The 144,179-nt window shown below is 42.5% G+C and overlaps 1 protein-coding gene across 2 annotated transcripts; it reads right to left on the reverse strand.

The window, feature by feature from the left end:
* Window positions 1-54,496: 54,496 nt before the first annotated feature.
* On the reverse strand, window positions 54,497-118,392 carry LOC147432294 (uncharacterized). 2 transcript variants are annotated; one of them, XM_086492254.1, is made up of 7 exons: window positions 118,081-118,392; window positions 115,886-116,136; window positions 63,139-63,190; window positions 60,663-60,730; window positions 56,223-57,140; window positions 55,833-56,060; window positions 54,497-54,893 (listed from the first exon to the last, which is right to left on the reverse strand). In XM_086492254.1, exons 1-7 carry the CDS (start codon window positions 118,133-118,135, stop codon window positions 54,798-54,800), a joined length of 1,668 nt encoding a protein of 555 aa, XP_086348380.1. In that variant the 5' UTR covers window positions 118,136-118,392; the 3' UTR covers window positions 54,497-54,797. The 2 variants fall into 2 exon arrangements, with proteins under 2 accessions (XP_086348380.1, XP_086348381.1); XM_086492255.1 differs by lacking the exon at window positions 118,081-118,392 and having other exon boundaries at window positions 63,096-63,190; window positions 115,886-116,024.
* Between the last annotated feature and the right edge of the window lie 25,787 nt (window positions 118,393-144,179).

Consider the following 144,179-nt stretch of genomic DNA (forward strand, 5'->3'; position numbering starts at 1 on the left):
GTACAATCTACTTTTTAATTTGAGTGATGAACTCCACCAGGAATTAAGAAAAACTCTTTTATATATGGTGAGGTTTACCTGTTTAGCCATAGCTCAGTAGCTATGCTAAAGCCCATAGTAGCAACCATATATTTACCAAAAATAGAGTATCAAAAAACTCCATTTTTACCAAGTGGAACCTCCTGTCACGAGCCATAGGCCAGTATTTATACCAAAGCTGAGAGTAACCACCATATACTTACCTTCAAAACTCCCAAGATTTCTATTAAGTCCTTAGCATCCCACACAGTCCGGTAGTATTCGGCCCTATTAAAGATACCTTCAAATTTCCACCACAATAGTACTAGATGGGCTAACAACATCCCCTAACACCTTCTCCTCATATGAAATCATGAGGGAAAGTATTGTACATAAGTCCAAGTGTGGCCATAGTTCATCAAAGAAAAAACCAGACGTATCGATGCAAGTGTCAGACAAAAATCATCACCATTTTCGATGAAAAAACGAGGTTTCAATACCCAAAGTTCCATTTATATCAAGTGCTCTTATAAAACACCAGCCATAGCTTCATGCCAGAGCCAAATGTAATAGCTATATACTTACCTTCAGAATCCCAAGTGATTAATCATCACACACAGCATTGTAGTGTCCGGCTAATGCTAAGCCTGCAAGGTCTTGTAGCGGCTAAAACAGAGCCAAAACAATTGGTTTTGAATGTGCCTTACTTCAGAGAATAAATTCCTCCCCCCTTTAAAAAAAAAAAAATCTAGTTAAGTCGGCAGTCGTGAAGACCTGCAGCGGCTTGAACAATCACCAAGAGAACCCGAAAGATAGATGATGCACAGTTTTTTCCAAAAAAGACAGTCGGACAGAAATCCCCAATCTTTCTAACCAATCCAATTAGGTAAGTATTTAGCAATCAAATGATTTGCTCCAAGATCTAAGCGCCACAAAGAATAACTGTCGAAAAAAACCAGTCAAGCAGAATATTGCCGAAAAAGACCAGTCAAGTAAAACCCCTAGTTGAAAAAAGATTGTATCTATACAGTTCGACGCTACTGCATGATTTGAGAGCTAATGTAGGCAGTAGCAACAACTAATAATCAAAGAAAATGTCATTCAACAGTTCTTCCTTTCCTTAAATATTTTTACTTAAACACGGGCATGAGGTAAAAAAAGCCTAGAAGAAAACCTGAGGGGTTTGAGTAGTGAGCTCCATAGCTCGAACCGTGAAGCAAGCGGTAAATCACCTTTAGTCAAAACAACAGAAAATACACACAAGCTAAGTGACGGGCAAGCTGCGCCCTCACCTTATTTATAGAGGTTGGACTGCTTGTTCCTAAGCATGAACGATGGGAGAGGCGAGTCGCCCTGCTGTGTGGTGTCATCAAGCGGTGCACAGAAAGCATTGCAAGGGGAGGTCCATAGCCACGAAGCGCAGGCCGCCTACCAAGGGTAATGAGAACCCGACGTTTTTACTGACGCTCGTTATTCCAGGAGAGACACGTTTTATGTTTTTTATGTAAGGGCATAGTCCCATAGCCTATTAATGGCTTTTTGTGAGTAGTATCCCATTGATGTCCGACAGTTTTAATGAGTGTTAAGGAGGGGGGGGGGGGAATATAGAAGAAGGAAAAAAGGAGCCATAGTAATGATAGTACCAAAGTGTGTGTGTGTGTGTGTGTGTGTGTGTACTCGCCCTTACCCAGGCACCACACACAATGGGTCGATAGTAGGCCCATTGTGTATGGGCCTACTACCTTATGAGAGAGATAAGACTCTCTTTCTGAATAATAGTCTAGGCTAGTTATGTCGAATGAGAGCTTGTATGATGGTGTTACGGATCTGATTGTGATTATATCCGTTATGGCAGTATTTTTTAATTAGTACACAAATCTCTTCCCACGCCAAAGAGGAGGTAGATGAAGAGTAACAGATTAAGTAAAGAAGGCCAATACAGGAGCAAAGAGAGGCTTTGTATGGCCTATTGCTATTTCTTTTAATGAATTCTATGTGAGGAAGCTTAAGAAGATCCTTTCTCTAGATAAATCTGAGGTCATATCCACCTGTAGATATTAAAATCTTAAGAAATTGGGCTGATTTGCAAAAGTCCCCGAGAGTTGAATTATCTGGGAGGGAAATAGGCTCAATTTTTAGGCAGTTGGGGTAGATTAGATCAATCTCAGTAGAGAATAATCTGTTGTTAACACTAAGCAGGTCATCCATATATCTAAAAGTATGATTAAATAGTGCAAGTATTTTATGGTTAGTTTCCATGTTCTTAAGACACCATCTGTATTCAAAGAAAGCCAAGTAAATATTACACATAAGTGGTGAGCAAGAGAAGCCCATAGGGATGCCAAGGCATTGATTAAAGCAGTAGCCTCCTGAAATAATAGTGCAGTTATTCAACAGCCAAAACATATAGGAGCAAAGTTTTGTTTCATTGAAGTGTAGATGGTGTACGGAGTGAGATGCTTGAATCCATCTAGGTTTCTTGGATAGGGAGATAAAACGATACTTTCTCTTTTTAGCATTGGTAAAGGCTAACTTAATAACCTTGGCTAAAACACTCTTCAGGCCAAGATCCCCACTAAGTGGGATGTTTTCGTAGCATTGTGTAATATCAGTTGTAAAGATGTGGAAGATGTGTTGAGGAAGGTTAAGTGTGACTTCTGTAGCGTTTTTTGTTAGCCAGAAGGGATTATATTGGATATTTAGGAAATCCTTGCAGATTTTTTGCTTCTCTGCACAAATGAGCTCAAATTCTGTAAGAATAATATCAAGGCAAAGAGTAATATCTTTGGTGATATCTGCGAAGATACAATTAGAGGCATCAGATATCCATCTGAACTTATGTTTGTGAAATTTATATGTAGGAAATAGTACTGGTAACCTGGTGTTACTAATTGAGTATCCAAGCTATTCCAAATGTTTAGAGATCTTGTTAGAGATATTTTGTGACGTATTGTTAGTATGACAGAATTCTTTACCTGATACTCAATCCCAAGCTGCTTTCCATGCAAGGTATTTGCACATAATAGTAGGGCAGTTGGAGCTTTTATCAAGCCCGACCACTAACCATTTATTTGAGATCAGTTGACAATCAAGAGCTAGTTGAGGTGTAAGCCAAGAGCTATCAGAAGAAAACCACTTCCTAGGAAGTAGATATTTTTTATGAAGGAAGCCTTCCTTCACTAATTCCTTTAAGTCCGGTAGGACTGTCATCTCCAGTCGAAGAGCACTGACTAGGTTAGTGAGGCAGCTAAGTAAAGCTGATAGGGCAAGGTAAGGGTTTTTTGGATAGTTAGGTATGTGATTGAGCCCTTTGGCCAATAACTTATGTATTGTGACATTATTGATAATGTTGAGATCCTAAGTACAGACATGGTGACCAATTCCTTCAAAATTCCTGCAGAATGAGGTAAATTGAATGCATGTACAGCAAGGGATTGTTTCTTGTCTAAGAAAGTCATTATTTAAAACTAATCCTTTTATAGGATGATGATATTTCCATCCTATGAGAATATTGTCAAGCAGTTTATGATTCCCAAAAATTAAGTCAAAGTACTCACAAAAAATATTTTTTTGGTAAGATCCAATTGAGAAGTATATTGTGAAAAAGACAGTGTACGTAGATAGCACCCAATTTCGAATCTTCTCTGCTAAGAACTCTTCTTCCACACGGGTTTGTAGAGACCTGCAATATATTCATGGGTTAGATTTCAGGGAAGTTTCTGATAGCAGGGAACCTGCCTCTCCCTCTTGTAAAGCTATGAGTTTTTCCTCGATTAGACGAGGAGCTAGGTGTAAAAAACGAGGTGAAAGAGTTGGGAGTAGCCAAAGAGTTAGCTCTTTTCAGGGCAGGAGAATCATCATCTTCAATACAAGGTTTAAGCATATTAGTGATGAACTTGACTCCTTTAAAGTTATCATAAGTGTTGAGGTATAGACCGAGATCTTCTTCTTTAAACTCTTTCAGAATATCATGCATAAGACCATGGAAGATATTAAAGGCAATTTGTGCAATCACAATCTACTTGGCCTGCCCTCCTAGCCAAGAGCAGATGAGGGATAGATGGAAGTCGATTGGTTTCTCTGGGAATAATAAATCCAGATGGTTGAGGATAAACCATATTGCATGATCAAACCACATAATGCTTGATTCACAGGTAGCTTTGGGGTCAAGAAATCTGCAAGCACATTTCACATAGGGACGGAAGATATTCCATATGGACTCAATGTAGAAATCTGGTTTAGCAAATTCCATGCTACCCTTAGTACGTATGTACAATCCAACATTTGAGGGGCATTTGGAGTGGTCGATGAGATGTAGGTTATAGGGTGCTTTAATCAGTTCTCCTTTGTCCAAGAACTGTCCACCTTTGAGAATTTTGAGTTCACAGTCTTCTACAGTTGAGGCAAGAAGGTTGGCCAAGTACACCCAAGTTTCACTAAGTATAGGAGCCAGGAAGGCTTTGTTTAGCAGAACCCACAGCTGATGATCAACTCCGGGAGATTCAATTTCTATTTGTCTTATTACTTCGTTAGCATAGTGGCCATTTTGCAATTCCTCACCTGTCATAACTCCACGTGGCTCCAGCGCTTAGAAGCTCTTTTTAAAAAAACTACGCCGTCAAAAGCCCAGCGCTGAAAAGACGCAGTAGAAAAAACTATGCCATCACCAAGCAAATAAAATAGAAAAAGCATTTTGCTTGCTCTCAGGAGCAATTCGATCTTCTCCAGAAGCAGTAAGCAACGTTGCTCCCAAGAGCAATTCCATCTTCTCCACAAGCAGTTCAATTCGATCTTCTCCACAAGCAGTTCAATTCGATTTGGCTGAAGCTAGGCTTTTGCAAGAAAGGGCTATTAGTCAACTTCAAGCCCGCAGTATCTTTGGTGCTCCACACACACTAGGAGGCCTCAACTTTGATGCAGGGCGGAGGTCCACCTCGGGCATTTTAGGTGGGGGAAGCAAGTTGAAGGACGGTGAAGGCAAGCCTCTTGTTGATACCTTGGCCCTTAAAGCCTTGCTTAGGCTTCTCCGATTGGCCCAGCCTCTAGGAAAAGGGCTTCTTCAATGATTACTATATACTTTGTGTTCGCACAGTTCTACGTGTGCTACGCTTGTGCACCTTTTGTTGGACATGCTCCAACCGGATGCTGATGTGTTGTCAAATAATGGGTTGTCTACTGATGGAGCGCCTACCCATCGTTTATATGGGTGTCAATGGAATGTTGTATATGCTCGACCTCAGCCATCAGATGGAGTTCCTCCTCTGGTCTCACGGCGGGTATTAGAGATTTTGACATATCTGGCAAAACATCAATCTCTAGTTGCAAGTTTACTATTACTGTATTTTGACAAGAAGCTTGAGGGGAAATCAGAAATATAGGGGCAGGGAAATGAGAAAGGTAAGTTAAAGGTAGATGATGAAATGGAAGAGGTAGCGTCTGACACAACCCAAATACCTCTTATCTTACTTTTAAAGTTACTCAATCAACCACTCTACTCCAGAAGCAGTGCCCATTTGGAGCAGGTTTTGGGGTTAATTGATGTGGTAACAAGCAAGGCTCGTGAAATAATGGAGTCATGCATTCAAGCGAAAGTCCCAGCATTAGATAGTACAGCTGTTAGAGCTAGTCTGGAGGACGGACAAGAACCTGGAGAAGTTGTTGCTGCACCAACAAATGGGGACACTGCCAGTGCTCCAGCTGAACTGGGGGGCGATTCCGATGTGCAGGTTAGGACAACTGAGAATCTTGATCTCGAGGCATTGACGTCTTCTTTAGAAAGCAATATAGACCCCTCTAAAATTCTTTTGAGTCTACCGAGTGAGGAACTGTGTCAGCTCTCTTTGCTCCTTGCACGTGAAGGTTTGTCAGACCTAGCCTACACACATGTAACTGAGGTTCTGAACAAGATAGCGCAGTTGGCATGGGTGAGAGAATTAATGAGCCTACACCTGGTCCGATGCTCTTGGGGAAGAGTATCATGCTCTAGGCTGCTTTCAACGGATGCAAAGCAAGTGTATCTCTCCAAATTCAGGATCCTATACTTGCGTCTTGAAGGCTATGCTTACATCTTGAAGGCATGTGGCTCTATGCAAGAGCTCAAGGAGCTTCCTTTTTGGAGTGTGGACTCTTGGAATGCTTCGCATCTGGCCTCTCTCCAGATGCAATCACCTAGGCATGCATCTTGAAGGCATGTGGCTCTATGCAAGAAAAGTCATTCTTGTGACTGTCTTGATGAATATGTATGCCAAATGTGGTGTGCTTGAGAGAGCACAAAAATTGCTTAAGGAGCTTTCTGTCTGGAATGTCGCCTCTTGGAATGCACTAATTGCGGGACGTGCGCAACAAGAGCAGGGGCAGAAAGCTCTATGTTGTTTTTAGCAGATGCAAAGAAAGTATATCTCTCCTAATTCAATCAAGGCATGTGGCTCTACGCAAGCGCTTGAGGAGCTTCGTGTCCTGAGTGTGGACTCTTACAATGCGCTGATTGGATGATTTGCTCCACAAGGGCAGGGCCAGCAAGCTCTATTCTATTTTCAGCAGATGCGAAGTGAGGGCCTCTCTCTAGATGCATCACGTATGCATGCATGAAGGCATGTAGCTCTACTGAAGAAGCTGTTATGGGCAGAAATGTCGCCTCTTGAACTGCATTGATCGCGGAATGCGCACAACAAGAACATGGCTGTTGAAAGGAGATGCCATGCATGGGACTGTCTTGATCAATATTTATGCCAAATGTGGAGTGCTTGAGAGAGCACAAAAAGTGCTAAAGTAGTTTTCTGTCCAGAATGTCTGCCCCTTGGAATACACTGATTGCGGCATGTGCGCAACAAGAGCAGGGTAAGAAAGCTGTAGGTTGTTTTTAGCGGACGCAAAGCAAGTATATCTCTCCAAATTCATTCAAGGCATGTGGCTTTGCGCAAGTGCTCGAGGAGCTTCGTGTCCTGAGTGTCGACTCTTAGAATGTGTTGATTGCATGATTTGCTCCACAAGGGCAGGGCCAGCAAGCTCTATTTTGTTTTCAACAGATGCGAAGCAAGGGCCTCTCTCCAGATGCAATCATGTACACATACATGAAGGCATGTAGCTCCACGCAAGAAGCTGATATGGGCAGAAAAAGTGCTTGAGGAGTTTCGTTTCCGGAATGTCGCCTATTGAAATGGATTGATTACAGGTTGTGAAAAACAGATTGCAGGAAGGGTCTCTATCCAGATGCAATCAACTACACCTACACAGGAATCTAGAAGGCATGCGGGTCAGCAGATGCAATGACGTACACAACCATAGATATTAGAATTCACGATATGATCGCTAGTCAACGTTTGTTGGGAGTACGATTTCATGCTTGGTGGTGGTTTGATCGATATGTATACAAAATGTGGTGTTCTCACAATAGCACAAAATATTCTTTAAGGGTATCCTCCCAGGATGTCGTCTCTTGCAGCAGGTTAAGTGCAGGAGATGCCCAACATCGTTGATACAAGGAAGTCCATTGGCGATAGACATTCAATCGCGTAGTGAGTAAACATTATTATTTTCTGATTTCTGACACTCAGAATGCAGTTAATGAACACACTGAAAATTGCACGTTGCCGTGGGAATGGCACGTTCCCTCGTATTATAAAATTTGGGGAGGACTGTGCAAACTCCCCCATGCAAGGAGACTTGCATGTTTTCTTTTTTTTAAACATAAAAATGGAACAACAAACAATTAATAACATTGACATCTTGTATGATCGTGAACATTTAGCTTGACAAAACTCTTAACACTCCTTGTGGTTTTTGGCGAGGTACCCCTCTGAAGCACTACGATCTGTAACCAATTTATGCGGAGCTACATGACTAAAGCACAACGATCGGTATCCCAAACACTCTGAGGTAAAAAAATCTAACACTCTTTCATGAAATCTCTCTCTTCTCTCTCTCTCTCTCTCTCTCTCTCTCTCTCTCTCTCTTACTCTCTTAGTTTCCAATATTTTGTTCGATCTCAATTCGATGGAATATAGCTAACGAAGCACTCTAGTTGGCAAGACAGGAAACACTTTAGAGATTTTTGGTACCAGCTCAAGGAGGTTAACATCATTGAGGGAGCAAAGATTATTTTGAAACTCTTTAACTGCTTCCAAAGCTGCACTATCTCGACAGAATATGCCACCAGTTGGAGGGATGGAAGGGGTATTTGGAGTGCAAACAAATGAAGGGTTAAGCCCACAAAGTTTTCTAAGGAAGTTTGACAACTCAGCTCCAGATGAGAAGAATAGGGAAAGCTCTTGCTGATATTGTGAAGCAAGGACAGGAAGTTGGGAAATATATTGGGACAATAAATTAACACCTTCTAGGGGGTCTTTGTCCAATGTAGCCAGAATTTTAGCTAGTCATTAAATGACAACATATGCAAGACAGATAGTTTTTTATCCGAGGCAAGTGCCGAATCATAAATAAGTTGTGAAGCATCCAAGCTGTTAATACATCTGAGGACAAGAGAGGAGGCCACAGAGAGGGGCTCCGAGGTTAGTTCCAGTCCTTGAGAGAGAGCAAGAGTCTGCAAAAACAGTGAGGTCAGGTTTACTTTTTCTTGCCATAGTATGTAATACATAATTTGGCTTTCCTAGCAAGGAAAGGTCTAGTTCTAGTAGCCAAGGCATTTTTTGGTGTATGGTCTTTAAGGTAAAGCTTAATCTGATCAAGAATCTTTGCATGATTTTCAGGGTTGTGATTAGTACTCATGTGAGCTGTCATTCTATAACGTGAGCAATCCTGAAACAGAGGTGACAAAAAATTAGCAAAGTATCTAGATAGTAATGTATACTTGGTCCTGCAAACCTTCAACCGACAAAGTCAGAGACTATGGTAGCCGTGAGCAGGGAACTAGAAAAAGAGTCTAAAAAAGGCCACCTAACACCAGTCTATCAATAAAGGATTTATAGACTGTGGGCCCAAATTAGAGCTCCATTCCTAAGATAATTTCCTAGCCCAGCATCCCGGTTTCCCCCCAAAAGGAAAAACCTTATGTATAGGATGTGTGTGTAGCTGTTTAAATCTTAACTAATAAGCCATAATTGAATTTTTACATTCAAAAGACAGCTCGCCAAGGAATAATGCACTGATATGTACAAAAATAACTCAGTATCAGAATTATTTAGGTACAATGATTGTAGGAAAGAGATCCTCTTTCAGTAAGACAAGTAGTAAAAGAACTTCCTCGTTCCTCAGTGAATACATCATTAAAGTAAGGTTGCTTGCCAAAGAAAAGAAAACCCTCCAAGATAAGATAGAGTCCTTACCTGCATCCATCCAAACAAGACAACAATTCAGTTAGCCTTGGATGTGTGTTACAGGTATCAATGGACCATATCAGTTGTTATCCATGTCCATCTTTCAGATTTTAATTACTTTAATCAAGCTAGGTCTTTTATTAGATTTTGTATGTTTAGCAGACTTTACATATTTCTTCCAAAATGAGTGGTACAATCTACTTTTTAATTTGAGTGATGAACTCCACCAGGAATTAAGAAAAACTCTTTTATATATGGTGAGGTTTACCTGTTTAGCCATAGCTCAGTAGCTATGCTAAAGCCCATAGTAGCAACCATATATTTACCAAAAATAGAGTATCAAAAAACTCCATTTTTACCAAGTGGAACCTCCTGTCACGAGCCATAGGCCAGTATTTATACCAAAGCTGAGAGTAACCACCATATACTTACCTTCAAAACTCCCAAGATTTCTATTAAGTCCTTAGCATCCCACACAGTCCGGTAGTATTCGGCCCTGTTAAAGATACCTTCAAATTTCCACCACAATAGTACTAGATGGGCTAACAACATCCCCTAACACCTTCTCCTCATATGAAATCATGAGGGAAAGTATTGTACATAAGTCCAAGTGTGGCCATAGTTCATCAAAGAAAAAAACAGACGTATCCGTGCAAGTGTCCGACAGAAATCATCACCATTTTCGATGAAAAAACGAGGTCTCAATACCCAAAGTTCCATTTATATCAAGTGATCTTATAAAACACCAGACATACCTTCATGCCAGAGCCAAATGTATTAGCTATATACTTACCTTCAGAATCCCAAGTGATTAATCATCACACACAGCACTGTAGTGTCCGGCTAATGCTAAGCCTGCAAGGCGGCTAAAACAAAGCCAAAACAATTGATTTTGAATGTGCCTTACTTCAGAGAATAAATTCCTCCCCATTTAAAAAAAAAAATCTAGTTAAGTCGGCAGTCGTGAAGACCTGCAACGGCTTGAACAATCGCCAAGAGAACCCGAAAGATAGATGATGCACAGTTTTTTTCAAAAAAAGCCAGTCGTCGACAGAAATCCCCAATCTTTCTAACCAATCCAATTAGGTAAGTATTTAGCAATCAAATGCTTTTCTCCAAGATCTAAGCGCCACAAAGAATAACTGTCGAAAAAAACTAGTCAAGCAGAATATTGCCGAAAAAGACCAGTCAAGTAAAACCCCTAGTTGAAAAACGATTGTCTATATACAGTTCGATGCTACTACATGCTTTGAGAGCTAATGTAGGCAATAGCAACAACTAATAATCAAAGCAAATGTCCATCAAGCAGTTCTTTCTTTCCTTAAAGATTTTTACTTAAACACAAGCATGAGGTAAAAAAAGCCTAGAAGAAAACCTGAGAGGTTTGAGTAATGAGCTCCATAGCTCGAACCGTGAAGCAAGCACTAAATCACCTTTAGTCAAAACAATAGAAAATACACACAGGCTAAGTGAGGGGCAAGGTGCGCCCTCACCTTATTTATAGAGGTTGGACTGCTTGTTCCTGAGCGTGAACGATGGGAGAAGCGAGCCGCCCTGCTGTGTGGTGTCATCAAGCGGTGCACAGAAAGCATTGCAAGGGGAGGTCCATAGCCAGGAAGCGCAGGCTGCCTACCAAGGGTAATGAGAACCCGGTGTTTTTACTCGCGCTCGTTATTCCAAGAGAGACACGTTTTATGTTTTTTATGCAAGGGCATTGTCCCATAGCCTATTAATGGCTTTTTGTGAGCAGTATCCCATTGATGTCCGACAGTTTTAATGAGTGTTAAGGGGGGGGGGGGGGGGGGGGGGGATATAGAAGGAGGAAAAAAGGAGCCACAGTACTGATAGTACCAAAGTGTGTGTGTGTGTGTGTGTGAATGAGAGAGAGAGAGAGAGAGAGAGAGAGAGAGAGAGAGAGAGAGAGGAATATAAATCAACAACCAGTAAACCACCATATACCACTCCAATATATAAACTAGTGTCAGGCATTTCTACCAACTCAGTAGAGAGATTCAGTTAGAAAACACTCAGCTAACCAAGGTACTAACCACAAAAAGTATTCACGGCCAGTATATCACAATAAATAATTTTCTTTTTAAAGGGACTCTTGAAAAAATATAGAACCTATGAAGCAGAATCCTTCGCACTCATCTAGCAGGAAGCAGGGGAAGTAGATTAATGTAGAGCTAAGCTAGTTACTACTCTCTCTCTCTCTCTCTCTCTCTCTCTCTCTCTCTCTCTCTCTCTCTCTCTCCTCTCTCTCTCTCTCTCTCTCTCTCTCTCTCTCATTTAAACAAACCCAAGTCCAGGTCATGGCAAGCCCCCCAATACAAGTGCTAGTTACAGAGAAGTTCCCCCTAAATTTTTAGTAAGAACAACGCCCCAAGTAGTGTAGCAATTATCAATGCCAACAATAGTCAATGTCAGTAGAGCAAAACCCTTTTCATCCTGCAATCCGGAACCCCAAAAAACTCAATTTAGTATCAGTTTTCTAAGGCAAGAATCAAGCCCTAGCATACTCCAAGTTTCCATTCAAATGTATGAACATATGACCAATATGTTACCCAAGATAAAAACCAGAAAGCACATATGAGGAAGTAGGTGTGTTTGGACAATATAGCAGAGCCCTTTTTAGTTCAAACTAGACAATCACACACTTCATCAACAATTCACTTTCACTTATATTGAACTTGTAGAACATGTAATCCCAAGTCTAGCCAAAGGTTAGATTTAGAGAGCAAAGAAACATGGGTTGTCAAGGCCTTGTTCATTAGTTCCATATCCACCAAATGAAGAAAAACTTCAACATAACATCAAACATTCCACAGGAGTATAACCCACCACAGTAATCCTCGCATGCCACTATACCAAGTCTAAGTGAGGCAGGAAGTAAAATCCCTCACCTTTTTAATGGATGAAGAGGTAGGCAGTTGCACAAGTATCTCCAGGGTTTAGTTGTTCATCATACATCAAACGAGGTCTTATCCTTACATAGAAAATGATAGCCAACAAGAAGGAATAAATCCTTGTCAATAAACACAAGCAATGTAGCTACTAGGGTTAAAATTGGGAGGCAAAGTGTGATCAAAGGTAGGCAGATTACTAAGTGTTCCTTGTATACAGGTTTATCACAATGAGAAGAAGTTCTTTCCAACCATCCTTACAGAGGTAAGTTAATACCATTAAAGGTAGGAAACCACAATCCAAGAGAGAATCGATTTTCATACCTTACAGAAGAACAAATATGTGTGGTAATGTCCTCTACGCAAAGAATATGCCAGTATAGGGAAATAGTCAATATCATGAGAGGGGATATTCTATGCAGTATGAGGATGAGATCGTTAGCCTATTAAAGGGAATGCGAGACATTCAAGTACACTATGGGTGGTGTAGAAGCTCCATACAATGGGGATAGGGACAATAGCCATGCACTGTAGCATCGGCAGGCAGAAGGGGGACAAAAGCAAAACTGTGTAGAAGACAGCAGCTCGAGCCACGCACATGCAGGAGCCAAGGGGAGAGTAAATCATGGGTTACATCAAAGTTGTCAAAATTCAACAACCTCTTAACTTTAAGGGGAGTATCCCATGCCACTCGAAGCTTAAGATTCAACCCAAAAAAATGCAGAATTGAAAATGGGCAAGTGCTTCTATTGAGAATCCAGCAAAGGGGTAAACCTGGGAATTATTTAGAATGGAGAGCTCAAGATACACTTCATAACCATTAGCATGATTCAGGCATTAGAAGAAGCCTCCAACCAAAGGTAGAAAGTATCAGGCATATATTCATGTTAATCACCCCAATACTTTATAACCATCAGCTCCAGTGAGTAAAACATGATCTGGATTCACCTATCAAGGTAAAGACTCATGGTACCACTCCCAGCAAGCTCCATCCTACCAATACTATATAGCCATCAGCTCCAATGAGTAAAACATGAGCAAGATTCACCTATGCAAGGTAAAGACGCATGGTACCACTCCCAGCAAGCTCCATCCTACCATTGTGAGTAAACCACATCAAAAACAAGTTCTTAGCATCAAAAAAATGCCATATAAGTGAGATTTCTCGACATACAATATCTTAAGAAGATTATGGTTGGATCAAGCAATCGGAGCTCAATGAAGTGACCAAGTATGTGTGTGTGTGTGTGTGTGTGTGTGTGTGTGTGTGTGTGTGTGCGTGCGCGCGCACGCGCATGCGCGTGCGCACGTCCACCCTTACCTAGGCACCATACTCAATGTTAGTGTAGTAGGCCCATTGAGTATGGGCCTACTGCCTCATCAAGTCAATTAGAGTAAAATAGTTCAGTGTGAAGCTTAGCAGAGATGTACCACATCAAAGTGCCTCTGAAGAAGGTAAAGCCGGTCTTATCAAGACAATATTTGATAATGTCTTCAAGGAATACTGTACTCCAATAGGAGTTTTACAGCTTTGACAGCCAGTAGAAAAAGAGTATGGTTGTCATGCATAGTCTTCAAATGATTGATTGGGATCATGAAATGTAATGGAAATGGCCTAAGAACTTTGAAAATGGCGGAATTAGGAGAATTAAAGAGAGAATTTTTGTAAGACTACTTTGACTAGTGAACTTGATTAGCGATAGCAATATAGCCACTATACTTAATTAACTTGGCATGAACAATACTTTTGCAAGAGAGAGAATCAGATAACTTGACAACAATTGAGGACCGGATTTATGTGGAGCCGGTCCTCCCTCCAATAGGCTTTTGTATTATAGATTCTCCCATAAAACGAGACTTGGTACAATACAATCTTTGCTTTCTTTGTGAACTTGGTGATGCTATGAAGATGGAAAGCTTCATGCATCATGAGCATAAGATAAACTTTGTAAAAGCATTAACCATCCCCGGCCTCAATCCCAAGGTCTCAAACACCTCCGAAGGTGGAGAGAGCTAGCGGGGAATGAGGGTAGGGAAGAGAAAGAAGAATCATTCATGGGAGAAAGAAATAGTTCCTCACTTATCATCACTCTTCTTGCTTAGCTTAGCATAATAGCATAGTAATGAAGATGGATAAGATGGCAAGCTTAAGCATTGAAGCATGGCTCTTAGTTGGATTTGCATTCCATAGCCAAGAGTGTTGGTGTAGGCTCTCAACTTCTCAACAAGCTTGGAGAAGGAGATGAAGTTCTTGCACTTTCACCAAGTGAGAATGTGTGAAAAATGAGTGTGTGAGAGGGTGTATACCCCCAAGTACACCCCTTGCTTGCCTTGGTCGACCCCTCCTTGTAGCTCAATCTTGAAGCTCATTGGATCTCTAAGCCCAGCCAATCACATGCACAATGCATTTCAAGCAACATGGGTAGTCTTTGGACAAGTGTCCCTTAGAGAGAGAGCTTGAAAATATCTAGATATTTGTTGAATTGAACTAAAATCTTATTGGACCCCTCTTTAGCCTATCCAATAGGATTCAAGCACACCATGTGGTTAAGCATAGGGAGATCCTGACATGTGTCCATATGCCTCTTGAGAAAGGGGGTGCCCTTTGGGTGAGTGGGAGGCTAAGTCAAATATTCCTCTAACTTTGGAGCTTTCTCCCTCCTTTGTAGGGTCTCTTTTTGACTCAAGTCCTTCAAGCAGCTTACCCCTTCAGGCATGGGAAGCTTCTCAAGCAGCTTACTCATCAAGCATGACAAGCACCTCAAGCACCTTAGTTAGCAAGCACCTCAAGCACGTTAGTCAGCAAACACCTCAAGCTTGGGCCGGGTTCCCACCTCAAGCACAACCCTAGCTTGCCTAAGGTCTAAGGAATTTTAACACTAACCTTTGGAGGTTTTTAATGAAGCTAACCCTAAGGTATTTAAGCTCCATTAGATGCACGTTGCTCTTTGATAGACTATCTCCTTTTGGACCCCTATTGAGATGTAACCATCTCTCCTCTTGGTCCCTTGCTGAGATAAGTCTAGAAGCACTTATTACACATTGTTCTTTGGTAGACCATCTCCTTTTGGACCCCTATTGAGATGCAACCATCTCTCCTTTCAGTCCCCTATTGAGATAGGTCTAGAAGCACATGTCTCTATTCTAATTGTTGTTCCCATTTATTCTCCCACATTAAATGATCAGTTTAATATGAGAAAATCATTTGGATTATCTAGATATTAGATTTTATGACACGAAAAAACCTCATACGTGCAGTCTATTTAAAAGTAAGATGTTCTTGAAAACATCACAATAAAGTTAATTAAACATGGGTGAGTAGATTTGGATTAACCTATAACCTAAAACCGGCTGAGCAAAAAGACTACAATACCCGTGAGCAAGAATCCGGTCTATAGTCAAGGAGAGACCACCTAACACCTGTCAACCTAACTAGTAATTTTAGATAGTGGATCAATCAAAGCCTATACACAAGAATAATCTAAAGCCAATGTCCTGGACCACCCAGTTGTTTGGGAAGGCTTTGTGTTTAGGACATGTGTGTTGTTGTAGCAAACTAGATACATATACACAAAATAACATAACGTTCAAAAAACAACTGGCTTTAGATAACTGGGCAAAGATTTGTACAAAAATGACTTAGTTTTTGATTCATTTAAGTACAACATACTAAGAATGAGGCATCATTCTAATGATTTTATACAAAAGTAGTAGAGCTATTGAGGTCATCTTGGTAGAATCATCAGGGGTCGGACTGCAGCATGCTAAACCATTTTAAGTCAAGATAGAATTCTCACTTGCATTCATTTAGACAAGTCAACATATATGTTGGACTTGGCTATGTATGGAAGGCTTCAAAGAACCTATCAGTTGTTATCCATGTCAAACTTAAAAATTATTAAACTAGCTGTTGTCCTAAATAGTATTTAAAAGTATGATCAAAACTTAAGTGATTTCCACTTCTTCCAAAGTTGCAGTATCCAAGCCAAAACTACATATTCTAAGTAATACATACATGATTTTGCAAAAATTCATTTGCAGTACCATTTTGCTTTATGAGAAACGTTCAAATCATATATAATCATCCTTAAGTTATCCACATCTTGAATATAGAATTTCAAAGTGTAGTGTAACATTAGGTCTTAAGTATTCCAAAATAATTGCCAGGGTTATGGAAGTTTGTCAAACCTGATGTCCCTACTTCAAAAAGGAAAAGAAAAAGTATTGTAGATCCAGCTAACCATAGTAGACATCAATGTCCCTAAGCATGCCAAAACCTAATGTCCCTGGTCCAAAAGGAAGAGAAAGTTCTACCAAAACCAGCTAACCATGGTAGAATTCAATAGCTAGTACAAAACCACCTAGAAATCCCAGATTACCCAAATGTTTCTACACAACAGGGGCTAGTATTGAAGCATTAGTCAAAGCAAGATCATAAATCACACCAAGAAGAGCATGCCAGCCCTATATATGTTATCAGAAATCCAATTTTCACCAAAATACGGCAAAGATTATTAGTAGCAAAATCCCAAAACATTATCCTATGAAGCAAAAGATAAATTTGGCCTCACAACAGAAAGGAGCCTCAACTTAGCAAATCCTCCCAAATCCAAGAATAAATCAAGATCAATAGTGTAGTAGGCTTGGTGTATATTTTGAGCATATGTCCAAGTTAATGCAATATAAAACAGTCAAGAAGAATTGCAATAGTTATCGGATCAGCATGTTTTTAACATTTATCAAAGTAACTAGAATCTAGAAGTACAACACAAGTCAAAAGGATCAGATTATCAAAACCAACAATTTAGAGGTGTAAATATGATCTTTTTAGTATGATTAGATTAAGATAAGAGTATAAGTATCATAACCAACTACACAAGAAGCAATAGCCAAGCCAAGATTTATACCATTATATTGAAGTAATACCCATCAGAAGCCAGCCCCATAATTGGAGACAATCATAGAAGGGATTACAACTTGCATGTCAACCAGATTCTAATCTAAACGAAGAGTCAGATTGTGACACACCAATCTAGGGTGTAGATTGGAGAACCAGTATGATTTGTAAACTAAAGTAACCCAATCTGAGTATTAAAAATACTGTGTTTAATCAAGCCATGCAATTGATGTTGGTAGGTATTAATGTAACATCAAGTCAAAAAAAGAGTTTGTGAGCCTTAGGACTACCAAGTGAACCTGTCTAAACATCAACCAACAACCAATCAACCAACAATTTATAATGAGTAACCATAATTGGAACCATCTAATCTAATTAGGTCAATCAAATCAATCATCATGGATTTAAGTCCTAATGCAAATATTTAGTAGTTAACAATGCCAACATTAAGATCGGTAGAAAAAATACCATTCAACTTGCAATCCAGCACCCAATAGGTAAGAAAAACCTTAGTTTTTGAATCAGTGTTCTAAGGAAAGAACCAAACCGTAGCATAATCCAAGTCTCCACATAATGAGTGGGTTATAAGAGTTTTCTAAGTTCAAAATTTAGTAAGACCAAGAGAAAAATATCAAATTTATTACGAGGAGGCAAAGCACCCCAACCTCAACAAAGGTACGTAAGTTTTCCATTCTCCTGAAACCCTATATCAACCCAATATTTCCATACTCAAATTTCAGCAGTAAACCACTTTCCTATCTTTCACTTATAATGACCTTATAAATAAGAACATGTAGCCCCAAATCATTTTAGCCACCAATATATCACCATGTATCTCTCCAGAGGACTATAAACTAACAACTAGTAAACCACCATATAACACTCTAGAATATAAACTAGTGTCAGACATTTCTACCAACTCAGTAGAGAGAGATTAAGCCAAAAAACACTCAGCTAACCAGGGTACTAACCACGAAAAGTATTCACAGCTAGTATATCACAACATAGAATTTTATTCTGAAGGGAGTCTTGAAAAATATAGAACCTGTGAAGCAAAAGCCTTCCCACTAATCTAGCAGGTAGCAGGGGAGGTAGATTAATGCAAAGCTAATCTAGTTCTCTCTCTCTCTCTCTCTCTCTCTCTCTCTCTCTCTCTCTCTCCTCTCTCTCTCTCTCTCTCTCTCTCTCTCTCTCTCTCTCTCTCTCTCTCTCTAATTAAAATAACCAAAGTCCAGTTCATGGCAAGCCCCCTAGTACAAGTGTTAGTATTACAAAAGTGCCCCCTCAATTTTCATTAAAAACAACACCCCAGGTAGTGCAGCAATTATCAATGCCAACAATAGTCAATGTCAGTAGAGCAAAACCCCTTCCATCGTGCAGGCTAGCACCCCATGATTTCTCAATTCAGTATCAGTGCTCAAAGGCAAGAATCAAGCCCTCCAAGTTTCCACTCTAATGTATGAACATATGACCACAATTTTACCCAAGCTAAAAACCGGAAAGTACGTATGAGGAGAGCAGGTGTGTTTAGACAATATAGAAGAGCCCTTTTTAGCTCAAACTAGATAATCACACACTTCATCAACACTTCACTTTCACTTATATTGAACTTGTAGAACATGTAAGCCCAAATCTAGCCAAAGGTTAGATTAGTGAGCAAAGAAACTTGGGATGTCAAGGCCTTATTCATTAGTTCCATATCCAACAAATGAAGAAAAACTTCAACATAACATCAAACATTTCATAGGATTATAACCCACCAGTAATACTCCAATGCCACTATACCAAATCTAAGTGAGGGAAGGAGAAAAATCCCTCATGTAGGCAGTTGCACACATATCTCCAAGGTTTAAGATGTTCATCATACATCAAACGAGGTCTTATCCTTACATAGAAAATGATAGCCAACAAGACGGAATGAATCCCTGTCAATAAACACAAGCAATGTAGCTACCAGGGTTGAAATTGGGGGACAAAGTGTGATCAAAGGTAGGCAGATTACTAATTGTTCCTTGTATAAAGGTTTATCACAACGAGAAGAAGTGGTTTCCAACCATCCTTACAGAGGTAAGTTAATACCATTAAAGGTAGGAAACCACAATCCAAGAGAGAATTGATTTTTCATACCTAAAAGGGGAACAAATATGTGTGGTATTGTCCTCTGTGCAAAGAATATGACATTATAGGGAAATCGTCAAGAGGGGATATTATGTGTAGTATGAGGACGAGATCGTTAGCCTATTAGAGGGAATGTGAGACATTCAGGTACACTATGGGTGGTGTAGAAGCTCCATACAACGGGAATAGGGGCAATAGCCATGCATTGTAGCATCAACGGGCAGACGGAGGACAAAAGCAAAACTGCGTGGAAGACATCAGCTCGAGCCACGCACATGCAGGAGCCAAGGGGAGAATAAATCATGGGTTACATCAAAGTTTTCAAAACTCAATAACCTGTTAAATTTAAGGGTAGTATCCCACACCACTTGAAGCTTAAGAATTAACAAGAAAAAATTCAAAATTGAAAATAGGCAAGCGCTTCTATTGAGAATCCAGCAAAGGGGTAAACTTGGGAATTATTTAGAAAGGAGAGCTAAGGATACACTTCATAATCAATAGCATGATTCAGACATTAGAAGAAGCCTCCAACCAAAGGTAGAAAGTATCAGGCATAGATTCATGTTTATCACCCCTATACTATATAACCATCAGCTCCAATGAGTAAAACATGAGCGAGATTCACCTATGTAAGGTAAAGACTCATGGTACCACTCCCAGCAAGTTCCATCTTGCCACTGTGAGTAAACCACATATTAAACAACTTCTTAGCATCAAACAATTGCCATATAAGTGAGAGTTTGCGACATACAATGTCTTAAGAATATTATGGTTGGATCAAGCAATCTCAGTTAAGTGACCAAAAGGGCGTGTGTTTGTAGTTGTTAAACTAAATAAATAACACACCAATTGAACAAGATGTTCAAGAAGACGACTGGCTAAAGATGTCAATGCAAAGATATGTACAGAAACAATTCAATCTTTGAATCCAAACTGTAAAATATAGTAAGAATGAAGTATCATTCCAAAGGAATTTGTACAAAGGTATCAAAAACTATCCCAATTGCATCATCAAGTGCTTCCAAAGTTGGACTGCAGCAAGCTAAACCTTTTTAAGCAAAGATAGAATTCTCACCTCCATCCATATAGTCAAGACAACAGATATGTTAGACTTGGCTACGTATGGCAGGCTTCAAGGAATCTATCAGTTGTTATACATGTCAAACTTTAAAAGTTTTAGACTAGCTATTGTCCTGCATATAAAAAGGTCTCCATCATTTTTTAGAGTTACACAATAGTTTCTTATATATCTAAAGAAATTACCGACTAATCCATATTATTGTAAAAAAGCTTCTGTAAGCAAAGCATGGTTAGTGAATTCGTCCTTACAAAGTAATTTGATGCCAAGCCTTTCAGAGCTAGAAACACAAAGGATTAACTTTGACCAAGCAATCCCTATCCTGAGATTTGGTAAAGACCAGAAGAGTGTAATGTAGAAACACTAATTTTGCCAAACTGTAATAGGCATGTTTATCTAACATCATAAACTTAGGTATAAAAAACAACTAACATCATAAACTTAGGTATAAAAATAATAATAATCATCAGTAACAGTTGGGTTGACTCTTCAAGTTTACCCAGCACAATTTTGTCAAACTTGGACCAGAGCAAAGCCTGGCATGTTGCTAGTTCCATTAAGTCAGAGCAGAAAGATCGAATTTATGTCTTTAGCTTCAGGTAAAGTGAAGAACCAGATTAATGCCAGCTAACCAAGCAATAGGTAAAGTTTTTGTAAGTTATAACATAATCCTTCCCTTACCATAACAACCTAAGGCAGCAAAGTAAACAAGAGCCTTATCATTCTTCCAGTTGTAAAAAACATTTTAACAGATTAGATTTATATAGTGTCAGACCCGACCCGACTAGCACCCAGGATCAAGCTGAAGAAACAAGATCTGTGTAAACTCAATTAGACCAAGCCAGATCTCCATTTTTTGTAATTTTGTTACTAGATTTAACAAAATATGGCAGTATTTTAGTAGCCAAAAAAACTATAACCAGCACTACCACCAGGTAATCGGCCCTTATATTCACCACATATATATATTTTTGCATAGTATTCGATGTCATATTCCAACAAAGTAGCAAAGGATCTGTAAGTACCAGGTACACAAGCCAAACAGCATCCCATACTGATGTGGATACAATTGTACCTAAAAAATGGCAGCCAAACCAGTGTACTATTTTGTAATTTCCTTACCAAACTGATGTCATTTTTATGCCAAGCAACCAAAGACCTAGAGTAAGTAATCAGTGTTATGCACAAAGAAAGCCCCATCTGTACAGATCCTTAGATGTATTGTAGAAGGCCATTTTTAAGCCAGAAATCTAAGTAGAATTGTAAGTCAGCACCAGAGCCAGACTTTGGCTATTCCCAACCATTCCCAAGAGAATATGATTTTGTTTAGAAAAAACCAGAATTATACCAGAACTTTGAAACCAAAAAAACCAGCTGGTGGCCAGTTACCAGGCAGTAAAGTTTACCAGTTAGTGGGAAAAAATCTTTACAGATTTCTTCATTCAGTGAACAGGACTGGAAGCCAGCAGGAAAATAACCATATTCTTTCACTTTGCCAAAGTAAAACAGCCTGTCATCCCCAGCACCATCATTAGAGTTTATACATAACCAGCACCATCACCAGGTTTTTAGCAGAGGATTAGTCAGTAAAAGAAGCCCAAACCAGTACCATCACCAGAATTTATGCATAACCAGCACCATCACTAGATTTAATGTCATCTTTTATGCAGTCAGTACCAGTCAAGCATCCAAAGAAAGATCCTTTGCTAATGTGAAAAGACAAAAGAATCCCAAAAGACCATTTTTTCAAAAAAGGTTAAAAAAAACCTGTTTTATATTCAGATATCAGAGTATGAGATTAACGAAACCTGTGAGCAGTCGCCATACCAAGCAATTTTCCAAGCAGCTAAGGAAGACCAAGCCTAAGTGAGGGGAAAACACCCTCACCTTTTATAGTGGAGGAGGCAGGGATGCACTTTGGAAGATACTCATTAGTGGTGGTGTCGCGACCGCCTAGCATCGATGAATGTAAGAGGTAATCCAGGTAGGATTCCATCCATGAGTGGGCGGTAGGGAAGCCAAGGCAGGCAATCTTTCCATTATGCGAGATTATCTGCACGGGGTAGTGATGCAATATGACTGTCACGACAGCATGAAGAAACCCTAAGTAAAAATAGTGATCTTGAAAGCAGCCCAGGTTTTTGAGGAGCCAAAGAGTAGGTTTTTAGCTAAAAACTAAAATTCGTAGGAGGTAGATTAGGGGATAGTACCCATAGGGTAGCCAAAATAAGATGCTGGGAAGGTGTTAGCTTTATGGTAACTAGCTCTATCAACCAATGTGATCCAAATCAAGCATTTGTACAGCACACACTACTCCCTCATCATCAACAACTCAATTTAATCTCTTAGAGTGAGAGATTACAATCCCCCTCCAGATGATAAGCTAGAGCACCACAGCCCCAAGGCAATAATTTAGCAAGTAAAACATAAGGTAAAAATCCCCTAAAGCCACAACTCAAAAAAAAAGATTTGAGTGTAATAGGTTGGAGGTCATACATTGTGGCCAGAAATGGCGATTTAGAACATTAACCGAGCCCCATAGATACTATCCACGTCAGAAGTCGTGACCAAGTGTGTGTGTGTGTGTGTGTGTGTGTGTGTGGCTATGGTCAGCTGCTGTGACACTCTGTGTGTGTGTGTGTGTGTGTGTGTGTGTGAGAGAGAGAGAGAGAGAGAGAGAGATTTGAATTCATAAGAACTATTCAAACATCTATTGGATGAGTCTTGATTCTTGAACTCAAATCCTCTATGAGAAATTTGAACATTGTAGGAACTTCCTCAAAGATCTATTGGATTAGACTTGAACTTAAGACCTCTATGAGAAATTTGAATGTTGTACAATTTATGCCAAGAGCCCTCAAATATCTATTGGATTAGTCTTAAATGCAAGACCTTTTATCACACACACACACACCACACACACACACACACACACACACACAATTCTAAAGTCATAGGAAGTATCCAAATATCTATTGGACGAGTCTTGAACGCAAGGACTCTACGAGAAATTTGAACGATGTAGGAACAACCCAAAGAGCTCTCAAAGATATACTTGATTAGTCTTCAACTCAAGATCTCTATGAGAAATTAAATGTCATAAGAACTATCCCAAGAGCCCTCAGCATTAATCTTGAACACAATCCCTCTTTTGTGTGTGTGTGTGTGTGTTGTGTGTGTGTGTGTGTGTGTGTGTGTGTGTGTGTGTGTGTAGCTGTTTTAACTTATATAATAAGACATATTTGAGCTTTTACATTAAAACACAGCAGGCCTCAGAGAAAAGGCAAAAATTAGTACAAAAATAACTCAGTCTTAGAATTATCTTTGTACATGGCATATGAGAATGAAGCCTCATTCTAGTATACAATGATAGTGATCCAATATAGAATTACTTCCCAAGTGGTAAGAGTAGGTATATTATCTTGACTGACAATAGCTTTAAGCTGGAAAAAAATTCCAAGAAAGGATAGAGTGTTCACCTGCATTCATCCAAACAAGACAACAGATTCGTTAGCCTTGGATGTGTATTACAGGTGTCAATGGACTATATCAGTTATTATCCATGTCCAACTTAAAACAACTGTCAAAAAATGTTCATGTTTTTTAGTTCTTATAAAACGAAATTAGTAATTGTATGTTTTCTTTATATCCCGATGTTTCAAAAGACCTTTAAATAGATTTTTAACATATATATCATTTTTATCAAAAGGCCATTACTCCTTTTGATCCAAGTGTCTTATTTTAACCCATAAGTTAGTTTGTTTTAGAAAATTGTAACGCCAATTGTTTTAGGCCCAAATTACCAAGTTTCATGAAGCATAAAATAACCTAATTATCAGCTTGAGATATGTACCAATACCATAACAACCTTGCCAATTTTGGCAAGCTCTGATTTCACTAGCTTAACTAATTACCATGAAGCCATAAAGTGTTTCTCAATACCAACTCTAGATACCTTCAAAAAAACCTTTCAGCTTTTGTCAAGCCGTCTTAACAATCACATATTCATTTACAATTGTCAACCTACCAGAGTTTTTATGAAAAAAACCCCACGAGGATTAGTAAGGAGAAAAAACCCATATATGTTACCAGTATTTTCAACTTCATGCGATATAACTTACTATGAGGGATCCTTTGTAAGTGTAGCCCAAGTTAAGAAGACTAGTAAGGAGAAAAAACCCATATATGTTACCACTACTGTCAACTTTATGCGATATAACTTACTATGCGGGATCCATTGTAAGTGTAGCAGACCCAAACGTGCCTGAGGGAGAAAAACCCCTTTACAGTATCTAGTAGTATGCAAAAATTTCCATGTATCTGATACAGAGTCTCAACAACCCCAACTCCAGGCCAAAAAAAACGACAGTATCAAGTAGAAGATCCCCCATTTTTTAGTGTTTGAGTACTACCACATTAAAGCAACACTATCCTGGTTATGCATTGGTTACCATATCATCTAAAATGAGTTACAAGTGTTGTTCAAGCTGGAAAAAACCAACCCCAACCTTTTCCTCAAAATAAACCAAGCCCCTTTGCACTACCCAGTAGTATGAAAAAATTACCATGTATCTCATACAGAGTCTTACCAGCCTCAACTCTAGGCCAAAAAAATGACAATATCAAGTATAAGGTCCCCCATTTTTTATTGTCCAAGTACTGCCACATTAAAGCACCACTATATTGGTTCTGCATCGGTTACCATACCATCTAAAAAGAGTTACAGGTGTTGTTCCAGCAGAAAAAACCCAACTTTTTGTTCAAAAGAAACCAAACCCTTTCCCACTGCGCAGTAGTATTGCAAAAATTTCCATATATCTGATAAAGTGACAAATAGTCCCGACACTAGGCTAGTCATATGACAGTATCTCGTATAAGATCCCCCATTTCCTTTTCCAAATATTGCCACGGCAAGCACCATTTATATGGTTGAAACAAATCCCTTTATCAAAAAATGATTTACATGCCCTTATATAAGCTACAAAAGGTAGAAACTAATTCCCCTACAATGGCCAAGAAACCAAAGAGTACTTAGTCTTATCATCAATGTATTTCAAGCCATCTTTTAATTACCTAGTTATGCAGTCGCACAAAAAAAATCAAGCAAACCAAGTACCATTAGTTGGTAACTGCTCGTTTTAGCAGAAAACACATTAACATATCTCATCAAGGTATCAAGGCGAGTACCAACCTGAGATGGTAGCTCAAACAACTTCCATAGCTGCTTAGTGAAAAAAACACCCTCACACCTCTTCTTGAAAAACACACACAGGAGAATAACCCCATAGACTAAGTAAGGGGCCAGAGCACCCTCACCTTATATAGCGCCTCCGGACAATTTCAAGGTGAAGACGCCCATGATCAAGTATTCAGTAGCTATTGCTTCCCAAGCCACCTATATGGCCACTCCTACTTACATACGGGGAGCTGACAGGAAGAGAGACCCCGTGAAGGGGGTATCATATGCATTGCAGTGTAGTTAAGTGAGATAGACAGAGCCAACGAGCATCAGGTTTAAGGTAATGAAAGTAGCTACCTCAAAATACCCCCTAAGGGGTGGGTTTCCCTGTTGTTTAGGGAGGAAGAAGGTTAACCCCCCATTTTTCAATTAATTCCTTTTTCAAAAAGTATCACCATAAGGGATTTGTGTAAAAAAATACATGCTTTTTTTTGTTTCTATATAATCAAACTATTGTATAGGTAAACATGTGTGTGTGTGTGTACCCGCCCTGTCCCAGGCACCATACACAATGGGTCGATAGTAGGCCCATTGTGAATGGGCCTACTACCTAATCAAAGAAATGAGTTTAAGTTGGTTGAAATGTAATCCAAGATAGTCGTTATGAGAAAGGGATTTTGTGGTTCTGTTAATTATGTCCTTTCTTTTGAAACCATTAAGGCAAAATTTATGAATAAGAATTTTAATATCTTCCCAATCAAAGAAGTAGTTGGAAGAGGAGTAGACTATAAGGTATAGGAGGCTTATACACGTACCAAGAGAAGCTTTATGTGGGCGGTTACTGTTCTTTTTTAACTATTCAATAGGTTGGATATCTAAAAGGTCTCTTTTCCAAGAGAACCTTTGGTCATAGACTCCTACACAAGGGCTATGTAGTTAAATAGAAAAGTTAAGGAATTGGGCAGTAGCGGCAAAAAAGGTAGATGGTGAAGAAAGCCCATGTTTAAAGGTTGGTTCAATCTTTAAGCAGTTGGGATAAACAAGATTAATCTCATCCTAGAAAAATCTATTGAGGCTTAATAAGTAATCCATGTATTTGTAAGTATGATTAAAAAGTGGAAGTGAGTGATATTTACTTTTGTCACTTACGGTTTTAAGAAACCATTTGTATTCAAAGAAGGCTAAGTATAGATTACACATTACAAGTGAGTAGGAAAATCCCATAGGAATTCCCTGGCTTTGATTAAAACATTGTCCTCCAAAGAGAACGGTACAGTTATCAAGTACACAAGATATGTTATTGAATAGTCTAATATCATCAAAGTGAAGGTGATGAGAAGATTGTGTCTTTTTAATCCATTTAGGTTGTTTGGAAAGTGAAATGTAAGTGTAACCATTCTCCCTAGCATTTTTTAAGGCTAGTTTAATCATTTGAGATAGAGCATCTTTCAATCCTAAATCCCCTTCTAAAGGAATATTCTCATAGCATTGAGTAATATCATTGTGAAGGAATGAAAGATTTGTTTTGGTAGGTTAAGAGTAACCTCAGTGGCATTTTTAACTAACCAAAAAGGTTGTAGAGTGAATTTGAAGAAAGTTAGAGCAGATTTTCTGTTTAGAGGCACATATATTTTCAAATTCAGGAAGAATCAAATCGAGGTAAAGGGTAATATCTTTATTAATATTAGAAAAAATACTATTCAAGGCATCTTATATCCATCTAAACTTATGTTTATGTACCTTATAGGTGGGAAATAGTACAGGAAGTTTGGTATTTTGATCAAAATATCCTATACTTTCAAGATGTTTTGAAATATCACAAGTGACTTTATAGGGAGAAGCTTTAAGTGGCATGAATTCCTTCCTAGAAATCCTAGAGTGTGTTGCATTCCAGGCCAAGTTTTTGCATACAAGAGTGGGACAATTGGAGCTTTTATACAGTCCAACAATAAACCAATTATGTGAAAATTTTTGAAATTCCACAGCTAGTTGTGGTGTGATCCAAGTGTTGTTAATAGAAAGCCATTGAAAAGGTATATGTGATATCTTTTGAAAGAAGCTTTTTTCAACCAGTTTTATTAATTCCAGTAGGACTGTCTTCTCTAGTTGGAGAGTACTAACAAGGTCAGTTAAACAGCTAACTAAACTTGTTAGAGCAAGATATGGGTTTTTTGAAAAAGTGGGTATGTGATTAAGTCCTTTTATTGTGGTATTTTCAATGAGATCCAGATTACAAGTGCAGACATGTAATCCATAAGTGTCAAAAACTTTGCAGTATGAGATATATTCAACACAATCACAAACAAGCATAGTGTTGTGTCTTAAGAAATCATTACTGTAGACCACATTCTTAATAGGTTGTTGATACCTCTAACCAATAATAACATTATCAAGTAACTCATGGTTTCCAAATAATAAGTCAAAACATTCACAAAAAAGTGTTTTAGGGTGTACCCAATCCATAAGTACATTTTAAAAAAGACAATGTTCGTAGATAAACTTTTTGTCAAAGGCCTTTTTTGTGAGGAATATCCTTCCACAAGGGCCAATAGCAACCTGCACAATCATAAGTGATCATAAGTCAAGAAGGTGCCCGTTGGCGGTATTCCTTCCTCTTCCCCTAGTAAAGCTACGAGATTTTCTTCTAATAAAAATAGAGGAAGAGCTGGGAGTCAGGAATGAAGTGAAAGAATTGGGAGTGGCAAGAGAGTTGGGTCTTTTCAGTGAGGGGGAATCATCATTATCAATACAAGGTTTAAGAATACTGGTGATAATCTTAACACCCTTGTAATTTGCATAGGTAGTTAAATAGGTCCCAGGTTCCTCAGCTTTCAATTCCTTGAGGGTATCAAGCATAAGCCCACAAAAAATGTTGAAACAATTTGAGCAATAACCAATTGTTTGGCCTGGCCACCACCAAGCCAAGAGCATATGAGAGACAAATGAAAGTCCACCGGTTTTTCAGAAAAGAGTTGGTCCAAATGGTTGAGGATAAACCAGATAACATGGTCAAACCACATAATGTTGGATTCACATGGGGCTTTAGGATCTAGAAATTTACAAGCACATTTAGTATAAGGTCAAAAGACATTCTAAATGAATTCTGTGTAGAAATCGGATTAGTTTTAGCAAACTCCATGTTCCCTTTTGTCCGTATGTAAAGACCTGTATTAGAAGAGCACTTGGAGTGGTCTATCAGGTTGAGGTTGAAGGGGGCTTTGATGAGTTCTCCTTTGTCTAAGAACTGGCCACCTTTCAGAATTTTGAGTCTACAGTCCTCAATGGTGGCAGCTGGAAGGTTAGCCATATAAACCCAAGTCTCGCTAAGAATAAGTGCCAGAAAATCTTTGTTAGGAAGAACCCAAAGCTGATCATCCACACCAAATGATTCAATTTCAATCTATCTGACAGGGAGGAAAGGAAAAACCTTGGAAACCATCTCTAAAAGGTTAGATTCACTTAGGGAACAAATATTATTTTGGAATTCCTTGATACCCTCAAGAGCTGCACTATCTCTGCAAAGTATCCCACCGCTTTAAGGAATAGGAGGGGCAGCAAGGGCACTAATAACATATGGATTGTGCCCACACAATTTTTGTCAAAAATTTAGATAGATCAGCTCCAGAAGACGAACCAATAGGCAATTCGGCTATGTACTGAGCAATCATATTCACTCCATCTTTGAGAGCCCTTGTCCAAGGTAGCTAGAATTTTGACCCAATCATTAAAGGACAGCATGTGTAAGATAGAAAATTTTTTGTTAGAAGATAGAGCCGAGTCATATATTAATTGAGAAGCATCCAGGCTGCCAATACATCTGAGGACAAGAGAGGTAGCCACAGAAAGGGGTTCAGAAGAAAGTTGTGAGAGAGCAAGGGTCTGCAATAGAAAAAATTAGTTAGTAAGTCATGGATTACTTGTGGTAGTACGTAATACAATGTTTGGCCCATTTAGCCAAAAAAGGTCTAGTTCTAACACCTAGGGCATTTTTAGAAGTCTGGTTCTTTAGGTAAAATATAATTTGTTCTAAAATACTTATATGTTTGTCCTAATCGTGGTTTACCCTCATGCGAGCTGTCAACTTAAAGTGTTTTTGATCCTGAAAGAAAGTATATATGATTAGTCCAGTATTTTGGGCCTACAATCCTTAAACCGGCAAGGTCAGAGACCATGAAATCCGTGAGCAGAAAACCAAAATCTTAGCTTATGTAGGACCACCTAACAGCAGCCAACCAATCAAGGAATTAACGGCAGTGGGTCCAAGCATAGAACCAAGATTCAACATAGTCTCTAAAGCCAGCGTCCCGATTTTTGAAAAAAAACCTATGTATAGGATGTGTGTGTAGCTTTTAACTTATATAATAAGACAAAATTGAGCTTTTACATTCAAAAGATAGCTGGCTTTAGAGAAAAGGCAAAAATTAGTACAAAAATAACTCAGTCTTAGCATTATCTTTGTACATGGCATATGAGAATAAAGCCTCATTCTAATATACAATGATAGTGATCCAATATAGAATTACTTCCCAAGTGGTAAGAGCAAGTATATTATCTTGACTGACAATAGCTTTAAGCCAAAAAAAAAATCCAAGAAAGGATAGAGTCCTCACTTGCATCCATCTAAACAAAACAGCATATTCATTAGCCTTGGATTACAGCTGTCAATGGACTATATCAGTTAATATCCATGTCCAACTTAAAACCACTGTCAAAAAATGTTCATGTTTTTTAGTTCTTTTCAACAAAAAAAAAAAGTAATTGTATGTTTTCTTTATATCCCAATGTTTTGAAAGACCTTTAAATAGATAGATTTTTAACATATATATCATTTTAATCAAAAGGCCATTACCCCTTTTGATCCAAGTGTCTTATTTAAACCCATAAGTTAGTTTGATTTAAAAAACTGTTACGCCAATTTGTTTTAGGCCCAAATTCCCAAGTATCATAATGCATAAAGTAACCTAATTATCAGCTTGAGATATATATCACTACCAGAACAACCTTGCCAATTTTTCCAGGCTCCGATTTCACTAGCTTAACTAATTACCATGAAGCCATAAAGTGTTTCTTAATACCAACTCCAGATACCTTCAAAAAAGCCTTTCAGCTTTTGTCAAGCCGTCTTAACAATCATATATTCATTTACGATTGTCAACTTACCGGAGTTTTTATGGAAAAAAAACCCACTAAAAGAGCCCATGTTAAGAGGATTAGTAAGGAGAAAAAACCCATGTATGTTACCAGTATTGTCAACTTTATGTGATATAACTTACTATGCGGGATCCTTTGTAAGTGTAGCCCAAGTTAAGAAGCCTATAATGAGTTACAGGTGTTGTTCAAGCTGAAAAAAACTAACCACAACCTTCTGCTCAAAATGAACCAAGCCCCTTTGCACTACCCAGTAGTATGCAAAAATTACCATGTATCTCATACAGAGTCTTACCAGCCCCGACTCTAGGCCAAAAAAAATGGCAGTATCAAGTATAAGGTCCCCCATCTTTTTACTGCCCGAGTACTGCCACATTAAAGCACCACTCTATTGGTTCTGCATTGGTTACCATACCATCTAAAAAGAGTTACAGGTGTTGTTCAAGCAGGAAAAACCCAACTTTTTGCTCAAAAGAAACCAAGCCCTATCCCATTGCGCAGTAGTATTGCAGAAATTTCCATATATCTAATAAAGTGACAAATAGCCCTGACACTAGGCTAGTCATACGACAATATCTCGTATAAGATCCCGCATTTCCTTTTCCAAATATTTCCACAGCAAGCACCATTTATATGGTTTAAACAAGTGCCTTTATCAAAAAACGATTTACAGACGCTTATATAAGCTACAAAAGGCAGAAATTATTCCCCTATAATGGCCAAGAAACCAAACAGTACTCAGTATGATCATCAATGTATTTCAAGCCATCTTTTAATTACCTAGTTATGCAGTCACAAAAAAAAAAAAAAAACCAGGTACCATTAGTTGGTAACTGCTCGTTTTAGCAGGAAAAACATTAACGTATCTCATCAAGGTATCAAGGCCACTTCACACCTCTTCTTGAAAAACACACACAGAGGAGAATAAACCCATAAACTAAGTGAGGGGCCAGAGCACCCTCACCTTATGTAGCACCTCCGGCAAGTTCAAGGTGAAGACGCCCACGATCAAGTACTCAGTAGCTATTGCTTCCCAAGCTGCCTATATGGCCACTCTTGCTTGCATACGGGGAGCTAAGAGGGAGAGAGACCCCATGACGGGGGTATCATATGCATTGCAGTGTAGTTAAGTGAGACAGACAGAGCCAACGGGCGTGAGGTTTAAGGTAATGAAAGTAGCTACCTAGAAATATCCCCCAAGGGGTGGGTTCCCATGCTTTTTAGGGAGGAAGAAGGTTAACACGCCCGCCTATATGGCCACTCCTGCTTACAAACGAGGAGCTGAGAGGGAGAGAGACCCCGTGAAGGGGGTATCATATGCACTACAGTGTAGTTAAGTGACACAGACAGAGCCAACAGGCGTGAGGTTTAAGGTAATGAAAGTAGCTACCTCGAAATATCCCCCAAGGGGTGGCTTCCCATGTTTTTTAGGGAGGAAGAAGGTTAACCCCCCATTTTTCAATTAATTCCTTTTCCAAAAAGTATTACCACAAGGGATTTGTGTACAAAAATACATGCTTTTTTTGTTTCTATATAATCAAACTATTGTATAGGTAAACATGTGTGTGTGTGCACACGTGTGGACGTTCCGTGCGCGTGCGTGTGTGCGTGTGCATGTGTGTGTGCGTGTGTGTGTGTGCATGTGTGTGTACGTGTGCGTGTGTGTGTGCATGTGCGTGTGCGTGTGTGCGTGTGCGTGTGCGTGTGCGTGTGCGTGTGCGTGTGCGTGTGCGTGTGTGTGTGAGAGAGAGAGAGAGAGAGAGAGAGAAGAGAACTTTTAAAGCCATAGGAATTATCCAAATATCTAATGGATGAGTCTTGAATACGAGGTCTCTATGAGAAATATGAACGTTGTAGGAACTATCCCAAGAGCCCCCAAAGTTCTATGCTTGAACAACACCTGTAACTCTTTTTAGATGGTATGGTAACCAATGCAGAACCAATAGAGTGGTGCTTTAATGTGGCAGTACTCGGGCAGTAAAAAATGGGGGACCTTATACTTGATATGTCATTTTTTTGGCCTAGAGTCGGGGCTGGTAAGACTCACTCTGTATGAGATACATGGTAATTTTTTCATACTACTGGGTAGTGCAAAGGGGCTTGGTTTAGTTTGAGCAGAAGGTTGGGGTTGGTTTTTCTCTGCTTGAACAACACCTGTAACTCATTATAGTCTTCTTAACTTGGGCTACACTTACAAAGAATCCCGCATAGTAAGTTATATCACATGAAGTTGACAATATTGGTAACATACATGGGTTTTTTCTCCTTACTAAACCTCTTAACATGGGCTCTTTTAGTGGGGTTTTTTTTCATAAAAACTTTGGTAAGTTGACAATCGTAAATGAATATGTGATTGTTAAGATGGCTTGACAAACGCTGAAAGGCTTTTTTCAAGGTATCTAGAGTTGGTATTGAGAAACACTTTTTGGCTTCATGGTGATTAGTTAAGCTAGTGAAATCGGAGCCTGACAAAATTGGCAAGGTTGTTCTGGTATTGATACATATCTCAAGCTAATAATTAGGTTACTTTATGCTTTATGATACTTGGGAATTCGGGCCTAAAACAAATTGGCATAACAGTTTTCTAAAATCAAACTAACTTATGGATTTAAATAAGACACTTGGATCAAAAGGGGTAATGGCCTTTTGATCAAAATGATATATTTGTTAAAAATCTATCTATTTAAAGGTCTTTTGAAACATTGGGATATAAAGAAAACATACAATTACTGAATTTTTAATGTTGAAAAGGACTAAAGAACATGAACATTTTTTGAGAGTGGTTTTAAGTTGGATTTGGATATTAACTGATATAGTCCATTGACACCTGTAATCCAAAGCTAACGAATATGTTGTCTTGTTTGGATGAATGCAGGTGAGGACTCTATCCTTTCTTGGAATTCTTTTTTGGCTTAAAGCTATTGTCAGTCAAGATAATATACTTGCTCTTACCACTTGGGAAGTAATTCTATACTCATTGTATGCTAGAATGAGGCTTCATTCTCATATGCCATGTACAAAGATAATTCTAAGACTGAGTTAGTTTTGTACTAATTTTTGCCTTTTCTCTGAAGCCAGCTATCTTTTGAATGTAAAAGCTTAATTATGTCTTATTATATAAGTTAAAAGCTACACACACGTCCTATACATAGGTTTTTTTTCAAAAACCGGGACGTTGGCTTTAGAGACTATGTTGAATCTTGGTTCTTTGCTTGGACCCACTGCCATTAATTCCTTGATTGGTTGGCTGCTATTAGGTGGTCCTACATAAGCTATGATATATATATATATACACACACACACACACATATATATACATATATATATATATATACATACATATATGTATATATGTATATATATATGTATATGTATATATATACATACATACATATATATATATATATATATATATATACACACACACACACATATACATATATATATATATACACACACACACACACACATATACATATATATATATATATATATATATATATATATATATATATATATATATATATATATATATATATATATATATATATAGAGAGAGAGAGAGAGAGAGAGAGAGAGAGAGAGAGAGAGAGAGAGAGAGAAAGAGAGAGAGTTTCTCTGGTTTATCATCATCCCCAGCTAGCTCTATTGACTTCGACATCCTCTTTACCTTGCCATTAGCTATCACCCACAATGGCCAATTTTGATCTTTTTCGGCATCGAGAGCTTTGACATCGTTGATTCGGCTTCCTACTTTGGCATAGATAGAGAGCGCTCTCTCGCATAACTCTCTAGCCATGCATAGCTTGTCGGCTTTGACATAGATAGAGTGTAGCTCTCAGACGGCTACAATTTTTTCCAACAACAAGAGGTACGACCTGTGCTTTGAGCCTACGTCGAGACATAGGTTTTTGGCATCCTTATTTACAGGTGACCATAGGATTGTAGGGGGAGCATCAATTTGCTCCCTACATCTGATTTGGCATTACACAGTGTTTTTCGCGGGCGTCTCTTTGCATTGTTCAAAGAGCTTCATGTGTTTGCCATACATATTTTAGCTATGTATGACATATGTGGGTTTCTTTGGGACATTCAATCTGTGATCATTTGCCTACATCCTAGTTGGTTCAGGTCTACAAAGTCAAATTTGACTCAGTTTACAGAGTTTCAATGAGAGTATGTATGGTATATACATAGGAAGAACTTATTAGTGTTGTGTGTACTCTTTTGAGAGTTCAATCTCTACAGGGAGTCAATTTATTACTTCCATCAACTTTTTGGTTTGTGTTTGTGCATGTCTTACTCATGTATATTGAGTTGTGGATATTGCCCACTGTGCAGCGTGTGGAACCATTTCTTGGCATTTTTTGACAGTTTCCTAACCATTTTTCAGACTCATATTGGAAGAGCCCTTTTTCATATTGTGCTAGTGTTTGTATTTGTTTATCCTTTGGAGGGTCATGAATGAGGCTTTTATTGAGGTCGGGTATTCTCAAATGTTGGGATACTTTCGCTAGAGTTTCCCACTTTGCTATTCTCACCATAGGTCATGTATCTTATGAAATATTTTTCTTGAAAAACGTATGGCAGTCATTTGTCAATGATGGTTGCTAATTTGTGCCCATATTTACTCTCTTGAGTTGATTTTATGCTCTTTAGGGGTCATTAGGGTCGATTTTCACTCCCTGTACAAAGGAGACTCTATTGGACTTTTCCTACAAGTCTACCTATGTGTTTTATGACACTTTGACCATCGTTTTTGCCTTGATATTTTCTCTTGTTCCAAAAGATGTTTCGTCAAAATCTCATAAGGTTTTCTCACCATAGTTTTTTGGCATTCTTGCCATAGTGCTCAAGTCTTGCAAAAATGACTTCTTTTGCTAAGAAGGACATTTACAGCATTATAACTTTTAATGGCAGAAATTTTTCTATGTGAAAAGAGCAAATCTAGGATGTGTTAACCCAAAAAGGTCAATTAGAGCCAATCTTTGAGTGTGCAGAGGGAGATGGCTATACGGAAGCACAATGGAAGATGCTAGATGTAAAATCCAGGTCTACTATTTGCTTACACTTAATCGAGTCTATATATTTCACCATAGTGGGTAAAGCTACTTCTAAATCCTTATGGGACAACCTATGCAATAAATATGAGAGCAAAAGTGCAAGTAATAAAGTGTACTTGATGAAGAAGATTTTTGAGCTTCGTATGAAAGAAGGTGATATCATTTCAGAGCACTTGAATGTGCTCAGTCTACTTTTTCATCAATTAACATCACATAAACTAGAATTTGACAATGAATTTCATCTTCGTATTGTGCTCTCTACCCTCTTCATGGAACATGTTTTTCACAGCAATTAGCAACATTGCATCTGAGGGAAAATTGTCCCATGATGTTGTAGTTTTCAATCTACTCCGTGACAAGATATGTAGGACATCTAAGATACCTGCAAAGCAAGGTGATGCTTATGTTTCCAGTGGCAAAGGTCACAGGCGTCACACTCATAATCATGCCAAAAATAAGGATCGTGGGAATTCTCAAAGCAAATCCAGAGGTTCTTCGCGCAATGTCAAGTGTTATCATTGCCATAAGAATTAACATTTAAAGAAATATTAGCATACATGGTAAAGAGACAAGAAAAAGCCGCAAGACAGTAAGAAGTCTGATAATGACAACAAGGGAAAAGCTAAGATTGAGGAGCTCAATGTGCTAGGGTCACCTAAGATTGTAGATGTGCCCGAGGTCCAAACTTCCTAGGGTATTTAAGTTTTACAAAAAATCGTAGTCCAGATGCTTTTTCTGTACAAGATGCTAACTTCGATTAGAATTGGGACATTGATTCTAGTGTGAGTTTCCATGTAACACCTCATAGAGAAATGTTCTCTATGTATGCACATATTCCTGGTAATTTCAAGTTCGGCGTTGCCTATGAGCTTGAGATCCATGGCATTGGAGACATCAAGCTAGTTTTGTATAGTGGCACAAAATTCAAAGTCATAAAAGTCAGACATGTTCCCAAGTTAGCAAAGCGTCTGATCTTCGCTAGTCAACTTGATGACTTGGATTACAGATCCACTTTTTGGAATGGATCATGGACGATCTGAAGAGAAATCTTGTGATTCTCAAAGGTCAAAAGCATGGAACAATTTAGTCCATGTTTGTTTCATGTGTAAAAGAGGATTTCAATCTATAGCCGAGCTACCATCTGCTTACTTGTGGTATAGCTGGCTATCCCATATGAGCCAAAAGGGAATGAAAACACTAGCTCGTTCGGGTTACTTTTGTGTGTTGGTATTCCAATGTTTATATGTGTGAGCATTGCATTTATGGTAAACAAACTAGGATCACCTCATTGCCATTGAATAGGAAATTTTTTCCGCCACTAGAGTTTGTCCATATCGACGTTTGTGGTCCTATACCGACCAAGTATATAGGGGAATAGCTATTTTGTGAATTTCATAGACAATTCCACTAGGAAGGTGTGGGTTTATTCTTTGCATCATAAAGACTAGGTCCTCTATAATTTCCAAAAATTCTCAGCATTGGTAGAGAATCAGTATTGCAAGAAGATCAAAAGCTTGAGGAATGATAATGGTGGAGAATATGTCTCCAAGGAGTTTGAAAATTTTTGTAACAAGAGAGGCATTAAGAGGTAGCTTACTACACCTTACACACCTAATCATAACGGAGTTGCAAAAAAATTAAAAAAAATTGAATGATCTAGGAGCAAGTCATAGCCATGCTTTTTATGGCAAATCTGATCGATTTTTGGGAAGAGGCGGTATTGATAGTGGTATATATCATTAATAGGTCACCTAATATGTCATTGCATTATCATATTCCATAGGAGCTATGGTCTGAAAACATTATGATCACTTGCATGTCTTTGGATGTGATACATATGCACAGGTGTACAAAGAGCTTAAGAAAAAGCTCGACCCAAAGTCAAACAAGTGCATTTTCCTTGGTGATGGTGCATATGGAGGGATGGGATATCATCTCCGAAACTTTAAATCTCACAAATTCATTTGCAACTCACGTTTTATCTTCAGCAAGCCATAGCTGCACAAGAAACCTATCAAAAAGGTTGCGTATAGAAAAGTCACATGTGAGAACATTGCCTCAGAATATGTGAAAACTCTAAAGACTAGTGATGTACCTTCCACTATTAGCGCTCCAATTGACAGGATAGAAATTAGTAGTCAGGCTTTGAGACAATCTAGTAGATCCTCACATCCACCTGAGCAAGGGAGCTCCTCTTTAATCTTGATTTCAAAAGGATCCATTCCTTATGAGATACTCTAAAAAAAGTTGCGGCAAAAACAACAAGAAGGCATTGAATAAGGATGATCTGGATATAGATAGGGAGTATGCTACAGTCACATAAATGAAGATGGGTAAATAGGGGGTTCATATTTGTAGACTACTCAAAAAATCCCATGCTAATGTGATGGAAACCCTTACGATTGCATAGGGTGAGGTGAATTTAATGCCACACATAGCCCGATGCAACCTCTAATCAAAAGTTGTACCGTGTGTTGACTAGGGTTAGATTTGCAACTGAAATACAATTTTTTTTATCTTCATTGCAGATCATGCGTATAAAGCACCCTCACTGCACAAACTTTGTGTTAGAGAGATTTGTGTCATAGCACACGAATGGCGGGCAAGAACAAAGGGAAGGGCAAGCTATCTCTATAGTCCAAGTTAGAAGAGGTGGAGAAAAAGCTCTTGAAGGCTAAAGCAACGATGGAAAAGATCAAGAAGGAGATGAAAAAAATCCAAAAAATAGTCGTTGTAGCATAAATGAGTGCAAAGCCACAAGAGAAGAAACACCATCAAGCCACAAAACATTAAGTAGGAAGATCAATAAGAGGAGTAAGAAGTTTATAACTTGCTTATGAAACAATATGAAATTATGATCCTTTTTGTTATGTCTATCTTTCCTATTCCATCTCCTTTTGTGTATGCTTTAATGCTTCATAGCTCGATAGGGTGGCTTTGAATTAGGTTTTTGCACCACAATGCAAGAAGATGGGTATGCTTCTTTTTGCATGCCTCTCTTGCGTTGTGGAATGACAAGATTTATATACATATATATGTACATGTACACATACACACACGTATATACATACATGATACATATATTTAATTAATTATGTATCATTTGTTGCACCACAATGCAAAGGGGGATTGTGCGCTCCTTGCCGCACTGTCGAAGCAAGGGACTTGCCAATACACCGTATGCGAGCCACAAACGGCTCCAAGCACACAACAAGCCTAAACTAGCAAGCTCAAGAAAACAAAGGGTGTGTCACTCACCGCTTTACGCTCGCCTTCGTGGTGGATTCCTCGCCGCGATGAAGAAGAAGCTACAGTCGTGCCGCGCTCAACCGCTTCGCCGCCGTCGTGCCTTCGTAATGCTCGATCGCACACACACTCTCCCTCTCTCTCTCTCTCTCTCACACACACACACACAAGGAGGTGAAGAAGAAGAAGATGGAGATGGAGCAAGAGCACTCTTCAATTGCACAAATGAGAGAATGAGTAAAAATTAGGTTTAGTTGGCTTTTATAGGAGCTCACCCCATTCACACTTGGGCGCCCATGCTTAACCAACTAATCCCTTGAATGTCCAAGTTAAAGTGCGCCTCTCATCGGCGATCACTCTACCTTTCCCTATTGGTCCGACAAGCCCGGTACCTGACTCTATCGAATACATAATACACGTCCGTCGTAGGTGATAGGGTGTCCGTGTGCCGTGAGGGTTAACATGCCCCCCTTCCTGATGTAGATTCCGTCCTCGGAAGCTATTGAGTTGAAGCTGGTTCGTCGAGGTGGAAGAGCATTTGAGATGAATGTCCTTAGCCTTCTTCAGTCACTGCAAAATCAAACAACATTGGCACAGTAATGGCATTCTCTTAAAAAGCATATGCAGTTTTAGGTAGACACATTGATTGGTCAAAGAATTTCAAACAATTTGGTAGCAATGAACATTAAATTGCAATGTAATCAAATGCATAAACAGATGTAAAGGTAGAAAATTAAACAAGTCTGGGGTCACTAATTTGACGGTCGAAAGGCACTAGAGATCAAGTATTAATACCATGGGTAAGCTTCTTAATTTTCTGTGGTCAATTAAGTTGTTTAATCGCGAGAGCCAAGTATTCATGTTCGAGGGCTGACTAGAGGCTATATCTAGAAAACCTTGTAGTTAAGCTACCATAAAAAGAATTTCTCATGAAATCATCGCCTGACTGATTACTTTTTCTTTGACCCCCCAAAGTCTTTTCACACTGATTCAATTTTGATGTGTGTGCTTATTTTGTATGCCTTGGGTTTTTTGCTTTTCAAGGAAAAGCGCCCACGCTGGGAACCTCTAGGGCTCTAGTACCATAGGCGATACATGTGAGTGAAGTACCAAATCAAGCTGAGATTTCTCTTCCAGCTTAAAATTTTACATTGTGGCACTTTGATTTTTTGCTTGTTCATTTTCAACATTTAAATTTTGTAACTTTGGGGGGTCATATAACACTGTTACCCTCCCCAGGCTCATCACATTAGTAAACTCCCTTTATAATACTTAAGCTAAAGGTCACTAGTGTTAAGCCCACTAGAAAGCCCTAGTACATTTCATACAATGCTGCCTAAATCGGATTAAGAACCTAAGTAACCATTGTTTATTAGGAAGGCATTCCCCATGGTATTAAGAGAAGATTTCTAATACCTAGCTTGGTCAAACTAGCTTAGTCGGACTGCTTGATTTTTACCCCTAAACAAGTGATTATGACAAAAGATTGCATTGAATTAAATGTTTGATACTAAGCAAATGCACTGAATAGTATGCTACCAATCACAATCAAAGCAGACAAACATGGATGCAAAAAAGATAAGGGCAATGCTAATGGACAAGAAACACCTGTTTGTGTTGATGGTCGCGCTTGATTTGAAGGTTCCATGAAGGTCCAAATCCTATCAATAGCAACACGCTCCTGTACACACTATAAAACAAAAGGAATACCTCCAGGAGGCACATCAGTGGGAAAAGAGAACTTTGTTAATCACTCAACTCTAAAACAGAAACACTCCTATCGTACTAATCTTACCTACCCTCCATCACTCAAGTGATGAGGATCAAAGGTGTTTTATGGCATAGGTTTCTGTTTCACTGTACCAGATGTGACATGTGTAGGTCTGAGTCAATGTTTTGACTTTTATTGTGCATAATCGTTTGCTAATTGCTCTTGCTCTTTTTTTTTTTTTTTTTGGTGAGTATAAAGCTTTATATGTACATTCCCTAAGATTGGAATTGAGAGGTCAGGGAAAAAGGTTGAGAGGGAAACAAGTGAATAATGGATGTCAGCAAACACTCCCCCCTTCCTTGGGTAGATCATACCGTTTGAAATGAGCTTGTCACCCTTTGAAACCAATTATTCCAGTTGGTAATAGGTGAGGATTTTTGCCAGTAGTTTTCTATTACCCTAGGCACCTTGTCGAGTTGCAACGGTGGTAAGGTACTCTCCCAGGATTTTATTTGCAACGTTGTTGTAGGTGGTGAACTTACCCCGGAAGGTGCAAACTCTTTCGTGCTTGGATGGATATGTACAGTGGTAGGTGGAGGTTGTGTCGAAGCTTCTATTTGCGTATAGGAACTACATGAAGAGCAAGAAGCTTCATTTGATTTCCCTGTTCCTGAGCTAGGTGGAACAAATCGTTCTTTCTTTGGTACCCAAACTAGCTCTAGAACGGGTGTGTAACGTTCCATGATTTTTTCCTTTCCGCAATTTTCAATTTGTTTTGGAGCCACATGATTGGGTTTACATGGGCCAGGTGACAGGTAAGACTACACTTTACGTTTGGGCACCCAGATTTGATCATTTCCTTCATAGTATCCTTGGGCTTTCAATAGTCGTTTAGGAATCCAACGCAGCGTTTCTTTACATTTCTTGGAGTGAGTGGTACGTTTCTTACAAGGCTTCTGTTTTTTAGCACTAGATATGGTCACTAAAGAAGCTTTAGGGACCCACTTGTATGTTTTCTTCGTTACCTTAGGATGAGTCTTGTTGGAAGCGATATGCATTGCTTGTAGCATATTTAAGGGTATAGGCATTTCATCCCCCTCAGGTGTTACCCAGGTCGTCCCCCTATTTCCCCAAGTGTCTATGGTTGATGCTAGGTGGACCCAGTCTACATTGTCCGACTCAGTCATCCCAGGTAGGATATCCATATAAGGAGAATCTTGGCCAATGTCTGTATCCTTCTTACAAGTGTAACAATATTGTAGTGGGGCCGAGTGAACTGTGGTGTCAGAGCGATGATCAATAATGGTTTTACTCCCTAAGGGGTGTACCTTACCAGTCACCAAATCCACTCTAAGGACAGAGTCTTGGAATTGCAAATAGACATGATTTTTAGACCAATCGTGAACCATTTGTGCTTCCCTCATGAATGGTCGTCCTAAAATCATTTCATATGACATAAGGTGTTTAGAGAAATCCATTACAATGAACGTATGTCGTACCTTGTGTCCTAGAACTTTGATCTTAAGATCCTTGAGCATCCCCATAGGTTTGGCTATGGTACCATTTGCCATCTTTACCACAATGTTAGTAACACTGAGGCGGGGTTTTCCCATGGATTCCCAACAATCTTTTGTAACGATGCTAACTCCCGCACCACCATCAAGAATTCCCTTTATAGTTAATCCCTTGGTAGTGATGGGTAGGGTCGCATTAGACTCGTCGCCTTCAAAATACTGGCCTAATTCGTTAATGGGTACCTCGATCACAGACTCGTGTCCATCTAAGTCAAGTGATTGCACATGATTTTCCTCATCAATCATAATCGAGTCAGGCCTATTTGGTTGCGCAAACTGCGGTAATCCCGTTCGTAGCTCTCCGTTAAGGAATGCTCGAAGTGCAAGGAATAACTCAGGATCTCCATACAGCTTTGCTATGATCGTGGTTCGGACCTCAGAAGACATGAAGTCCACTAGTTTGGCAACATTCATTGGCGTTTTGCAGGGTGTAGGTCCTTGACTAGGAACTGGTGAGGATGGAATCTCATATTCCTCAATGGGATCAGGTATTCCTTCGTTAAACATCCTTTCCAACAAGAAGGGTGTATGCTCACTTTCTGATGTCCTGTCCTCACTCCCTTCTTGGATGATACTAGATATGGCTAACGGTCTATGGTTCATGTGGGGTGGATGAACTTGCGTGGGAAACACTGTGTCATGAATTTTTACATGCATGGGTTCTGGTTCTAGTTTCCTTTGAGTCTCCTCCACTAAACCTCTTAGATGTTTCACCTGCTTAATCTCGTCTACAGGGTTTGGGTACGTCCCAATCTTCTTTTTACGATTCTTCCCTTTTTGCCCCTGCGGTTTATCTTGGGGGTCTTGGATTGGATTTGGAAACACTTGTGGTGTTTTCAGAGGCTCTTTATGGTTTTCTCTCATTCGGTTTTCATTTGGTTCCATGTTACGGTTTTCTTTGTCGGTCTTTCCCTTTGTGGTATTGGTTCTAGTCTCCATTGTCTCGACTGAATCTGAATCATCCTCGAGGTCATTCATATACACGGGGTCATCTCCTGTTCCTATGTTTGTTTTGGAACTTGGCTTTGAATTTTCCGTATTCTGCGACTTCTTCCTTCGTGTCTTCTTTTTCTTTGCTTGGATAATTGACGCGGTATCTCTCTCTTCGAGGATATGTCCTGGCCCTTGAAGCATGGACCGTGTAATCGCATAAGCGGGTGCGACGGGTGGTATTGGCGATGTCACACTAGCAATTTCGACCAAATTCAGGGGTGTGATTTTAGGCGCATTTGGGTTATAGGGGCATTGGGCAATCAAGTGATCTATGCCACAACGATTACATGTGAGTATTGGCATTGCAGACGTGCTCCCTTGATTCATTTGCATCTGTGCAGCATTCTTTTGCAGTCTAATAGGGCACTCCGCTACTCGATGTGGTCCACCACACTCGTAGCATTGAAGAGGTGGCCTCCTAGCCTGGGTGTTGATATTTTGACCTCTGGATGCGACAGCAGCAGCTTGATAAACCGGCTTGACTTGTCCCCAACAATCTTCCATGTAGTATATAGGACATTCTTCCAATGTATCAAGTCCGTAGGCAATACTAGTGTCTATTTCCTCCTCACAGCCATCTGCATAAGCATTTGATGGCTCGCAACCCACTTGGTTCATAGGGGCGACTCTTGGATGCGGGGGCTGCGGTCCTAGCACAGGAGGTGGTAACGGTGTAGCTTGTACAACATTTTGAGATCTAGGGACCATGTGTTGCGGTAGTTGCTCAACAGGTGGAGTAGGCATCAATACAGGAGCTCGAGGCGCATCCGTCCAGGCTACAGGTGGTCTATTTGCCATCATACGTTTGATCATTAAACAATCCTTAGCTTGGTGACCATACCTACCACATGCGTTGCAAGTTCCATTAAATTTTACTCTAAACGTAGGGCACTCACTAGTGCTATGTGGACCTAAGCAAATGGAACACCATTGTTGCTCCCTTCTTGGATACATGTGACTATTTTGAGGGGGTCGATTATCCTTAAGAGACTCTTGGATTGCCTTGGTGAGGTCTGTCAAGAATGTCTCAAATACCTTTGGCTCATTGGCAATGGGCTTTGCAGTCATGGGTTCATACTCAATGGCTTGTGAGCTAGTGGATCTCGTGTCAGTAGACACCCTCATGCCTGCTATCATCAAGTTGTCCTCTAATTGGATTGCATTGGCAGTGACATCTTCCCAGGTTGTGATACCTCTAATCACTAGTCCATTATAGATTCCTTCATTCCTCAACCCTCGAATGAATCGATCAAGCAGTTGGTTATTGTTGAAGCGCTCATTTACAGGGCAACGAGAGTTTAAGTGCTTTAGACGACTAATGAAGTCCCTTACTGACTCTCCTTCCTTACGTTCGGCCTTCTGTAGCTGAGATGCTACACCCCAAAGCACACCTTCTCGTATGTACTCCTTTAGAAACAACCTTCGAAGGGTAGGGTAGATTGTTTTCTCGTCCACCCTTAGGGTCCTATACCAATCTCCAGCCTTCCCACTTAATGTCAAGCTTAAGGCATTGCACTTATGTAGTTCGTTGCGTTCCCCTAAGGAATCACATACTTGTTCAAACACTTCAATGTGTTTTCTAGCATCTTCGTCCCCATTGAATTTTTGCGTGAGTTTGGCAATTTGTACTGCCTTACTTCTAGGCTCTCTATCAGATGCATGACGCATATTTTCCGCGATAGATCGACCTATGGTTTGAGCAAACGCTGCCAAGTCACCTATGTGAGGAGGTAGGGCCGGTGGAGGTACTCTTGGAATCATATGTGGGCGAGGAACGGGTATCGGTCTTGGCATATGTGTAGATGATGCAGGATATGGAACATAACCGGGCATAGGTCCACTCGGATAAGAGCTAGGGAGCGGCACTCGAGGAGCATAAGCAAGTGGTACAATTGGAGGTGTGGGGGCCATGTGTGCATAAGGGGCTAGAGGCACATATGGTCGAGGCCCCATATTAGGTACTACGACACTAGGTAGTGGCACTGCGCTAACCGTAGATGTCATCGGTACATTCTCTGTCAGGCTTATCCCTGGAGTGAGCACTGTGTTTTCCTTGATAGAGGGTTGAGCCAAGTTAGGGAAGCTAAAGTTTTTGCTCGAAGGCTCAGATTGCATAGAGACCCCAGGTGAAATGACGTAAGATGGGTCCATGGGGCTCATTAGAGGAGTCTCCATTTGTGATAGAGTAGGCTGTTGAGCCTTGCTCGTATCCAGAAATCTCATGGGGCCAGTTGAGAGTATATTTACCCCTCGGTTTTGCCTTTCTGATTGAATAATGCCATGGATAACATTACAGATCATTTTTTGTTGATCTTCGATGCTCGTGGCACTAGAGGTGGATTGTACAATCTCTATCCATCCTACATGGTAGGCGTGGCCAGAGTGTAGATCCGTCAACACCTCAGTGTGGAGGTCGTATGTCCAATGATCATTAATGAACAATCCTTCTAGAGTCGACGTGTTAACGGTTTCTTGTGAGGTAGAAGCAATGTTGCTCCCCGTGGTTTTACTTGCCACCAACGGTACTCTAGAGGGAACTTCTGAAGGAGGCAGCTCAACAGGGCCTTCTTGGTAAGAAGTTGGTAGGATATCCACATGGACACTCTTTGGGGGTGTGGGGTCCACGTGCGATGTGAAAGGAGATTCCACTTCCCCACCCCCTTCGCGTGCTTCATCTGCATCAGGTTCCGAGCGAGTAGCTCTACCTAATGTTTCCATGAAATGGCTAAACATACTAGTACTAGGCTGTGGAGCTTCGGGAGGTGCATGGCCTTCTCTCTCAGTGTTTTGGGTAGGGTATGCTTCCATGATTTCTGAGTCGGAGGAGGAATCACTAGCGGCTATTTTAGGGTCTTGGGTGGTGCTACCTTGTGTCCCCGCTGAGGGTCTAGAGCTTATCATGGATGGGTAATGGGTGTCCGTATGAACAGAGGCACCCTCAATATGCTCGTGTTCTAGCACCCGCCCAGAGCGTAAGTGCATGTGCTTTTGATACCCTAAGGTGTCAAAAAGCTGCTCTAGGAGGCCTTGTGACTAGTTTTTAGCGTGTTTTTTGTTTGTTTTTTTGCTAGATTTCTTAGAGCGTGTCGTGGAATGGGCCGTGTGATAGCTCGAAACGAGCGTATCGGTCAGAGGGTCGTGCCGTGCTTTACAGCCCTCCGTTTGGTCACTCTATGCCCTCGGAATCCCTAAAACTGTCAATTTCCAGTAGGGAACTAGGCCCAAACTAGAAAGTCTAAGGGTGCAAGTGGGAAGAGAAAGGAGGAGAGTGGAGGACTTGTCCCACATGCTCTCATTCTCTCTTGAGGGAGTAGGGTATATATATAAGAGTGAGTCTAGTATATATCAATAGATTGAGGACTGAGGCCTGGGCCTGGGCTTGGGCTTGGGCTTGGGTTGGGGCTTGAGAAAACGATCCCGATCTATCTTTTATACAAACCAACCCGTCCGTTTTAAGAGTCACGTTTTTTAGTTTCGAAAAATTTCGCCGCCCGCTCACTCGCGTTTTTAATTTCCTTTTTTTTTTTTTTTTTGAAAAATTTTCCCAGAATTTTTTTTTTCTTTTTCTTTTTGGTGCAGAAAATACAGAAATTGAAAACGCAGATATGCAGAAATTGCAGAAAACGCAGAAATTGAAAAAACGCAGATATGCAGAAAATTGAAAAACGCAAAATTGCAGAAATTGCAGAAATTGCAGAAAATTAAAAAAACGCAGAAATGCAGAAAATTGTAGAAATTGAAAACGCCGAACTTGAAAATGCAGAAATTGCAGAAATTGAAAAAACGCAGACAATAGCAGAAATTGAAACTTGACAGCAAATGCAGAAAACGCAAAAAACAGAAATCTCCACACACTCCTTCCTTGCCTTTCCTATGATAGAAATTGCACCACAAGGAAGCGTAAAGTGCTAACCGAGCTTAGTGTAGGGCATATCCCCGGCAGCGGCGCCAAAAATGTGCGCTCCTTGCCGCACTGTCGAAGCAAGGGACTTGCCAATACACCGTATGCGAGCCACAAACGGCTCCAAGCACACAACAAGCCTAAACTAGCAAGCTCAAGAAAACAAAGGGTGTGTCACTCACCGCTTTACGCTCGCCTTCGTGGTGGATTCCTCGCCGCGATGAAGAAGAAGCTACAGTCGTGCCGCGCTCAACCGCTTCGCCGCCGTCGTGCCTTCGTAATGCTCGATCGCACACACACTCTCCCTCTCTCTCTCTCTCTCTCACACACACACACACAAGGAGGTGAAGAAGAAGAAGATGGAGATGGAGCAAGAGCACTCTTCAATTGCACAAATGAGAGAATGAGTAAAAATTAGGTTTAGTTGGCTTTTATAGGAGCTCACCCCATTCACACTTGGGCGCCCATGCTTAACCAACTAATCCCTTGAATGTCCAAGTTAAAGTGCGCCTCTCATCGGCGATCACTCTACCTTTCCCTATTGGTCCGACAAGCCCGGTACCTGACTCTATCGAATACATAATACACGTCCGTCGTAGGTGATAGGGTGTCCGTGTGCCGTGAGGGTTAACAGGGATGTTTACAATTTTGTGAAGATCCAAGATCACATTGTGGAACGACAAGTCTAATCGTAGTGTTGTACCATGTGTCGGACATGCATATGGGGGTGCACACACTTTCATGACAGCTTCCCGATTATAGAAGCCATCCTATCTGTATCATCATGGTGGAATTGTTTCCTCCATATAAAATGTCACAAGGTCACTCTTGCTAGAGATTGTTTGCTCGTCAACATATTTTCCTAGTTTTCTATCCCTCCCACACACATGCTCATTTTCTCTCTCTCAACACCCATTTAAATCCTTTTTATTCACCTCGTCTATTTCTTCCAAAGTATGCATTGTCCCATGGCTTGCATGAAGTAGATAGCCAAGAAGTTACACCCATTGCAAGGAGCAGCAAGCAAGGAAAGTATTTCGGTAACAGAGGCTATCCAAGCATTAACACCATGTGTCGTAGGAAAAAGTCTACCTACATTATGTGCCACAATAAGGAACCGACAGTACGAGCAGAATAGAAGTGTTTTGATAGAGCTTTGCAAACTCAAAAGGCACAATTTCCTTGCTATGAAACTTCCTTTCCAATGAGTCATTTGCAAGGATTATGAGCACAATAATCTTGATGGGCATGCGATGCAATGGGTTGTCTTCATGAAGCAATCAAGGATTTTCTAATCAAGTAATTCCAAGATAAATAATGATGACAACACACACCCACAGGTTGATGTCGATGCCATGGGACTTCAACTCCCTTTGACTCATTTGATTTAGATATGAGAAGAAACTTGTCCTAGTGAACATATCTAATATGAGAAAGGACAACATATTAAGCATCCCATCCCTCAAAAGGGTTAAGGTGATAAATGTGACATTAAATGTCCATCAATATGGAACTGTCTCAATATTGAACACAAATTTCAACGATAAGAAGAGTGGTAGCTAGGGATAGCCTGGGTCATTTGAACTCTTGTATCTATTTGGTCGTGTGGATGCCATGGCTTGGATTGTGACCACGGCCAATCTTGTAATTGTTTGATTTGCTTAATATAACATCACTCACTCCCGTGAGTTTTGAAAAAAAAAAGAGCGGTTTGCTAACATCCACGACCAAAAAACACAATTGATTTATTCGACTAAATAATGAAAAAAAATTGATTTAGTAAAAGATAAACACGTTTTCTCAAATTATACAAAAATAAATGAATAAATTTCTAGTCAACCGATCGACATTGATATTGTATTGATCCGTAAGTTTATCAATCAATAAGCTTGTTAATTGATAAGCTCCATGTATAAAGCGACAAAAACAATGTCGATCAATTACCTTATTGATCGATATTTTTCTCTCTTACATCTCCCTCTCTCTCTCTCTCTCTCTCTCTCTCTCTCTCTCTCTCTCTCTCTCTCTCTCTCTCTCTAGCCACTTATAGACACACACTCTTATACTTTACTTCTCCTCTCTCACATCTCTCACAGCTCGAGGCCTGACACTTTCACGGTCTCCCCTGGAGAACAACCCACTCCACCAACATGAAAGCTACAAGCACAAATCATGTAAACTTGGAGAACCCTACAGAACCAAGGCAAGAGCCAATGGCAAAGGACAGTGGCATCGACAATATCAAAGATTCAAAAAGAGTGGGGTCTATAAAGACAAGAGGATATAGTGAAACACATGGTGGGATTTTGAGGTGCTCAATATCATTTTTTCTTGGTTGATATGGTCATCCATGCAGTCAAACCAACAGTTTGATGATAGAGAGGTTGAGCATGATGGTAGGGCGTCTAATATTTACTTGCACTTGGAATTCGTAGCCAATATCACCTTTTCCTATCAATAAATGTATCTCTCTATATACTTATGCTACTTTTAGGTGGATGTGACATGACTGGGCCTTTGAAAGTGCAAAACACAATGCCTTTTATTGCCCCCAAAAGCCACATATTTGTAAAAAGCTATGATGCCAAGTGCTTAGTTTAATGTTAGAAATCTACAAATTCTACCTTTTGAATGCAGAGAGAAACTTTTTTTCCTTTATCTGTGTTTCTCTTGCATGCACCTCTTTTTATATAAAGATTGAGTTTTCATAATCTTGAAATAAGTCTTCTATCGGCAGGCGAGGGGAAGATTTCATACGAGAATCATCTAACGAACCCCACCTCACACCCTCTTATGTAGTAACTAGTTAATAGTTATGTGTTGCATAGTCCTAGTTGTTTGGAAGCATTCCTAATGCTTATCTCCACACTTCAAAGAAATATTGTATGTATATAAACATGTCATGTTTTTAAAAGAATCCCAAACAACTTCGTAAGTAGTGGAGATACTGTATGTTTCATCACTACAATATACATTGCAAGAAAATGTATAATCCACTCCATTTTGTATATATAATTCTTATTAGTCAATACAGGTTCAATTTTGTTGTCTTATGTTCTGCCTCCTCGTTTTCAATACAAAGATACCTTAGTTTAGCTGGTAAAGAATCAGTTTCAGGATGATGGCTTCCTTTAGAGATTGGAAACTAGCTTCACATTTAGGAATCCAAGTAAAGTCCTTTCTGGGTTAGTTTATATAATGAAAGTGCCTTCGTTGTTGCAAGCATATGAATGAATCTCCGATAGAAATTGATTTATCCGTGAACAAACTAAGCTCAAACACATTAGTTGGTGCTCTAGCCTATTGGACACTTCGGATCTTGTCTTCAACCATCTCAATATCATTTTTGGACATGACATGTCCCAATAGTTGTCCTATCTAGACCATGAATATTGGCTTAAAAAGATTTAGATAGAAGATTGTGAAGTCTCTCTACATCTTTCAAATACCATCTCCAAAAATAAGAGATGCATGTCTTCAAATGAGAAGATTGCAAAGTCATTTACAAAAATTGCTAAAAACTTATGAAAGAAATAATGTGCTTTTTGGGCCAATTCTCTTGTTTTTTTTGGCTTGCTGGTCGAAATCATGCAAATATTAATATTTTCAATTTTATTTCTAAATGCTTTTGTCCTTGTTGGGCTCTATACTCTCTTTTTACAGCTCGTTAAAAGGAGCTACGAGCAAGAAATTATGCTAGGTTGAAGTTTTAGCGGTTTTCAAAACTATGTAGTGATGGTATTGATGTGTGTGCACCCGAAAGGTGGGTTGAAGTCATGCTTTTGAAGTGCATGGTATTCTACCTAAACTAGGCTTTACAGATCCCAAATCAAAGCTCAAACAACAAAGTTGTGGCCACTCGAAGTTTTCTCAGGGGTCGAGTTTGCAATAATTTGGCATGACTTGGGATGCGTGTACCTAGTGATTATAGTACATCTAGGATTGTTGATAGTGGTATTCAGCGTGAGTTTCAAGCCAAGGTTGATGGTTCATCAATTGAATGTGTATGCACAACAAAATTTGTAGTTGAAGTTGGTATGGGAATTGTGGCTACGGGGAAAGCTTTGACTTTTGTTGATTTTTGTGCAACCGGTTTGAGGGGCCGAGAATCATGAAATGCACTGTAGAGTTCCATGTTTGAAGCCTAGTATGTGGGTTTGAAGCTAGTCTTTATGGTGCATCAATCGGATCCTCGAGCTACAAATGGAAAAGAAATGAAAGAGAGGCAAAAAAAACAATTTGTTGGAATTTTATGAGTGAATTTTCAAGTATTTTTGGAGTTGAGGAGCTCACATTATAGTGTCTTGTAGTGGACCTTAATCTCACATAACATTGTGGGGACCATGCCCATGGGGTATAATAGCACAAGGAGGCCATTTCACAAGCATCTCTTGGAGTGGAGAGAGCTTGGAGCTCCTCAAGCTATGGCATGACTTTGCGGGTCTTTCCCATCACTATGTGTGCACGCATGTGAGTGTTTCCTTGTCATTGTTTGTAACCATTCATCACCAATGGGGGCCTTTGTTTTCGTTTATGGAATGGGTGTTTACACTATGGGGGCCAGGCTCTCATGGGGGGGCACCCTTTGAAGCCAAAGATAGGGGATGGCCCCACTATTCAGGGAGTGGACATGGCGAAAAAGATTGTCCCAAGGGAAAATCTAATGCCCAAGATAAAGAGAAAGCAATGCACATGGTGCAGTTGCTGTCTCTTGAGTCCCGCTGTGGAAGTAACACACACTGAAGCGTTGCACGTGTGTTGTATTATAGCCTCAAAATGGCAACTGAAACCTACTGAAACCTTTGGTCCACAAGAGCTAGTGCATATGCATGGGTTTATACAAGGTCAGAAGGTGAGAATCTTGGTAGATGACGGTGCTTTGCACAATTTCATTAATTATAAGTTAGTGAAATGGCTCAATTTTCCCCACACTCATAGTTCCCACTGCTACAAGGTAGCGATAATCAATAGCCACGATGCCAAGGTGTGGGATACATAAGTAAAATATGTACTATTGAAGATTTAAGAGTATCACACATCCTTGAATTTTCAAGTCATGAATATGGATCAAACATGTGGTACTTAGTTGGGAGGAGGAAAATCCATCACCTCGATCCAAGCAAGACACTTATGGCGAATAAGACTCTAGTAATCCTTGGTGAAAGCCCCGAGCAATACATCAATCAATTGCGTATTGAAGAAAAGATGAGACATTTCAAGCAAAGCATCTCGAGCATCCATGTCTACTGGCAAGACCTCATAAAATCCTCGCGCGCCAAAGTAAATCCCCCAAACTGCTTGCCGTTTGAACAAAAAATCAACCCATTGGTCTACATCTTGAGCCGTAGGCATTTTACCCGAGAAGAACAAAATCAGTGCCTTAAGAGCAACACGATCCATAAGCCCGTGTACAAGAATGTGCACTTCCATGACAAAAGCGGGTCCTTCAAAAGCTCGACGTTAATCTTCAAAGTCCTCATGCAAACATTCTTTGATAAAGGTCAAGGCATCCATAGCTAAGCTTGTATATACGTTGTTCAGTCGAATCCATGTGAATATATCACTGCGCTTTCCACGCTGCTATACAAATTCACACTGCAAGGTCTGACACAACCACGATGCGTGGCACACCACACCTTTGCAAATCTGTTTTGATTAATTTACCTCCCCCCCCCCCCCCCCCCCCCCCAACACACACACCCCTAAACAAAACGCAAGCTATACAGAGGCCTAAAATTGATTGCTGCTCTAAGGACCCACTGTCACAACACAGCGAGCAGGTCGAGGAGGGGCGGAGGGTAAAGTTCGCGCAGGCCCAATGGGCGCAGGGCAGAACACGCAGGGCCGAAAGGGCACTGGCAGATTGCACGCAGCCCAAGGGGCAGCTTTGAAGGGACGCAGAGTAACGCACGCACGCAGGGCGGGGTTTGCGACCTCCAAACTCCTCTCTCTCTCTCTCTCTCTCACACACACACACACACACACACATACATATATGTATATCACTCGAGTGGCTTGGGAATGAGGGGAGAAACACAAGGAGTAGAAGATGAGCATCCAACCATAGGGCTATGATATGACGGTTGAAAGGCAAGTGAAAGTGCATGAGAGACGTAGGTGATGATAACAAGGCTTAAAAGCTTCCGGAACACGCAATGGCTGCCACATTCGCACTAGGAGGAAGGAGACTAATCACCCCCTACTGATAGTGTCATTGTCGCATTGTTAAAAACGATCGAGAATCCATTTCAATATCAAACCTGCACATGACAAGCCCTATACAAGCTGATCCTACCTTGAATAACTATTTAACCTGATACAGCTTGACATGATACTACAAAAAGGCTTTGTGGCCAGATAAGGAGACAAGCAGCACAGATTTTGCTCCTCTTGTTCCTCCTTCCACATTGTCCCATCCTAGCTCTAGCTCTCAAGGAAATTCCCTCTCACCAATTATACAGAGCGAGCTCACCAGCCCAATAATCCATGACTTTAATATTTAAGTCAATCAATTTTAATAAAACTTATCCCTGTTCCTACCACATGTTCTCATTACTCTATATCTTTCCTCTATATGCTTGAAAAGCTTAATGGAGCTTAAGGTCATCACGTAAAACCCACTGCTTACTCCACCAAACTCATGTTGCTATTAGACCAACCAATCTTATCTCTGATACTAAGTTATTAGCCAGCAACCCTTAGCATGGTTAATGTACTCCAATGTGGATAATATACAACCTAAACCTAGTCTCACTCATTCGAGAAACACTCATTTTTATCATTAGGCTTACTTCAGCCATACATTCAAATTACAACTACAATGGGTCTGTGAGCCCACAATTAATTATTTTCAAAAACAAGGTGAAAAGTCACAATAGCCTACGTAAGAGGATGAGAAAGAGCACATGTGACCCACTTGTCAATGCCCCTCTTTATAAAGCTAGGAAAAACAAATGTCTCATAGTTGCATATGTACAAAAGACAAATGCTTAGTCAATGCCACTCTTGCCAGAAAAAAGGAAGGAAAAAGTTTGCCATCATGCACTTGCCATGTGGCACTTACCCAACAGTCCATGATTGCTCCTAAGAGTTCCATGCTTTACCAAGGCCTGACGTAGGCTGAAAATCGATCACTCTTCATATTTGCCCTCTTAACAAATGCTTAATCATTGGATTTCCCGGGAACTCTTGGCCGTGTATGAGAAAGTTATGTACTCTTTTGTATATGGAGCCTTGGCTTGTGTCCGCCTTGTAAAACTTCACTCAAAGCTAGCTCTGCTAAGCGGACCCACTCCGATGGGTAACAATTGTAAATTTTTGGTTCTCTCTTTATACATTCCGGAACACTCATGGTAAAAAACAAATGCTTCATGGATCAGCACAAGAGCACAATAGTTTAGAGGTCAAGGTGGGCTAGTGATATTATATGCCCACACACTTATTTATCGCCTTGAAAAACTTAATCACTCTTCATCAATAGCTCATTTGCTCCCTTTACAAATGCTGTATGGGTCAGACAGATGTACTGTACATAATGCTCCTTGATACGAGAGAACTCTAATATAGAGTCGAAGCTGCCTAACAATTTGTACATTTTACAGGATACAAATTCTCTATGTTACAAACCATAGCTTCATAGTACACTCCTTGTATGCAAATGTGAGAAGTTGTCTTCATTGATAGAGTGATGTCACCCTCAGCTACAACCAGATCGGAGATGATTAAGACTTGCTGCTACAGTTTTTGTCTCTTCCCGAAGCCGTTGCAAGGTGTTGAGAAGTTGTTCCGATTTCTGAAACAACATAAACAAGGACAGAAACTAAATCACTTGCCCCAATTTACATACTTTTCTGTGCAGAAAAAACTTCTTCACGAACCCTAATGATTGCCTCAAAAAGGAAATGCGTATCCTGAGTTTTCATTACCCAAAACAATTATCCTGTAAAGTGTAAACAATATGGAGAAGAAAAACATAATTGGCATCCACTTGCTATGACAACCACGGCACATCTTTTTGGCACCATACGGTTTGCCTAAGCTAATGGGGTTCTTTGGAATGCGAGAAGAAAAGAGAAGTGTGTAAGAGGGTAGGAGAAGGAGGTGGGTGTGCATGTGCAAGTGGGGTGAAAGAGACAAGGGAGAGGGGGATTTGGGGAGTTAATGAGAGGAATGTACGCGTACACACATTATATGGGAGAGTGTGTAGGCGGTTGTTCCTCCGGTGGATTCGTGAGCAAGCGTGAGCTACGACGACCAATGCAGAAACGATGAAGCAGACGCAACAAGCAGGGCGAGGCATTTTTCTCCCAATTTGGTTGTGCACTCAACTGCCCTAGTACTACTGGTTTCTCGCATTCATTGGCAGGACTCACATTGGCAGGCTGCATTTGTTAAAGATCACTCATCAGATACTTGCTCTAAAACTGGGGCTACCGCGATCACTGTCCCTTGACTGATACAAATATTTTAACTCGCATCCCAGAATCAAATATTTTAACTCCCATCCCAGAGGAATAGCCTATGGGTAGATTCCACCCAGCAATATCCTTAAATGCGCCTTAGGTCAGCACAGCTTTGCAACCCACCCTTTGGGCTAAACGCATACCCAACTTAGCCTTAAAGATACTGTGATATACGCAAAACTGATCTTTGCTAGGAACAAGATTCATTGTGGACTCTGCAGAAAGGGAAAGTATAAAATATACATAATTGGACATAGGAAAAAACAAACCTCCCTCTGAGTTCGCAAAATCGTCTCTTCCAAATCAAGACTGTCATCTCGACGGATTTGTCTACACCGAAATTGCTTTCTCGAAACAGTCCTGACACAATCTTCATCTTGTCTTCTACTTCTAGTAGATTCCTTTTCTTCACTTTCTTGCATTGGTTGGTATTCCCTTCCAGTGACTCCTTCGGGTTCTTCAAATTCATGTTCCTTCCGGAGATTGCACATAAATCCCTGCATGAAGTCCCATTTCAGCAGCACAGAAGAAATCCTCACGTGCATACACTTTGCCCAGAGAAAACTAGCAGCTTTAGTATTGAAAAAAGAAAGATGCTTCAAGAAGTCAAAAGATGGGAGAAGGACCCCTTGCTATAAGAGAGCTACTCAGCCAAATACCTTGTCAAATCTTTGCTTGGAGGCAACGTTATTTGGCTGAGGTGCTTCATTCTTCGGTGCACTTGAACCCTTGTCAAGGAAATCATCAGGGCACATATGACCATGTGCAGATGTCGATGAGCTATGATTGCCCACTGCACAAAATATTTTTTGCCCTGTATTGGCAGTCAGATTGCATGAGACTGCTCTTAAGGTTGGTATATGAGTCCCTGACATTGCATCCAACATTCCATGACCATCTTGCATAAGAGTTTCTGAGCCTCTATCATCTGGTCTTGAATCAATTTCCGCTGAAGACTTTTCAGTCACTACATCTTGCTCACCATTTTGACTTTCTTTACTTTCTGTGCTTGAAATGAACTCAGCTTGTAAGTCGCGTATCAATAGCCCCAAGTTCTTACAAGGCTGAAATAATTGTGGATGAAAAACATTCTTCTGTTCAACTGCATCCCTCCTAGTTTCCTCGGTTCCCAAATCTCTGTCCGCCACAACAGCAAAATGATCTGTAACAGTCTTATCATTCTCTTGGTTAGTCTCACTCGTTCTTATTTTACATCCACGAAAATTTGCTTCATCTTTTGGGTTTTTACTAAACCCTTTTCTAACCACAGTTGTTTTCTCTAACCCTGTGAAGCCTCTTGCTTTCCACGCCTTCTCTAAGTTCCCAAAGACTCTAGCTCGTGCCCTTGCTTGGAACATTCTTAGTCGTTCTTGATCCAAAATCCAATCCGTTTGAGTGAGGTCTGGTGAGCTTCCAGGCCTTCGTAAACTTGTTTTTTCTCCAAGGACATCATAACCAGACCATTTGTCTGATCCTGAAGAAACACTCTCTCTTAAGCTGCAATGCTTGCAGTTTGTAAAAGACTTTTTTACATTGAAAATTTCCCGTTTTGTCTTGTCAGATAGGCATGCGTAGGCCTGAAAAAACACCAGAAGATTAAAAACTTTGCAAGTAACTGGTGGAGCCCCTAAAATCACAACATTTACATCACTAAGAAGAGATTCATCTCAGGAAAAGTGTCATACTAGAGATTGCACAAGAGGATTAAACTTCCATAAACCTTTAGAATTGGGAAATTTGGAGTAGTAAAAATTTTAGAAAAATTACCCAATTCAGCAAGGCCGGCATTTTTACGGAAAAATGAGGACAAATTGTCCGATCAGACAAATTAGAGATCTATCAATTTGTGGAGAAAATAGAAGGGTTACAGAGAGAAGGGAAAAAGAGGAAGGAGGAGAAGAGAAGAAAGAGGAAGGCAAAAAAAACAAGACACCGCACAAGAGGAGCCGAACTGCAGAGAGGAGACCATACGAATCCGAAGATTGTGCCGCACAATCAGAGCTTGCGGATGATGATGTGGCAGTGTAGATGTTGACCTAGCAGCCTGCCCACGTGTACTTTTTTTAATGAAAGTCAATGAGTTGCTTTTACTGTAAACGTTGTTCTTAGCAGTTGTTTTTGGGGACTACTTTTCGCCAAGACCTATATAAATTCATGGCCGCTGTGCAGTTGTAACTCAGATTTTGAGAAAATGTATTGACCAAGTGAGGGTATGCAACTATTGACCTGCCTGATCATGCATGTATTCTAGAGGCTCACAAAGTGCCAAGCTAGAGCCGAAGCTACACGAACTAAGACGGATGCTGACCTGTAGCAGTAGCTTGTCCATGTGGCTCATGTGTGATGCACACGTGACACCTAAAAAATCACAAGCAGTGTCGTGTTGCAAAAGCGAGTTAAGGTCTTTTATAGGGTAGGGATGGTACCTCTCATGTTCTTGCAGGTTCAGCAGGAGAAGAAGTCCTCCAGTAGGTATTTAATAAGATTATCCATGAGAAGAAGTTTTTTGATAGGTACTTAACAAGATTATCCAAGGATAGCGGGCTCCTTTCCTTAATGGTCTTTGATAAGGAGGCTCATTTTCTTAGTGTTTGCTACGAGCTGAGGAGCAAGAGACTCTCCTCTGATTACAACCATTGGTTTTCTTTTGGCATAAGAGGATGTTGGTCATCCAGTAACTCCACCAATCATATCATGACCTTATCAATGGTAGCTTATTACCTACATCATAGATTAAGATCGTTCGGCCGTTGTCAGAATTTCAACATGTACTCTTCGTACTAATCGAGGCTTGCAGCTTAGCAAGCCTTGGTATGCAAAGCTGTGGGCTACAGGTTTTCCAGTAGGGAGCTTCCTTGATAGCAAGTTTACTTTTACGATCGTGACTGCCTCTCCTTTGAAGAGAGGCTGATTCCAGGTTCAATTTCAGCCATCGAACCAGGCAGATAAGGCTCTCACCGGGAGCCCTTTAGATTTGTACAAAGATTTTTGTTGTCTGTACAAGATGGAGATGCGACATGGATCTCTCTTACTTGGACAAGAATCTCGCTGTTTTCCTAGTCTTCTCCCAGAGTATTTGCCTCGAGTATCATAAATTAGGAGTCGTCTTTGCAATGATTTTGGGTGAGGGTAGGTATTGTCTGATGGGACTCAAGTCCCCCACTCTTAGATTTATCCTTCACCCCTCCCTCACAAAAGGTCTTCCTCACTGCATCTGTCTTCCTATTATTCATGGAGGGGATTCAGAACTTCTAGGACACTGTTCTGTATGTGGCAGCGCAGGACGATGGCAACCGTATGCAATCATTGCTCAGTGCACAGGAGTATAGACATTAGAAAATTGGCTAAATGACACAAGAGACTCCTCATAAGTTCAGAGGTACTCCAAAAGAAAGATATCAGAGGCAGAAAAAGGCAGAAGACGACTACCTCCAAGCAGAGGCTTTAAGACCTTCTCCCAAGTATTTTCCACTAACAAGTTCACCTTCAAGATCGTGATTGCCTCTCCTCTAGAGAGAGGCTGCTTCAGGGCTAAGTTTGACACGTCAGAGCACATAGATGAGGCCCTAGCACGGATCCCTTTGGATTTGGACAGAGCATTTAGCTACCTTTAGAAACGGGGTATGGACCTTTGTTGTCTAAATGGGGGTACCTTTGCCTTGGCCTTCTCCTAAGTATTGGCCCCATCTTTCAAAGATTGGGTGGAGTCTTGGAGTAACTCGCTTTCATCACAAGGCTATGTATCGATCAGCTCCGGAGAAACCAGAAGATGACTACCTCTACACAGAAAGCTTAAAGACTACATACAGGCAACCTTTACAAGCAAGTTCATCTTCAAGATCGTGGTCGTCTCTACTATGGGGAAAGGCCGCTTCATGACTTACTTTGAAATGTCGGACCAGGAGATGAGGCCTTAGCTGGAAATGGCATATCGACCTTCTTGTTAACTTCAATTGAGTTATTGTACGAGCAATCAGTGCGTGAATTGAAGGTAAGTAAAGAAAACAGTGATTAGGATCTAGTGTGTGTTTAGGAAGTACTAATCAGTGATCACACTTGGGGTTCTGACACCAGTTGAAAGAGCAGAGAGCTACGGTGGGTGGTGACGATGAGGCGCCATACCTAGGGAAGAGTGAGAAAATGAAGAAGGATAGATACACGCTTTACAAAATAGAACATATACAATACTTTCTCCAGGAAAGGTAGCCTTTTGAATAGGCTCTAAAAAGTGATTTCTTCAAGCTTCCAGCTTGGAAGCCTTTTCTCCTTGCATCACAATGATGGCATTATGATAACATTTTCAAAAATCCTTGGACTTCACACAGACTCTTTCTGCATAAGCTTACACATAAGTAGAGAGGTGCACAAATCTCGCATCCCACAGAGTCTTGGAGTCATTTGGTTTTTCAGCCACAACTCTATGTATTGATCAGCTCCATCATGGATAATATCGACTGGATACTATGGCATCCCCACTAAAATCGTGCATGCCTGCATGTATGCATGAACATATGCAAGCACCCAAAGAAGACAAGATATTGCTACTGACCTATCCCTCGAGTATCTCGACAACAGGTATGATGATATTTTGCTGACCCATCCGCACAACTTCATCATTGGATGACATGGAAATTGTTTAATTATACCAACCTTTACACCTTTTTTGTATAATGAAAGGCCAAGAGAAATCTTGGGTCAAAATTTCATTGAACACCTCATTCGGGCATACAGTGAAAGTATATGTAGCTTCAAGAATCGAATTGTGCCCTCAAGATGGCCCTAAATATTGATACATGTATGCATGCATGCGCCAAATTCAAAGATCATTTATCGTTAGTATTGTTTCCAGGTTCCTAGCGTAAAATCATGCATCATGTTTTCAGGGTCAACTGTGTCGAGCAAGGCTCCTTGCACACTAAAGAGATCGATCTTGAATGGCAGCTGACATGCAAATATGCGTCAAGATGATGATTTGATCTGAAAAGGCAGATCAGTACACACCACAACTTAATCTGAGTAATTCGCCATGAAATGTTGTCGACAAAGAGGTAAGAAATGTAAGTAACATGGTACGAACCCTCGGATGAAGTTGCACATACCTCTGATACTAGTTTGAATGCAGCTTCAGCCTTCCCATGCTTGTTTTTGTCAGGATGAAGTAGTAATGCTGATAAAAATATGAATGGTTAGCAATCAAACAGGGCACATACCAAAAACACATCAGCTATTACCATCAGTCTTAGGAACTTATTTTAAATAATGTGACATCCTACAGTTGGGCACACGGACACGGACACACAGATAGGGGTCGTGGCTCAGAAGTCGCGTTATAACGTGGGAACTCCTTTAATTGGGCCTTAATCACTTGAGATAAGAATTGAAGGCTAGGTGTTAACGAGAGCAGGGAATTTCCCATGCGAGTTGACGGCGAGGCTAAGGAGCCACGAAGCAGGAAATTCCCTGCTCTCGTTGACACCTGGCTTCAATTCTTATCTCAAGTGATTATGGTCCAATCAGAGGAGTTCCCAGGTTATTACGCGACTTTTGAGCCACGACCCCTATCTGTGTGTCCGTGTCCGTGTGCCCAACTGTAGGATATGGCACAGATCTTAACAGCAGTAATTCCATAATCAGCATGCCAAGCCTTATCACAAAGCAAGATTCAACGGGGTGAGACTCATAAGGGTCTGCCTAGTTTGGTGCCTTGTTTGTTTTGAACATTCGAAACAACTTCCACCATCAATTTAGTTTGGCAACCTTACTTTATTGGCCACCTCCAGTGGTCTCTAAGTAAACCTCCACTGTCAGTCACCTACACACAATTCTTGATGTTCTCTGTCGTACTATTAATCATGTAATCTCACATGTCCTTGACTACCATGTATAATGTTGCATATGATAAAATTCAAATCAATAGTGATGATAAGATCCAAGCTTCTTGTGCACAACTATATATGTTTTGTACGTATAGAAGTTTGTAGTAATGGGCAAAATTCTGTAGATATGCTAAGGACTACAAATGGATGTGTGCACAAATTTTTGCTTAAATCGACAACAATGAGAACATAGACTGCATCATCTGGCCTCCATTATATTATCATATGAATATTTCATGGTGTGAGGCTACTGCCCTTGCTGAACACTCTGCTCTTATATATATACCTAGAAAAATCAGGGGTAAGCGCAGATTCACCTTTGAAGGAAAGTACAAGGTATAGACGCATGGTAGTCAACCACAAAACAATATAAACATCACTTCCATCATGCATAATATTGACTAAATACCACCACATCCGCGCCAATGTCATAAAGGGTGTAACCTTCAAGAGAACCAACCCAGTAGTGGGTGTACAACTAGGTATTAAGAGAGACACACATACACAAGCATATATCAATACAAAGTTCTGCATACTGAGTTTCTGCCATAACTCTAGAGATGCAGGCTACATTCAGCCAAACAGACCCTGAAACGGACAAGCCTTCACTATGAACTGGTACAAACCTCTACAAGTACAATACAATTAATCAAGAGGGACCCTTGCAAACAATTGACTGTTTTGCAAAGAGAATTGATAGCTACTCCTTGCAAACAAGATAATATGCAGCTGGCATTCCTGTCAAGATGCTATGTAGAAAACTCCAAACACCTCATTTCAGAGGACACCCACAAGAGACAAGAGAGGTGTAGTTCTCTAAGATGCATTGGCCCTAACACTAGTCTCGTGGAAAGAAAGCCACTTTTGTGGCTTGAAGCAACTTTTTTTAAGAATTTTCTTATCAAGATTTCTAAAAGCAAAACCCTTTCAGGGAAATATGCTCAACACAATACGAGTTGATAAAAAATTGTATGAAAATAATTCAAGGACTAAAGGTGTGTTCCATGTCCGGACATCTTTGAAAACTGATCTGTCAAAGGCACAAAATTTTACAAGACCGTCTCAAAAGTAGATCAAACAATTTTGAGTAGGCTCAAGCTTCTTTTAAAAATACAAATACATAGTAGTTTTACATAAAAATTGCTATTTTTTGAAAAGTGAGCTTTTTAACTTATAGACTTTTGAAGTCAAGTCTCTCGAAGTAATTTACACGTCTTACTCAAGAAGTTTCATGAAATTTCTTATGGTCAAATTACCAAAACAGCCCCAAGCCCTTTTATGGCTCAGATACAAAACTAGTGCTAAGGCGCCCGCCCTTGGCAGGATTTCTTTTTTACATTGTGAGAGACATTACAACTCTCTGCTGGAGAGATCACTCTCAGGATCTGAGATCAACTGGCACGTAGGCCACACTTAATAGCACCATTTGTTAAAGCACTTGTAAAAAGAATGGAGTCTTGAAAAGAAATCGCTGACAAAGCAGCCCACATGAGTAGTTAGCTCAGCTAACTTTATAATAATACAAAACAGAGATGTAAGGTAAACAAGCATCACTGTATACACTTATCAAAGGAGCTTCTATATCACCAGGCTTTAGGAAGAGAAGACCAAAATGAATCAAAGCAAGAAAACTAAAATATTTTCATGAGATCTCACCCCCAAAAGTCTTACACGGATGATTGAACTTCCGAAAACTCACCCAAATGGCGATATCTCTTCTTAATAGCACTAGGTTCTGACTTCTCATCCACCTGAAAAGCCACAAATAATGAAAATGACCAAGAAAAAGTGAGATAGTCTCTATGGAAAGACAAAAGAGTTGTAATTAATGCTTATGCAGTGTATCTCTTTGTTTGCTTTTTGCAAGTGAGATTGCTTTTCTAGAAAGATTAAAAAGTTATCATTATTGCTTATGCAAGCTGTCTGCTTATTATGACTCCCTAAGAAATCTGTGTGTGTGTGTGTGTGTGTGTGTGTGTGTGCGCACTGCGCGCGCGCGAATACATGTGTGCGAGTTTCTTTGTATGCTAAAAAACTAATACAACTAAACAGAATATGTTGAAAAAGACAACTCACCCTTGACAAGGAACAATATGAATAAATTTCTAGTATATAATGATTGACTGCAATAAGTAAACATTAAAAGTTCATTCCAAAGTAAAGTGTCAAATTGAAGAAATGTAGTATTGACTCCATTATTATATGGCAATAGATCCAAGCTAAATCGAAAAATATATATCTCACCTACATCCATCCAAACTAGAAAATATTTCATCAGTGACTAGTCGGGTTGGAGAGTCCTCTTCTAATTCAGCAACAGTCAAGGCTCCGACCTTCGTCCATCTGGAGATGATTCCCCCTAAGACTTCTCCTGCGACATCGAAGGTTGAGACAGTTCTTGTTGTTTGAGACTCTCGAGATTGGATCCTTATTGGCGACAAAATTGGTGAATCTCATTCACAATGAGGGCATTATGTAGTTGATCCAAGGTTCTTTATGTTCCACCATTAAGTTTCCACCTTATGTCACTGCACGAGGTGGGATGCATTCCTCCAAGGTTCTTTATGTTCCACGATTAAGTTTCCACCTTATGTCACTGCACGAGGTGTGCAAGTTAGGCATGAAGGCGGTCTTCATGAAGCATTCAGTTGCTATTCGGGATCTCAACTCAGGCAAGGTCAAAGGGGGCACGATGAAGCACGGTCTCACAAGCTCCGAGCTCTTTCCTCTGTCGCGTGCTCTCCTATACATGATCTCTGGCATCATTGGTTTGGTGACTTGAATATTGACGCTCTTCATCGTGGTCAGGTGATTATTCGCTTACCCAATATGGGAGTAAGCGAGCACAATGCACTTCGTGCATTTGTGGGAAGCAGCATAGAAAGGCTATTCCAAAGCACATTACACATCGAGCTACTGCAATTTTGGAGTTCGTAGCTTGGTTGCCAATAGCGCTTGTCTGAGTGTGATATACCCCTTATGCTTTGGATAGAGCCTCTGTTTGCAGCCTGTGGGATAGCCCTCTGAACTGGCTCTGGCACCTCCGCTGTAGATGGAAACTGCCCCAGTCCTTGAGCAATATGACAATGGTGCTCCCATGGGAATCGGTTCTTGAAACAAAAAGGCATTGGGTACTGAAAGCTCCAAAGGCTTTGGCCACGGGAAACCACTCCTGCGAAATGGAGTCTGTTAAGGGAGAGAAATCTAGGGATACCGGTTGAGAGTATGAGCAAATGTAGCAACGGCCTCGACCCACAAAGACTAAGGCAGATCATGATGCTTGAGCTAGTTCACGCAATCTCCACCACAATCCTATTCTTTTGCTCCACTACTCCATTTTCTATGAGGGCGATCTAGTATTCACAAGCTCCTACTTGATGCCATGGTTTGCAAAACACTATACAAAAGCATTGGAGGTAAACTCTCCACCCTTGTCCGTACAAATAGTCTTCAATTGCTTGCTGGATTCCTCCTCCACAAGTGTACACCAACTCTTGAAGATCTCAAAAGCCTCATCCTTATGCTTGAGGAAGTATAAAGCGGCTCATCCACCACCGACATAAAATAGAGGGCTCCTCCCAAGGATAAAGTCGGCATAGGTCCACAAAGGTTGGTGAACAAGAAGCCTCTCATTTTCTAATCTCTCCCACTTTACTTAAAAGTCAAATCTTTTGCACCCAAGCACAACATCCCTTTGCAACGTATGTGTTAAGAATCATATATAGAGATGATCTACTAGTTGTGCTTTTGTGAACAGATTGACACTCACCTTAGAGTCTCCATGTGTTAAGACCCCTCTCTTTGCACAATGGAAAAAAGGGAGTACAGTATTCAACACAGAGAGATTTCACATGTGGGAGATGAAATTGAGGGGGCACCTATTGGAAAAAGGGTATGGTCCGCTGTCAAACCACCTCAAGTGAAGGCGCCAAAACTAGGTCAATGAGGGCACAAGCTCAAGCCAAGATGAGCAAGCTTTAGGGATAATTATCACTGCAAAATTATGAGCATTACATAGATGAGTGCACCACAATAGTCCAAGCATGCAAAATACTAGAGCAAAACTTTGGTGCGAGGACCATACAAAGCAAAATCAGCCTCGAAAAAACTTTGTAGAAATTGACTATGCTTCAAAGGGAGGATACTTCCAATCTAATCAATAGACTGATAAGTATTACGATTCATCACTCAACTCACATACATCAAATGTGAGTTCAAGCAACATCAGCCTCAAAAAAACTTTGTATAAATTGACTATGCTTCAAGGGGAGGATATTTCCAATCTAATCAATAGACCGATAAGTATTATGATTCATCACTCAACTCACATACACATGGTATGCCCGAATCTATAGTTTCAGATAGAGATCCCCGTTTCAAGAGTCTGTTTTGGAGGGCAATCTGGGAGGCACAAGGCTTAAATTCTCGTCCTCGTTTCAAATGGGCAATCGAAGATAGCCAATCTTGTGGTTTTGGACTTGTCAAAGTCATACATCTCTGTTCAAAAGACTCAATGGGAGAAGTATTTGCCCTTGGTGGAGTTTGTCTACAATAACACAGTACATATGTCTACGGGGAAGGCACCATTTGAGATTATCAAGGGTGTCAAGAAGGTTCCACCCATTCTAAGCACCAAAGATGATATTTTTGAAGCCAATCAGTATACACAGGATCTGGACACTGTTTTGCCCAGGTACAGGAGGCTTTATTTAGAGAAGTCTCAAGCACGGCATAAGAACGCAGCAGACAAGCATCGATGTGACTAATGGCTCAAGGAATATATTGGGTGCTCCTACAATTTGAGAGGGCACGCATAAGGAAACGGAAGGATAAGGAGACGCTTTTTCCAATGCTAAGTATGCGATAATAAGGACCTTTCCAAATCCAAGAAAAGATAAATGATGTATCCTTTAGATTGAAGTTACCAGACACTTGGAAGATTCACAATGCATTTCATCCGAGTCTATTGAGACCTTTCAAAGATGAAGTGCAGTCAAAATACTTGGAAGATTCACAATGCATTTCATGTTAGTCTATTGAGACCTTTCAAAGATGAAGTGCCACTGGATAGGCAGCCAGATGAGCAGCCCCAAGTGGAAGAGACAAATGAGATTCTCATTCTTTGGCTCACAAGGAAAGGAAAACAAAAGGTAAGCTGTCGTTGGTATTTGATCCAATTCAAGAACTCTCCGGCTCTCGATGCCAAGTGGATGGACGAGGAGAACCTAGCGGATACTCCGCAGTATTTTGTCTTGTTCACCTGAGGGGTGATGTGGATATGTTAGTAACGAGATTTAGTAGATCAAGACATCCGTGAACAGATCAGCGCGGTCTGGATGTGATTGCTAAATAAGTTACAAAGATCATGATTCTCATCTAAGATCTCAACAGGATAGTGATGTGAATGTTCAGTGACTATCGTCTACGTGCAAGTGTTGGATATGTGTGGTCTAGTGCGTCGGTACTTAGAGTCAGTGTCACTAGTTTTTGTCATATGTCTGTTTTTTGGCATAATCGAGGGCGATTGCAATTCTTTCAAGAGGGGGGTATGTCACGAAGTGATGAGGTGGCATAGCCTGAAGAATAAAGGCCCGAGAGTAGGGGGCCTAACCCCTAGGACAGAGTCAAACGAAGTTCTAACCAACTTGCAGGTTCCTATCGAGGGACCCAATGGGTTAAGAGTTAGAAACCTAACCCGCCAAACTTATGGAACCCCACTGAGGGGCCTAAAAGCTTTTAAAATAAAAGTTGGACCTAAATTGCATAAAGGCTGATGACGTAGCAAGCCGTACGGATCTCCACGTCAACGCTAACAACTGTTGACGTGGCACGCAGTACGAACAGTCCATGGAGCGCTAGCTTTTGGGACTCCAAATGCTTTTAGAACCTATGCTTTTCATGTAACTCCTTTTGGGCATGGCTAAGGGCCTCTAAAGAGTGCCAAGGCCTCTTCTCCCAGCAGATTAGCTTGGAGCGTGCCGGAGAGAGAGAACCCTCGGACTTTGTACTTTGTGGAAGCTTGATAATGTCACGTGCACATGGCTCTGTGTGCTATGAAGACATGCTTCATGGACTTCTAGAGCCAATTATCCAACTATCCCTAGATAGGAGTGTCTAGAATCCTAGGAAGTTTAGTACCGGCAATTTTGTGAGCCTGTTTGGAGGACTTGCATGTCCAGACGAGTCCACTCGATTAGGTTTTCTAGTTTTGGAACCCTCTTGCATAAATGGTTTGTACAAGCGTTTTGACGGATGTTGTTACACTTCAATGGGCATCTGATAGGATCTGCATGTAGATCTAGGCTAAAGGAACATGTCGGTCCAGTCGGTTCATCAGTGGTTCACAGAATAGTGAATTATCGTCAAAAAACTCCCATGTGCACACATTTGCACATTTTCTCGAGGTGGCACAAATTTTCGGACTTGACCTAAGAAGTCGGTATAAAGGAGACTGTCACGAGTCTATGGCAACTAACTTTACTTGTTCATTTCTTTTTGGGGGAATTTTATTTGACTTGTTTTAAGGCACCCCTCTGGAAATGCCAATGCCGGAGTTGCATGGTGTGAGGCGGAAAATAAGAGTCTAGGCAGGACGGCTAGTGAGCATTGAAGTTGAGCAAATGGACTAAGGTTAGCCATGGTGGGGCTACGAGTGTAAATCACCTGATAGCTGGCCGACATTGCATTTTTCAATGTGGTTCCAGTGGTGATTGATGGTCAGATGACCAATGTGAGTGCCATGGAAGCATCTCCTAAAATTTAGGAAACTGCTATTTTCGACCTGAAAATGTGTTCGCGTCATTACCTCCGGTATAACAAGGGGAACATTTTATTACTCTGCCGCGAAGTCAACTGGGCGACCGGTCGGGAGATTTTTAGGGGGCAATCCCGAAACGGGAAATGGCTTGTAAACGCGCCGAGTGGCACATTTCTGTGCACTTTCCTCATGCAAGAAGAAGTGGCGTTGAATTTATAGCTGGGAGGCTCATTTGCAAGTTTCCTGCCACAGGTTAAGAGCTATGGAGTGCTTTCTTTCCCTCTTATGTATAGTGCGGTGCCAGGAGTGATGCCCTGCACGCTACGCACTGCTCTCTCTCCCCCCTACGAGCAGTTATGTTATGCCCCTCGAGTGGGCTTTTCATTTGACCAATGTACAGTTATGTGGGTTCATGTGCGATTGCCGAGGCAAGAGCCTCTTGCACAGCTACTGGACTAGCTAGTGGCTAATCCCCCGCAGGTACAGGTGAATTTGGAGAGGTTTTACGTGAGGAATCTCGTCCGATTCATAGGGCAAGTAGCCTTACGGGTGCGGGAGCTCGAGGACTTGCTACGGATGCGAGCGGCACGCGAAACGGAGCCCAAACAGGGAATTACAGCCTGCTGTGTATTTTTGCAGGTTCAGGCTTTCGGCCCTAAACGGTCCCTAATACCCCCAGGACGTTCGGGGACGCAAGGGGACCGCTGTAGAGATGATCTGGTGCATTTTCGGGGCAGAAAACAGAGAATTCAACGTGCTGCAGATTCTCGCCAGGTTTTGCAAAGTGTCCGTATGCGTCGGGAAAGTCATCTATTCCGTGGGGATACTGCATGTGAAGCGTCCTAATACATTTATGCTGCCGAAATCGGGCCAGAACAGATAGAATTCAGCCCAGATTGTGCGGGACAGCTTGTAGGAAATCACAGGTTCTATTCCCTCTGTTAAAGAATAAAGAAATACCGAAAGGGGCGCCAACCTTTGGAGCCTACAAGTGTCGCTGTCCGCTCGGGAGCATTCTAGCTTCCAGGCCGTGCTTTTGTTTTGAAGTGTAATCCCATTCCGAGTTACAGGTTCCTTCTAAATCATTGCTTTGTGTCGTATAGTCAAGTGTTAAAGAATCGGGTGAAAGCTAACGTCTACCGCCCTACGGGCCAATCCCATGGGTCCGTTGCTGGGACAAGATCACTTTTTCCTCTAGAAGTGAGCCTTGGTTGGCTTGCGGCGAAGACACAAAGCATAGGAACTTGGAATTACACTATGGCTGACAGGACAGACGCTGCTAGAGAAGAGGGTTCCTCTTCCCAGGGTAGACAAGCTATTCCTTTGCAGCATGAAGTTGGCGAGAGTTCACAACCGCCAATGTCTACACCTTTTGTTCGTGTGAATGCACAGCGAGAACAGGTTCAAGGGTTCATGACTAGACACTTCGAAGAGGATGCGTTCAGGACACAATTAGTTGTTGCTGTGAATGTCTTCACTCGGTGCAGAATCCCACGTTTATGGATTATCTGCAAGCACCATTAAAGTCACAGCAAGCAAGGGAATGCCCTCAGATACAGAGCCCGTTGAGGCTCAAGCCCAAGTCCCCCATGCGACTGAGCAGGACAGGGAGCATTCACATGTTGCAGAGTCACGTCAAGCTCCTAGACAGGTCCCTCCTGTCCATGAACAGGTGGCGAGGATCCCTACTCCACAGGTTTTGACAGTTCAACCCGCCACCTTTCAGGGTCAAAATGTTGCATTGAATGGACAGGGAACGAGTCTCCAGGCAATGCATCAGGTTTTTCCACCACCCACAGTACATCCTGGGTATTCCGAGGGTGGATCCGTTTTCCAAATTATGGTTGGTTATGCGCCTGGAAACAGTAGTACATGCCTGGAACAGTGTTTGGGGGTATGCATGGCATGACACCCAACCCCATGTATGGTAACATTGGCATGCAGCAAGGCTTTCAGAGCAATCAGGGCCAATTTGGGGTGCCACGGGTCAATTTTGGCATGGCTGGTTTTTCTGTACAGCAGCCAGACATGGCACCTTTGATGCAGAATCTCAATGACCAAGGGCCACAGATGGTCCCTACTACAGTGCCCATGCTGCGGACGCTTCCCTATGACAATTTGGAGCCAATAGAAAAGCCAAAACCATACAAAGAAGGTGGTGCAGCTCTGAAGTTCAACACCTTTAGTGGCTTCGAGGATAAAGCAAAGGCTCTTACTTTCCTCCAGCAGTTTGATACAGCTTATGCAGGAGGGAATTTTACAGAGGCTTCTAAAGTAAGAAAAGCTGTCACTTTCTTAAAGGACAATGCGCTCACATGGTGGACGACATTGTTAATGCAAGGACAGGCACCCGCCACTTGGGTTTACTTCAAGCAAATGTTTGCATCTGCTTGGCTGTCAAATGAATTTGAAGCCGATGTCATGACAGATTGGCACTAGCTTACTTCGGCTACATGCAAGAGCTTGCTTGTCAAGTGACACATCCAACCCTATGTGTCCGTGGACAAGCTACAACATAGCAAGGGTTTAGTCAGTCCAGTCAGTCTAGATTAGAAGTGATCTGGCACTTTTGTGAGTCTATTCGTAGACCGTGCATGCCCAGTCACTTAGTGTAGATGCATATCCTCTGGTTGCACATAGCATGATCATAAGCGTTCCCAGCAGAATCCAATAGAATCCTTCAAGGGAATTTTCTTGTGCATTTAGCCTATTTTACCTATTTTTGACATTTTTCACTTATTATTTTTAAGTGACTTTAGTAGGTAGGGCAAATTGAGTAAGTTTGTATATAAGCAAACCTAGATAGTACTAATTGGCAGAAGAGGCAGCAAGAGCCCAACCTCAGCAGGCAACTTCTCAACAAGAACCCCCTTGGTGGTTTTCCCTCCAAGCAAGACTTCCCGTAGCCTAGCGTTTTTCCTCCAACAACCATCCCTAGCGTTTTTGGTCATCATCGCCATCGCTTCCAGTCATTGGAGTTTTCAGCAGGTGTCACGAGGACGTGGCAAATGCTAACCTTAGTTGTTGGTTTCTTTCCAATGATTTTTGTTTAATTTTTGAGACCCTCTTTTTGAAGTTGCAAATGGTCGAACATTGTATGGCCAATGTGAACGGTAGTTTCACCCGCAGACGGAAAGTTGGCCGGCACTGGAATTCATATAGTAAGAGGATGTCTAGGCTCAGAGCAAGATCATGTAGGTCCCCCCGTCGCACTTAGCAAGTTGGTGGATACTAGGAAGTGAACTCAATAAAGGCATAAAGTCAAGGTGGGATCACCAACAGAAAGTATCCGACAGTTGGGCCACATTGCACTTTTGGATGCAGTCCCAATGAGGATAGATGGTCAGATGACCAGTGGGAGCCCAACGGAAACATCTCCTAAAAATTAGGAAACTGCTATTTTGGGCCGTGAAATGTGTTCGCGTCATTACCTTCGGTATGACCAGGGGAACATTTTATTACTCTGCTGCAAAGTCAACTGATGCAACAGTTGAGAGATTTTTAAGCAGGAAGCCCAATGCAGGAAAATTGCATGTATGAGTGCCAAGTGGCACTTTTTGGTTAATTTACCAAGTTTGGGAGAACAGAACTCGTAACTGACTGTTTGGAGCAGTTTTGGAAGCTGTTAACTGAGATTTTCAACCATTTCTCTGCATTTTTGAGCTTCCCATGGCTTTACCTAGGTCCACGGAGCTCATTTTCAGCATTGGAAGGCATCAGATGCGTGTTTACAAGGCTGTTTTGCTGCGTTTTCAGCGATACGCAGGTTTAGGCAGCCATGGAAATCTACCCCTTTTGCATCTATTTGTTCACAGATGCATTACAAGTCAAGGGCAGAAGAGGGGGCACTCGATTTATGCTGGGGGGGATACTTCATTGAGAACCTGTCACAGGTTAAGAGCTATGGAGTGCTTTCTTTCCCTCTCATGTACAGTGTGGTGCTAGGAGTGATGCCCTGCACGCTACACACTGCTCTCTCTCCCCTCTACGTGCAGTTATGTGATGCCCCACAAGAGGGCTCTTCATTTGACCGATGTACAGCTGTATGGTTTCATGCTTTTGTGGTGAGGAAGGAGCCTCCTTGAGCAGGAACGGGGGTAGCTAGTTGCTACTCCAAAGCAGACACCGGTGAGGTTATGCACCAGTGAGGGTCATAACCTCACCATACAGGTGTAAATTCAGCGCTGTGTATGCCTAGAAAATTGACTTTTTTTCAGCCATACGGACGTCAGAACCATTGGGAATCGTGCCCCACTGGCAAAGGACAGTGAGGGGACTGTTTAGGGCTGAAAACAGGGCAAAAACCAGTAAATACAGCGTGCTGAATTTACTGTTTTTGGGCAGGAATCAAAGGGTTTATGCCAGTGGAAGAGAGTTCCAGCAGGGGAATTGGTTTCGCGCAAGTTTTGGGGCTGTTATGTTGCCGAAATTTGGCTAAAACACGTGGTATCTAGCTCGATACAGATAAAGGATTCCCAAGACTCTTCTTTGTTACCCTCCTAAAGAATAAAGAAATACCGAAAGGGGCGCCAATGTTGGGGCCTACAGGTTGTCGGCGTCTGCTCGGAGAATTCTAGCTTCCGAGCTGTGTGTGTGATTAAGCGTTAATTCCCGTCACAGGTTTCCTTTGCAAAGTGCTCTGTGTGTGTGTCTAAAGTAAAGAATTACGGGTGAAAGCCAACGCCTACCGCCCCACGGGCCGGTTTCAAGGTTCCATTGCGGAGATATCAATCACTTTTTCCTCAAAGAGTGAGCCTCGGTGTTTTGGGTAAAGACACAGCGTGCAGGAACGCGGGATTACACTATGGCCGACAAAGGGAAGGGCTTTATGGAAGAGGGTTCCTCTTCACAGGATAGACAAGAAATTCTGCATGTTCGCCCTGCCAAAAAGTGGTCAAATTAGGGCTGATTTTCTGTTGCGTTTTAGGGTTTGCAAGTATGAACCAAGATGAGATAGGGAGAGGTCTCACGGTGGTAGATTGGCCACTAGATCTCCTGCAGGAGTGACGTGGGTCTGCCAAGTGACACGCTGCTTGCCGATTCTCTAAGGCGATTGCTTGGATTCTATGACGCATTGGTAAATCATCTTGAAATTTGAGCTTGCTTGGTCGTGGGTGGTACGTCAATGTTGTGGAATTATGCTCGTTTGCAGAGGCAAGAGCCTTTTGCACACGTAAAAGTTAAGGGACAGGTCGCAAGATGCTATGTGGTGAAGTTCAAGAACTATTCACCTATGGATGCAAAGTGGATGGAAGAGCATGAACTGTAAGAGTCACCAAATGTATTGCAGCTTTACCTTGAGTCCTTTGGGTTACAGCCTACTTATGCCCCAACCCAACGTGTGGCAAGGAGGGATAATGATAGAGCTAGCACATCATATGTACATATGAATCCACTATAATAGATGGAAATGGCAAAAGTATAAAGGTCTCATTAAGTCATTTGTACATATGTTTTGACGGTCTTTCTTGCGGATACATGCGATGATAAAAGGGTGCTTACCACACAAGATCATCTATGGCATGTATTTATGGTATGCAATCGAGGACGTTTGCGATTCCAAGAGAGGGGAGAGTTCCAGCAGGGGAATTGGTTTCGCGCAAGTTTTGGGGCTGTTATGTTGCCGAAATTTGGCCAAAACAGGTGGTATCTAGCTCGATACAGATAAAGGATTCCCAGGACTCTTCTTTGTAATTTACCCTCCTAAAGAATAAAGAAATACCGAAAGGGGCGCCAATGTTGGGGCCTACAGGTTGTCGGCGTCTGCTCGGAGCATTCTAGCTTCCTAGCCGTGTGTGTGATTAAGTGTTAATTCCCGTCGCAGGTTTCCTTTGCAAAGTGCTCTGTGTGTGTGTCTAAAGTAAAGAATTACGGGTGAAAGCCAACGCCTACCGCCCCACGGGCCGGTTTCAACAGGATTCATCGCCATAGAACATCAGCCCTTGGCATTTTTCATCAAGGTGATCATCGCCCACAAACCCCCAGCCTTGGCGCTTTTCCAGATCTCCATCACCACCCAGTTCTCTTAGCGTTTTCAGCATAGCATTGCAGCAGAAAATCAGCGTATCGACAGTCCCCAATGCAGCGTTTTCAGCAGAAGAAATCAGCCCCAAAAACAACGTTTTGGATTTGCAGCAGATTTCAGCCTTGAGTGTTTTTGGACAGTAGATAAAGACCATCAGATTTCAGCCACAACATCGGGCTCGCCATCTCCGTCGTTGTAGCAGGCTACAATGTCACTTTCACACGACACAGTTAGTACAGTTGATCTAGATTAGTTCACACTGGACGAACCCTCTGGACCCTCTGGTCTAGGGAGTGACACGTGGCAGGGTACCGACGGTGGTCTAGTGGACCTCGTGGCCAGGTCACCACATGGCTGACATTTATGAGCCGTTGGTGGCTCTTTATGGTGGTACATAGGAGTAGTAGCGGTTGGTGATCGTTATCATCTTCTTCACCTTTGGTCCAGCATCGTCGTCGGGAGAGTGAGTCTAGACACAGAGCACGTCTTCACTATCCCGGCACATCTGAGCCTCGACACCCCCATTGTACCTGTGAGTCCTGGGCTGGAGTAGAGTGTGCTGCCACGCCAGAGTCTATATCAGTCTTTGAGATAGTCGAGTCATATGTTCTGGTCTGCTGTTGTGTCTTTGCGAGCCCTGTTGACGTCTATTGTTCCTTTCTGTTCAGTCTGTTTGAGGAAGATTCGGTCTGTTTGAGTGAGATTGTCACGCACATTGCACTGAGTGAGATTGTCATGCACATTGCACTGAGGACTACCCACTCTAGAGAGCACGACACATTATCCGCGCTACACGTGCTCTCATTTCGGCGATCACGGTGGGACCTCAACTGAAATCTCACTCTGTGAGGTACAAATCTTGAAGCTAGTTGGGTCTATCTAGCTTCGCCTACCTTGCCTAGCTTCGCCGACCTTGCCTTGCACTTCGCCTGCTCCAACTGTTCTCTCGCCCTAGTCCAACTGCTCTCTCGCCCTGGTCCAACCTATCCTCGTCCCTGGTCTAGACCTCCTCGACCCTGGTCTAGTCCTCCTCGTCCCTGGTCTAGTCCACCTCGTCCCTAGTCCAGCCTGGTCTAGTAGAGTCTAGACCAGTCTTCAGCCAGTTCAAGGTCTTCTTGCCCAAGGGTTGGTTGGATTGGTGGTCACTGCATGACACATACAAGGCGGTCAATCGAGCGTCAAAGCGCACTACTGAGCCCTCTGAAGTACTATAACAGAAGACGACCTTTGGTACCTAGTAGAAGTCCATCAACCTCATCACCTATACCTCCACATACATCACCCATTCCTTCATCTCGTTCCATATCTTCTAGATCACCTTCTCCAGTAAAGCTCTCTCCCATTCTACTATAGCAGGCTACTGGGCAACAGGCTCAGCAAGGCGCCATGGAGCCTTTGGCTAGCGTTTTGGCTAAGGTAAACATCAAATTCCCTACATTCAAAGGACTCTCTTCAGAAGACGCTAACGACCATGCAAGGAGGTTTGTATCTTTTTTTTTTTTTTTTTGGAAAAATCAGGGCTGTATATTATTGAGTAGAATATAATCCCCAGCGGATGCCAAAAAAGCCTATCACGTGGGGTGTACAAGCTGAATGTAAGGGTGATAGCCACTATAGTGACAACTCTACTAGTACAATCTCATGGTTTTTATATGATGAGTGGAGGAAAAACCACTGAGGAGGTGCATAATGCCATGTAATCTGCCCACCTGTAAGTGTGAAGAAGAGTGGAGTTCGAGCCCAACGCCGAAGGAAGTCAAATCGACAAGCCTCGGCTGCTCTAGATGTACCTGAGGAAGAATCCCACTGCCAAAGGAGGGTGTGAATGATGTCCAGCCAAATGGCAGTGAGGTTATCCGGAAGGAGCTGTGGAGCCGCACTGAGAATGTGAAGACAACGAGCTCTCCAAACATTCCATAGTGCAATGCTAGTGATAACTGAGAAGATTTCATCACGCGTCTGAGGATCCCCCTGCCAAGCAATCTGTGGTAACATAGCCAAAGTCCCTCGCCGATAACCAGTCGAGGTAAGCATAAGAGCTGGATCTGTGTCTGAGCCCTCGTAGAAAAGATGCGGTCCGGGCATCGGCATCAACCAGGAGACAGATCCCCAAGTGAGAAATCCATGCTGTACACCAGCTCTGCTAAGTAAAGAGCAAACTGCTAGCCACACTACATGAGAAGACGAGCAGGACCAAAGATAGTGTGCAGGTGACTCAGGGAGTCGCAAAGGACAGTGAGTACATAACGGATCATGACCCATAGAACCTAGCCAAGTCCCAACTGGAAGTCCTGCATGTGCAATCATCCACATGAAAAAAGAAATACGACGAGCCACATGTAAATCCCAGATGGCTGACCAAAACTGTTGTAGATAGGCATGGGAGAGACCTGAATGTAGCCAGAAACGCATACGAGTGGGCTGCTCTGTGTGCTGTCTCATCAATGCGAATCTTCCAATTCTGACAGTGTACTCAAAGAATGATACATGTGCATCGGTGGGGTTAGGGTGAGGCCAATGCCACTCTCCTGGGTCCCAATAAAGCTGAGATAGGGCACGACCCTCCCAAACCCAAAGCCTCCAAAGTGTAGCATCAGCGGAAGTGAAACGGGGGTCAACACAACGACGCTTCCCGCAAGAGCCAACTACTCGTATGGCCTCCCATCGAGCGCCGCTGTAGAGAAGGTGCGGAGAGGTGGTAGCATATGTCAATCTAGCATGCATCCTCGGAGAGTAGTCAGTCTCAACTGTGAACAGCATGGTGTCAAAGCGAACTAATAAGAGAGTGCTCTGAGCAAAGAGGCCTTCCCAGCCACAATGTGGAGGCATCTGAACCGTGCCTCGCATGACTGCGTCCCAGTGTGAAGGAATGGCGGAGTCAATCTCAAGCAGTCTGTCTGTTACCCCACGACCAATGTCATAATGTTTTGCCACAAAATCTGCATCCAGAATACGTGTCTCATGAAACAACCGCATAGAGGCAGCAGGGCGAGTGTCCCAAGCAGCCCAATCAATGTGAGTCCTCTCTCCAAGCTGACGGGGTGGATTAACTGAAGAATCAAGAACTGCATCATTTCAAGAACTTTATCTCTCTGTAGGGGTCGTGGTCTTAACAGGGAAGATGCTTATTTGGTACTCTTTCCATCCACCTTGGATGGCTTAGCAGATAAATGGTACAGCCAGTTTGCAGAGAACCATTTTGCAACATGGGCAGCCTTAAGGCAACAGTTCTGTGCAGCTTTCAGACCCGGTGACTACCAGGAGAAGGTGTTGGATGAGTTAGCCAACATGGTGCTCCAGCCAGAGGAGACTTTTGTAGAGCTTATGACTAAGACCAAGTCTCTGGTTGCCAAGCTTCCTCAGCAACCCGGTGAATTTGTGGTTAAGAAGTAGGTGGAGAAGGCGCTTCCCAAAACTTCTCAGCAAAAACTACGAGAGAGTCTCCGACCGACGCCACTATGGAGGAGTTCATCACAGCTGCTACGAGGATAGAGGGGGCTAGGAAGCAGTTCTCCAACCCCCCTCACATAGAGACCCCCTCTGTGTTTTTGGAAAGTCCTTCTGATCCTTTATCTTCCTTACGCAGGGAATTGGAAGCCCTAAAGTTACAGCGAGCTCTTCAAGAGGAGAGGTCCTTCTCTCTTAGACAAGAGAAGCCTCCACATCACGAGGCATTGGAACAGATTAAGCGCGAGTTAGAAGAGCTCAAGTGTCAGCAAGAGACTAAGGCTACGGTTTGGTGTAGCTCATGCCGCTCTCCAGGGCACCCTCCACAGGAATGCCCCCTTCGGGTTTACTGCCACTTCTGTGAAAAATCTGGACATGAGGACAAGGACTGTTACTACCTCAAGGGATTGCGACAAATACAACAAAGTCTTAGTCCTACTCTTCAACAAGGGGCCGCACCTACATCTAACATGGTTTCTCCTTGTGGCCATCCACAGCATATGCCACCTTTGCTGACAACCCCTCCTATGCAAGGTATGCCAAGTACTTTTCCGTCTCAGAGCTTTTATCATACCCTTGCTCCATCATCACCTCAAAGCTTCTATGCCTCCACCTTAAACTCAATGCACCAGGAGCAAGGACCACCTCGCCCTTCGACTCGCCCTTTGAATCGGCCCATTTTGTGCTACAAATGCGGGGAATATGGGCATTACCAAAGCAAATGCCCCCTGCCAGAAGGGTCCCCTCCTTGCCGTCATTGCCCTGAATCGAAGGATCACTACAGTAAGGATTGCCCTAAACTTCGTGCATCCACGGCTTCGAACTCAAGTCAAAGCCAGAATGATTTTGCCTTTCCCAAGCTCAATTTGATAGCAGTTAGCACTGTTTCTCAGCCGCCCCCTTCTACCCACGTGGTTACCCCTAAAAATAAGACGCCGCAGTTGGCAGAGGAGACATCAGGCGTCCTCACCCGGGCCCAGAGAGCCGCTCTCGGTCTTAGCATTCCAACAAGTTCAACTACACCACACATTCTCACACCAATGGATACCCTGCCTGCAGCTGTTAACAAGCCATCCCCGAGTGCCATGAAAGAATCCAAATCCTTGCTCTCTGATATTGATGAAGCTTTCTTGGAAGCAGTTTCCGATCTACAGAAGATCAAGGTACCAGAGGAACAACAACAGGTAGAAAAAGAGAAGCGTACAGCAGAGACAGTCTTAAAGAACACTTTCCAACAAGTGTCCCTCTATGACATGTTGCGGCTGATGCGAGTTTCAGAAGTGACACCCTTGCAGTTATTCAGTCACTTTACCCTGGAGCAGGTCCTAGTGGCGGGCACCTCCCAGTGCGACCGTCAGAGTCCTATATGATATCCAATACTGCTGCTCCACTCACTGATTATAGAAGCCCTCGCCTGACAGTGTCCGTTTTGGGTCAGAAATTCTCAGGAGTGATAGTGGATGGTGGATCTGGCATCAACCTGATGCCCGAGTTCACTATGTTAGCTCTAGGTCTACAGCCTACTCGCCCTGCTCCCTTCAGAGTTACATTGGCCGACCAGCGGACAGTCTACCCAGTGGGCATAGTGGACAATGTGCCTCTGCAGGTACAAGACTTTTCTTTTAATTTGCATTTTGTAGTGGTTCGTCTTCCTCAAGTTGAGGGCGGATTTCCTTTGCTCATTGGAAGACCATGGCTGCGACACACTAAAGCACTTCATGATTGGGGAACCGACGCAATGTGGATACAGACTTCTGGCTCCTCGATGCAACCCATTCTCTTAGAAGGTGGTATGGATCCCGTGGTGCAGCAAGTTTCTTTGTCAATGGAAACCAAACCTGAACAAGAACAGCCTACTACACCTGAAGGGTCAGATGAAGATCTGCTCGAGTGGTTGGAGGCTACCAAATCTATGCCTTGTTATGGAGTCTCTATTCACTCTTGGCCTGAAGATACACCCTCCTCAAATGTTTCCACAGTCACTAAACCTAATGTGCCAGCTCAAGAGTTGAAGGTCACAGAAGATACTCCTGATGCGCTCTCCGTGAAAGCCCTCTGGATGAAAGCTGTTGAATTTGGAAAGCCTATGGAAAAGTCTATAAGCGAGAAGAAATCTCCCCTACAGGAGTTCACCACCCAATTCAAACATCAACCCTTGTGGTGTTGGCTTCTCCGACCGGAACAAAGCTCTCCTCTGTGTATCGCAAACTCCCTTCACAAAGCCCATGCTGCAAGATAAATTCTAAGATCATGCTAGCTGTATTGCTCCTGATAGCTGGGAGCTCCTTGTTTGCCCCTATCTACCCTCCCCCTCACCCCCTCGCCCTACCCTCCCCCTCTCCCCCTCGCCCTACCCTCCCCCTCTCCCCCTCGCCCTAGTCCCTCACCCTCCCTTCCCCCTCTTCCCCTCGCCCTCTCCCTACCCTCCCCCTCGACCCCTCGCCCTAGTCCCTCACCCTCCCTTCCCTCTCTTCCCCTCGCCCTCGCCCTACCCTCCCCCTCACCCCCTCGCCCTCGCCCGACCCTCCCCCTCGCCCTAGTCCCTCACCCTCCCTTCCCCCTCTTTCCCTCGCCCTCGCCCTCGCCCTAGCCTCCCCCTCACCCTCTCACCCTAGTCCCTCCCTCTCGCCCATACCCACTCCTACCCTCCCCTCGCCCCTAGTCCCTCGCCCCCTACCCCTCGCCCTACCCTCCCCCTCGTCCTAGTCCCTCACCCTCCCTTCCCCCTCTTCCCCTCGCCCTCGCCCTCGCCCTCGCCCTCGCCCTCGCCCTCACCCCCTCACCCTCTCGCCCCTACCCTCCCTTGCACCCCTCACCTTCCCCTCTCGCCCCTACCCACCCTCTCCCTTCCCCTACCCACCCCCTCACTCCCTCTCGCCCCTACCCGCCCCCTCTCGCCCCTACCCACTCCCTCCCTTCCCCTCGCCCCTACCCACCCCTACATTCCCCTTGCCCCTACCCAACCCCCTCGCCCCTACCCACCCCCTCCCTGCCCTCGCCCCTATCTAGTGCCAATTTGGCCCCCCACCTCCACTGTCTATCCTCTTCTCTCTCTCCTACAAGGAAATGGAGACCTCCTGTGAGGCTCTCTGGCCTTGTTTCCTTCGTCACGAGCGATGGCCAGAGACACAAAGGGGACAGAGCAATTTTGTGTAATCCTAGCACAGCAACAAGCTTAAGAGCCTTCTGGGCTGTTTCCTTGGGGCTTTCAAGCATTCACATGGTTGTCATCACAATGCCGTTAATGCTTTTCGTTATGCCATTAAGAGGGAGCTTAACCTTACCTGCGTTATTACTCGATCTTCTGATCGTCCCTCTTTTGGACAATTTCATCTGCAAGTGCAGACCAGGTCATTTTCTTCTCACTATGGTTATGGAGGATAAAGATGCACTGGATCCAAACCGTGCATATCTCTTTGCTGAGGAGCCTCAGTCTGTTTTGTCGATTGGGATTCTTGGACTATGCAATCATATTGGGTTCTTGCCTATTCAAAGGCTTAAGGCGTTGCAAGCAGGACAGTGTTTTACTCCATTGTTGAGGCATGTAAGGTCAAGGTTGGGCCTAGCACCTGCTTCAAGAAATGTACGGATGCAGCACCTAGTGGTTTTCTTTCACAGTTTTTTCAGTATTCCTCTCACCAAGACGTTGAGCGGTCTTGTGGCGGGCAATCTGTAGCAGGCTACAGTGTCACTTTCACAGGACACAGTTAGTACAGTTGATCTAGACAGGTTCACACTGGACGGACCCTCTGGACCCTCTGGTCTAGGGAGTGACACGTGGCAGGGTACCGACGGTGGTCTAGTGGACCTCATGGCCAGGTCACCACATGGCTGACATTTATGAGCCGTTGGTGGCTCTTTATGGTGGTACATAGGAGTAGTAGCCGTTGGTGATCGTTATCATCTTCTTCACCTTTGGTCCAACATCGTTGTCGAGAGAGTGAGTCTAGACACAAAGCCCGTCTTCACCATCCCGGCACATCTGAGCCTTGACACCCCCATTGTACCTGTGAGTCCTGGGCTGGAGCTGAGTGTGCTGCACGCACGACACATTATCCGCGCTATAGTCATCGTCATCGATCTAGCCTAGACTTGCATCAGTCACATGCATTCAATTTGTACCAGTTTGTGCAATCAATAGTCGACCACTCTCGCCGACGAGAGTGGGGCCTTCGGAGGAGGGTTTTACAACGTCTCTGGTGTCGTATTCTCTTCTCTATTTCTCAGTCTCATGCACCTTCATTCACAGTGTCCATTCACTTTGTTTGTGTCCATTGCACTATCTCACTAAAGAAACAGAAGGCTCTCTCTTCCATAAGTAAAAGGAAGCTTGAGCACAATTCGGAGCACTCATCTTGAGCAAAGTTCAACATTCATTCTCCGCTGCAGTGTGCAGCTTACATTGGTATCAGAGCTTTGGCAGTGTTCTGTATCACTCAAGGAAAGAACCACAAGAATCACCAGAATTTTTTTTGCTCTTTGCGGTCGCACGAACCCAAGTTCGCTTGGGCAGTCGATTCCTAATCGTGTTTTTGAAGAGTGACAGGAATCCCAAGAAAGAAGGGCTTGTCCAGCCTCCCCTTGTGCCTCTTTTCACTCATTGAGATCGGACTGTGCACTTAGCGGCCGGCCAATCGACGTGAGGTGGGAAAAAGCAACCTTGGTGTGAGCGCAAGGCCGCCAAGGGGTGCGCCCGCAGGAAAGAGCAGAACTCGGGTGAAGAGAAGATCTTTCTCGAACACAGATTGCAAGCAAAAGAAGAACCTCAAGAACTCAAGAACCCAAGACCCCCAAGAACCCAAGTTCCTCGTGAACTTAAGAACCCAAGACCACAAGAACCCACGACTTCAGGATGGTCATCACTCGAAGCGGAATGGATACTTCGCTTAGAGGTGATGAGCATGAGAGAGGCGAAGAAGAATTTTCCCCACCAGGAGGTTTTTCCAACCCTCCCACTTCCCCATCTACGTCAAGGATTGCACTAACTCCTATGGAGGCTTTGGACCAGATGTTTATGGAAAGGAAGTCAGAACACGAAGCAAGAAATGCAGAAAGAAAAGCAGAAATGGATCGTAGACACGCAGAAAGAAGAGCAGAAAGAAAAGCAGAAATGGAGCGCAAACACCAAGAAAGAATGGCAGCCATAGCGCGTGAGCACGAGCAAGCACGCTTGGAAGCCAAAGAACGACAAGCCAAATTGGATCGTGAGCGCGCAGAAAGACAAGCAGAGAACAAAGCAAGACAAGTAGAATTTGATCGCGAGAACAAAGCCATCAAAGAAAAGAGCGACCAACACATGAAAGAATTCTTGCCACTCTTTTCTCAAGTTCAGGCACAGATGCAAGAGATTCGGGAAAGGAGACTCTCTCGCTCCCTTCTTCTCCCAAGCATGACACACAGAATTTGCATGATGATGTCAATGACAATGATATGCATGATGATTTGGATGTTAATGGCATGATCAAGATGTGATTTCTCACAAGCATGATGATTTGCATGAAGATGATGTGATTGTTCACAAGGATGATGTGTTAGTTGATGCTTTTCCTAGCGAAGCTAATCTCGTTGCAGATTCGACCCTTCAGGAAGAATCGATCTTGGCTCTCGAGCCTAGGTCCACAGAACCCTCACAGGAAGTACTATGTGTTCGCATGATTGATACGCACGCATTGTTTGAGTGTTTCATTCGTGATCGTTTCCTGTATTTTAGTCAGCATCTTTATGTGATCTCTTTTCCTAGGCATGACATATTGTACGTTGAGCATGTTTCTCTCATGAATGAGCACGAATGTATGCGGATTGTTCATGAAAAGCTGAAAAGTATGCATTCAAGGAAGTCACATTCCATGTCTCTCCCTTGGCACGAGTCTATTCGCAGACCCTGCATGCCCAGTCACTTAGTGTAGATGCATATCCTCTAATTGCACACAGCATGATCATAAGCATCCCATCAGAATCCTTCAGGGGAATTTTCCAGTGCATTTAGCTTATTTTACCTATTTTTGACATTTTTCACTTATTATTTTTAAGTGACTTTTGTTGGAAAGTAGGTAGGGCAAATTCAGTAAGTTTGTATATAAGCAAACCTAGACTAGCACTAATTGGCAGAAGAGGCAGCAGGAGCCCAAGCTCAACAGACAACTTCTCAGCAAGAACCCCTTTGGTGGTTTTCCCTCCAAGCAAGACTTCCCCTAGCCTAGCGTTTTCGCTACACGACAGAGAGGCTAGCGTTTTGCTTCAAGACCCCAGATCAGCCAACGTTTTTGCATTTGCAGATTCCCGGCGACAACAGAACCAAAGCGTTTTGCATTTGCAAGCCATCCAGCGATAGCAGATCAATTTTCAGCCCTAGCGTTTTTTACTTGCAGATCAGCCCCGGCGATTTGCAAACTTACCGCGACGGAAGATCAAGGAACATCAACGTTTTCAGTTTTCAACAGTTAGACACCGCAGATCAAGTCCGGAACCTCGCAGATCTCACCTTCCCGCAGCAGTTCCTCGTCGCACGGTCAGTTTCCGCAAGGTTTACAGTTTCAGCCCGGAAAACACAGATTTCAACATCTGCATTTTCAGCACGTCGTCGTCGCATTGTCGTCATCGACATCGTCACCGACATCGAGTCAGAATTCAACAGATAAAGATTTGCAGATTTCAGCCCGTCTCGTCGTCGTCCTCACCGCCGTCGACATCGTCGGCAAGTCCAAGCATTGTAGAGATTTGTGCAATCAATAGTAGACCGCTCTCACCATAGAGAGTTGTAAGGTGCAGCGGAATGAATGTTGTATATTCTCAAGATTAGTGATCTTTATTTGCTCAAGGTTCCTTTTAGTTCTTAGGGAAGGAGAGAGCCTTCCGTCTTTAGGGAGAGTGCTGTAATCACGAACAAAGTGAGTGGATATTGTGCGTGCAAGTGAAAGAGACTGAGAGAAGGAGAGAGAAAAGATACGACACCGAGAGGTTGTAAAACCCTCCTCCGAAGGCCCCACTCTCGTCAGCGAGAGTGGTCTACTTTGATTGCACAAAGGTGTACAATGCGTATGCAATGGACTGATGCAAGTTGGACTATGCCGATGACGACGACGGTGATGACGACGACGACTTGATGGCTGAAATCTGAGATCCTTTATCTGCTGATTTTAGGGACTGTTTGGTGGCTGAAATTCTCTGTTTTTGGCTGCGTTTTTCAGGCATGAACTTGGGGATCTTTTGCAACCATGAGGGACTAAATCTGTTACCTTTCTATAGGCTGAATTCTGAGTTTTTCTCTCTGTTGAAACTGTAATAGGCTAGCGTTAGTGATTGGGGCTGAAACGCTGGACAATTACTGAGGTCTTGCTGGCGTTTTTGCTTGAAAAACGCTGGCTGAAAGTGGGGTGTTTTGGCAATGAAAACGCTGGGCTGAATGGCCTGTGGGAAGTCGCTAGGCAATGCCAATTGACGGCGAGGCTGAATGCTGTGGGGAAAACGCCAGAGATGGGAGATGGATGGAGATGGATCTTGATGTTGATGGGGGTACTGCTGAGAACTTGCATGTTGAGCGGGAAGCTCCTGCTGCCTCTTCTGCTAGAAAGTGCTAACTTGGGTTTGCTTATATATTAACTTAGCAAAATTGCCCTACCTTCTTTTGTTGGAAAGTCATTAAAAAATAATAAGTGAAAATAACCAATAAATAGGAAAATAGGCTAAATGCACTGGAAAATTCCCCTAACTGATGCTAGTGGATTCTAATGGGAATTCCGATGATCATGTTGTGTGCAACCGGAGGATATGCATCTATGCTAAGTGACTCGGCATGCACGGTCTACGAATAGACTCACAAAAGTGCCAGATCACTGCTAATCTAAACTTGACTGAACTGACTGAACCATGTTGTGGTGTAGCTTGTCCACGGACACATAGGGCTGGGATGTGTCACGTGACATCCCCTCCTTTTCAAAGTGAGGTACTGGTACCGAACTGTATGGCGTCGAGGGAGATCGCCAACAACATCCGGAATCCTGGAAGGGACTCTTCGCCGTCCCACTCTGCTGTGTGGTTCGAGCGGAACTTGAACTTCATAAAGGTCTCCAACGCTTGCTTTTTTGGGCCGCGCCGAAAGCGACTCAAAGTCTTTTGTGGCTCCTTTGATGCTTCAACTTCGTCTAGAGTCGTGCTTCCTTTGTCTTCAAGAATCTCCATGGCTGAAAATTCATGAAACCATCTCCAACACAAAACCATGAACATACCCATTCCATGTAAAGTGAAGGAAAAAAATCTTGTTTTCTCTAAAGATTGTGTATGCAATGTAGATGAACATAGAGACGGAGTGACAAACCGTTCATCAAACACATGCAAACAATGAGATCGAATCTTTTCTGTTGGATCAAAATCAATCAACTCTGGCAAATCACAATGGAAATGCCCATGCTTGGTGCTCATACAATCATGTGCTCTTTCGGAAACTATGTCATGCCAAGGAAGAGACATGGAATGTGACTTCTTGACATACAAATTTTTCAGCTTTTCATGAACAATCCACATACATTCGTGCTCATCCATGATAGAAACGTGCTCAACATACAATATGTCATGCCTAGGAAAAGGGATCACATAACGATGCTGACTAAAATACAGGAAACCTTCACGAATGAAACACTCGAACAATGCGTGCGTACCAATCATGCGAACCCATAATACTTCCTGTGATGGCTCTTTGGACCAAAGCTCGAAAGCCAAGATCGGTTCGTTCTAAATGATCGAATCGTCCTGTGGGCATAGTTTTTTCATGCGGCAACCATGCGTCTCACTCGGGCGGGTATGGAAGCCCGATTCAGACCCCCCGAAGATTCCATACGTGGAATACCATACGGCACTAAAAAATTAGTGTATATATATATATCTCATAACAAATAGCAATTAAAATTAAAACACTAAACTCTAGAGAGTAGCCCAAAGCCACATAATGCATTAAAACATCATAAAAACTTGAAAATGTAGAATCTAGCTAAATCAAGGAGTCGGGAGCCGAGAAACAGATCAAGATCTCTGATCAATAGATACATCAAATGATCAATGAATCATGATCATACTAGATGGCAAAATATGGAGCCTCCAAAACCAACAAGACTGTGTACTGAGTACTCCAAAATTCAAATGACAAAACATAAATAGAGCCTAGAGGGTGGAGTCCAGCCGCTCCATGCTAAATAGTGAATCCAAAACATAAGTAGACTGTAGAGCTAAGAGGAGTCAGGACCGAGGCTAGAGCAAAATGCAATGAGCTCTAACTCTCATCAAAGGCCACCTCCTCATCATCACCCTCATCATCCTCATCCTCATCCTTATCCTCATCCCAAGCCTCATCCTCAGCAACAGAGCATGAAGTCCTAATATCACTGGGCATGCTAATCGGAAGAGACTCCATAACATCAACAGTGCTCTCTGCAATAGCCTCCTGAATCTCCTGCAACTCAAGCAAGCGATCCTCATCCTTCTCTTTGTTAAGCATCTCCAATGTCACCTCCATTCTTTCATAGCCGCGCTCTTTGATCTTGCATAAGAGCCTCAAGTTGGTGTGTATGTAGACAAGCTTCTCGGTATGAGCAAGAAGTAACCTATTTCTTCTCTTGGTGTGAATGAGAGAGAAGGTGCTCCAATTTCTCACACATGGAGAGGCACATGTCCCTTGAGAAAGCACCTTAAGTGCAAGAGTCTGCAATGTGGGCGTGCAAGCCCCAAAAGTCTCCCACCATTTTACACCCTCTTGCATTCTCTTTGGATCCTTTGCAATAGGATGAGCAAATGACTTTCTTTCAGTGAGGAAAGTGTCCAACTCATCAATGAGGGTACCCTGCATGGTCAAATCACCCTTGGTATACCTGTCCAAAAATGTCATCCACCCATCATGAACCTCACTATCATTGAATTGCCCTCTTCCTCGCCATATAGGATGCAACAAGTATCCCACAGCATGCAATGGTGTGTGCATCATATTCCATCTATCAACGCATAGGTCCTTGATCTCTTGAATCCTTGCCGCATCAATACCTTGCATGTTTTGAATTTGCTCCACCATGCGATCCGTAAGCTCATACACAAGCCCCATGGTGGCTCCTTCCCTATCAGCCAAACGAAGTATCTTCAAGATGGGAGCACAAATCTTCAAAATCAACTTGGCCTCTTGCCAAAAGGATGCATTAAACACAATGTCCGAGACCACTATGGCCTTTGCAGTCCTGGATGCCTTCATTTTCACAAATTTTGCATCAATCATAAGCCTACGCACACCTTGCATACATCTCTCATCCACAAGACTAGCCAACATGATGAGGTAGTAGGCAAATCGAGTGGCCGATGGCTTCAACAATTCCTTCTTGCTAAGCATTCGAAACAATGCCAAGACAGTGGACTTCCTTGTGACAAATGTGACAACCTTTGTTGCATCTTCAAGAATTTTTGTAATCCAAGGGAGCTTCCCAATATCCTCAAACAAGAGGTCCAAGCAACGGCATGCACACCTCGTGAAGAAAATGTGTTTCCATTTCTCTTCCACCATTTGCCCGGCCCCAACACAATTAGTTGCATTGTCCATGCATACCTGCACAACATTGGAGGGTCCTATTGTGGGGGAGCAGGAGAGAGAGCCCACTTGCTGTTCTATGCAATGAGAGTGAAGGAGAAGGGGAGATTGGCGCAGAAAGAGCACACACAGAGAAAACGTGAGAGAGAGAGAGAGCTCGTTGGATTTGGGAGAAGTCACGTTATTTTTCTTTTGGGCTTCACATTTGAGTATATGAGTAAGTGACTAGGGGGCCATTCACACTTGGGCCCCCTCACTTATAAGTCCTTTTAACTTATAAGTTATAAGTACAAGGCACTTAGGCCTTTATTCCCTAACAACCTCCCACCTAAAGGCAATGTACCTTGGGAGATCAAAGAATCAGCTAACTATGATACAACAGCTGATCATGCACTTACTCATCCAACACCCATCATCTGTCGGCAATATGCAAACCGCTCTGCTGGAAGATTCTTGGTCAAAAGATCTGCAGGGTTGTCATCTGTGTGCACCTTGACAAGTGTAATGCTCTTGTCATCAAGCACACTCCTGATAAAATGATACTTCACCTCTATGTGCTTTGTCTTGGCATGAAAAACAGGATTCCTTGCAAGCATAATAGCACTCTGACTATCACAGTGTAGCACAGGAACCGGTGACTTAATGCCAAGCTCTTCTACCAAACGCATGAGCCACAAAGCTTCTTTGCATGCCTCAGTGGCAGCCACATACTCAGCCTCAGTGGTAGACAAAGCAACACATTTTTGCAGTCTAGAAATCCAAGAAACTGCACCTCCTGTGAATGTAAACACATATCCAGAGGTAGACTTCCTGCAATCTGGATGTCCAGCAAAATCTGCATCTGTAAAGCCATGCACAGATGTCTCACTCTTCCCAAAACAAATGCACAAGTCTTTAGTGCCTTTCAAGTATCTCAAGATACACTTCACTGCTTCCCAATGCTTTTTGCCAGGATTGCTCATGTACCTGCTTACCACTCCCACCGCAAATGCAATGTCCGGACGTGTAGCAACCATAGCATACATCAAACTGCCAACGGCTGATGCATAAGGAATCTTGGCCATTTCAGCCCGCATATCATCTGTGTTTGGGCAGTCATGTGCAGTCAGTTTTACATATGGAGGCAGCGGAGTACCAAGTGCCTTTCCCCCATCCATATGAAAACGATGTAGCACCTTATTAACATAATCTCGTTGAGATAGATACAGACGCCTGTTATGTCTATCTCGAGAGATACGCATGCCCAAAATATGATTAGCATCACCAAGATCCTTCATGTCAAAGCGATTCTTTAAGCTTTGCTGTAATGCATCCAACTCCGTGACATTTTTACCCGCAATAAGCATGTCATCAACATACAAAATCAGCAATAGAAGAGATCCATCACTTGCCGTTTTGATATACAAACAGTGATCAGAATTACTTCTTTTGTATCCTTGAGACCTCATGAATGTATCAAACTTGTGATACCATGCACGGGGAGACTGTTTCAAACCATACAAGCTCTTCAAGAGTCTACATACTTTCTTCTCTTGCCCCTTTGACACAAAACCTTCTGGCTGCATCATATAGATCATCTCAAGCAAATCGCCATGCAAAAACGCTGTTTTGACATCCATTTGCTTTAACTCCATATCTTCAGAAGCAACCAGGCCTAAAACAAGACGTAATGTGGCAAGCTTTACAACAGGAGAAAAAATCTCATCAAAATCAACACCATGCTTTTGCTTGTACCCTTTAGCAACCAAACGTGCCTTGTACTTAGAAGAAGCATCAGATGTGACCTTGGTCTTGTAAACCCATTTACATGGCAGAGCCTTATGCCCTTTAGGCAAATCAACCAAGTCCCATGTATGGTTTTTCTCCAAAGACTGCATTTCCGAAACCATTGCTTTGAACCATTTCTTACTGTCTTCCCGTTGCATAGCCTCTTTATAGCAAGACGGCTCACCGCAATCAGTAAGCATGACATAGTCCAAAGACGGTTCATATCTATCGGGGGGCCTTGTCACCCGAGTAGACCTACGCACCCAATGATCCATAACAGGTGGATTTTCAGCCTGTAAACCATCAAAAACAGCAGGCTGTTCAGCCGGTTGCATCGCAACAACGGGCGGTCTAGGAGCATCAACCTGTTCCTCTACCTGTGGTGCATCAATGGCAACTGGTTGGGGCTGATTTTCAGCAGCTAATGGCTGATTTTCAGCATGTAAAGGCTGCTGAACATTGGGCCTTCTTGGCTGTCCATATGTAACATCTTCACGAAAAACAACCCGGCGCACTTCCTCGACCTTTGTGGGCTGTTTGTGCATGCAATTCTCATTGAAGATGACATCATTGCTGCGTATGATTTTCCGTAATGCGGGATCCCATAATCTATACCCCATTTCACCATCCTCACCATATCCTAGGAAAATGCATTTATGAGACTTTGGTTCTAGTTTGGTGCGCAGTTCACTCCGGATGTGAACATAGGCCTCACAACCAAACACTCTTAAATATGCATATGAGGGTGGCTTGCCAGACCACACCTCCTCAGGCACCTTTCCACCCAAAGCCTTGCTAGGTGAGCGATTAATCAAGTGAATAGCTGTTTGCACAGCTTCTGCCCAAAAACCATGAGGTAATGCAACATGTGACAGCATACTCCGAACTTTCTCTTGGATAGTCCGCTTCAACCTCTCTGCAACTCCATTCTGAGAGGGATTAAAAGGAGCCGTGAGCTCTCTTTTAATACCTTTAGTAGCACAAAAGTCAATAAATGCTTTTGATACATACTCCCCCCATTGTCTGAGCGCAAAGACCTAAGCTTCTTGTCAGTTTGATTCTCAACAAACGCAAGAAACTTCTTGAAAGTATCCAAAACATCGCTTTTAGCACGTATTGGATACACCCACACCTTACGTGTAGCATCATCGATAAACGAGACAAAATATTTCTTTCCCCTAAGGACAACTGTGGCATTTCACATACATCGGAATGCACTAAGTCTAACCTGTCAGACTTCAAAGAAAGAGACCTTTTGTCCGGTGTTTGACTGTGCTTACCATAAATACAGTGCTCACAATGAGAAAAATCAGCATACCTCAAACACGGCAAATAACCACAACGAGACAGAGTTTCCATTCCTCTTTTACTCATGTGTCCCAACCGGCCATGCCACAAAGAAACACTTGGCTGCTCGGTTACGGCGACAACATGGTCACGCACACTAGATACATGCAAAGGATACAAAGTGTTCGATTTACAACCCTTGGCTACAATCCGGGCCCCTTTACAAATTTTCCACTTGCTATCACCAAAAGTGGTGTGATAGCCTGCATCATCTAGCTGCCCTGTACTAATCAAACTCTTCTTGAGTTGTGGCGCATGGCGCACTTTGTGCAAAACAAAAGTCATATTATCAGCAAAGGAAAACTGGACACTGCCAATACCTGCAATGTCACATGCATAGTTGTCTCCCAAATAAACAGTGCCCTGCACCTCACCTGAGTACTTTGTAAACCAATCCCTATGAGGTGTTACATGAAAGGAGGCACCTGAATCAAGAATCCAAGTATGCATGTCCACATCAGAACCCATAGCAAGGGTATGTGCATCCACAGAAGAGGCATTGAGTACATCAGTGCTGCTGTCACTGTCACAACTACTAGCAACATTGATTTCCTCAATCAACACAGTGCTCTTCTTAGCATTTCCCTTGTCCTTTGCATCAGTTTCAGCACCCTTGTTCTTCTCTTTCTTCCACTCATAGCATTCCCGTTTATAATGCCCTTTCTTTCCACAATGATGACACACAACATCTTTCCTACGAGATTTGCTGCGTGCCCTGTCCTTACTGTCAGATTTCTCCCTCTGTTGAGACCTGCCTCTCAAGTGCAATGCATTAGAAGACCCACCTGTGGTGTTCTTCCTGTTCATCTCTTCCATCATGAGAGAACTCTCTACATCTGCATACTTAAGTGACGCACTTGAGTTACTAAGAGCTGTCCGGAATACATCCCAACTCTCGGGCAATGTGCATAGCAGAAAAGTAGCTTTGAACTCCTCATCAATCGTGAATTTCAGCTCTGTCAGTTGGCTGAAAATAGAATTGAATTCATTGAGGTGCACTGACATGTGCGTGCCCTCCTTCATGCGGAGATCCATAAGCTTCTTAAGCCAATACACTTTACTGGCAGCACTCTGCTGTGCATACAACTCGTCTAAACGCTTCCACATGCCCCATGCTGTCTGCTCATTCTCTACATTGAAGAGTAAATTGCCAGACACCGAAAGCATGATCGTGGAGCGAGCCAACTCGTCCACTTCTTCCCATTCTTCAACCTCCATATCAACCAGTTTCACACCCTGTAACTTAATAGGTTTCGCCTGTTTCTTCTGCAACATCACATTATAACATTGCTTCTTCCATATAGCAAAGTTATGGGCACCTTCAAGCTTGCGAATGTGCAACAAATTGCCACTTTCACTGCTAGAAGCCATTCTGAGTGATTGCAAACACTGAAACCCTGTTTTGCCGACCTAAATACGCCCAAATGTGCGCAATCGGGCAAAAAACAGCTTGCTGTTACAGATAAACAGCGAGCAAATTTCACGCGAAATCACCCCAAAACGGCGTACATTCACTGCCAAACCCTTACCAAAGGTTTTCACAAGGTGTATACATCATTTGCTTGCTGAAATTCCCTGTTTTAGGGCAAAAATCAGACCTGTAAACACCTGTTTTGCTGAATTTTCAGAACCTCGTTGGTGGAAACACCTGTAAGATTGACCTGTGAGACTTGCCCTAATGAAATTGCATCAAATTGACCCCGAAATTGGTCAATTTCAGCAGAAATAGGCTGCTGTTCGCCAGTTTTTGAAACCCTAATTTTGGGGAAACTGTCACCGGAGGTCGATTCTACACGGTGAGAGGATCCCTTCGCGACAGAGTTGATCGAAAACGGTTGAATATCCTTCCCGCAGCAAGCAAAAACAGAATTCTGATCTGTGTTGCGAAGATGGCTCTCTTGGAAACCCTAAAGCTCTGATACCATGTGTGGGGGAGCAGGAGAGAGAGCCCACTTGCTGTTCTATGCAATGAGAGTGAAGGAGAAGGGGAGATTGGCGCAGAAAGAGCACACGCAGAGAAAACGTGAGAGAGAGAGAGAGCTCGTTGGATTTGGGAGAAGTCACGTTATTTTTCTTTTGGGCTTCACATTTGAGTATATGAGTAAGTGACTAGGGGGCCATTCACACTTGGGCCCCCTCACTTATAAGTCCTTTTAACTTATAAGTTATAAGTACAAGGCACTTAGGCCTTTATTCCCTAACACCTACCCCAATAATCACATCCTTAAGCTGCTTGAAAATAAATTCTGATGTCTTTGTCTCCCCAAATGTGTCCACAGATTTCAAAAACACAGAACCATGTATAGAGCATGCAAGAAAGTTAATGATAGACCTGCGTCTAGTGTCAGACCATCCATCACATACAATTGTGCATCCATGTTTTTTCCATTTCTCGCGCACACCCATGATCTCATGACCAACGCATTTGACCTCATCATTTAACTCTGTGGTGCGCAAAGCATTGTATGTGGGAGGCACATACGATGGACCAACTTGTCCAATTGCCTTGACCATTTCCAAAAAGAAAGAACTCCGCACTTCCCATTCAGGAATGTCCTCTGCATAAAAAAACCTGCGCAAGGCTTGATCTGCTTGCTTGCGTGCTTGCAAGCTAAATGCACTTGCCAAGGGCCCTTGTGCAACCTTCCTCTTCTTGCTCAAGGACCCCACATTTGATTTGGAAGCCGAAGTCCCAGTGGCACTTACATGAGCACTCCCTGATGCATGTGTACTCATTGAGCCTGAGGCAGAGGCATTAGCTCCCAAATCATCCACCAAGGCATCTACAAATGCATTTGGGTCCTTCCCATCATTCTGTACATCTACATGCAATCTTGTGACCACCTCTTTGACGTCCTCTGGCACCAGTCCACATGGGCCTACACCATAGCCAGAGAGGGACAATAAATGTGCACAAATACGGGAGGGACCGCCGTCCCAAGTATGCCCACAATACTTGCATTTACATGTAAATTGCCCTTTCTTTTGAGGCTTCAATTGTTCTACATACTGCCATTCGGGACGCTTCACTCGGCCCATATGGATTCTGCAAACTTGCAAGGTGCACACTGCAAAGTTGCAAACCTTGACAAAGTGGAGGCCTCACGAGTAACGGACGGCGTAGGTGCAGAATCAGCCGCGCGCGGGAGAGTGTGTGGGCACTGGGTAGGTCTCCCGGCTCGCGGTCTCAAGTCCTCTCGGCTCTCAAGCTTTGATGGGGGCTCTCTCTGCACAAACGGGATGGTTGCAGGTTTTTCACAATTCGCGCAGAGGCGTTTTGGGCCACATTTGACAAATCGGGGGTTTTTTTGCCAGCGCGTCAAAAATCCCCTGCTCGCGTCCGAAAAATTGAACCATGCGGCAACCATGCGCGCACGCGTGAGGAAGCCCGATTGGGCTATCGGACGCGCCTGGAAAAAACTATACCTGTGGGAGTTCTTTGGACCTCGACTCGAAAGCCAAGATCGGATCTGCGTGATTGATCAAATCTACAACGAGGTTAACTTCGCTAGGAAAAGCATCCACTAACACATCATCCTTGTGAACGATCACATCATCTTCATGCAATTCATCATGCTTGTCTTTTTCATCCAAATCATCATGCAAATCATTAGCAGTCAAATCATCATGCTTCTCATAATCATGCAAGTTCTGTGTGTCATGTTGTGGAGAAAAAGAGATTGAGAGAATCTCCTTATCCTGAATCCTTTCAACCTTGTCCTGCATAGTAGCAATGAGAGATGGAGAAGGAGCAATGTCCTCTCCATGAAAGACATAGGAGAATCACTGTCGGTATTGATAGTTATAGTGTTAGCCTTAAATTTCATGAGAGCGTCATTATCACGAAACCATCGAATACCCAAAATCATATCACATCCTGAAAGAGAAGAAACAACAAATCTTCTAGTGAAGGCAGTCTGTTGAATTGCAAACAACACATCAAGGCACTCAGTCGTGATGAGAGCGTCCATACCAGGACGAAAGCCAGAGACCTCGATAGGAGATCTCGGACTAACTTCGAAGCGGGCTGAAACCGGCCTGTTCAATCCAAAAAGGGCGGTAGACTTTAAACTTAAACCTTATTTGCTTTCACCCATTTAATTTGTCGTCCACTTTACCTGTACTTTCAAGACACAACAAAGGGGAGAGGGATACAGGCTGCTGGATTGCACCTGTATGAGTAGACCGACACCAGATTGGCCCCTAACTTAGGCGCCCCTTTCGGTATTTCTTTATTGTTCAAAAGAGGGAATAAATACTGTGGTTCCCTACAAGCTGCCCCGCACAAACTTGGCTGAATTTCAATTGTTCCGGCCCGATTTCGGCAACATAACTGTACTAGGACCCTTCATAGTCAGTATTCCCACGCATTGACTGACTTTCCCGACGCATACGGGCACTTTGCAAAACCTGGCAAGAATCTGCAGCACACTGAATTCTCTGTTTTCAGCCCCGAAAATGCGCCAGATCACCTGTACAGCGGTCCCCCCGCGTCCCCGAACCTCCTGGGGGTATTAGGGACCGTTTAGGGCCAAAACCCTAAACCTGCAAAAATACACAGCAGGCTGTAATTTACTGTTTCGGGCTCCGTTTCGCGTGCCGGTCGCATCCGTAGCAAGTCCTCGAGCTCCCACACCTGTAGGGCTACTTGCCCTTTGAATCGGATGAGATTTCTGGCGTGAAACCTCTCCGAATTCACCTGTACCTACGGGGGATTAGCTGCTAGCTAATCCAGTACCTGTGCAAGAGGCTCTTGCCTCGGCAATCGCGCATGAACCCACACAACTGTACATTGGTCAAATGAAAAGCCCACTAGAGGGGCATAACATACTGCCATAGAGGAGAGAGAGGGCAGTGCGTAGCGTGCAAGGCATCACTCCTGGCACCGCACTGTACATAGGAGGGAAAGCAAGCACTCCATAGCTCTTAACCTGTGACAAAAACTGAAAATGAGCCTCTCCCAGCTTAAAAATCAGCCCCATCTTTGAGAAGATAGTGTTCATGACGTTGTCCATTCATTAGCTGTTCGAAGACCCTTGCAAAATCTTCATCATTTGTATACTGTTCTCTCATATCATCAAGTTCATGATGATAAGGAATTGACACAGCTGAAATTTGTGGCTTGCTTGACAAGGCATCAGCCACAACGTTCTTCTTGCCTTCCACATGCACAATCTGAAAATGGAACATGGACAAGATATTTGCCCATCGCATATGCTTCTCAGATAACTTTGTCTGTGTCAAGAAGTATCGCAAGGTCTGATGGTCCGTTTGGACAACGAAATCTGCACCTAGCAGGTAGTGTTTTCAACTTAAGAGCGCATGAATCACAGCCAGTAACTCTTTCTCATAGACCTACATGGTCATCTCTAGCCCTTGCAAAATTCTGCTCTCATAGGCTACTACCCTGCCATCTTGCATTAGCACTGCACCAATGCTACTACCACAGGCATCACACTGGACCACAAATGACTTCCTAAGATCTGACAACACAATGACTGGATCCGAAGTCATCTTTTCCTTTAAGAGATTAAAAGCTGAAATCTCTTTCTGTGTCCATCTAAAGGTGACTGCCTTCTTTTGAAGAGCATGTAAAGGTGAAGCAATCTCAGTGAAATTTTGGATAAACCTTCTGTAATAGGAGCATAGTCCCAAGAAGCTTCGGACATCATGCACCGTCTTCAAATCTGGCCATGACTTGATCGCTTCCACTTTTGCAGGATCCAATCCTAACACCATCCTTTGAGACAATGTGTCCCTTTGAGCTTCACGTTCATCGCACTCGCGTTCGAAAGCAAGTCGATTTTCTTCTTGTTTTGCGACAAGAGCAAGGCGATTTGCTTGTTGTCTATTCATCATGGCCATCATCTGCTTGACCACTGCCTCCATAGGGTTTGGCGTAGATGGCGAAGGGGGAGGGTTGAAGAGATCATCTCCGGGTGGGAACGAGTCTTCGTCGCCTCTCTCATGCTCATCACCTGTATGCGAAGTATCCATTCCGCTTCGGGTGACGACCATGCACTATAATCTTGGGGTCTTAAGCTTGCAAGGAACTTGGGTTCTTGAGGGTCGTGAGAATCGTGGGTTCTTGAGGTTCTTGAGGTTCTTGAGTCTTGAGGGTCTTGGGTTCTTGGGGTTCTTGAGGTTTTCTTTCACTTGCAAATCGCGTTGGAGAAGGATCTTCTCTTCACCCGAGTTCTACTCTTTTCTGCAGGCGCACCCCTTGGCGGCCTTGCGCTCACACCAAGGTTGCTTTTTCCCACCTCACGTCGATTGGCCGGCCGCTAAGTGCACAGTCCGCTCTCAATGAGTGAAAAGAGACACAAGGGGAGGCTGGACAAGCCCTTCTTTCTTGGGATTCCTGTCACACTTCAACAAAACACGATTAGGAATCGCCACGCCCAAGTAAACTTGGGTGCGACCGCAACAAGCAAAAAAAAATTCTTGTGGTTCTTTCCTTAGGTAATGCAGAACACTTCCAAAGCTCTGATACCAATGTAAGGTGCAGCGGAATGAATGTTGTATTTTCTCAAGATTAGTGATCTTTATTTGCTCAAGGTTCCTTTTAGTTCTTAGGGAAGGAGAGAGCCTTCCGTCTTTAGGGAGAGTGTTGTGGTCACGAACAAAGTGAGTGGATATTGTGCGTGCAAGTGAAAGAGACTGAGAGAAGGAGAGAGAAAAGATACGACACCGAGAGGTTGTAAAACCCTCCTCCGAAGGCCCCACTCTCGTCGGCGAGAGTGGTCTACTTTGATTGCACAAAGGTGTACAATGCGTATGCAATGGACTGATGCAAGTTGGACTATGCCGATGATGACGACGATGATGACGACGGCGACTTGATGGCTGAAATCTGAGATCCTTTATCTGCTGATTTTAGGGACTGTTTGGTGGCTGAAATTCTCTGTTTTTGGCTGCGTTTTTCGGGCATGAACTTGGGGATCTTCTGCAACCATGAGGGACTGAATCTGTTACCTTTCTATAGGCTGAATTCTGAGTTTTTCTCTCTGCTGAAACTGCAATAGGCTAGCGTTAGTGATTGGGGCTGAAACGTTGGACAATTGCTGAGGTCTTGCTGGCGTTTTTGCTTGAAAAAGTCTGGGCTGAATGGCCTGTGGGAAGTCGCTAGGCAATGCCAATTAACGGCGAGGCTGAATGCTATGGGGAAAACGCCAGAGATGAGAGATGGATGGCGATGGATCTTGATGTTGAGGGGGGTACTGCTGAGAAGTTGCATGTTGAGCGGGAAGCTCCTGTTGCCTCTTCTGCCAAAAAGTGCTAACTTGGGTTTGCTTATTATTAACTTAGCAAAATTGCCCTACCTACTTTTGTTGGAAAGTCACTTAAAAATAATAAGTGAAAATAACCAATAAATAGGAAAATAGGCTAAATGCACTGGAAAATTCCCCTAACTGATGCTAATGGATTCTGATGGGAATTCCGATGATCATGTTGTGTGCAACCGGAGGATATGCATCTATGCTAAGTGACTGGGCATGCACGGTCTACGAATAGACTCACAAAAGTGCCAGATCACTGCTAATCTAAACTTGATTGAACTGACTGAACCCTGCTGTGGTGTAGCTTGTCCACAGACACATAGGGTTGGGATGTGTCACGTGACAAGAGTGGGGCCTTCGGAGGAGGGTTTTACAACGTCTCTGGTGTCGTATTCTCTTCTCTATTTCTCAGTCTCATGCACCTTCATTCACAGTGTCTATTCACTTTGTTTGTGTCCATTGCACTCTCTCACTAAAGGAACGGAAGGCTCTCCCTTCCAAAGGAAGCTTGAGCACACTTCGGAGCACTCATCTTGAGCAAAGTTCAACATTCATTCCGCTGCATTGTGCACCTTACAATAGGAGGTTTTGTAAAGCGTTACTCTCAGTGACCTCCTACAGATTTGTGCCCCTGACAGAGCAGATAGAGAAGTATTGTTGTGTGTTGCCTCATATAGATTTGTGCCCCTGACAGAGCAGATAGAGAAGTATTGTTGTGTGTTGCCTAAAGGGCTTCGCGATTACTGTACCAAGAACAGAGTGGCTACCCTCACTCAGCTTATGGAAGTTGCTAACACTGGTCTTGCCTTGTTGAAAGGAGAGGACAGTGGGTTTCCGAGCAACGAGAAAGGAGGGCAGCAAAAGAAAAATTCAGCAAAGCAGCCCTTTACGAAAGCGGCTCCTAAAGCGTCCGAGGGGCCAGCGAAGTTCAATAAAGGCAAGGGTTCAGCTGAGACTTCTAGAGCGCAGGCAAGGAAGCACAAAAGGAAGCCTTTTATGCGTAAGACGCCCGAGGAAAAGAAGGTCTTGATGGCTGAAAACAAATTCTTTATATGCGAGCAGATTGCAACCAACTGTCCACAAAAGAAAAGGCCAGCTGACTCAAATGACAAAGAGGACAGGAAAGGAAAGAAGCCTATGCCCTCGGCACGTTTAGTGCCAGACATGTGAGTTATGCAGAGCGTGGGGTAAAGTTAGAGACCAGATGGCACTTATCTTCTTTGATCTAGGTGCAAAAGCGAACTTCATCACGCCAGAATTAGCTATGAAGCTGGGCATCAGAGCTGAAGAGATGGGGTATTGTGTACACCGCAGAGGCAGGATTGGCATGTCCTGGCCACTCAGAATGCGTCACTCCCATCATTGGAAAGTTGCGCCTGCATATTCAGTCATATGTGGACACAGAAGAGTTCTACATCATGCCGTTGGAAGGATGTGATGTCTTGTTGGGGATCCCGTGGATGTTCCGAGTGCATGGAGTCTTGGATGCCTACAACAAAAAGATCAATATACAACATAGGGGCAAAACTCACATCTTGGATGTAAAGCTAAAAGGAGAGCCAGTCCCTATTGTGTCTGCTTCTGCCATCACTTTTGTAATAAAGAATCATCTTTCTGCGTACTTGGTTTTTGCACGTGATGTTTCAAATAGTTGTCAGTCAAATTTATATGTGTTAGATAAAGACAGATTAGCATTTTTGCAAAAGTTTAATGGCTGTTTTTCTGATGCATTACTGTCTCAACTACCGCCGGAGAGGCCCGAGGATCATGCGATTGATTTGGTGCCAGGTTGTAGCCCACCAAATAGGCCACCGTATAGGGTTAGTGAGGCGCAGTGGAAAGAGATTATGAGCCAAGTGGAGGAGCTCTTAGAGAAAGGACTGATTCAGCCTAGCTCGTCACCCTATTGCTCTCTAGTGCTCTTAGTACAGAAAAAGGATGGCTCGTGGCGCGTGTGTATTGACTACCCTGCGCTGAATAAGAATACCATCAAGAATAGGTTTCCTATTCCAAGGATTGATGATATTCTTGACCGCCTAGAGGGTGCAGCGATTTTCAGCAGGATCGACCTTAAAAAGTGGGTACCATCAGATTCGAATTAGGCCTGAGGATGTGCACAAGACTACGTTTAGAACAACATTTGGTCTCTATGAGTTCTTAGTGATGCCATTTGGTCTTACGAATGCTCCCGCTACGTTCAATAGGATGATGGATAGGATCTTCCGTCCATATCAGAACTTTGTTGGCACATTCTTTGATGACATGATAGTCTCCTCGAAGAATGAAGAGGAGCATAGGCATCACTTGACCATTGTGTTCGAAGAGTTGCACAGGAACAGATTGCTCATCAATGGCAAGAAAAGCGAGTTCTTCTTGGAAGAGATTCACTTTCTCGAACACATTGTGTCAAAGGATGGTGTCCGAATGGATCCTGCGAAGGTAGAGGCAATCAAGACATGGCCAGCTTTAAGGACTGTGCACGATGTCCGTAGCTTCTTAGGGCTATGTTCTTACTATAGAAGATTCATTCGCAACTTTGCAGAGATTGCTTCACCTTTACATGCTTTGCAAAAGAAAGAGGTCACTTTCAGATGGACCCAAAAAGAGATTTCAGCTTTTAATCTCTCAAAGGAAAAGATGACTTCAGATCCAGTCATTGTTTTGCCAGATCTCAGGAAGTCATTTGTGGTCGAGTGTGATGCTTGTGGCAGTAGCATGGTGCAGTGCTAATGCAAGATGGCAGGGTAGTAGCCTATGAGAGCAGAATCTTGCAAGGGCCAGAGATGACCATGCAAGTCTCTGAAAAAGAGTTATTGGTTGTGATTCATGCCCTCTTAAGTTGGAAACACTATCTGCTAGGTGCTGATTTTGTTGTCCAAACGGATCATCAGACCTTGCAATACTTTCTGACACAGTCAAAGCTATCGGAAAAGCATATGCGATGGGCAAACATTCTCTCCATGTTTCACTTCCAGATTGTGCATGTGAAAGGCAAGAAGAATGTTGTGGCTGATGCGTTATCAAGAAAGCCACAAATTTCAGCTTGTCAATTCCTTATCATCATGAGCTTGACAACATGAAGAAACAGTATGCGAGTGACAAAGATTTTGCAAGGATCTTCGAACAATTACACGAAGGACAACGTCATGAGCACTACCTCCTCAGAGATGGTTTTATGATGATGCATGGCAGACTCTGTGTCACTAGGCCATTGCGACATAAGGTCATGGTAGAGAGTCATGTCCCACCGTATGCAGGGCATCGTGGTATAGATGCTATAGTGAAAGCGGTTGAGACATTCTTTTATTGGCCTACCTTGAGGAGAGATGTGGATGCCTTTGTGTGAGCATGCGTGATTTGCCAAAAGGTCAAGTTTGACAGGCAAAAGGCACCAGGGCTGTTACAGCCATTGCCGATTCCAAATAAACCATGGGAAAGCATAGCTATGGATTTTATCTTTGATCTTCCCAGAACACAGACAGGGAATGATGGAATATGGACCATTATTTGCAGATTCAGCAAGCAAGCTCATTTCATTCTTGTTAGGAAGAAGATAAAACCAGATCAGATGGCACGTCTCTTTATGTGCAATATCTTTAAGTACCATGGTATGCCACAGTCAATTGTCAGTGACTATGACCCATGGATGACAAGTCTATTCTGGAGAGGCATATTCGAGAATATGGGCACTACGCTTAAGTTCTCATCGTCGTTTCATCCACAGACAGATGGGCAGTCAGAAGAGGCAAATTCTATTATCTTGGATCTGCTTAAGTGCTATGTGTCAGAGCACAAGGTGAAGTGGGAGCAGTAGTTGCCGTTGGTTGAGTATGCGTACAATAATACAATGCATTCTTCAACAGGCAAAGCACCTTTTGAAATTGTCCAAGGTCATGTGAAAGTTCCTCCCATTCTGCATACCAAGAAAAAGATCTTTCAGGCAGATCAATATGTACAGAATATGGATGAAACGCACCAGAAGATAAAGCATGCCCTTGAAAGGACACAGGCAAAGCAAAAGAAATCTACTGATCTCCACTGTCATGAATTGTTGTTTTCACTTGGTGATTGGGTACTGTTGCGGTTTGAAAAGGCACGCTTAAAGAAGCGAAAAGGTAAAGAAAGTCTCTTTACAAAGCTTAGTATGCGTTATTATGGACCTTTTCAAGTAACAGAGAAGATCAGTGACGTCAGTTATAGGCTGAAATTGCCTGAGAACTGGAAGATTCACAATGGTTTTCACGTAAGTCTTCTCAGACCATTTATTGGTGATGTGCCAGAGGATATGCCAGTTGAAGAGCAGCCAAAAGTTGAAAAGCTTGATGAAATTTTGGTCCCAGAACAGATCATGGCACACAAGAAAAGAAAAGTCAAAGGCAAGCTTACAAGGCGATATTTGGTGAAGTTCAAGAACTATCCACCTATGGATGCAAAGTGGATGGAAGAGAGTGAATTGTTAAGAGTCACCAAATGTATTGCAGCTTTACCTTGAAGCCTTTGGTTTACCACCTACATATTCTCCAACTCGAGTAGAGCAAAGGTCAAAAGGAAAGAGACCGGCGCTAGAGAGGGGTGATCCAAGAGCCAGCACTTCTCATGTATCTATGGATTTAGTGCAATAGAAGTGTACCCTGCTTGGCAATTGCCCTTGGGGAATAAAAGTTTTGTCCAAAAGTTTGTTCAGTGCTACAAGAGTAAGTATGTCATGTCAGTTGTCAAGAGTACAATAATTGCTTCTAATGAGTACATGTTGACCCATTTTTAAATTGTTGGTTTATTATGCTTGGAAGGATTCGAAGTGTACTAAAGGTTATGGACTCTATTAAGCGAGTGGCACAGTGTAAAAGCTATCCACTATGTCAATGGAACAATCTCACAGGTAGACCATACATGAGTTAACAGGTGTTAAATACACGAGCGTTAACTATGAGCATGTATGTCTTGTACCATGTTGACCAGGTGTATACACACAAAAACGTTGACAGCCGTGATATGGTGTCCTTGAAGTGCTTTACTTTTTACTTTTTACTTTTTACTTTTTACTTTTTTGGGCTAGAGCCGGCAAGCCAGCAAGAAACTGCCTTTGCTTCGCGTGCACGCAAACGAGTCAAAGACAAGTTATCTTGCGGACTTGCCGACAAGGGGAAAAGCGCCTCCATGCCGTATCGTGGCATGTCAACGGGGAATGGAAGCAAGTTTCCCCCTCGGGGGAGTAAAAAGTCTTTTCATGCCATGTTAGTCAGTCCATGTTCCCTTGTTAGTCACACCACCCGAGGGTGACGTCGGGAAATCACCAAACGAATTCAGTGATGCACTTAAGGACCAAGGCTGAGAGAGAGGGACAAACCCTTGTAACTCACAGACCGTGCTGAATCTTGCCTAGGTACTCCAGGATTTTCGCCTGGTAGAAAAAGGCCCCCGTCCAGCGGATGTCCAGTAGGACTGCCATACCCAAAGTGGGCGTCGGCTCAAAGGAGGCATCTCGATCTGGCCAACCATGGTCACCAAGGCCCGCTCGGAAAGCCCCAGGACCATGTTAGGCGAGACCGCACTCACTGTACGCAATAACTACAAGCCCTACGAGCTTCAAACACCCTCACGGGCCAGAGCATTGTAGTATCGCGGTACGGCCCCGCAGAGGAATGCTGCAACGTTATCCACATAGGCACTCCTCAGCTGCGGTCCACGACGACCATTATGGGCCCCACGAGGGACAACCCAGCCTGGCAATCGCTTTCCGCTAATCTCCCCTCCCAGGAGTAACACTTCGGTATCTTCACCGCTAGGATTGTTTAACAGCCGTCTAGCGTGTTCCAAACAGGGTCGTAATGAGCTTCTGAGATTGTCCAGTTCAGGGCACTGTACCAACAAGTGCATAAGTGACCTTGAACCTTCTTCCATTCCGCACAACAGGTAAGTCCTCGACTACGCCCGTTCAATCTTATCCTTAAGCATTAAGCCATCCACTCTTGCTAGTAACAAGACTTTCTCCTCCATCCCACCGGGGTTCTTTCCAATGCTCTGCCTAAAGAGGTATCCATGTGTGTCCTCATACTTCCTCTCAATATAAGGATCAAGGGAGACACATTGATGTGAGTGTTCCCAGAGCTTCCAGCTCTCCTGTCTTGCGGTTTCAACAGAAGCGCCGTTGATATACCTCTCCCCCCAAAACTTTGTCCTTTTACACCAAGTCCACTTCTTGAATTGGTTTCAGTCTGGTATATTGTTAACCAAGTCTGCAATCCAAGTCTTTAGACCTGCGTATTTGGTAAAAGCTCGTACCCTCTGCCTTGCACAGTAAGCTGGTACGGGGGGAGCGAGTTGCTACTGCCACAGAACTCAACTTCGCGGCCTTACCAACTACCCACCTCATTCCAGTTGCTATAAGCGTCTCTAATGGGTTCAACTTCCTCATGTCATGTGAACCCATAATCTCCGCTCCATAAGTCACCACTGGGAAGACGCATGCCTTGAGAAAGGCCAACCTTGACCACATCGGAATTTTCTTAGAGCACAAAAGATGTTTATGGGCATATAGAGACTTAGGTGCACTTTCAATCCTATCCTTAAGGATAGTATCGATCGAGACTTCGCTGTCTATTAATATGCCCAAGTACCTATACTCTGAGGCTACCTGAATCTCCTCAGGCCGATGTGAGGCTTAAAGGCAATAAGTTCCTCAAGGTCCCCCTTAAACACGGTCGCCTGGCATTTCTTTATGCCGAACTTCATCCCCCACTTCTCCGCCCAACTATGCAATCTATCTAAACTAGCCTGCAACTCCTCCTTAGACTCCGCGAATAAAACTAAATCATCTGCAAAAAGCAGGCCCTGGATCTTCAAGAGTAGGCCTGGAATAGCCACCCCAAGGTCAGTCGCACTCTCATCCAGGATGTCATTAATGAATATATTAAAGAGAGTAGGCGACGCGTGACACCCTTGACGCACGCCACGGGCGATTTGGACCTCCTCACTCAACTTCGCTCCGACCCGCACTCTGACCTTGGAAGATTGGTACAAGGCTCGAAAGAAATTCAAGCAGCGACCTCCAATCCCTATGGCTTCCATCTTTAAAAAGAGTGCCTCGTGTGACACTGTATCGTACGCCTTTTCAAAGTCAATATATGCCGCAAACGTCGGTTTCTTAACAACCTTTCGTCTGAGCACAATCTCCTTCAAGGCAATCACTTGTGCCACGCATTCCTCCTGAGTCCGAAATCCGGCTTGACCACGCAAGAAGAAGTTTCTTTCCTCGAGTTTCACTGAGATCCTATTGATCACGAGTGAGGTCAAGAGCTTCAGAGAGATTGGAATAAGAGATATCCCTCTGTAGTTGTCCGGATTAGAAAGATCACCCTTCTTCGGGATATACACCACTACCGAGGTAGATGATGCCTCCAGCAACTTCCTTGAAGTGCTCTACACACTAATGGATTGATATTTGTGCAAACGAGGACGTTCGCGATTTCAAGAGGGGGGTATGTCACGAGTCTGTGGCAACTAACTTTACTTGTTGATTTCTTTTTGGGGGAATTTTATTTGACTTGTTTTAAGGCACCCCTCTGGAAATGCCAATGCCCGAGTTGCATGGTGTGAGGCGGACAATGAGAGTCTAGGCAGGACGGCCAGTGAGCACTGAAGTTGAGCAAATGGACTAAGGTTAGCCACGGTGGGGCTACGAGTGTAAATCACCTGATAGCTGGCCGACATTGCATTTTTCGATGTGGTTCCAGTGGTGATTGATGGTCAGATGACCAATGTGAGTACCATGGAAGCATCTCCTAAAATTTAGGAAATTGCTATTTTGGACCTGAAAATGTGTTCGCGTCATTACCTCCAGTATGACAAGGGAAACATTTTATTACTCTGCCGCGAAGTCAACTGGGCAACCGGTCGGGAGATTTTTAGGCGGCAACCCCGAAACGGGAAATGGCTTGTAAACGCGCCAAGTGGCACATTTCTGTGCACTTTCCTCATGCAAGAAGAAGTCGCGTTGAATTTATAGTTGGAAGGCTCATTTGCAAGTTTCCTGTCACAGGTTAAGAGCTATGGAGTGCTTTCTTTCCCTCTTATGTACAGTGCGGTGCCAGGAGTGATGCCCTGCACGCTACGCACTGCTCTCTCTCTCTCCCCTACGAGCAATTATGTTATGCCCCTCGAGTGGGCTTTTCATTTGACCAATGTACACTTATGTGGGTTCATGCGCGATTGCCGAGGCAAGAGCCTCTTGCACAAGTACTGGATTAGCTAGTGGCTAATCCCTTGCAGGTACAGGTGAATTTGGAGAGGTTTCACGTGAGAAATCTTGTCCGATTCATAGGGCAAGTAGCCCTATAGGTGTGGGAGCTCGATGACTTGCTACAGATGCGATCGGCACGCGAAACGGAGCCCGAAACAGGGAATTACAACATGCTGTGTATTTTTGTAGGTTTAGGGTTTCGGTCATAAACGGTCCCTAATACCCCCAGGAGGTTCGAGGACGCGAGGGGACCGTTGTAGAGGTGATCTTGCGCATTTTCGGCGCACAAAACAGAGAATTCAGCGTGCTGTAGATTCTCGCTAGGTTTTGCAAAGTGTTCGTATCCATCGGAAAAGTCATCTATTGTGTGGGGATATTGACTCTCAAGCATCCTAGTACAGTTATGCTGCCGAAATCGGGCGAGAACAAATGGAATTCAGCCCAGATTGTGCGGGACAGCTTGTAGGAAATCACAGGTTTTATTCCCTCTATTAAAGAATAAAGAAATACCAAAAGGGGCGCCAACCTTTGGGGCCTACAGGTGTCGTTGTCCGCTCGGGAGCATTCTAGCTTCCTGGCCGTGCTTTTGTTTTGAAGTGTAATCCCATTCCCAGCTTACAGGTTCCTTTTAAATCATTGCTTTGTGTCGTATAGTCAAGTGTTAAAGAATCAGGTGAAAGCTAACGTCTACCGCCCTACGGGCCGGTCCCACAGACCCTCACCCCAGCGTCACGTGACACATCCAACCCTATGTGTCCGTGGACAAGCTACAGCATGACCAAGGTTCAGTTCAGTCAAGTCAGTCTAGAATAGGAAGTGATTTGGCACTTCTGTGAGTCTGTTCACAGACCGTGCATGTCCAAACACTTAAATTAGATGCGTATCCTCCGGTTGCACACAGCATGATCGTCAGCATTACCATCAGAATTCATCAGAATCCGTCAGGAGAATTTTCCAGTGCATTCAACCTATTTTCCCTATTTTTGACATAAGCAAACCAGAGTTAGCACTTTCTGGCAGAAGAGGCAGCAGGAGCACCTTGCTCAACAGGCAACTTCTCAACAGAACTCCATAGAGGCCTAGCGTTTTGCAAGAGACTGCAACACCTAGTGTTTTTTGACCAGATCAGCCAACGTTTTTGATCTTGCAAATTCCTGGCAATAGCAAGAAGCAGAAGCCCCAGCATTAGCAGATTCACCGCAGTAAGACCATTTTCAGCCTAGCGTTTTTGTATCAACCTGAAGCCATCAGCGTTTTTGCATATCTTCGTGGCAGAACCTCCATTAGACTCAGCGTTTTCCATTTAGCTTTCAGTACCCGCAGTAGAACCCTCAAACCTCGCAGACCTCACCTTCCCGCAGCAGATCCTCGCCGCACGGTCTGATCCCGTGAAGTTTGTAGTTCCAGCCCGGAAAACGCAGATTTCAGCATCTGCGTTTTCAGCGCGTCATCGTCGCATCGTCGTCACAGACGTAGAGTCAAAATTCAGCAAATAAAGATTTGCAGATTTCAGCCCGTCTCATCGTCGTCGACACTCGTCGGCAAGTCCAAGCATTGTAGAGATTGTGCAATCAATAGTAGACCACTCTCGCAATCGAGAGTGGGGCCCTTGGAGGAGGGTTTTACAACGTCTCTACTGTTGTATTCTCTTCTCTCTCTCTCTCTCTCTCTCTCTCTCTCTCTCTCTCTCTCTCTCTCAGAGCACCTTCACGCACAGTGTCCATTCACTTTGTTTGTGTCCATTGCACTCTCTCATTAAGAACAGAAGGCTCTCCCTTCCATAAGTAAAAGGAACCTTGAGCACAGTTCGGAGCACTCATCTTGAGCAAAGTTCAACATTCATTCCGTTGCAGCTTACATTGATATCAGAGCTTTGGCAATGTTCTGTATCACTCAAGGAAAGAACCACAAGAATTTTTTTTGCTTGTTGCAATCGCACGTAACCCAAGACCTCTTGGGCGTGTCGATTCCTAATCGTGTTTTTGAAGAGTGACAGGAAACCCAAGAAAGAAGGGCTCCAGCCTCCGCTTGTGCCTCTTTTCACTCATTGAGAGCGGACCGTGCACTTAGCGGCTGGCCAATCGACGTGAGGTGGGAAAGAGCAACCTTGGTGTGAGCGCAAGGCTGCCAAGGGGTGCGCCCGCGGAAAAGAGCAGAACTCGAGTGAAGAGAAGATCCTTCTCTAACAGATTGCAAGCGAAAGAAGAACCTCAAGAATTCAAGAACCTCAAGACCCTAAAGAGCCCCAAGAACCCAAGTTCCTCGTGAACTTAAGAACCCAAGACCACAAGAACCCAGACTTCAGTGGATGGTCATCACTCAAAGCGGAATGGATACTTCGCTTGGAGGTAATGAGCATGAGAAAGGCGAAGAAGAATTTTCCCCACTAGGAGGTTTTTCCGACCCTCCCCCTTCCCCATCTACGCCAAGGATTGAACTAACTCCTATGAAGGAGTTGACGCAGTTGTTTATGGACAACAAGTTCGAACGCGAAGCAAGAGAAGCAGAAAGAAAGGCCTACGAAGAAAGAAGGGCAGCAATAGATCGTGACTACGAAGAAAGAGTGGCAGCCATAGAGCGTAAGTACAACATGGAAGCCAAAGAAAGTCAAGCCAAATTTCATCGTGAGAACCAAGCCAGAAAAGAAAAGAGCGACCAACACATGAAAGAGTTCTTGCGACTCTTTTCTATTGTGCAGGCGCAATTTGACCAGAATCAGGAGAAGGAGACTCTTTTCGTCTCTTCTTCTTCAAAGCATGTCACACAGGATTTGCATGATGATAAGCATGATGATTTGAATGACAATGATAAGCATGTTGATTTGCATGATAAAGATGTGATTTCTCACAAGCATGATGATTTGCATGAAGATGATGTGATTGTTCACAAGGATGATGTGTTAGCTGATACTTTCTCTAGTGAAGCTAACCTCATTGCAGATTCAATCAATCACGCAGAACCGATCTTGGCTCTTGAGTCGAGGTCCACAAAACCCCCACAAGAAGGTTTGATCAAACACGAAGAACCGATCTTGGCTCTCGAGCCTAGGTCCAAAGAACCTTCACAGGAAGTACTATGTGTTCGCATGATTTGTCAGCAGGCATTGTTCGAGTGTCTCATTCGTGATCGTTTCCTGTATTTTAGTCAGTGTCTTTATGTGATCCCTTTTCCTAGGCATGACATATTGAACATTGAGCACGTTTCACTCATGAATAAGCACGGATGTATGCGGATTATTCATGAAAAGCTGAAAAGTATGCATTCAAGGAAGTCACATTCCATGTCTCTTCCTTGGCACGACACAGTTGTAGATAGAACACAAGAAAGTATGAGCACCAAGCATTGGCATTTCCGTTGTGAATTGCCACAGTTGATTGCTTTAGATCAGAAAGACAAGATTTGATCTCATTGTTTGCGTGTGTGTGATGAACAATTTGGCACTCCGTCTCTATGTTCATCTACATTGCATGCACAATCTTTAGATAAGACGAGATTTTTTCCAGTCACTTTACATGGAATGGGTATGTTCATGTTTTCGTGTTGGAAGTGGTTTCAGGAATTTTCAGCCTCGAAGATTCTTGAGGAAGGTAAACTATGGACGAAGTTTAAGCATTGAAGGAGCCACAAAACACTTTGTGTCGCTTTTGGCGCGGCCCAAAGAAGCAAGCGTTGCAGACCTTTATGAAGTTCAAGTATCGCAAGACACACGCATCAGAGTGGGCCGACGAAGAGTCCTTTCCAGGATTCCGGATGCTATTGGCGATCTCCCTCGACGCCATACAGTTCGGTACCAGTACCTCACTTTGAAAAGGAGGGGATGTCACGTGACACATCCAACGCTATGTGTCCGTGGACAAGCTACAGCATGACCAGGGTTCATAGTTCAATCAAGTCAGTCTAGAATAGGAAGTGATCTTGCACTTTTGTGAGTCTGTTCGCAGACCGTGCATGTCCAGACACTTAGATTAGATGCATATCCTCCGATTGCACACAACATGATCATCAGCATTACCATCAGAATTCATCAAGGGAATTTTCCAGTGCATTAAACCTATTTTCCCTATTTTTGACATAAGCAAACCAGAGTTACCACTTTCTGGCAGAAGAGGCAGCAGGAGCACCTTGCTCAACAGGCAACTTCTCAGCAGAACTCCACAAAGGCCTAGCGTTTTGCAAGAGACTGCAACACCTAGCGTTTTTGGACTAGATCAACCAGCGTTTTTGATCTTGCAGATTCCTGGCAATAGCAAGAAGCAGAAGCCCCACCGTTAGCAGATTCACCACAGCAGGACCATTTTCAGCCTAGCGTTTTTGCATCAACCTGAAGCCATCAGCGCTTTTGCATATCTTCACGACAGAACCTCCATTAGACTCAGCGTTTTCAGTTTTCAGCAGTCGGTACCCACGGTAGAACCCTCGAATCTCGCAGACCTCACCTTCCCGCAGTAGATCCTCGCCGCACGGTCCGATCCCGCGAAGTTTGCAGTTTCAGCCCGGAAAACGCAAATTCCAGCATCTGCGTTTTCAGCACGTCGTCGTCGCATCGTCGTCACCGACATAGAGACAAAATTCAGCAGATAAAGATTTGCAGATTTCAGCCCTTAGCGATTTCAGATTCAGCCCGTCTCGTCATCGTCCTCATCGTTGTCGACATCGTCGGCAAGTCCAAGCATTGTAGAGATTGTGCAATCAATAGTAGACCACTCTCCCCATCGAGAGTGGGGCCCTTGGAGGAGGGTTTTATGTCTCTGGTGTCGTATTCTCCTCTCTCTATCTCTCAGTCTCAGCACCTTCACGCACAGTGTCCATTCACTTTGTTTGTGTCCATTGCACTCTCTCGTTAAGAACGGAAGGCTCTCCCTTCCATAAGTAAAAGGAACCTTGAGCACAGTTCGGAGCACTCATCTTGAGCAAAGTTCAACATTCACTTCCGCCGCACCTTACATAGCGTCATTCTCATAAGTTGGAACGCTATCAAAGATCAGCCCAGTGTTTTGCATCTACATACCCTAGTGTTTTTTGCTCCATATCGCAGATCAGCCCCAGTGTTTTCTACAGCAGCAAATCAGTCCAGCGTTTTCCACTTTTGCTCCATCTTCCTGGCCAGAAATTGCTTGGATTTGCAGACGCTATCTTCCCTGCTGCAGCCCGGACCTTCGACGTCCCATTGAGCCTCTTCCAACCTCTCGCCGCATCGAGTGCTCCCATTGTTGTCCATCATCGTCATCATCACCATCTGCGTTTTCAGCCCTACTTTGCGCGGCAAATCTGCTGCGTTTTGCAAGCCAGATCTGCGTTTTTGTAGCCAGCTTTCAGCCCTTGTTTTCTCTCACATCGGGACCGCAAATCAATCCCAAATCTACCCTTGGTGACCACCCGCAACTCCTCATCGAGACAGATCCAAAGGTGCATCAAATCAGCCCCAGAGGTGCTTCATCTTGAAGAGTTACCACAACAACATTCCCCATTTGAGTCAGTAGAGTTTGCATTAAGGTATTGCATGTGTGTACATTCCATTTACACAATCAAGAGCAAATACATCATTGGCAACAGTGTCGGGAGTCCTTGAGAGGGTTGGTTGAGACCCCATCAAGTGTCATTCTCCTCTCTCTCTCTCTCTCTCTCTCTCTCTCTCTCTCTCTCTGTCACAAACCGATGACGTGGCATGACCACCCGGGCAGGACCAGATGACGTGGCAGCCTGTAGGGCAGACCCGCGATTTGCGCTGACAGGTGCCACATGGCAAACTGTACAGATTTCCGCGTTATGCACTGGCAGTTGCTGACGTGACAGACTAAACTGATTTCCACTAATTGCGCTGACTTCTTTTTGAGCAGTTTTTTGGACCAGATGCTTTTGGGACAAATTGCTTTTGAATTTACTGCTTTTGAGGCTCTTCTTTTGGGGCATCCCTTGTAAGAATAAATAGACCCTAGGGGCCTCACTCTACAGAGCATCTGGATGCAGAGTCTGAGAGCAAAGGTCCCACGGGTGTTGTACTTTGCTCAAGCATTAATATAAAAATAAATACCAAAAGGGGCGCCAGATTTGGGGGCCAATACCTTTGATCATGGAACTACGTCGGGCCGTATCAACTCTAATTTTAAAGTGTGATAAGAGTTGTGAAGTATTTAAGTGATTCTCTCGTGTGTCGTGTCAGATTTCCGACTTAGGGTAACCAAGTCTGTAATTGTGGTATCAGAGCACAACCAATTTCTCTTCTACCAAGAAATCTGATCCTTTTACCGCGACACACATGGATTCAAACAAAGATCCCGCAAGAATCAGACGAACCCACCCAACAACTCCCGATTGGGTGATAGTACAAAAAATTCAAAGGGACAATCAGAAGAAGAGTACGAGCCTCCACAGCCTACGGAGTATGAATTGATGGGGATGCAGCGTCAACAACAGGATGATGATTGTGCAAAGCAGATGCTTTAGTTTGCAAAGGATCCTCAATATGCCACCCGATCAATGAGGTGCATTCCCATTGGCAGAAAGCCATCGATTCTCCAATAAAGTCAGCCCTCAAGAAACCTCCTGTCCCACAGCTGTTTACTGAAGATGAACTTGAGGACATTGTCAAAAGACAAGTCAACCAACTTTTGGGGGCAAAGAAGAAGCAACTGACAAACGCAACAAGGGAATTGACTACCCTTGTTATTTGGGCCAAAAATCCTCCTTTGCGAATGCAAGAAAACAAAAGAAGAATGTACACTTCGAAGGATTGTCCAATTTGTCCTCATCTTCTTCTGACAGCTCGGATAGCTCATCCTCTTCTGACTCGAGTGATGAGGACAAAGGGCAAGAAACGACGAAAGAACCAAAGATTGGGAAAGAGCAAGAAGAAGGCCAAGAAAAGCGAATCTCAACACTTTTCTTACAGTTTTGATGAGGATTCATCCTCTTCTAAACGTTCGGACTCTGATGACCATATGTTTAAAGAAAAAGCACTTCTACACAGCCAACCAATATGATTTTCCCAAGGACAAGGGCAAAAAGACCAAGGAATTCAAAGTGCTTGGACATGCAGTAAAGTTTGAAACCTTTTCAGGGTTTCGAGATGCTCCTAAGGCTTTAGCCTTTATTCAACAGTTTGACATAGCATTTTCTGGAGGCTGCTATACAAAGCACTTCAAGATTAGACGGACAGCATCATTTTTGGAAGGCAATGCACGGACATGGTGGTCCACTCTTCTGTTAAGAAAAGAAGCACCGACAAAGTAGCTGAAGTTCAAGAGACTCTTTATTTCTTTGTGGCTCAGTCAAGAATACAAACGAGACGTGATTACTGATTGGAATCACCTTCGGATGGTCAAGGCAAAAACATTGAATACGTACTGTGAGAGATTTTGGGATGTTTTTCTACCTGCTTCATCCTTCAAGAAGATCAGTTCAAGCAGCAAATCGAGCGATTCTGTTGTGGACTTCCCAAAGAGATACAAGACTACTACTTGTTATAGAAATCCGAGTCCATACAGCAATTGATGGGACATGCAAAGCAAGGCTTTGATATGCATTCAGGTAACTTGACTTATCCATTAGATAAACCTTCAACAAGTCGTAATAGAAGCAGACGACAGAAAGATACACGACCTCGACTCAAAGAAGAACAGAAGGACAAATATTTCAAAACGGGAAAGTGGTTCGAATGTGGGGAACAAGGACATATATCTGAGAATGACTGATAGATTGAGAATAGAACTGGGCATACTTGCTGCAGGACAAATACTACATAGAAAATTACGAATGAACTTGCAATATTTTGCTTTGTCAATTTATGAATTAATAATTTTAAAGTAAGAATTTTCGAAGATGACTTTGATTTAACGTATAAAACTAATGTTTTATGGAAGATCCTTCTATTTATGAACAGATAAGAGGTGAAAATCCAGAATGAGATGATGACGAATTCAAAGCAATAATAGCTCTAGAGTGAACCTGATAACGATAAGAATCATGAATTTTGAATCATGATGAAAGATTGAATGGAACTATCGTGAGCCCATCAAGAGTTGTAAAATCAACAGGTTACAAACCCTATTTTCTGAAAAAAGGAAAGTACGTGTCAACTAGCCTGCGCATCAGTGTGCGCACGCACATACGCACGTGTGTAACAGTACTTCTTCCCAGAAATTAAAAAATAAAAATTGATATCATTGATTAGAATATTCCTTGTCACTATCTATTTGCAATAGATATTCTATCACTTCTTTGCTTTAGATTATCCTTCCATGACCTTGAAGACCTTTGGAAACCTTGCCACTCCAAATGAGCACTCTTTTCCGAGTCTAACTGCCAATAGCAACGATAGCATTATTTTGCGCCCTCCAAATGAATATAGAAAAGAGAAGCTCACTAGAAACTCTTATAGAGCGGCAATGGGCAGCGCAGGAATGCATTCATTTCCCAAAGTCCAGAGAAGGAGAGTTGAAGACCATGCCCAAGTTGGAGGAAGTGCCAGAACACGAGCTTTTTCCGCCTAATTTCACCAAAGCAGATGACGGCAATAAAGTCACGACAGAGGAGGCAATCCTTTGGCCACTCATACATTGCCGATTGTACCTCCTTCCCCTCCCGACTCTACTATATGGTACGCGTCGAGTCAATTACTCAGAACCACCCTCACCCCTATCCTCCCCACAAGCAATAGAGTATTCAATGGTAAAAGTGAAAATAAGATGTGTCTCTTCACTAGCATAAATCGGTCACAATCCACAAGAAATGGAATTTGCTGAATGGCCAAAGATCACTTTATAGATCAAAAGCTAAGTCTTTTGTCTCTTCAAGCTGTGCACAATAAATGCCAATCAATGATGCATAACGTGAAGGAATCCCACATGCCTACATACATACATATCTACTACTTCACACACAGCTGCATCTCAGCTGATATTTCAACGGCAAAGAAGATTGTGAACTGTACGCTAAGTATGCTGATAATAAAAATATTTGCGAAATGTGACAAACACATTTGAATAATTTGCACCTTAAATGCACTCTAAAAGAACCCAACTACTCACCTTCAAAACTTTATACCAATCTGGGTTCCTCTTTTCTCTCTGGCAAGCACAAGTTCGCAAACTAGCAGCATTGCAAACCTCTGCAACTGCTGTGAGTTCTGCGACCCCTTTGACAGCAGGATCGAGCTGCCCAAGTCTCTCCAGTATCCACAGAGCTTCTTCATAATCACCTTCGCTCACATACTTGCTTGCCTGGTCTAAAGCCTGCTTTGAAACATCTTCCTCATCACGATTGCTTAGGTCTGACTCATCTGCATTGAACAGATAAGCATGAATTTACCACAAAGATGCACAAAATGAATAAAAATACATACTTGATGTAACATGTAACAGGTTCTACTGAAATCCTTACCTGTCACATGACTATTACTGTTTGGAAAAAGACAGATATTCACATAAAAGACAAGCCATCTAAGAAAAAGAAAATTGAGATAGGCATAAAGAGAGAGATGGAGAACGGGAGCAATTGCTCCCAATCAGCTGTGCTGAATAATCAGAATTACGACACCCATCTGACATATCTGTTGTAAGAGGTCCAAGCCTAAATTGGTGTGAGTCAAACGCCTGTAACTCTTGGAGTGGTCCTCTAACCTCAAACCCCTCCATGGACCCTTTTCTGATGAAGGTCAATTTCTCGCCCATGATTTTTCTCCTCCTGGTGCTCCAAACTTTTTGGTAGGCGAGATGAATGTGATACAGATCCCAAAGTAAGGCTTGACATAGCTCCCAAAGGAAGGAAAAAATCTGCTATGGCTGAATACAACTCAAATAAGAAGCTAAGAAATGAGTTTCAGAGGAAGATAGACTGCCAGCACAATCTATTTCAGGGTCTGATCAGAGAGACTTCGGCTGCTACCAGGTGTGATAGCATGTGGGCTGAAAACTGAGCTCTCCTCCCAGGTGAAAGCACATTAAAAGAAAGAAAAATAAAGTTATAAAAATCTCATCAACACCAAAGAGAACCCAGATATGAGATTAAACCATATGCATCGCATGTGTCATCCGAATGTCGTAAGCTACAACACATAGAGTGGCCATGGTTGTGCACAGTGTGTGAAAGAACGATGAGTTGCCTCATGTATCTCTATAGGTTGGGTTACTGAATGGCGCATTAACATCGTTGCATTTCTTTCCATCGCCTCCATTCCGACACACATGAGAGAAGATGTGTCAAGACGTGTCAATCCTTCACGCTCATCATTGGGCACCTGTACTAAAACGACAGGGATTTCGAGCTCGAGCAAGTAGCATGTCCTAATTACTACCCAACGATTCTTAGGAATGCACATGTGGGCAGCACCTCAATATGGATAAAACCACAAAGTTGGTTCAACCCAGGGATATTCGTGGCTACAGTGTACAAGTTAAATTGTTTCTTTATTTCTGTTTGTAGTTCCTCAAAGGTGAGGATTTTTGGATGACAAACACATATGAGCAAACACCTCCTCATTGAATCAGTGCTCTCCCTTCAATTGTACATGCTCTCTCTTCAATTGTACACTCCCTCTCTTCTATTGTACGCTGCGTCACCATTTTACAAGAAACATGTATTTGATTGTACCTACAAGTTAATAATTAATTTTAGTGTAAAAAAGTACACAACATCTTTCAGCTTCTATGCCCGTTACCATATACCTTTTGTTGAAATATTTTAGAAAAAAAGTAAACAACTAGATCTTCTAGACAAAAAGCATACATGAGTATGTACAATGCTATAGGTACGATGGTATACGAGTTATTGGAACATCAACATTATAAAGAAAACAAACTTTTTTTTAAAAATGAAAAAAATACTTAAAAGAGCTAACAAGTATGACTAGCTGGCTTTGCAAATATTAAAGATGTAAGTGCTCTCAATGCAAGGGATGATGTCATTCAGTGTTGAGTACGATCTTGGACATTTTAAGTGTACGTTCTATTCATTGAGTCTATTACTGCTGGCGTCTTCACATGAGCTGTTTCCAATGTTTTGTGTAGCTTAGCTGTTGTCTACTACTACTACTGACATCTCCGCATAAACTGTTTCCAATGTTTTGTGCAACTTAGCTGTTAATGCGTCTTGCGCAAACACCTAGCTATGCATTCATGTATACCTACCTACATACATGGACACCCATAGATAAGCAGCGATGTACAGCACTTCATGAGTATATTTATCTTACATTGGACAAAACCATTGCTATGAAGGCAAGTACCTTGACGTGTAGCACTAAGGCCTGATCTGCCAGACAGCTTGCGGAAGAGAAACATTGCGCTGCTGAGGGAGAAACCCTTGCGGGCAACAGTGCACCCTCATAAAGACTGTCTTCTGGTCCTCACATTCTCAATCTCAAGAAACTAATTGGTAGAGAAGCTCCGACGAGGACGCTATGGAGCGAAGAGCTGCATTTCCGTGTCGATCGTGGCTTGACACTGACTTTGAGCATAACGGCATGTGCAGCCTACGACCCACTGCACAGGAAGAAAGAGCTAAAGCTGTTGGAGCAGGCTGCAATGACGTCCCTTTTACTCTAGCCATTCGAATATACCAACTAACTTATTATGCACTTCTGAAAGTAACATAGGTGCGGTTCTTTTTGAAAAATAATAGGAATTTTTAAAGATGCTCCCCTCTTCTCTTGCATTTTATCTCGAAAGTCACTTGTCTTAGGCTGGGTTCACATCGCCCGGCGGAAGAGCAGCAGATTCTAAACGAGCCAATCAAATTCTCCTTAGCACGCTGCCTTGTTCACATAAGGCGCTGGAAGGTACTAGGCTGCCACGTCAAGGAAGAATTTGCCTTTTTCTCTTCCACCCTGCCCTGTCCTCTTTTTCTTCCGAAACCCCCCCCCCCCCCCCCCCCTCGCCCGTGAGCACTTCCACCCTCATGCCTTTCTTCTCCAGCCATGGAGCCGCGCCATGCAAGCAAAGGGACTACCGTCTTGTGTGAACGATAGGGCGGCGGCAGAACTGTGAATCGTTGTGTTCCGCCTGGAAGGGGTGGAAAGGTGCTTCTCTTCCACCTCTCCAATCTGAACCCACCCTTATATGCTAACCAACTAGGTAGATGGCATGCATGCAACAAGTGGCCTTGAGGGAGGGAAGGATCAGTGTAACTCTCTCTCTCTCTCTCTCTCTCTCTCTCTCTCTCTCTCTCTCTCTCTCTCTCTCTCTCTCTCTCTCTCTCTCTCTCTCTCTCTCTCTCTCTCTCTCTCTCTCTCTCTCTCTCTCTCTCTCTCTCTCTCTCTCTCTCTCTCTCTCTCTCTCTCATGCAGCATCAGAGGCATACCCCCACAGTCAGCCTACATGGAGACGGTCTAGGAGCATGCCCCAGAGCAGTTGGTATGATGAGGAGTATAGAGAGACGAGGATCAAATTACAGAGGGAAGTGCTCATGGGTATTACCACACATAAGACAGTCACGGATTATCTTTCGTCGCCTAGTGCGACGAAAAGAAAAGGGCTTATATATCTCAGTTAGAGCGGGATCTGTATCAGCTATTCATGAGTCAAGACTCAGGCGAAGCATGGAGGCTATTCCACGAGCATTCACCACCACCAGCGATCACCTCCACAGAGACATGGGGGAAATATGCCACATCCCTCTACACAGCATCGGGGCAACCACCTTTGCCAGACCCACTAGGGACATGCCCGAAAACATGTACTTTCTTTATTGTCGAGAGGGTAAGGAAAGCCATTGACAGGATGAAGACAAGGAGAGCACATGATCATGATGGTCTGGTAGTAGAGCACTTCATCCATGCCGGAGATATGCTTGCAGAGCTTCTTGCTATGATGTTTACTCGAGCCATGTATGAAGGCTTTCCGGAGACTTGGAGTATGTCTACAATTGTGCCTATTTTCAAGTCAGGAGACCCCATGATTCCTGGGAATTATTGCACCATCATGGTTGGTCACACATTGGCTAGGCTGTATACATCCGTTCTTGAGCAGGAGCTGAGTAGATGGGCAGAGCGAGAGGGCATACGAGCACCAGGGCAAGTAGGATTCGGGAGAGGTTTCTCCACTCTTGACCAGATTCTGACGCTTAGAGCTATTATTGAGGAGGGTAGACACCATGACAAGAGGATCTATTGTAGCTTTGTGGATTTTCGCAAAGCTTTTGACACAGTGCCGAGTGCCAGACTTATACGCAGACTACAGTTTATGGGTGTGCCTATAGAGCTGATATGGGGTATTCTGGCTTTATACACGACAATGATGGGACGAGTACACACTACTGAGGGAATGTCTGACATGGTCCACTCCACTATTGGAGTGAAGTAGGGATGCCCCCTATCGCCGACTCTTTTTGGGATGTATGTGGATGAGTTTTCAGACTATGTAGAGCATCAGGGAGACAGAGGGACTCAACTAGCACGGACATGGATTCCATTGTTACTATATGTTGATGTTATTGTGTAGATTTCTGACTCTCTAGAGGGGATGTAGCGTCATTTAGATGCTTTGCATACATTTGCTCATGACAGTGGATTGTCTGTCAACCTTGGGAAAACCAAGGTTTTGGTGTTCAACACCACACCAGAGTGGGTCAGGAGGTCAGCACCCACATTTACGTATGGCTAGGAGACTGTGGAGTACACAGATGCATATACATATCTTGGGCTAGTTTTCGGTGGACCGGTGTTTTCACTAAGGAGAGCATCAGAGACTAGACTGACGAGAGCATATGCAGCCTTGGGAGGACTGAAGAGGATATGTTCGCAGATTCAGTTTCAGGAACCGCGAACAAAGCTATGGCTTTTTGACACTCTGGTGACCTCAGCTATGCTCTACGGAGTTCAAGTATGGGGACCCTCAGTAGACCATCAAGGGAGATATGGCAACACAAATGGATGGAGATGTATGAAGAGGCCTCTGGTCTCTACGATCACTCGGATGATTCGGGCTAAGACCTCAGTGCCGCATGAGATTATTCGAGTTGAGCTACCCCCCCCCCCCCCCCCCCCCCCTCATGGTTGAGGCATTGTGTGACTGGATCAGTATCCTTTATCAACAGTTTATGGGATCTCCCCAGGGACAAATATGCTCGGCTTGCCCAGGAGTCATATCGACAACTAGCGCTACAAGGCGACACAACATGTTGGTATGGACAGATGACAGCATGGTTTCAGTCACATGGTTTCAGCATGGATAGATTGCCTCCGTTTCAATACTCCTTGGATGCACCCTCCCTGTCTCTCACACGGACTGAGATCACCAGACTCATACGCCCGGATCTAATTCAGCTAGATACCAAGAGCACATGGATACAGCCGACACAGGAGTTGGGAACGAAGATGGCTTTTCACAGAGAGCATCTTCTCCAACTCACGGAGGACGGTTTTGTGACTAGGCTTGCATACATGGATACGCACTTATCTCATGGGATACGATGCGCTATTGGGTAGATATGCACATCCTCACATCAACTCCAGATCGAGATTGTCCGATTTTGAGGGGTACCAACACGGGCCAAGTTATGTCACCTATGTCACTTAGAACCAGAGACAGAGTTGCACTACGTATACACATGTCATTGCACGGCGTACTATGAGATACGCGGCCGCTTCCACTATCTGTTCAGAGAGGGTTTCGGACCATTTTCTAGACTCATGAGATACAAGGATCAAAGATGTCTCGGATTGTTTCTACTAGAGCTATGCAGACTTAGGGAGAGCTTGTTGAGGACATCAGGGGAGAGACAGTCTCAGAGACGAATCACAAATTTCTTTACACAAACCAAGGGAGAGGCAGAGGAGCAGTCACCACAGCAGATCTCAGAGTCCACCCACACTAGAGGTCGTTGATTGACCAAGCCATTGAGCTAGGCAGTTCCAAACACCCATGACCTCGACGGGTCTCCCACCATCGACAAAGGCTGCATCAGAAAATACAGATCACTCTAGCTCGACATGCAAGACGCCCAACCAGAGTACTGACCATGGAGGATGTTGATGAGATTCGACAGCAACCGATGAGAGATTTCATTTGAACCCCCCCCCCCCCCCCCCCCTGCCCCCATCAATCTCGTTTCAATTTTGAATCAGCTTCAGATTCATTTCCTTAATGTTTTTAATGTTATTTCTTTGTACTTTCCGTACTCATACATGATATCAAATTCACCAATTGTAACTTTTTGGTCTCATAGGTCATTTTGGCCTTTCGAAGACGTTAATATAACATTTCATTTCATTTCTCTCTCTCTCTCTCTCTCTCTCTCTCTCTCTCTCTCTCTCTCTCTCTCTCTCTCTCTCTCTCTCTCTCTCTCTCCCCCCCCCCCCCCCCCCCCCCCCCGTGCCCATATCTCCTTGTCTCACAGCTCTATGTTGAGAGAATTTATGAGGAGATTGTCATCTAGGGGCTATCGAAAGAGAGTTCACAACAAGATTGTTAGCCAAGGTTGTTGGACGAAGGTGTCATTGGGGCCAGGGGGGTGAGAATCTTGCAAATTATTGGTTTTTTTAAGATTGACCAAGTGCAAACTAGATTTAGTATGAGTAGGAGTCTAGGAGTATGTGTGGAAAGAGTCCTTACATGGATCCATGTTTCTAACTCCAATCCACATGGACACCGACAGCACAAGCAAAATATTCTTGGCATTTTTTAAAAACAAGATGAAAATTCACGTGGGCCTTCTAAAACACAAGAAGCTCACGTATGAGGCCATTAAACATTCTGAAATCGTTGGCAAGGCAAAAGAACACCAAAAAGAAGATTTGTTTTCATATCTCCCTCCTCCATGGCACAAACTTGCTCTATCCATACTCGCATACTTGCTCTATTTAAATAAAATTACATTAGTTCATAAGATTCTCTCTCCCTCCCCTAGCCACACTTCCATTCACGACAGTTGGTCGCGGTCACCTGTATCGGGTCTCGACAAAGGGCAGCAGCCACACCATCGGTGCCAATAGTATCACATCCACCAGCCCCAGCTAGTAGGCCTTATCGAAGAACCCGCCCACCTTGCTCAATGCCTGCAGCGCGCTCATCACCTCCACCGCCTTCTTCTTCTCCCCCATCGTACTGATTGCCCCTCCCCTTTGGTATCGTTGCTCCTGCATTAGCCCAACACTGACTTAATGGCATGAAATCTAATATCTAGCTAACCCAAATGATTTTATCATATTATTAAACTAATCATTTAATGTGGGAGAATAAACGGGAACAAGAGTTAGAATAGAGACATGTGCTTCTAGACCTATCTCAGCAGGGGACCAAAAGAAGAGATGGTTGTATCTCAATAGGGGTCGAAAAGGAGACGATCTACCAAAGAGCAATGTGTAATAAGTGCTTCTAGACCTATCTCAACAGGGGACCAAAAGGAGAGATTATTGCATCTCAATAGAGGTCCAAAAGTAGACGGTCTACCAAAGAGCAGTGTGCAATAAGTACTTCTAGACTTATCTAAGCAGGGGACCAAGAGCAGAGATGGTTACATCTCAATAGGGGTCCAAAAGGAGGTAGTCTATCAAAGAGAAATGTGCATCTAATGGAGCTTAAAAGACCTTAGGGTTAGCTTCATTAAAGACCTCCAAAGGTTAGCGTTAAAAGTCCTTAGACCTTAGGCAAGCTAGGGTTGTGCTTGAGGTGGGAACCCGGCCCAAGCTTGAGGTGCTTGTCATGCTTGGTGACTAAGGTGCTTGAGGTGCTTGTCATGCTTGATGAGGGTAAGGTGCTTGAGGTACTTGTCGTGTTTGTTGACTAAGGTGCTTGAGGTGCTTGTTATGCTTCATGACTAAGGTGCTTGTCATGCTTGATGAGGAAGGTGCTTGAGAAGCTTCCTATGCATGGGGGGGTAAGGTGCTTGAGGGGCTTGAGTCAAAGAGAGACCCTACAAAGGAGGGAGGAAACCACCAAAATTTAGGAGAATCTTTGACTTAACCTCCCACTCACCCAAAGGGCACCCCCTTTCTCAAGGGGCACATGGACACATGTCAAGCTCTCCCTATGCTTAGCCACATGGTGTTCTTGAATCTTATTGGCTTGGCTACATAGGGGACCAGCTTCTAGTTCAATTCAACAAACATCTAGATATTTTCAGGTTCTCTCTCTCAAAGAGGTAAGGAGGACACTTGTCCTAATGCTACCCATGTTGCTTGAAATGCATTATACATGTGATTGTCTAGGCTTAGAGGGGTCCAATGAGTTTCAAGCTTGAGCTACAAGGAGGGGTCAACCAAAGAAAGCAAGGGGTATACACTCTCTTACACACTCATTTTTCACACATTCTCACATGGTGAAAGTGCAAGAACTCCATCTCCTTCACCACACTTGTTAAGAAATTGAGAGCTTACACCAACACTCTTGGCTATGGAATGCAAATCCAACCAAGATCCATGCTTCAATGCTTAAGCTTGCCATCTTTTCCATCTTCATTACTATGCTATTATGCTATGCTAAGCAAGAAGAGTAATGATAAGTGAGGAACTATTTCTTTCTCCTATGAATGTTTCTTCTTCCTCTTCCCTACCCTCATTCCCCACTAGCCCTCTCCACCTTCAAAGGTGTTTGAGGCCTTGGGACTAAGGTCGGGGATGTTTAATGCTTTTACAAAGTTTATGTTATGCTCGTGATGCATGAAGCTTTTCATCTTCATAGCATCACCAAGGTCACAAGGAGCACAAAGATTGTAGTATACCAAGTCTCTCTTTATGGGAGAATCTATAATACAAAATCCTATTGGAGGGGGGACCGGCTCCACATAAATCCGGTTCTCAATTGTTGTCAAGTTCTCTAATTCTCACTCTCTTGCAAAAGTATTGTTCATGCCAAGTTAATTAAGTATAATGGTTATGTTTCTACCGCTAATTGAGTCACCCTCTATGTTCTCAAAATAGTCTCATAAAAATGGTCACTCTAATTCTCTTAATTCCACTATTCTCAAATTTCATGGGCCATTTCCATTACATTGGTATCAGAGCTATTCTTTTCTCTTTTCTTGCTTAAGAAGAGAGGTCCTTAAGTTGTCCATGAAAGGTTGGGCATGTTTATTGCAATAGGGTAAGTGGGACAGGGATCTATTATCTTGGTTGAGAAGGACTTAATTCGAGGTACACCGTTGGGAACTATAGTCTTAATAATGGAGTCTCTCGGGGCTTGCCTTTGGCTTATTAACCATTATTGAGCTACTAGCAAGCTCAACAGGGGCATTATATGTGCAAAGGGGAGAGAGAGATGCAAATGTTAGACCCTCTCCACTAGTCTTTGCAATCAACATTGTCTAAACCACGGGTGTGGCTGCTTGAGAACTAATTTTCATAGGTAAAGAAGAGTAGCGACTAAGGTTGTTGGGGGTACCAGAGCACAAAGTAATTTATACTTAAGTTTAATTAGCATGGCTGACAATAACTAAGAGAGTAGAATGAATATTGACAACTTTGATTTTGCACATGAAGGTGCTAATGATGATGCCCCCATGTTTGTTAATTATCTTGTTACTATGTTGCAACAAGCTATGGGCAACCTTTCTTTGCAAGCCTTGCTTATGGGATTTCCCTTTCCTCTCCAAGAGGAGAGAAAGCTTAGGAGGCCTCTTGATGAGAACCCCAAAAGAAGACTCTCTCCCATACGAGAGGAGGAATCCAAAGAACGAGAAAGTAATGAATCCCTAAGTTCCTCTGAAGATGTGGCTCCACGAAGAACGAGGTCTAGATGATCGCCAACTCCTCCCAAGAGGAAACTGTCAACCCACAGTCCTTCTCCTCGTCACTCCGAAAGGGAAGAGAGGAAACAAAGGAAGAAAAGGGTAAGAAAGAGGTCACCCTCTTCTCCTTCTTCTTCACCTTCATCCTCTTCCGACGAAAGCAATAACTATTCTCCTAGAGAATACAAGAGGGGAGGACATCGCAAATCTTACCCTGCATGGCGAAGGTCCCAAAAGCTCAAGAAGTTCAAAGAGGGAGGAAAGAATATCTCATTTCTCACCACCTTTGGTGCTGCCAACAAAGTATTGGCCTTCATCTAGCAATTTGATGTGGCCTCTGGAGACGAGGGCTTCATAGAGGATAAAAGAAGCCGAAATCCTTACCTGTAGCCATCATGCAAACAAAAAAAACATGAGTATTTTTGTTTAGTCATGGCATGAAGGTATAGAACGGACCCGACAGTTGTCATCCATGTCCCCTTTATCCATGCATTCAAATCGTTCAAATTTCAATTTAGAGCTCTGTTTGCTTATGACAGCAAGGATGATTTTCTCTAGATCGATTAAAACGTGATCAAGAGGTTCTTAGAGCAATGTAAAAAAGTATAATAAAGTAAATGTTTTTTATCTCATAGTTTAGCAAAGTATAGGGTAAGAAATGTTCTTATCCCTCCTATTAATAGAAAAACTTGTGTGCATCATAGTGTCTAGCATAGTTATTTTTTTTATTAAAAAATTCGGCTATAATCACACATAATTTAAAATTTAACAACTACTCTTGAAGAGTTACATTAATGTAAGGAGAAATAACATTCTCAGGGGTTGGTTCTATTTATGCAACAATATTTTTGGAAGAAAGGATGCTTTTTTACTCTTTATGTAGAGTATTATTATTAACAAAAATATCATGTTAATAATAGTAAGCATAAAGTTTTTCCTCTGTCAAACAAGCTAATACGATCATAAGTAAGCAAAAAACCATTTAAAAACCAATTTGTATTTTATGTCAAAAAACACTAAATACTTCCCGAAATAGTGTAATTCAATTAGAATTATACACTTGAGTCAATTAACTTACTTTCTCAGTCCTGAGAAAAACAATACTTAATGCGAAAAACATACATTCGTCCACCTGATTAGAGTAGGAAGGAATCACGACATCGGCATCCATTCACTTTTCCACCATGAGAGCCAACATAAAATGTATTTTGCTTGCTCCAAGACTGTGTGCCCACCAACAATTTTGCTATGTATATATACTATTGGGTGAGCAAACTAAAGCTTTCTTACTATTTGATTAGTGAGTTGAGTTGGAAAAAGGCTAGCTTTAAAACAAAACTAACACTTCTTTGAGTATCAAATCTATAAAGGCTTATTGCATGTGTAAATGGGTGTTAAGACTAATGTTGATCGTGCAAGCAAGTAGGCAAGTAGAATTGTGTGTAGTAAGGGTTTACTAGAAGCAAACATGAACCATAGTGTGAATAGGGAATGCAAAGCGAGTGCAAAAGCACTTTTGAAAGATCAATAAATAGCCGAAATGGGGCTTGCTATCTCTGTGTGTCTCTACGAGAGAGAGAGAGAGAGAGAGAGAGAGAGAGAGAGAGAGAGAGAGAGAGAGAGAGAGACAGAGTTCGTTTCATCGTGTAGTCTACTTTGCAGCAAATTGATACAAAAAATACAAAAAAATCCCCTCTAGGCCGTTTTTCTCTATTGGCCGCTTATGTACAAATATATACCGGCTTGTGCCAACAGGCTGTACATGATGCATAAGGTATTTATAAAATATTTCTATACTCGGATTACATTGGTGCAGGTTACAAGCTGTAGCTAAAAATCCTTTTGTTAAACAAGTACCGGTTCCCACTCTCTTTAATCTTCAACCATGTTAAAAAAATGTGTCTCATCATAATATCGTGTTGTTTTCTATTTCAAAAAGGGCCGGTGAGGGTAAGGGGAAAGGGAGAAATTATGCCCCGAATTAGTGTAAAACCTCCTAATTTTCAAAAATTCCCTTTTGGTAAATTCAAGGAAAGGAACTTTGATCGTTAGTATGGTATGCTGTAGATGCTACCATGAGATGTCGTTTTTTAATTACAACCAAAGAGACCTTGCTAATTTATCCGACGAGGGGAGTTGACTCTAGACTTGTAGTTATAGAGAGGCTATATATCCTCTTTGGGAGTTTAAAAACCCTTTTCTTTATTTTAATTTTAAAATCAATAAGTCGATGCTTTTTTAAAGTCAGGTATTCGATGTTACATAGTGATACATCTGATTTTTAATTTGAATAAATCTCTCTAAGAGAGGTATTTAAAGTATCATTCCCAAATCTTTTTATAAGTTCCATATAAAAGCTATTTTGTTTGACTATACTGTGTGCGTGTATGTCCATGTTCAAATTTCATAGCTAATTATAGTCATAATAGTTATTTATCCTTGACTAATGTGTGTTTGTGTGTCTTCTTTTTTCCAATAAGAATATAACATATACACAGAAGAATCCTTTCAAATTACAAAAGACACTAGAAACTATGTCAATGAAAAGGTGCTATAATTCCCACTCATAGTACAGAACAATCTTTTATACACAAGTGCTAAAATCAGGGCCAAAAGATATAATAGTCCGCCATCTTCAAGCCGACGATCTTTGAAAACCATAGTTGAGAAGGTAACCCTCACCTGCACCCATGGAAACCACACAACATATAGTTAGCATTGGCACCGTATGCAGGTGATTCATGGGTATCCCGCATGTTATAGATGTCACCCAACTAGATTGCTTTCAAAGACAAATAGTAAAAACCATAACATATATTCAGAGATGGTTTTATTTACAAGGGGTTGCGGGGAAACCAAACGGAGCCCTTTTTGCTTTCCAAGTTCTCATGAGATAAGGTCGGAGATGAGTCTTATGAGGTTTTTTAGCCCCGAAGTGGGCCACATATATATGTTTCTTAACTTTAGAAAATTTGGCATTAATTGCCACTATTTTTTTCGATTCAATAATAGTGCTCAAACGTGCAGTTAAACTATACTTTGGAGTCACATGTAACACAAAGAAATGTCTGTAATTGTGTACTACTCCTACGTAGATGGAGTTAAAAAAACCATATGAAAGATAGAAAGTATGAATGCTCAATCCCCTTTACTATAAACCCATAACGATGAGACATTCCAAAGTCCCTTAGTTGTTCCATAAGCCAAGGGAGTGCATCATCAATCCCCATTGCATAATATGAAAATGATGCAATAAGTCACCATATTCGGCCATGTGAGCAGCCATAAGGTACCATGCACAACCATACTTGGCAACCATATTCACAACCATATTCAGCCACAACCCTTCTTAACCATATTCACACCCACTTGGCCATATGAGCAGCCATATCCAGCTATAGCAGCCATATTTGGCCACATGGGCAGCCTTAAGGTACCATGCACAAACATATTTGGCCACATTTCACACCCGTCACCGCCATAATCATAACCATATTTGGCCACAATCGTTTTTAACCATATTCTCAACCAATCATTCACAAGTATATTCAGCTACATGAGCAGCTTTGCTCATGATCTGTCACCACATAACAATCAACAAGTATAGACCGTACTTGAGTAAGATAGGTAAGCTAAATACCAAACCCTAGAGGCACCACATAAGAGAAATATAACCGCAGTAGCTGCCCCAAAAAGAACATTACCAGGCCGCTTGACTTAAATCCCAAGGTAAGCCAGTACCTACCATAAAAATAGGGTTATCTACCAACTTGTAAGAGAAACCATCAGTCACAAGGTAACCATTAACGTGCATTGAGAAAGACCTTTCAATGTATTTTATTACCTATACAAATGCCTACGACAGTTTAGTAGGTAGATATTGACAGTTGAACTCGAAAGAGATTAAAAAAAACAGTGCCGTAGTTACCTAGGGGCCAACCATACCCATAACAGTCATAGTCAAGAGCATGCATGAGTTCTATATTGCTATACTATTATATCGGTACTGGTGTATTGGTATTGCTATACTGTAATACTGGTATTTGCATACTGGTATACTGGTACTAGTCTTAGATTTGTAGTGCTAGTATTGGTATTGGTGGTACTGGTACTACCAGTATAGGTACCAGTGGTACTGGTACTACCAATACTGGTACTGGTACTGGTAGTACTGGTAATGGTAGTACTGGTAATGATAGTATTGGTAATGGCAGTATTGGTACCAGCAGTACTGGTACTGGCAGTACTGATACACCAAAGAATCCTTTCAAATTACAAAAGACACTAGGAACTATGTCAATGAAAAGGTGGTATAATTCCCATTCATAGTACAAAACAATCTTTATACACTAGTATTAAAATCAAGAGCCTAGAGATATAAAAGTCCACCCTCTTTAAGTAAAGAAACATTGAAAACCATAGTTGAGAAGGTAACCCTAACCAAAGGGTCAGAAGAAGTAGCCAACTATTCCCATAACAGTCATACATCGACTTAGTATAGTTAAGAACATGCATGAGTTCTACTACAATCCATATCAAAGGTGAATCACAACACAACCAAGCAGCTCGGACAGTAGTCCATATTGGAGACAAAGTCACATGAGATTGAGTCAGAGTGGCTAGCTCCACAATAGCTTGCTTGTCTTTGCCTTTTGCCATAGAGCCAACAACACACCCTCTTACGAGTTAAATCCTCACAATCTTAAGGTACAAACAACCTTTCACTAGTACACACACACACACACACACACACACACACCATAGATGCACACCTGTACCAATGCTAAGTGAGCATGGAAGCTCACCTTTTATAGGCTTTGTTGCCAGCAACCACATTCCATTCATAGCAGGAAGACGGGTCCGTTCTCAAGATGGCAAGGCGAGTCCGTATTCAAGAGGGGGAAGAACCAACAACACCGCCTCGTATAGTGTGTGTGTGTGTGTGTGTGTGTGTGTGTGTGTGTGTGTGTGTGTGTGTGTGTGTGTGTGAGAGAGAGAGAGAGAGAGAGAGAGAGAGAGAGAGCTAGAGATGCGTTGTAGAGCCGATGTCGTAGGAGGTAGCCACCGTGTCATCAAGCATATGATGAGGACACGTTGTACTAAGTCAGGCCAGCACATAAAAACCCATTATCTTCCTTAACTCACTAGGTGTTAGGTACAATATATTACACAACCACCCACAAATTTCTTATTGTGAATTTCACCTGGTAAATACAAACCCTCTTTTTTTACAAGAGATTTCCTAGGTCAATACAAGATATTGAGGTCAAGCATATGATGAGGACACGTTGTACAGAGTCAGGCCAACTCGTAAAAACCTATTATCTTCCTTAACTCACTAGGTGTTAGGTACAATATATTACACAACCACCAACAAATTTCTTATTACGAATTTCACCTCGTAAATACAAACCCTCTTTTTTTACAAGAGATTTCCTAGGTCAATACAAGATATTGAGGTTAATCCCTAGTTAACTTATATCGAGGCTGTGGGGCAACAAGCCACTCCTATATCCAGAAGGAGTTTAATCCTTGTGTTAATAGCAGCATGTGTGTGTGTGTGTGTGTGTGTGTGTGTGTGTGTGTGTGTGTGTGTGTGTGTGTGTGTGCCCTCCCTTACCCAGGCACCATAACTAATGAGTATAGTAGGCCCATTAGATACGGGCCTACTTCCTCAGTAAAAGAATAAATTATGCAACATCAAACTTTGCAACAGGCCGTTCTTTTTTACCCAGGGCATCTGTTATGGTAGAGATCAAAATTCTTCTATGGAAGCCATTAGCTTGAAACTTCCGAATAAGAACCCCAGTTTCTTCTAGGGCTGAGATACATTAGAAGAGAAGTAAATAATTAAATGTAGAATACTCAAACAAGCATGTAGAGCAATTTTGAAAGGTCTGTTGCTCTTTTTCATTACAAACTCAACGGCAGTCAGCTTAAGGTGTTCCCGTTTCCATAAAACCTAGTAGAGAAGTTACCCTCACAAGAAGTATCAATATTTAATTCAATTGAAAAATAGCTAGTACGTTTAGTGAAGGCGATACCGTTGACAGTTTCTTGTTTTAAAAAGGTGGGCTCAATCGCTAGACAAGAGGATAGATATCCGACACCTGCTAGGCAAAGTTAGGGTTATTCATACTTAAATTGTCATCCATAAATCTAAAGGTGTGATTACATTGTATAAGTAGAGATACCCCTTCAGCTTGGAAAGTTTGGCTAATGATCCATTTATATTCAAAATATAGTAAATAAAGGTTACACATACCCGGAGAACAAGAGAATCCCATTGGAATGCCGCATGTTTGACAAAAGCAATTATTACCAATTAAGATATAACAGTGGTTTAGAGCCCACCGAATGATTATTTGAAATTGAATACGATTCATATGAAGAGGGGAAGACTTGCTCACTTTTTTAATCCACATGGCTGACTTAACAATGGAGAAGCCAAAAAGCCCTTCCTTGGCTTTATTAGAGAAGGCCAATTCTATGAGATAATTCAATACATTCATGAGACCATATTCGCCTACTACATGGATAGTGTAATGGAAATGGCCTATGAACTTTGAGAGTAGCGGAATTAGGAAATTAGATGAAGCACTTTTGTGAGATTACTTTGTGAGCATAGCGGGTGAATTTAATCGATGGTAGCAACATAAACATAGTACTTAGTTAACTTGGCATGAACTCTCTTGAAATCATAGTTGTCCTTGACTATCAGGTAGAGAAGCTAAAGCTTAGTCATTAGTCCATGTTTCTTAGCGGGTAGAGGATCCCTTTTTACCCTACAACATCATTCCAAGATGGATGACAAGCCCATTTGGTGCTTGGGAGACGTAGCTACCGCAAGCATGTCTGCTCTTTAGTCCATATCATACTTCCAAAGTAGAGTGACCAGTTCTACTTAGTGTTTGGGAAACGTCATGACCACAAACATGATTCTAAGCATGCATACTATTTGAATTTGTGCACAATAAAAAGAGAACTAGTTTTATAAGACAAAAATATTTTTCATTTAAAATGCATTTTCATATGCTTACTCTAGTGCAGCATTGTAAGCATTTACAAGGTTCTTATTATCCTTAAGCTAGGTTCCTTGCATCCATTTAACATCTTTAAAAGGATAATTCTTTAACTTAATAAGATATCATCAGATAATCTTACCGTTTCTTAATACCTCCTCTTCACGTCATAGGATGGATTTAGATTGAAGTACTTCTTCTTGATCTTTGATTTTTGGAGGGTTTGCAACTATTGCTTCTTCTCATGGTGCTCCTTTGTAATGCTTATGTAGGTTCTCATGGAAAACATTGTGCATGAGAGAATGGTTGGGCAACTTCAATTGATAAGCCATCTCATTGAGACTGGCTTAAGAATTTTATGGACCATAGTATCTTTTTGCTAGTTTAGCATCATACTCTTGGTGGTCCATAGGACTCTTGCCCGTAGTATGCCTTAGATGAGCCTTGAGAAACTTTAGCAAGACCCAATCATTTTCCTTAAAGGCTAAGGCTCTTTTGTGCTTATTAGCAGCAACCCTTTTGCCTTTTTTGTGAGATGGATATAACCCCTTTAATATTTTTAAAAGATTCTTGTAGGTCTTGGCTATATTCATCAGCAACGAAGATCTTCCCATGTACTTTAAGTAGTAAGGGACTTTTGTATCTTCCTTCTTTAACCTCAAAAGGTACTTTCCCCATAGAAGTATGTACAATATCATTGTACGCATACTCTATAAGAGGTAGGTACTTCTATCATTAAGAACATTGATCTACTTCCATGACATAGGCTTTTAGTATATCAAGAATCTTTAGATTCAGTTATTTCACCTTGGTCATTTGTCTGTGGATGATAGGCCGAAAGAGAAATTTAATATACTTCCTAGATTCTCAAAGAGACCCTTCTAGAACTTACTGGTCATTCTAGGATCTTTGTTTGACACTATGGGTGTTGGAAAGCCATGATGCTTGAAAATTTGAGATTTGAACAGGGTTGCCATTTGATGTGCCCTAATAGTCTTTTTGACAGGCATAGAGTGTGTTTTCTTGTTAAGCCTGTCGAGTGAAACAATCCAAGTTGCTTCCCGCGATCAAATTTCAATGTTTACTTCTCATGGTAGACCAATAGAAATACATTTCTACTCCTTGAAGAGTAGATTATGGATTCCCTCTTTGCCCCGCATAAGAAGTATGGGATTCATACATGGCTTTCTTATTGTATGGGCGAGTAACACATAGCCTATTTCCGTTTGGAAGATAACCATCCTTCAAGGTGAATGGTTCTTTTTTTCTTCCCTATTGCAAAGGCTGTAATTACGTACTTAAAGTTTCAGTCAATAGCATACTCATCTATCATAAAAGATAGATCATTGTAAGTTGCTATAGACACCACATTTACCCTTGGTCGTTGAAAGTGCATCGACCACTTGATTGTGCTTGTTAGCCATGCGAGCAATATGAAATTTAAATTGAAAAAGGAAATTTGCCCACCTCATTTGTTTCTTGGAGAGCTTGGTTTGTGTCATGAAGTTCTTGAGGCTTTATGATCCATTTGTAGGATGAATGGAGTCCCCAAGAGATAGTGTCTCCACGTGTTTAGGGCATATAGAATAGCTAGTAGCTCTTTTTCGTATTTGCCCAATACTCACTTATCGAAGTTGAGTCTTTGATTCTCATATGCTATGGCATGCCCTTCTTGAAGCAAAATAGCTCCAAGGAAATCACCACAAGCATCACATTGGACCTCAAATGGCTTTGAGAGATCTAGTAGTGTGAGCACACGTTGAGAGATAAGATTCTCCTTAAGCTTCTTCAAAAGCTTCTTGCACTTTTGCAGTCCATGAATACTTAACGTTCTTTTTTGTTAAGTCATGTAATGGGCTTTAGCGACAATTTTTTTAATGAAGCATCTATAGTATGCACACATACTTATGAAGCTTCGTACCTCCTGTAGATTCCTTGGATTAGGTCATCCTTTTATTATCTTTAACTTTGTTGGATCCATACGGGTGCCATCTTTAGAGATTATGTGACCTAAATTTTGGATCTCTTGTAGGAAAAATTCACTATTCTTTTGATTGATGAAAAGCTTATTCCCTCTCACAACTTGAAAGATTACCTGGAGGTGTTGCTTGTACTCCTCAAGAGAATTTGAATGGCCTGAAGATTTTTGTCCATCATGAGTTTGAATGCGTCTGGAGCATTTGTCAGGCCAAAACTTGCAACTTATCAAATAGATCTTCTACCCACGGCACGGGAAATGTATTTTTGTTAGTGATTTTATTTAGTGATCTATAGTTGACACACATGTGATAAGTGTCGTCTTTCTTTTGCACTAAAAGTAATGGTGAACAAAATGGAGAGGAGCTAGACCTCACCATCCCTTTTTCCACCAATTCGTGTTAGGCGGTGAGCTTCTTGGTCGGAGCTCAATTGCATGGTCATCCTCCCTCATTTTAGAGGTAGCTCACTAGGGATGTCATCAATGAAAACATCTTGGGATCCATTTAGGAAATTAGACAAGTCTAATTCCTTTTGATTCCCTTTTTTGCAAGGATATGGTGTTCCCCGACTCATTACCATCTATGTACATGCTCTTTTTCTTGTAGGTGAAGTAGATTCTCATTTTAAGGAAATTCATATTGGAAGCCATGCGGTTAAACCATGGTGCCCCGACGATAACATTCTCATGTTTGAGAGGGGAGATGAAGAAATCCTCTTTGTCCACATAGTTTTGGACATAAAGCCTTAATTTTCCAATGAAAGAAGTAACGGAGACGTCTTGTCCCTTGATAGCTCCATTGGCTTTCAATGCATCTCCCATCTTGTGGGCTTGTATTCCTAGCTTAGTGGTCAACTCCGTGGATATGAAGTTGTCCTTTGCATCACTTGCAAGGAATTACTTCATGATGGAAACTCGTAGAGTTTTCCATGTCTTTGGGGCTTCGTCGTTGCCATGAAGGCTAGCCCACCATTGTCGAGCCGATTTTTTTGGAAGTGCATAGCTACATGGCATAGCTTGGAGGACTCCGTGAAGCCCTCATCTCCAAAGGCCGCATCAAATTGTTGGATGAAGGCCAATACTTTGTCAGTAGCACCAAAGGTGCCATCATAGGTGAGAAAAGAGATACTCTTTCCTCCCTCTTTGAACTTATTGAGCTTTTGGGACCTTCGCCATGCAGAGTAAGCTTTATGATGTTCTCCCTCTTGTATTCTCTAGGAGAATAGCCATAGCTTTCATCGGTAGAGGAGGAAGGTGAAGAAGAAGGAGAAGACGGTGACCTCCTTCTTGCCCTTTTCTTCCTTGGTTTCCTCTCTTCCCTTTTGGAGTGATGAGGAGAAGGACTATGGGTTAACCATTTCCTATTGGGAGGAGTTGGCGATTATTTAGTCCACCTTCTTCATGGAGCCACATCTTCGGAGGAATTTAGGGATTCATTACTTTCTTGATATTAAAATTCCTCCTCTTGTATGGAAGAGAGTTTTCTTTTGGGAGTCTCATCAAGAGGCCTCCTAAGCTCTCTCTCCTCTTGGAGAGGAAAGGAAATCCCATAAGCACGAAGTTGTTGAGTAACTTCGGCTTGCAAAGTGGGGTTGCCCATAGCTTGTTGCAACCCAGTCACAATATAATTAACAAACATGAGGGCAGCATCATTAGCACCTTGATGTGCAAAATCAAAGTTATCAATGTTCATTCTACTCTCTTGGTTATTGTCAGCCATGTAAATTAAATTTATGTGTTTACTCAGTGTATGCTTTGGCAATTCAAAACCTTACTTGCTACTCCTCTTAGCCTTTGAAAATAGGCACTTAAGTATCTACACCCACGGCTCGAATTGGTTAATTATAGAGAGTAGTGGAGTGAGTCTAACATAGCGAAGTTGCCGAGGGATATCTCCTTTCGGACTTCTTATGGCTCAATAATGGTAAAGCCGTAGGCAAGTCTAAAAAGACTCCATTATTAAGACCAAAGCTCCCGAGGTGTGCACAATAGCCCACATAGTGGGCTCAACAAAACCGATAATAGATTCCAGTCCCACTTACCCTAATATAATTAACAAAATCAACCATTAATAGGCTACTTAAGGACCTCTCTTCTTAAACAAGAAAAGAGAAACCAAATGCTCTGTTACCAATGTAATGGAAATGGCCTATGAACTTTGAGAGTAGCAGAATTAGAAAATTAGATGAAGCACTTTTGTGAGATTACTTTGTGATCATATCGGGTGAACTTAATTGATGGTAGCAACATAAACATGGTACTTAGTTAACTTGGCATGAACAATACTTTTGCAAGAGAGAGAGTTTAGAGAACATGACAATAGTTGAGGATCAGATTCATACGGAGCCGGTCCCCCCTCCAATAGGCATTTGTATTATAGTTTTTCCCATCAAGAGAGACTTGGTACAATACAATCTTTGTGTTCCTTGTGACCTAGGTGATGCAATGAATATGGAAATCTTCATGCATCACAATCATAACATAAACTTTGTAGAAAGCATTAACTATCCCAAGCCTCAGTCCCAAGGCCTCAAACACCTTCGAAGGTGGAGAGAGCTAGCGGGAAATGAGGATAGGGAAGAGGAAGAAGAAACATTCCATAGGAGAAAGAAATAATTCCTCACTTATCATCACTCTTCTTGCTAGCATACATAATAGCATAGTAATGAAGATGGAGAAGATGGCAAGCTTAAGCATTGAAGCATGGCTCTTAGTTGGATTTGCATTCCATAACCAAGAGTGTTGGTGTAGGCTCTCACTTCTCACAAGCTTGGAGAAGGTGGTGGAGTTCCTCAACTTTCACCAAGTGAGAATGAATCCACAAAATGAGTGTGTGTGTGTGTGTGTGTGTGTGTGTGTGTGTGTGTGGTGTATATCCCCCCAGCAGCCCCCTTGCTTTCTTGGGGTGAGTTGTAGCTTTTACACATATTTCAAGCTCATTGGACCCCTCTCCCCTGGCCAATCACATGCAGCATGCATTCAAGTACTTGGGTAGTATTTGGACAAGTGTCCTTCTTACCCCTTAGAGAGAGAGAGAGCTTGAAAAGAACTAGATATTTGTTGGATGGAACTAGAAGCTCATTGGACCCCTCTTTAGCCCAACCAATAGCATTCAAGCACACCATGTGGTTAAGCGTAGGGAGAGTCTGACATCATGTGCCCTTTGAGAAAAGGGGTGCCCTTTGGGTGAGTGGAAGGTTTAGTCAAAGATTCCCCTAACTTTGGGACTTTGATGCATAGTAAGCTTCTCAAGCACCTTCCTCATTAAGTTTGTAGGGTCTCTTTTTGACTCAAGCACCTTACCCCCAAGCATGGAAGCTTCTCAAGCACCTTCCTCATTAAGTTTGTAGGGCCTCTTTTTGACTCAAGCACCTTACCCCCAAGCATGGGAAGCTTCTCAAGCACCTTCCCTATTAAGTTTGTAGGGTCTCTTTTTGACTCAAGCACCTTACCCCCCAAGCATGGGAAGCTTCTCAAGCACCTTACTCATTAAGTATGACAAGCACCTCAAGTACCTTAGTCATCAAGCATGACAAGCACCTCAAGCACCTTAGTCATCAAGTACGACAAGCACCTCAAGCACTTTAGTCGTCAAGCACACACCTTAGTCATCAAGCACGACAAGCACCTCAAGCTTAGGTCGGGTTCCCACCTCAAGCTCAGCCCTAGCTTGCCTAAGGTCAAAGGACTTTTAAAACTAACCATTGGAGGTCTTTAATGAAGCTAACCCCAAGGTCTTTTAAGCTTCATTAGATGCACATTGCTCTTTGATAGACTACCTTCTTTTGGACCCCTATTGAGATGTAACCATCTCTCCTCTTGGTCCCCTGCTGAGGTAAGTTTAGAAGCACTTATTGCACATTGCTCTTTGATAGACCATCTCCTTTTGGACCCCTGTTGAGATGCAACCATCTCTCCTTTTGGTCCCGTGTTGAGATAGGTCTAGAAGCACATGTCTCTATTCTAACTCTTGTTCCCGTTTATTCTCCCACATTAAATGATTAGTTTTATATGAGAAAATCATTTGGTAAACTTAGATATTATATTTTATGACAGATAATTTCGTAGCATCGGATAATATCAGCTGTATATACTGAATAAATGGCATATGGAAGGTTCAAGAGGACTTTAGCAGAGTTACCAACCAGCCAAAAGGGTTAGATGTCCATTCTTGAGAAGCGCCTTACATCTTCTCTTTTACTAGCACATATGTTTTTGAGCTCTTCACATACCAAATTAAGCCCTTTAGTAACATGTTTCGTAATATCTGAAAAAGGCAATTGGAGGCATCTGAGATCCATCGAAATTTACTCTTATGACTTTTAAAAGTTGGAAACAGGATGGGGAGTTTGGTAGTTTCTACCTGAAATCCTAATTTGGTCATACTCTTACATGTTCTCTGTATAATAATATCCAAGTTTCCTTCAATGTAACAAAACTCATCACCTTTAAGTCGGTTTTTAGCCGCTTCAAAAGCAAGCTTTTTGCAGATGATAAATGATGTATTAGATGCTTTATTCAAACCCACAATGAACCATTTCGATTTAAGCTTGCGAAAGGCTAAGGAAAGATCGGTGGTTAGCCATGTAGACTCAATATGTAACCAAGCATGTGGGAGTTGTGAAACCAGCAAGGCAAAGACAGCCTCTAAAGTTATGTTCAATTTATGTCGAATTGACAAGTCAAATTGGAGTTTACTAACCAAGTCGGCCAAACATTCAGTAAGTGCTTTTAAAGCAATATGAGGATTAAGTGGGTGAGGGGGTTGTGATTGAGGCCTTTGGAAAGGAGGCATCTTACAGAGATACTCTCTATAATAGAGAGATTCATGGTACATACGTGCATTCCAAGAATTCCAAATTCCTTCGTAAATACATCCCATAAATGACAATCACATGTCAAGCATTTTTCCTTCCTAAAAAACTCATTAGAGTATGCCAGATGTAGTATAGATTCGGTAAATCTCCATCCTATCTTGACCTGGTTTAGTAAATCCAAATTACCAAAGATAGTCATAAAGCATTTGTTAAACATAAAACGAGGTGAAAAGAATTCTAAAATTTTGTTGGTGAAGACTCAATGAACAAAAATTCCATGCATACTTTCCTTCAGAGATACAAGATGCATTCTGCCAACCCCATTACATAGTACCTACATTTACAAATCCAACAAATGTTTGACAAGATAGCCTCTACCTCTCCCTCTACTCATGCTTCTTGCTTTCCCTCTCCCTCCATAATAAGACTCAGCACAGACGAGGAGGCCGGATTCAAAAAGGATGTGTAAGAAGAAGTGGGGGAGATAAGATAATTGGGTCTTTTATAAGTAGGGGAATCCTCAATATAAGTATTAGGTTTTAACAAGCCAAGGAGAGTTTTAAAACCAAGATAGTTACCAAGTAGTCAAAAGTAGCCCGGGTTTTTCTGCGCCAGCTCTTTGAGAAGAGAGAGAATAAGGGAGCAAAACTGAATGTAAGCCATCTGAGCTAACACAAGTTCCTTGGCCTAGCCTCCTAGCCAGGAGCAAAAAAGGGAGAGGTAATGAGCTGAAGGAGTGTTGGGAAACAAGAGATGCAAGTTGTTGAGGGCATACCATATAGCATGATCAAACCAGATAATGCTCAATTCACAAGAGGTCTTAGGGTCAAGAAACCGACAAGCACATTTGACATTTGGCCTGTAAATGTTCCAATGGACTCAGTGTAGTATTCAAAGTTACTTTTGGAGAATTCCATCAATCTCTTTGTACGCACATACAAATCAATGCTAGAGCAACATTTCTTTGAATCAAGAAACTGCATAGTGAAGGGGGCTTTAATAGGATCACCTTTATCAAGAAACTGGACGCCTCTTAATACTTTGAGTCATGCTTCTTCTATTGAAGATGCCGGCAGATTGGCTAAAAAAACCCAGAATTCAATAGAGATAGAAGCTAGAAAGCTTTTGTTGGGAAGGGCCCACAGGCGATGGTCCACACCAAGGGATTCGATTTCAACTTTTTTGGAAGGCAAGAAGGGAAAAACCCGAGAAACTTTAGGTACCATTTCCATAAGAGAGGTCCCACTAAGGGAGCACATCTCTTTCTGAAAGGCCTTCGGACCGCATCTATAGCCAGGGGGTCCCTGCAAAATAAACTGCTAGATATTGTTTGTACCGAGATGGATAAAAACCCAGGGGTGAGACCACATAATTTTCATAGATAATTGGTTAGTTCAACACCTTCAGAAGAGAACTTGGCTAACTCTCTTTTGTGAGTAAGTGTTAGGGCGGGAATGTTTTCAATGAATTCAGATAACTCTGCCACCCCTTCCTTAGAGTTGTTGAGAAGTTGGGCAAGGGCATGGACACATTTATCATATGACATGGTTTGAACCAAAGAGTTGGCTAGATCAGCTGAAGCCCCTGCTATATCAATTCAGATGCCATAGGGTCATGAATGCATCCAAGTACATGAAGCGAGGCGTAAGAAAGAGGCTCCGTAGGAAGCTCTAACCCTTGAGATAGTGCTAAGTTATGCATAGTCCATAAAAAGTTATTTAGAGAAATATACCACCAAAGGTGAGAATTGGTAGCCTCTTTAGCCTTCAACTGACCAGGAGAACCTATAAGGGCCGTGTGAAGAGAGCCCCATCCCTCAAGGATCAGTCCAAGATAAAAATATATAGGACAGACATTGAAGGATTAAAATATAGTAACTAAGTCTTTGAATAATATCAATACTATTCTTGGTGTTAGGTGTGTGTGTGTGTGTGTGTGTTTCAATAAAAATATAACATATACACCAAAGAATCCTTTCAAATTACAAAAGACACTAGAAACTATGAAAAGGTGGTATAATTCCCATTCATTGTACATAACAGCCTTTATACACAAGTGCTGAAATCAGGGCCAGAAGATATAACAGTCCGCCATCTTCAAGCCAAGGAACTTTGAAAACCATAGTTGAGATTGTAACCCTCACCTCCACCCATGGAAACAACACAACATATAGTTAGCATTGGCACTGTATGCAGGTGATGCATGGGTATCCCACGTGTTATAGATGTCACCCAACTAGATTGCTTTCAAAGACAAATAGTAAAAACCATAATATATATTTAGAGATAGTTTTATTTACAAGGGGTTGCAGGGAAACCAAATGGAACCCTTTTTGCTTTGCAAGTTCTCATGAGATAAGGTCAGAGACGAGTTTTATGAGGTTTTTTAGCCCCGAAGTGGGCCACATATACATGTTTCTTAACTTTCAAAATTTTGGCATTAATTGCCGCTATTTTTTATGGTTCAGTAATAGTACTCAAAAGTGCAGTTAAACTATACTTTGGAGTCACCTGTAACACAAACAAATGCTAGTAATTGTGTACTACCCCTACATAGATGGAGTAAAAAAAACCATATGAAAGATAAAAAGTATGAATGCTCAATCCCCTTTACCATAAACCTATAATGGTGAGACATTCCAGAGTCCCTTAGTTGTTCCATAAGCCAAGGGAGTGCATCATCAATGCCCATTACTTGGCAACCATATTCAACCACAACCCTTCTTAACCATATTCACACCCACTTGGCCATATGAGCAGCCATCTCCAGATGTAGCAACCATATTCGGCCACATGGACAACCTTAAGGTACCATGCACAACCATATTCGGTCACATTTCACACCCTTCACCACCATAATCGTAGCCATATTCGGCCACAACCATTTTTAACCATATTCTCAACCAATCATTCACAACTATATTCGGCTACATTCATGATCTGTCACGTACGATCAACAAGTATAGACCGTACTTGAGTAAGATAGGTAAGCTTAATACCAAACCCTAGAGGCACCACATAAGAGAAATATAACCGCAGTAGCTGCCCCAAAAACATTACCAGGCCGCTCGACTTAAATCCCAAGGTAAGCTAGTACCTACCTTAAAAATAAGCTCATCTACCAATTTGTAAGAGAAACCATCAGTCACAAGGTAACCATTAACCTGCATTAAGAAACACCTTTCAATGTATTTTACTACCCATACACATCCCTACGACAGTTTAGTAGGTAAATATTGATAGCTGAACTCGAAAGAGATAAAAAAGAACAGGACCGCGGTTACCTAAGGGCCAACCATTTCCATAACAGTCATAGTCAAGAGCATGCATGAGTTCTATACTGCTATACTGTTATATTGGTACTAGTGTATTGGTACTGCTATACTGCAATGTTGGTATTTGCATCTGGTATATTGGTACTAGTCTTAGATTTGTAGTGCTAGTACTGGTACTGGTGGTACTGGTACTGCCAGTACTGATACTGGTAGTACTACAAGTAGTACTAGTAATGGCAGTATTGGTATCATCGGTACTGGTATTGGCAGTACTGATACACCAAAGAATCCTTTCAAATTACAAAGACACTAGAAACTATGTCAATGAAAAGGTGGTATAATTCCCATTCATAGTACAGAACAGTCTTTATACACAAGTATTAAAATCAAGAGCATGGAGATATAAAATTCCACCCTCTTCAAGTCAAAGAACATTGAAAACCATAGTTGAGAAACCCTCACCAAAGGGTTGGAAGAAGTAGCCATTTATTCCCATAACAGTCATCACATCGACTTAGTATAGTTAAGAACATGCATGAGTTCTACTACCATATCAAAGGTGAATCACAACACAACCAAGCAGCTCGGACAGTAGTCCATATTGGAGACAAAGTCGTGTGAGATTGAGTCAGAGCAACTAGCTCCACAGTAGCTTGCTTGTGTTTGCCGTTTTCCATAGAGCCAACAACACACACCCTCTTGCAAGTTAAATCCTCACAATCTTAAGGTACAGACAACCTTTCACTAGTACACACACACACCACAGATGCACACCTGCTAAGTAAGCATGGAAGCTCACCTTTTATAGGCTTTGTTGCCAGCAGTCACATTCCATTCATAGCAGCAAGATGGGTCTGTCTTCAAGAGGGGGAAGAACCAACAACGTCGCCTCATATAGTGTGTGTGTGTGTGTGAGAGAGAGAGAGAGAGAGAGAGAGAGAGCTAAGATGCGTTGTAGAGCCGATGCCGTAGGAGGGAGCCACCGCGTCATCAAGCATATGAGTACACATTGTACAGAGTGAGGCCAGCTCGTAAAAACCCATTATCTTTCTTAACTCACTAGGTGTTAGGTACAATATCTTACACAACCACCCACAAATTTCTTATTACAAATTTCACCTCGTAAAGACAAACCCTCTTTTTTTACAAGAGATTTCCTAGGTCAATACAAGACATTGAGTTTAATCCCCAATTAATTATATCTAGGCCATGGCAACAAGCCACTCCTGTATCTAGAAGTAGTTTAATCCTTGTATTAATAGCAAAACGTGAGTGTGTGTGTGTGTGTGTGTGTGTGTGTGTGTGTGTGTGTGTGTGTGTGTGTGTTGATCGATCCTCAAGAACCAGCCTTGTGCCGCTTATGGCGAGTAGCACTGGAAGCTCATGAAAGCCATGCGACAAGGTAAGAAGAGAGCTGGTGAATGTATTCACACAATGGAACCCTACCAGAACGCGAGTATGGATGTGTGAATAGAAAGGGTATGCAAAAAAAATCATCACCGAATGTGCATATGCCAGTGATAAAGGCAACCACATGTAATCATGCATATATGGGCAATAATGTAGATTAGA

The sequence above is a fragment of the Adiantum capillus-veneris genome, chromosome 20 (assembly GCF_014529385.1).
Source record: "Adiantum capillus-veneris isolate H3 chromosome 20, ASM1452938v2, whole genome shotgun sequence".
NCBI lineage: Eukaryota > Viridiplantae > Streptophyta > Polypodiopsida > Polypodiales > Pteridaceae > Adiantum > Adiantum capillus-veneris.

Bases quoted from the DNA above. Each gene is read 5' to 3' on its own strand.
- LOC147432294 (XM_086492254.1), bottom strand. From the start codon at position 118,135: ATGTTTCTCTTCCGCAAGCTGTCTGGCAGATCAGGCCTTAGTGCTACA. The intron at 63,191-115,885 runs GTGAGTAGTTGG...GTGGCTTTTCAG, and splicing joins ATTGGTATAAAGTTTTGAAG to GTGGATGAGAAGTCAGAACC. The intron at 57,141-60,662 runs GTATGTGCAACT...GTGTTTTTTCAG, and splicing joins CATTCAAACTAGTATCAGAG to GCCTACGCATGCCTATCTGA.